At 42.4% G+C, this 142,767-nt stretch overlaps 2 protein-coding genes across 4 annotated transcripts; both read right to left on the bottom strand.

Moving 5' to 3' along the window:
* Window positions 1–24,320: 24,320 nt before the first annotated feature.
* On the bottom strand, window positions 24,321–66,294 carry LOC114606100 (uncharacterized). Its single transcript, XM_028747861.2, has 12 exons — window positions 65,620–66,294; window positions 60,891–63,341; window positions 55,378–55,557; window positions 49,023–49,190; window positions 48,701–48,802; window positions 45,499–45,609; window positions 42,824–43,002; window positions 32,015–32,172; window positions 30,974–31,016; window positions 27,487–27,673; window positions 26,329–26,464; window positions 24,321–24,587 (listed from the first exon to the last, which is right to left on the bottom strand). Exons 1-12 carry the CDS (start codon window positions 65,675–65,677, stop codon window positions 24,488–24,490), a joined length of 3,873 nt encoding a protein of 1,290 aa, XP_028603694.2. The 5' UTR covers window positions 65,678–66,294; the 3' UTR covers window positions 24,321–24,487.
* A 7,406-nt stretch (window positions 66,295–73,700) lies between these two features.
* On the bottom strand, window positions 73,701–83,372 carry NUDT12 (nudix hydrolase 12). Of its 3 annotated transcripts, none has more exons than XM_028748938.2 (7): window positions 83,290–83,372; window positions 81,626–81,834; window positions 80,157–80,752; window positions 79,163–79,330; window positions 77,012–77,125; window positions 75,731–75,930; window positions 73,701–74,827 (listed from the first exon to the last, which is right to left on the bottom strand). In XM_028748938.2, exons 2-7 carry the CDS (start codon window positions 81,829–81,831, stop codon window positions 74,717–74,719), a joined length of 1,395 nt encoding a protein of 464 aa, XP_028604771.2. In that variant the 5' UTR covers window positions 81,832–81,834; window positions 83,290–83,372; the 3' UTR covers window positions 73,701–74,716. The 3 variants fall into 3 exon arrangements, with proteins under 3 accessions (XP_028604771.2, XP_028604770.2, XP_077792281.1); XM_028748937.2 differs by having other exon boundaries at window positions 83,078–83,349; XM_077936155.1 differs by lacking the exons at window positions 73,701–74,827; window positions 83,290–83,372 and having other exon boundaries at window positions 74,892–75,930; window positions 81,626–81,854.
* Between the last annotated feature and the right edge of the window lie 59,395 nt (window positions 83,373–142,767).

Below are 142,767 nucleotides of genomic sequence, written 5' to 3'. Positions count from 1 at the left end.
AAAGCAGAGGAAGTATAATGAAGACACCAGTGGGAGAGAATGTTATAACTAATTTTAATGTCAGAAAGGTGCAACGAATTGTAACTTTGTTTAATAATAGAACCAAAATAAATTGTTAAGGTTAATTTTGATGTCAGAAGACACGATGAATTGTATTTTTAATTGAATTTCAAAAATAAAAGTGTTGCTTCTGTAGCGTATTCACTTTGACTTTCGAAGTTCAGTAAAAATATTAAGATAAAGATGCAGTGATAAAAATAAAATATTGCTTATTTATTTTAGAAGTTACATTTGTTTATTTTTATTATTGCATGCCTGGGATGCGGGTGGCGCTGTGGGTTAAACCACAGAGCCTAGGACTTGCTGATCAGAAGGTCGGCAGTTCGAATCCCCACGACAGGGTGAGCTCCCATTGCTCGGTCCCAGCTCCTGCCAACCTAGCAGTTCGAAAGCACGTCAAAGTGCAAGTAGATAAATAGGTACCACTCCAGTGGGAAGGTAAACGGCGTTTTCGTGCGCTGCTCTGGTTCGCCAGAAGTGGCTTAGTCACGCGGGCCACATGACCCGGAAGCTGTACGCCAGCTCCCTCGGCCAGTAAAGCGAGATGAGCGCTGCAACTCCAGAGTCGGTCGTGACTGGACCTAATGGTCAGGGGTCCCTTTACCTTACCTATCCTGCCTTTCCTCCAAGGATCTCAAGGTGGTGCTCCCCATTTTAGCCTCCCAACTTAGACTGAGAGACAGCGACTGGTCCAAATGAGCTTCATGGTAGAATAAGGATTTGAACTCTGGTCTCAAGCCAACACTCTTAACCATTACACTACACTGCAAGGGCTTCTTAAGGCCGCTTCCACACACAATTGCAGCAACATAAAACAAAATGCATTCTAAAAATGCATGCAAGGCAATCCAGTTACAAAACCTAAACCAAAAAATTAGCAGTTTAGTAAAATGCAGATTGAAAATAAAATGAGTTTGACATTTAACATCGACCAGCAAGCTTTTCTTCTCTACCTGTCTGTGCCTTAACTTCAATAGTTCCCCACACTTGTCATGTGATTGACAGCCTTTAATCCCTGTTTTTCATTAGTGAATCCCCGCACATGGTGATAGGTGGTGCGGGAGGGGGAGGATTCTAAAGCCGTTTATCTGCCAAGTGTCAGGAAGCATTATTTATGTTTTCCATTGTGACATTCCACTGCTGACAGTAGGAACTGTGTGTGTCAGTCCACATCATCTAATAGCTGCCGGGCGTGTTAGCCAGCATGCTATAGGGGTCACACAAGGACACTGCGCTTTGTGAACCTGGCTGCTTTTATCTCCTCTTGGTGCCTCTCCTTTGCATTTTCTCTTTGTGTATGTGTGTGAGAACGAGGATGCAGATGTTAAAAAGCTGATCACTCTAGAGTTGCAACGGGGGAAAAGAATTGATTCAGTTGGAATTTATCAAATTTGAACATTCCCGAGAACCGAAACGTAGCCGTCTTGTAAAATTACTGTTAATTCACATTCTGCAATGCAGTTCTCGAAGCTGCCTCAGGCTATTATCCAAATGGTAAAGCCCTCTGGCAGGGCAGTTTGGGTGGTCAGCCATACAAATTGCTCATAAACACTCACATGAATATCAACTATTCGGAGACCACCCAAAGATAGGTGGGTGTTTTCATACAAACTCGCACGACTACACCATAGCTTGCTGTATTTATAACTTGCCTTTCCTCCACAGACCTCAAGGCAGCATATGTGGTCCTCTTCATCTTTATTTTCAGATACAGTAAGTGGTCAGCCAGTGAGTTTAGTGGCTGAGCAAGGATTAGTCCAAGTCGATAACCATTGCACCATATTGCCTGTACAAAACGTTTATTTGTAACTGTTTCTAGATTGTCACATCTCCACTTCAAAGAGAAATGTCTAGTAACATGAAAATTCTGAGCTCTATAAATTGCAAGTGTTGTATTCACCCTTTTCAGGTGCATAGACCCATCCACATATGCTCTCCAGAGTTGTGTGATTCCAGAGAAAATCCCCATAATGCATAATGGAGGCTCTTTCTCTCTGAGATAATCCATATAGGGGATGGGGCTAAGAGGTCATGCCCTGTGGAAGTACACCTGAAAAGATAACGGGTAAAGCGTCCTCTGCAATAATAATTTTTAAGGGAGAAACGAAAGCAGCACGAACAGTCTGGAACCATTATATATTGCCAGAAATGAGTGCTATGAAAACCCAGTAAAGAAAATAATAATGTTGATTTTGGAGCTATGATGGACTGATGCGTCCTTAATATCTTAACAGCCTTAATTTACATTTCATGCAAGTGTGATGATCTCATTCATAGTAGGCAGCTGAGGATTAAATCAATATTGCTTTCTGCCTGCTCTCAGCCATGGAGAAATTTAATATTTCAGGAAGGCTTGGTAGTTAATTTGGATTTTAGAGCAAGCCTTTTCAAATGTGCTGATACGAAGCACAAGATGGCAAGATTTCAGAAGGCACTCATATATCATTATGGCTCTGTTTTCCCCTGTGTTTTGCCTGACTCTGTTTTTTCTGCCTCAGTGACAGAAAATTGAATTCAGTAAAAAGTGCCAGAATCTCTTCATTGTTTGGAATAATACTGGGAAAAAGTGAATTGTTATTATTGCTTTCCTTGCTTTGTTAAAATTCTTAAGAGATTGTTCAGATCATTAAAGCTGAAGAAAGTCTGCATCTGCAGCTGAGTGGGTTTTTTTCCTGTGCACCCCTTTCAAGAGAAAGCAGCTGAGAGTCAGGCTTTAGAAATTATCTGGAGGAGAAGCTGGTAAGACAACAAAAACAATGGAGTTAACAAAAGAGCGAGTAACAATTGAGAATTATTGCATATCTGTTGCCTTCCACAAACAGCTTCAGATGGGAGGTGTTTGTATGCATCTTTTCACAATCAGAATTGGGGTGGGGTTGAATATTTACCCCCGCACCCAAACATACATGCATACATTTCGATTGGGATCCATCCATCCGCTAAATGGGGAGGTTTTCAGGGTGGTGACTTACTGTACTGACAAGTTGGCAGAGTCCTCCCACCCTTTCTTCAATAGAGATATTGCTGCTGCTTTTCAAGCACCAGTGAAACAACCCAATAGCATTCCTGTTTGCTTTTGAATAGAAAAATGCAATTAACAATTCTACCATAGCATTGTTCCTGGGGCTGTTTGAGGAAGAGAGGAATGGCTGACCCCAATCGACATTAACATGCTCTTCTAACATGTAAGAATCTACATAGATGGGAGGCTTTGAGACAGGATGTCTGCTGTGACCCATTTCTGGGTCCCATCGTTCAGCCTGGACACTGAGGTCCAGCTCCGAGGGCCTTCTGGCAGTTCCCTCACTATGAGAAGTGTGGTTACAGGGAACCAGGCAGAGGGCCTTCTCGGTAGTGGCGCCCGCCCTGTGGAACGCCCTCCCATCAGATGTCAAGGAAATAAACAACTATCTGATTTTAGAAGACATCTGAAGGCAACCCTGTTTAGGGAAGTTTTTAATGTTTGATGTTTTATTGTGTTTTTAATATTCTGTTGGGAGCTGACCAGAGTGGCTGGGGAAACCCAGCCAGATGGGCGGGATATAAATAAATTATTATCATCACCATCAGGGTTGCTGGGTTGAATCTCATTCTTATTGGAAGACATTGGCACTGTAATGGTCCCTGGACCAAATATATTCCTTTTATCAAGATCACTAAAGAGTTATTTTCTATAAAGTTTCTGAAATAAGATAGACCATGCAGGTATCTGCAGAAAGCTTTGCATTTCCAAACACTACCAGTATAGTCTTCTTCAGTTTGTGTATCATCTTTCCTGGAACAAAATGCAACTGGCATCCGTCAACTGCTTGCATCAGCCCTGACCATTGTGGATTTATTGGTGGCATAAAGCAATGAGACTTCATGAAATCATGAACTTTACCTTTGTAAAGGCAGCCTCTCGATCTTGTCCTCAAATACCAGGACATGGTGGATTAAAGTTGTAGGTTTAGTCACGATGCTATGAATTTATTTCGCAAATGCTGCATCAACCTAGATAGTTCACCATTCTAAAAAATAAAAATAAAAAAAAATCTCAATTCCATAATGTTGGTTGGAACTTGTCCATGTCGTGTGATTATTTGCCCCAAGAATTCTGTTCAGCTTAATGAAAGATACATTTCTCTTTGTTTAGCCTGAGTCTGGATTCAAAGATCTAATTCAGGCCAGGTTCAGGGTTCTTGTGTTAATTCACAAAGGTCTAAACAACTTGTGCCCAAAGGAACTTAAGAACCATCTGGTTCCTTATGCTTCACCTTAATCACTGAGAATGGACTCCCTTAGGATGTTGTGGACTCTCCTCTCTTGGAGGTTTTTAAGCAGAGGTTGGGTGGTCATCTGTCATGGATGCTTTAGCTGAGATTCCTGCATTGCAGGGGGTTGGACTAGATGGCCCTTGGGGTTCCTTCCAACTCCACAATGCTATGACTCTATGACTATTTATAGGACACTTTTTGTGGAAAATGACTGCGCAGAACTCCAACTTTTTTCTTTTTTCTTTAATTGATTTATGTTGCTTTTTTATTTTTAAAAAATGTAAAAATGTTTTAAGCAAATAGTGAAACAAAATAATTTGGCCCTTTCCCCCCAGAGCATTCTGTGTTTAAAATGTGCACCTCATACACTTACATGCTCCCCTTTATAGAGAATTGAAATGATACAATTTGGGTCCTGCCACCATCATGTCCAGCTCTGCCCCAAATACTTGAGGAGGTGATTAATTTTAATTCAGAAATGTACAGGTTTGATCTAATCACCAGAGCTCCAGGATTTCCATATGCTCTCTGTGATTGCTTGTTTTCTTTTTCTTAAATATTTTAATGCAGCTCTTCCTTTATACTTGAAATCCTCTGAGCTAATTTCCACCCAACCAGTTTGACAGTCTTAATATAGCATTTCTCCTGTTTAAAATTTCACTGTTCTCTTTGGCCTAATTACATCTCAAGATAACAATCCTAATTATAACATCAGGGAGCCCCCTGTTAATTTGTTAATCATTGTATCCTGCTTAGCTAATAAACACCTCAGTTTTGAACCTCAGTGCCTGCACCCCCTCTGGGCGTTACTACTGCATCATAACAAGGCTATAGCTTATTTCCCCCCACTTCATTGTAGATATGGCACTTATCAGCTGAAAGTCACAAGTTAACTACTTTTTATTTTAGCTTTCTGTTAGTCCGCCAACTGGATAGTTTCACCTAAATAAATAGTTACAGCCCAGCTCTTAAATTTATGTAAAGCTTGCTGGGATCCATTGATTGTTAGACAGAAAAGAGTTTTGCATTTTGTATTATTCATTCATTCATTATTTATTAAATCTATACTATTCCTGTGACTCATTTGTTTTAAGCGTTTCTAATATTGAATTTTAGCTTCTTGTAACCCACACTGGGACCTGCTCAGGAAGGGCAGCTAATACATTTAATAATAGTGATGGTGATGATGATGATAATGATAACATTGATCAATAATAGACGCAATTCCAGGGTGGCCAACACAAAAGAGCTTAAAACAATACAATTAAAATAAATATATAGATTTCAAACAATTAAAAGCAACTGAAAACAATCACCTACACCTAATTATTTCACAGTTGACAGGATCTTTCAGGCGTCAACCAGGAATGTTTTCGAATTCTTCTGGAACGATAATAATGATGGAAACCGATTCACCAGGGAGGGCATCCTGCAAAAGAGGAAGGAAAAAAGTCTGTCACGGGTCAACATCAAGCTGCCAGTGACAGTGCCACCAACAGGTTAGGCAAACTATCCTTCGAAATTAAATCTTCAACCAGCTCCGAAGCTCTCTTTATTTCAGGGTAGTGAAGAATATAACATTTAGGCATATGCGTGGGAGTGGGGAGGGAGCTATGCCTATTGATCATATGAAACAGCCTTATATTTGTCATCGTTGTCATCTTCTTTTTCTTCGAGTTTATGTACCACCCTATACTCGGAGGTCTCAGGGTGGTTCACAGAAAAGATCACATGTACAATCAGAATAAAAACATCAACGCAACAACCCCCCCCCCCAAGAAAAGAACCACATTCTAAAAGGGAATAGAATGTCAAAACAGATCAACCAAAGGCCTGGTAAAAAGGAACGTTTTTGACTGGCGCCTAAAGGCGTGCAATGAAGGCTCCAGGCGAACTTCCCTGGGGAGAGTATTCCACAGATGGGGAGCCACTGCAGAGAAGGGCCGTTCTCATGTTGTCACCTTCCAGACATCTCGAGGAGGAGGCACACAAAGGAGGACCTCAGAAGATGATCTCAGGGTCCAGGTAGGTTCATATGGAAAGAGGCGGTCCTTGAGGTATTGCGGTCCTGAGCCATTTAAGGCTTTATAGGTCAAAACCAGCACTTTGAGTTGGGCCCAGAAACTAATCGATAGCCAGTGCAGTCAGACCAGGATCGGAGTAATATGCTCAAACCGTCTTGCTCCGGTGTGCAACCTGGCCGCTGAATTCTGCACTAGCTGAAGTTTCCCAACCATCTTCAGAGGTTCTTTAGCTCAGTGTCCTCTACTCCACGGGTTGGGAATGTTTTCAGTCCAACAGCAACATCCCCTTGTGGGAAGGAACGTCCCAGGGGCAGAGCTTGAGGCAAAAAGGGGTGCGGCAATGAATACAAGCCCCAACATTTGAGCCATAGGCTATGTTGCACCCCCACAAAAGTCAACTGTTTCTAGTGTGGTGTAGTGGTTAAGAGCGGTAGTCACGTAATCTGGGTAACCGGGTTCGCGTCTCCGCTCCTCCACATGCAGCTGCTGGGTGACCTTGGGCCAGTCACACTTCTTTGAAGTCTCTCAGCCCCACTCACCTCACAGAGTGTTTGTTGTGGGGGAGGAAGGGAAAGGAGATTGTTAGCCGCTTTGAGACTCCTGAAGGGGAGTGAAAGGCGGGATATCAAATCCAAACTCTTCTTCTTCTTCTTATCACCCATCCGAGCAAGCAAGAAACATTATTACAGCCAGGCAAAAGCACTCAGAGTCTGTGGAGCAGGGCAGGTGAGGGGTGTGACAAGACAAGAGTCCTGAGAGCTGGATAATGAGACTTGAGGGGAGGGCAGCAAGGCCATTTTTGCAGAAAAAGAGGTGCCTGAACTCACTCTGAATGCCTCACTTGTTCTCTTGCAATGGTGCTGCCTGAGAGGTCCAGTGAACTGAGTTCCAGTGAGTTCAGGCTGCAAAACAGCCCTGCATATGTCTATCTAAAAAGCCCTTCCCTACCTCCACTACAAGACCACTGTCCACAGTCTAAAATGGCCTAAATGCATCAGTGGCTGTCTTCACATACTGAGATACATGCATCAGCCTTTGGTCTGGGTCGTCTGTCCTCGGACTGCCCTTTCTGCCCTCCCTTTTCTGCATGCTCTAATAAGTCAGGAAGTCTTCAATTAACCATAGTTTCCAATTGCATCTGCCTTGGGAAATTATGGTTAGCAGGCTTGGATCAGCTGGGATCTTAAAGCACACCTTCATGTCTCAGTTTATTGAGTGCAAATAATCACCTGAACGCACGGCCAAAGAGTGCAGAGTGCATAACTGCAACGCAAGCGATTTATTATAAAGAGAAGCTCAAGCTTGGGCTTCTAACCTGCAGAGATCACCACTCAGTTAAACTGGCTGAGACTCTGAAGGCGATAGCTTATCGCAGCAGCCAGCTGATTTTAATGCAGAGATATTTAGGGAAAGGCAGCTTTATGATGCGAAACTAGGACATATTAATCAGAATTGTTTCCGACGCATTAAGACTAATTCCAATGCATCTTTTTATAAATATTTAACACAGGAGTAAATAAATATGTCACTCAACGTGTGTGTGTTTTATAAATGAGATGACAAAGGAGGGAGATAGCTAGGCAGGCAGCACCTTATCTATATATGTTCCCCTCTCACTAGGCTGTAAAATATGAGCCTAGATTCATGGTACTGATGCTGCTTGATGAGGCATTTTAATGACTCTCTAATTCAAGCAGAACACACAGATACACACAGACCTTCAAATATAGGTCACTCCTCTGCGCAGGCCTTTCCTGGCAGCCTGGCGTAATATGCTCAGAGATGCAGAATCTCCTCTTTGCGAGAGACAAGATGAGCGTGAACCTGCTCCCCAGTGCATTGGCAGCTGCTTCTGCACACGCTGTACTGAGAGGAGCGAGAGCTTCTATTTATTCCTATCGGGAATAAATAAAGAAGAAATTCCCTGTGGATTGTGCCCATTGTTGCTTCGGAATTGGTGGCGTGCATAAAAGTAAGGCAGCACGCGATGATTATTTGGTTTTGTGAGAGCTGAGAAAAACATCGTTACGGTTTAACTAATTAAAATGTGGCAGGGGTTTTGTTTTTTGTGCTAGTTGGGCAGAGCCTGTTGAAACCTAGTTCCTTGGCTATGATTGGATGCCAAACAGGACTAGTATTTCAACAAGCAATTGCTTCTCCCTCAAATTCAGCTGCTCAACCCCCCCCCCAAAAAAAATCCTGGGAACTGTAGTTTCATACTCTTCAACATTTTTCCGATGAAAAGAGGGATGTCCTATTTAACAACAACAACAACACCCCACCCATCTGACTGAGTTGCCTCTGCCACTCTGGGTTGGGTGGCTTCCAACATATAAAAAAACATAATGCAATGGATATGACAGCTGTGACCATTCTTGGACTGGGAGAGCTTGTCCACAATAGTTCATGATTTGGCTACTTCAGGATTTGGTTGCTGCAGTGTTCTCTCTGTGGGACTTTGCCCTTGCTTGACGCAGAAGCTGCACTTAGTGCAGAATGCTGTGACACAATTGCTGGTGGGAATGAGGCCGGGTCAGCATCTAACACCTTTGCTTAGAGACCTGCAAATAGAATCTTATCTGCTACTGGGTCAAGTTCAGGTTGTTACTCTTAGTATATAAAGCCCATAACATCTTGGGACTCATTTGCCCACTCCACTGCTTTGATCTGAGGAACTGTCACTATTTTACAGGTCAGGTGCCACATAATATTTGCTGTGCAAAAGATAGAAATCTATCGTTTGGTGTGTCAGCCCCTGCACATGCCTTCACTGTACTCTTTCTGGTGCCTGTTAAAAACATGTTTGTTTAGGCAAGCCTATGCAGACATTTCGAAGCTTTTAACCTGGTTTTGCCTTGTTGCTGATTTTAAATTTTTTTTGGAATGTTTTAAATACTTGTTTTAACTGTTTTCCACCGATACTTTTATCTTCCATTGTTTTGGCAATCTGCTCTGTGGTTTAATTGACATCAGGCAGTGTATTAATACTGCAAAATAAATAGATAAAGGTTGCGCGGAGGGATGCATTTTATTCAGACCTAATTATTATTTGTGATAGCAGTGGTGCAAGAACTGGTGCGCTCTTCTTGACAATTCACAGGAAGCTTCTGAGGGTTTTTTGGGGGGGCGGTTAGTTCAGTCGTTGCCTTTTGTAACTCTTCTGCCTCCTTTACATGCAAAGAATTATGGGATAGGTTCCTAACAGCCTGGCTTATTTTTATCAGCTGATCGTTTTGAAGTTCACTAGTGAGCAAGTTATACATGACGCACAGCAATCTGTTTTGAAAAAAACTTGCCCATCTGCTGCAAAAGTAGTCTCTGAAACAGCTCCTCGGTTTCCAAAGCTTCAGATTTGTAATGATTAAAGAATTTCCAGGAAGCTTTTTAAAAAAATACGTCAAATGTTTATGCAATGTGTTAAAATACTTATATCCTGGGATAGCTCAGTCAACAGAGCATAAATCTCTTGATCTCAGGGCCATGGGTTGCAGGGGGTTGGACTAAATGACCCTGGTGATTCCTTCCACCTCTACAATTATATGATTCTGCTGCCTATATAAGAGCACTGTAGCGCTTGTGCATATTATGGAAGCTGGCTGACTTGTTTTACACTAGCATGTACTGCTGCCTGCGTAAAAAGATAATGCAGCTTTAAGATCGCTGACTGCTTTAGGCAAACAAACCCTGTGACCTACTTCATCCCGCTATACAAACTACGAGAGCATGAAGGAAATTCCACTCTAGGGCTCCCCCCTCTCAGTAAGCAAAACCATCTGCTGCATTCAGTGGAAGACATGACCGTAGTCATTCATTTTCTTTTCAAATGCGTCTCATAGACTGACACCGGAACCGGAAGAATAAAGGCAATCAAATATGGGACATTATAGGAATTTAACCATGCCAGGCAGAATTAAAGCAGTCAAAATGATCTTACTCCCTACTCTTATTTTGAGATTTTGCCAATTACCGTTCTGCACAGAACAATTGCTCTTTGGCAAGCAATATTTGCAGAATCTATCCACTCAAGTTCCAAACTGAGGTCATGCAAAGGCTTTATGCATAACAACCCAAAACAAGGGGGCTGAGAGGAACAAAGCCTCTTTAAGGTACGATGGGGTGTTTCAACAGAGAAATGCAATAGCGCATGTTCATGAACTGGAGAATAGATTTTGGATGTGGATGGAGGTTACAACAAAGGAGAAAACTAAATTGGAATCACCAATTCTAGGTTGATTGTCCATAGGGAACTTAGATTGGCTCTGTAACCCTTTCACAAAGGCCATTATTTTAGTGTGGAAAAGTTGGAGGCACAAACTGATGAAGGAGGTACATCCCCTTTCTGCCATTAGAGATTATACCTTTCTGTAGCTAGATAAAACTATATCAGGGCTGGACTCCCTAGGTTTGTATAAGAATGGACTATCTAATATAGCTCTTTGCAGAAGGTGTAATATGTGTTATGAAATTGTGGCTTTTTTTTACCAGTATACTGATATATTGTACTAAATTTCATTCAACACCAGTGGCCATGGTGTGACATAACAGTGAGAAGCATGGATAACTTCATCCCTTCAGCTCATACATGCTTCTGTTTCCCCTATGAAAACAGCAAGAAAGTTAACAAAAGGTAAAGGTAAAGGACCCCTGAATGGTTAAGTGCAGTCAAAGGCGACTATGGGGTTGCGGCGCTCATCTCGCTGTGAGGGAGCCGGCGTTTGTACACAGACAGCTTTCCGGGTCATGTGGCCAGCATGACTAAACTGCTTCTGGAGCAACAGAACACTGTGACGGAAACCAGAGCACATGGATGCACCATTTACCTTCCCGCCACAGCGGTACCTATTTATCTACTTGCACTGGTGTGCTTTTGAACTGCTAGGTTGGCAGGAGCTGGGACAGAGCAACGGGAGCTTGTCCCATTGCGGGGATTCGAGCAGCCAACCTTCAGATCGGCAAGCCCAAGAGGCTCAGTGGTTTAGACCACAGCACCACCCGCATCACAGCAAGAAAGAACAGTGTATAGTACCCCCAAAGTCCACCATTTTACTTGCTTGATTTTCCAGCTTAAGGGGGCTAAAATAGCTCTGTCTTTTTGGAATCAGATGACACAGAAATGAGTGCTAAACATGCACTGTATTCATTTTGTGGATGCAGCTTTTATATCATGTGAAAGCTCAAATGTAATGTGGAAATTAACAGAGAGGGAAACACTGCAGAAATGGAATAAACCACCATCTGAATGCAGGCCAAGTCAGACTATGTAGCTCAAGATTGTTTTCATGGGCTGGCAGCAGCAGCAGCTGAGGACTTTCAGACCAGAACCCCTGCCCTGCCCTGCCCTGCCCAGCCCTATGTTAAGGGACATTTTGCATGCAATTCTAGTGCTTCACCTCTGAGCTACATCTCTTCCTTACAACACAGGGTGATAGTCAACTAAGGAATAGTAAAGGTAAAGGGACCCCTGACCATTAGGTCCAGTCGTGGACGACTCTGGGGTTGTGGCGCTCATCTCGCTTTATTGGCCGAGGGAGCCGGCGTACAGCTTCCGGGTCATGTGGCCAGCATGACTAAACAGCTTCTGGCGAACCAGAGCAGCGCACGGAAATGCCATTTACCTTCCCACTGGAGCAGTACCTATTTATCTACTTGCACTTTGATGTGCTTTTGAACTGCTAGGTTGGCAGGAGCAGGGACCGAGCAACGGGAGCTCACCCCGTCACGGGGATTCGAACCGCCGACCTTCTGATCGGCAAGTCCTAGGCTCTGTGGTTTAGCCCACAGCGCCACCCGCATCCCCCCAACTAAGGAATAGGTTCAATGAAATCAAAGAACATGTCTACTCGGAGTATGACTAATATTGGTTATCACCCATAGTGTTAAGTTTCTCCCATTTTGGGGTTCATATTTCCTTACGCGTTGCCTCTGTAAGCACAAAAGCTTCCAAAATGAAAATTGTACCAAAGGCAAGCTAAATTATACATATGCAGCTTAAGAAAAGGCCATGATGTGACACGGCTAATACAGACACTATGCAATTTATGTCTGCTTGATTATACTTTGCGATCGCATTTCAGTCCAAAGCACATTGAAATCAAGAGGTATCTTTCTGCTGACTTCTAGGTGCTTCAGGTTGGAAGCATCACATGCCGAACAGGCAATTTGGAGACAATGTATGCTGAATTATCCTCACTTGATTCTCCTTCAGCTAACTCTGTTAGGTGGTGTTCCCTCAAAGTGGCTTGATATTTATGATGAGGAAGCAGAAAGTTAAGGTTTTACCTATTGGAATAGCCCAGGATCTCAGTAACCATCTATGTATACAGTACCCTTCCTCCAATGGGAAAAACGGAATAGTAACCTGTAGAATTTAATATGTTGACCACTTCTACACAGTCTACAAAGATCTCGTTTCTAAGCACATTATTAGATTCTCCATGATTGATGATACTACCACAGGGCAGGAGTTTAAACTCATAATCCTTTCCCAATGTGAGACATCTCAAGACTTGTTTTCCGAAAATAAAACAAAATAAACCTCAGGCAGTTGCTAAAGGATAACTTCTTCTGACTAATTTCTGTTTATTCTTCTAAGGTACCCTTCATGATAGAGTGGCAATTGCATGAGGAAGACCCATGCAATCATCCACATGCGTTGCGTTGTGAATTCACAATAGCTCCACAGCCTTCTGCTGTGTCATCTCCAAATTTATCTGATGGGTGGGGGGGGGGAGAGAGCCAGAAGTTAAACACAAAATTTTGATAGATTTAAAAGAAAGAGGAGGCTTTGCCCTGCCATACCTGCAATTGTATTATGAAGCAGCATGCTTGTATTGGTTAAAAGAATGGATTGTATTAGAAAATGCAGACATTTTAGATCTGGAGGGTCATGACATAAAATTTGGCTGGCATGTTTGTCTTTGGTACAGGAAAGGTAAAATTTATAAGAGTTTTACGAACCACATAGAGTCTGGGAGAAGTATAAAAAATTGTTGGAAAGGAAAACACCTCTATGGTTATCTCCCATTGAAGCAATTACAATTAAAAGAGTTAATATGGATAGACAATGGGTGGCTTATAGGGAACTACTGGATTTTACAGGGAGGGAACCCAGATTGGAACCTATGGAAGACTTAAGGAGTTGAGTCACAGATTGGTTACAATACTACCAGTTAAATGAGATGTTTAAGCTAAATTTAAAAAATAAGGTTTGGGACCAAAACTCACAATTTGAAAGAGAATTATTACAGAGCAAGGATAAAAATTTGTCTAAAATGTCTTTTGTTTCCCATTCTAGTATAAAATTATACAAGTTAGTTAAAACTTCAATGACACACTGGTCAATAGATATAGGGCATAATATAGACTTAAACCTCTGGGAGAAACTTTGGAAATACGATTTGAAATTTACTGTATGTTATTCACTGAAAGAGAATTATATGAAAATGATTCATAGATGGTATTTAGCTAAGATGTATAAATCAGAATCAGATATGTGTTGGAAATGTAAAGAAATGGAACATACTTTTTCATATGTGGTGGACATGTAAAAAGGTAAAAGAATATTGGGAAATGATATATAATAAGCTGGAAAAAAATGTTTAAAATAACTCCCCCCCCCCAAAATATGCAGGAAGAGAAGATAAAAATGAACAAAGGAAGGAGAGGGAGGCAAGTCACTGCATATTTAATAGTATGTAAAATGTTTGTTTTGTTTGTAAAATTGAAAATTCAATAAAAATTATTATTATTAAATATATTTGTACACAGAGGGACTAAGTCTGGGAGCAGCATAGTTTTAATATTTTTGTATTTATGTAGCATTTTGACTATTCTTGGACCAGGTTGGCCCTCCAGATGATGTTGAACCATCATAGTTAGGGTTGATGGGCATTGTAGTCAAACATCTGGAGACCCAGTCCCTGATTTAGACCTTCTTAGGCTGTGTAGACACTGTTCCTTCACAGTACGTTCTTTCCCCCCAAGAATCCTGGGAACTGTAGTTTTTAAGGGAGCTGGGAATGATGCTCCTGTGAAGGATAAACTAGAATTCCCAGGTGTTTTTTTTAGGAGAAGCCATGTTCTCTTTTTCCAGGATGCAGCCTCTTTTTCATGGGTACAGTGGTACCTCAGGTTAAGTACTTAATTCGTTCCGGAGGTCCGTACTTAACCTGAAACTGTTCTTAACCTGAAGCACCACTTTAGCTAAAGGGGCCTCCTGCTGCTGCCGTGCCACCGCAGCACAATTTCTGTTCTCATCCTGAAGCAAAGTTCTTAACCCGAGGTAATATTTCTGGGTTAGCGGAGTCTGTAACCTGAAGCGTCTGCAACCTGAAGCGTATGTAACCTGAGGTACCACTGCAGAGTCATCACAGCGACCCATAGCTAAAAGTAGAAGTTGCCAAATGTGTACCAGAGGGTGATCCACTCTCGCACATGCCTAATGCATGTGGGTGCACATTGCATGGGTGCACTAGATGGTAAACAGGTGCTTGGTATATATGTGTGAATGGAGGCTTGCTCTGCACAATTCTCATTTCCAAAAAGTAGGTGGGGAGGGGGAAATTGGGTGAATCTGGCAAATGCATCTATGGGCCTTCTTATTCTATACGGCAAATAATTATTTTGGGCATAGGTTATGTCGTTCTTTTGGAACAAGTTTAATTATTTGCCATATAGAATAAGATGCTGCAGCCTGTGAAAGAAACCATTCAAACCAAATAGCAACAGAGAGAAAGAGAGACATTATAGAGCTAGATCAATACTGCACATTATTTATAATGCTTTCATACCTGACAGGGATATATGTAACAATATCTGTGACCATGGTATCATATCAAGATCGGTTAAAGAAATCCTTTCATTTGGCTGTGCTCCCAACACTACTAGGTCTTATGACTGTGGTTTGGTGGATGCTGTCTGATACAGAGCCTTTGTTTTAGAGCAGGACCTCAAGGGAATGATATAATGCAACAAATAATCTGTGGATCTCAGAGCTTTCACAGCTAAGCACTTCCAATGAGTCACTGCTGGCAAGGCAAGCAAATGGTTGTGTAGGGAGGGGCATGATTTAATGGTGTAGATGATGGGGGAGATTTCTGTTCTGGAGAACACATTCTCTCTCTCTCTGATGCCTTTGCCAGTGTCTTTTACAAGTGGCTGATTTCAGCAAATCTTTCATTCTGCAGTGCGTGGTTGGCCGTGATCTTGATGTGTTCATATTACGCAGCATTGACATGAGCCCAAGGTCACATCACAGCAGAAGCACAGAGACAAACATTTAATCTGTCAGACATTATCTAAGCATGCTAGGGATTTGATGAGTTATGCTCTTGTAAGTAGCATTAAACAGGTCCCTGTTATGTAGAGAATCTCTTCATCAAGTTATTGTACAGGAACTCATAATGGGGGGGGGGGGGAGAGACATGTTTTAAATGTGTAATATTTGTCAAAAAGACCTCAGGTCATTGCACACAGCCCAGCCCACTGTGTCCTTGATTTTGTCCGAGCCCCTGCAGTGGCAGCTGTGGCAGGGCACACCAGAGCACACACGCCTTGAACTGGCAAGAAAGAAGATGAACGGGGAAATCTGTAGTTGAGTCGCACCGCTTGGAGGCAGGATGATACAACACCCCAACACCATCTTCTCGGATGGCAACCTCTTTAGACCAGACGGTACACACCTATCAGCAGCACAGAACAAACTCTGGCTCTGGGATGTGGCAAGGGGCCTTAGGGATTGGTTGCAGATGTGAGCAGTTTGGTGGTGTGGTGTCAAGAGTGTCGGCTCGGGTGGTGGGTAAAGCATTGGGCCTGGATCTTTAACATCTGGGTACCCCATTAAAGGGGTCTGGGAAGGGACATTGCTGTCTGGGAGCCCACATGGACCACAGCACCCCTTCAAGAGGTGGCCCTAGAGGGAGTGTCACACTCAATGTGTGTCGGGGCGTAACCTCCTTAACAGGGTCAAACAATCTCATTATCAACCAGCAGGCAGGCTGGTTTATCTTGGACACATACCCGATGCCTTCTCCTAATCTGGTTTATATGTGTTATCAATAAAGTTGCGACCTATTTCATCCCAATAATATTGTCCTTTGTCTTCTTTAATATGGTTGACCCCCATCGCTGAGCAGTTTCCTCTTGGACACGCAATTAGAGTAGACCCACCTCTGGGTCCATCCAGTTGTCAAGATACTACACAGAAAGCCCATGGAAAGATGAAGGTGGTTGTTATGGTCCCAACAGCCCCTTTTACCACAGTGTTTTGTTGACTGTGTATCATGATCACTCTTCACAATGTTTTCCTTATGATTCCCTGCAGAGAGACCTTTTACATCTCTTCTCTGTGTGTTGTTTTTTTTTAATGACGTTTTGTTCTATTAATACCTAAATGAGTAAGAGCTTCCTGATGCCATCGAACTGCCTCTTTAATTTGGCAGGCAAAGGCAATTAGAAATCTGGCAGGAAAAGAGCTGAAGCTGTACATTGTGCAGCAATAGGATAACCTGCCAGTAGGTGTTGCAGTACTTAAGCAGCTTGTGGAAGCAGGCCGGGAGTCGGCAGCCCTGGTAGTTGTGCTGAAAGCAGGATCAACTTTGTCCAATATTCCGACCAGACCCTACTGGATTCATATATATTGGCCAATGCTGCGAATCGTGGGTAAAAACAGCTCAACAGGTTTGCCCCACCCCAAATGCTCAACAACTTTGTCAAAAATGCCTTTTGTGTCCAGATTTTCACTTTTTGAAATATGGCAACCCTTCTTCACTGTCAACCTCAGCTCTGTCTTCTTCCCTTCCTCTCCACACATCTCTACAGTACATGTGAAAAGGATCTAGGAGTCTTGGTTGACCACAAACTTGACATGAGCCAACAGTGTGACGCGGCAGCTAAAAAAGCCAATGCAATTCTGGGCCTCATCAATAGGAGTATAGCATCTAGATCAAGGGAAGTAATAGTGCCACTGTATTCTGCTCTGGTCAGACCTCACCTGGAGTACTGTGTCCAGTTCTGGGCACCACAGTTCAAGAAGGACACTGACAAACTGGAACGTGTCCAGAGGAGGGCAACCAAAATGGTCAAAGGCCTGGAAATGATGCCTTATGAGGAACGGCTAAGGGAGCTGGGCATGTTTAGCCTGGAGAAGAGGAGGTTAAGGGGTGATATGATAGCCATGTTCAAATATATAAAAGGATGTCACATAGAGGAGGGAGAAAGGTTGTTTTCTGCTGCTCCAGAGAAGCGGACACGGAGCAATGGATCCAAACTACAAGAAAGAAGATTCCACCTAAACATTAGGAAGAACTTCCTGACAGTAAGAGCTGTTCGACAGTGGAATTTGCTGCCAAGGAGTGTGGTGGAGTCTCCTTCTTTGGAGGTCTTTAAGCAGAGGCTTGACAACCATATGTCAGGAGTGCTCTGATGGTGTTTCCTGCTTGGCAGGGGGTTGGACTCGATGGCCCTTGTGGTCTCTTCCAACTCTATGATTCTATGATTCTATGATTCTGCTTGGTTTCTCCCTCCCTAACAAAGCTTTGCCCCCACAACAGGCAAGTAAAGGAATGTAGCTTTAACCATTGTTCTTTCTATGCAAAGTAAAGATAACCACAATATTGAAATTAATTGCTTATTATGGTCACAGACCAAGAGATGTATTATAGCTGCATCTCCTTTCTCTTTCCCCCATGTTGCTTTAGACTGTGTGTGTTCTTTCACAAGGGACCAGTTTGCTTTTTAACAACTGCATCTATATTGGACCTGAAATTGTTTCTATATATGTTTCTGTTAATTTGTTGTTGTTGTTGTTGTTGTTGTTAGATCACTTTGGGATGTTTAAGGGGAAGTAGCTCTTAAAGAAAATAAACAAATAACATTTCGTACAGCATTTAGCACGTTGTAAAGAAGCAAAGAGATATAGTGGCTGCCTTGTGAAATAAGGCTGTCTTAGAATCACTGGACTCTGTTGCACAACTATTGTGACATAATTTCCATTATACTGTATTTTGGTGCTGAAAAAGAGTGCGGTCCATTGCCTTTCAAACTAGTAGACCGATTCAGGTCCAATATTCTAATACTTAATCATAATAATAAAGCAGTTGCTACATTTAAAATGATATAGTTACCATCTACTGTGTATTATAATTTCACACACACACACACACACACACACACAGAGAGAGAGAGAGAGAGAGAGCGCTTATGGGTAGGTTTAGGTGTAAAACTGAGTAAGAGATATTGGCAGGTTAATTATGCATTTAAGTACAAGTGCATTGTACCTCATTCCTCTTTGAAATACGTTGAAATGTGAAGGTGAGCCAGAAGATAGCAGCCTACAGCCTGATCTGCGATGTCACGACAGCAGCACAAATCAGCGCATGTCTGCTTTGACACCACAGCAGTTCATCTGAATTCAGCTCCTGTCTGTTCATGGACCAAACAAATCCAGGCAACGTCAGCATTCCAGATTTTCCTTGTAGCCCTTCTCATGAAAGAGAGCACTCTTTTCTCATTGGTGCACTATTGAAAAGATGTCAAGGGCAAACAGCTGTACACTGTGAATTGTTTAGCTAGTGCTCCCGAGCCTTTGTTCTTTGACCCATAGCACAATCAGGAGAAAGCAGCAAAAGGCTGGGAGACAGAGTTTGCCCCCCCCCCCCATCACTCTCTTGAAATGTTTCTGAGTTGAGCCCATTTCTGGTCTGTTGCTTTTGCAAAAACATCAGGCTAGCATTCTAAGCAATGGAATCAAATGAGGGGAAATTAACCTGTGCTGAAAATTTTCCGTTAGACGCAACCTTCAAATGCTGTTGGTAAATATTTGTATTTAGTGTGCATGCATACTCAATAACCAATACAGAGTCCTGGGGGGAAAAACCTGTCCCCTACAAGAATGTTTCTGGGATGAGACATCCAGAGAAAAGAATGCCTAAACTCAAAGACATGAAGAAGCAAAGTACCACTAGGCACAGGAAAAACCTGAAAAAAGTACAGATTAAAGATAGAAAGGGCAGACCAATCATTCTAGAACAGGCATAGGCAAACTCGGCCCTCCAGATGTTTTGGGACTACAGTTCCCATCATCCCTGATCACCGGTTCTGTTAGCTAGGGATCATGGGAGTTGTAGGCCAAAAACATCTGGAGGGCCGAGTTCGCCTATGCCTGTTCTAGAGACTGTATGCACATTAATTGTGTAATTCTGCTAACTATGCTTGCCTTAGGGTTGAAGCTACTTGGATTTTTGACCCTGTAAACTGCTGTGCCGAAGGAGCAGCTCAAAGGTTCCAGCACTGATGCGTGAAGACAACTTGTCTCCCTCCGTGGCATTGGAGCCTTACTCCATCCTTGATGCACAGCTTTGCTGGTCATGGTTGTACAGATAGCTTAGTGGTAGAGCAACTCTTTTTTTAAGATTGAGACACTGTTTGTGGATGGTTCTCTAGACTGGATGGATGGCAGCTTGCCTACTCTTGATGGGGTCACACCACCTCTGAAGGAGCAGGCACATGGGGCTGCTCCTGAATCCTTTGCTGTCGCTTGAGGTCCAGGTGGCCTCGGTGGCACAGAGTGTCTTCCATCAGCTTCAGCTGGTGGCCCAGCTGCACCCTTATCTGGACAGGGATAGCCTAACCTCTGTTGTCTATGCACTGGTATCATCTAGGTTAGATTACCACAACGCATTATACGTAGGACTGCCTCTGAAGACAGTATGGAAACTTTAGCTGGTGCAGAATTTGGCAGCTAGGTTGCTCAAGGTGGTTTGAGCATATTACACCAATCTGGCCCAACTGCACTGGCTGCCATTTAGTTTCTGGGCCCTATTCAAAGTGTTGGTTTTGACCTATGGCTCAAGAATGCAATACCTCAAGGACGACCTCTCTCCATATGAACCTACTTGGACCCTGAGATCATTGTCTAAGGCCCTTTTTCATGTGCCTCCTCCATGTGAAGTCTGGAGGGTGGTAGCACAAGAATGGGCCTTTTCTGCAGTGGCTCCCCATTTGTAGAATACACTCCCCAGGGAGGTTCGGCTGGCACCTTCATTATACACCTTTAGGTGCCTGACAAAAAAAATCTTCCTCTTCAACCAGGCCTTGGCCTGATGGACATCCAATGCCTTTTTAAATGTGTTGTGGGAGAGGGGATTATTGGTTTGTTGCTGTTATTATTTTCACTAAGTATTTAGTGGTTTTTATATTGACGCAGGTGGCGCTGTGGGTAAAAGCCTCAGCGCCTAGGGCTTGCCGATCGAAAGGTCGGCGGTTCGAATCCCCGCGGCAGGGTGCGCTCCTGTCGTTCGGTCCCAGCGCCTGCCAACCTAGCAGTTCGAAAGCACTCCCGGGTGCAAGTAGATAAATAGGGACCGCTTACTAGCGGGAAGGTAAACGGCGTTTCCGTGTGCGGCTCTGGCTTGCCAGAGCAGCAATGTTACGCTGGCCACGTGACCTGGAAGTGTCTCCGGACAGCGCTGGCCCCTGGCCTCTTGAGTGAGATGGGCGCACAACCCTAGCGTCTGTCAAGACTGGCCCGTACGGGCAGGGGTACCTTTACCTTTACCTTATATTGTAGCTTTATGTTGTGAACAGTCCTGAGATCTGCGGACGGAGGGTGGAATACAAATTTTAATAATAATAATAATTCTATATACAGAAGCTTCCAGGTTCTAACTTTAGGTAGGGTTGAAGGAAACTCCTGTCTGATAGCTTGGAGAGAGCCATCACTGGCCTGTGTAGAGCATGATGAGATTGAGGGGGCCAATGTCTTACTTAAGTCTAAGACAGCTCCCTCTGTTTCTAACTAAATCTGTCCTCTTAAGGATGTATACAGGGTGCCAGGGGTAAGTGGATCAGCTGAGCCAAAAGTCCATGCCAATTGGCCACATTCATCTTAGCTCAGGACAAAGAGCGGTGCACCTTTGCATCCATCTTGTTTAGGTTGTTCTGTGTTGTTTTCATCTGTACTGCCATTGTTGTGTTCAGTGCCTTTTGTGAATAGTCATACCTGGATCAAGGCCTAAGACAATAATTAATATACCATTGGAAACAAAGAAAATCCCAGTTAGCAAGTCCATTCTTGAACGCAGCCAGACTGTTTGCTACCTGAAGTTATTCAGAATAGGGCTTTGGTAACAATTAAGAATGAATTGTCTCCCATCCAGAGAAAATGACATATAATTCAAACATTTCTTCATGTTTACCACATGGAAAATGCATTTCACCTACAATATAAATGAACGCAAAGATTAATCCCAGGAACGTTAAACAATGAAATCATGTGTGTTTTGTTTGTGATCTCTGACCTGACGTAACAGACCTTGGGACATGTTTCTGTCATATCTTAGTAGCAGATGACAAATGGTTCAGTTCAAATTATCTCCTCCTGCTGCAGCCAATTTACTGGCAACAGTGCAGAGCATTTCCTAACAAAGGAATGTTGACCTCCAAACTAGCGTCTCTTCTTTTTCACTTTTTTTTTAAAAAAAACTACAGTCAATCCCATGTAGAAGGTGAGAGAAGGATATGATTTGCTTTGCATCTGGAATTATGTGTTGTGAAAAACTGGAAAGATGATCACATGCTATCTCACAACTAAGTAGGTAGATCTTAACTGGCTATATGGATGGGGCAGAAATTTAATTTCCTTTCCATTTTAATGGGAAATGACCTCCTTCACACTTCCCTAGCCAAAAGGTGAGCTACAACACAATGAGCCTTCAAATTCCGGACTTCTCCAGATTTTGCAAAGCAGGTCTCCAGTCACAGTGTTCAGAATGCATGTTTTAGGGGGAAGCATGCATAAAAATGCATACGTTCATGAAAAACAACTTACCCCAAATGCATTAAAGTATGGAAAATTGTAAAAATTGCACACAAAATTGTAAAATATGCATACAAAAATGTGCCTCTTAGGAGAAAGTTACACTAAAATGTTGGTGGATTCCCATGAGGGTTTTTTTAAAATGCAGATTGCTGTGGAACTGATGGGGAAAATGAGAAATTGAAATGAACAGATTCATGCTTTCCTTATTGGTTATCATACATTTGCTTAGCATATTCTACTGTGGGTCAATCAGTCACATAATGAATGGATTTGTGTGTTTGCACCCATTTACCATTCTTAACCCATACAGATTGTGTACACAAACACTAGTGTCAATGTGGCATTAAGGATCCTCTATGTTTACTCAGACGTAATTCCCAGCGAGTTCAATGGAATGTCGGTTTAGTTAATACCCCCCCCCCCCCCTAGTCTTAGGTAAGAGTGTACAGGTTTGTCGCCTGACACCATCAAGAAATCTTCAAAACGCAGTGATCCCTCTGTCCTTAGTGGAATCATTTTTAAAGCATGAAAGCTGGAAGTTTTGAAATTTAAAATGTTCTGTACAATGGCTGGTCAGTACTAATAAAACACGCCCCCCTGCCCCCCAAAAGCTACAGTACAATCAGCAAAGCAGTTTGCTGTAGGTTTGCTCAGCTGATGCAACAGAATGAAACTTAATCAATTAGCAGAGAAAATTTACAGGAAGCAACCGTTAGTAAATAATGTCTGTGCCATCATTTAACAAGCTACACCTGGCATCACTGTAATCAGGGAAATATCATATTTAATTCCTGAAGTGTCCAAGAATACTGTACAGTCTCTTTTATGCAATGCCCACAATTTAATATCGCCATCCTTTGGTGTATATGAAATATAATTCCCCCACATTCTCCTCTTTATAAAAACCTATAATCCCCCCCTTCATTTAAAATTAGCACTCTGTCTTGCTAGTGGGGCACGATGCCAGCACAGCAGATGGGCATATATGTGGGTATGCCATTGAAGTCTGGTTACAAGGCAACTGGATTTTCATCTAAGAATCTGGCAATGCTGGTTGCTTAGGATTCAAGAGAAAGCTTAACTCTCCACTACTGTCCTTTGAAGATGTGCAAAATCAGTTGATGAAATAAACTAGACATAATTTTCGGGAGGAGGACACCAAAATGGCCAGATTCCGGGAAATAAAACTTTTTGAAACACAGAGCGGAAGAAATAAAATTTGGTGTCCTTCAGCCAACTGATAGGCAGTCAAAACTCTGGCATTTGTCTGTTGTTCAGTAATGAACCTGTAGTCACTCAGGGCATTGTGAAAAGACCTCCTGTGGTTTGCTTTCTGCAGAATGGAGGTGCACATTTTCTCCTCTATGGGGCAGGAAAGGGGCTTCATGATAAACCACAAGCATAAATTTCTGGTCTGGTTTGATAAACATTATGCTTTCAATCTTATTTAGTTTTCCAGTTCAATCCTGCATGTGTCTACTTTGAAGTCACTTCTATAGATGTCAATGGGGCGTATTTCCATGTGCGTGTAGGACTGCAACCTTATAGCCTAGTTTCAATAAAGACAAACCATTGTATGATTACACCCATGATTAATAACACCATACATACATACATCATGATTCTTTCCAAAGAAATATGTTTGATATAAACAAACAAAAAGCTTTCTGAAATGGCTTTTTTTAACCCCCCCCCCAAAAAAACCCCATAAAAAATAACATTGGTAAATGCCGTTATGATTTTGGCAAGAACAAGAACATAGAGGGACACCTGGGGAGAAAAATACCAATTCACTGCTGTGAAAAACATCATCAATGTGTTATAGTGACAATAGATACCTATAATTAAGTCAACTGAAATGTCTGCACATCAAATTATATGCTGCTATTTATAGCTGCAGTTGTCCATTAGTATTAGCTTGCAAATGTGCTTGAAACTCCAGAGGAAAATGGGAAAAATATTATTCAGGGATATTTGAGTTTAATGTCTGTAAAAGCACAGGACAACAATTCTCAGGAGCAAACATGCAACACCCCCCCAACCCTTAGAGAATGATGTTTTCCACACTGAAAATAAGATCATAACAACACATTGCATGAGTCTAATTGTAGCTCCTCCTGAGTAGTAGGTGCAGTTGAAAAAACACACACAAAACAAATGGGGGAATATCCACACGGAGGGCTTTTTGTTTATTTACTAATTGCTTACAAAATTGTGCAGCTTGTAAGTTATGAGAGATGTGATGGTCAAATGTTACTAAATTATCATTTGCTGGTAGCAGGTACACACTTGTTCTGAAGCCCAGCATAGAAGACTGTATTAGATTCCCTTCACATCTTGGTCTCCTCCAATGGTCGGTTCATGAAGTCTTGAATGGCCTGGTTTAATGGCAACCACTTACTGACCGAGGCTTTCAGTGCCGTGATCCATCTGGAAGAAAGGAATAGGCAGAGCTGGTCACTAAATGAATGGTGTTTGGATAACAGCAAGCTCAAGACTGCCTGAGCTTGCATCAATATGGCAGATGAACAATCATATCACAGCAAATGCGCTGCCAAAAGTAGCAGGGACTGGAAGCATGGCAAAGTTTTTGTAAAAAGAATTATTTAGGAGGAATGGATGGTAGCTCTAGTTTTCAACACAACAATTATGGGGGTTTTTTTTGGGGGGGGGGGAGACTCCTACATTTCCTCCTGCAAATCCTTATTCTTTAATCTAGTTTTAAACCAGGCATGGAAAGCATTGTGGGATTCAGAATAAAATGGATAACTAACTGACTGAGATTGTGGTTTGAATATTTTGACATGTGATAGATAACTGGAATGTCTGCATTGTACCAAGTCCTGGAAAGTAATATACAAAATGTGGCTTAAACCAAGACAGGATAAGTCCTGCTCTTTCTGTGGGTCTGTGATTAAGGATGTGGGAAATTCTGAGGAAAACGTAATGACAATGCACTTTACGTAATTAATTGTGCAAATTGCGTAAATTGCATAATTTTGCCATATAAATTACATTCTCATTACATTATTCCCCTCTTCATTTCATCGAAAAGGTTTCTGGTGGAAGACAAACTCTAGTCACTGGCGGAGGAAGAGGAGTGTGGGGGGAGTGCACCGCCCCTGGCAGCGCGATCCCGGTGTGGTGCCATCGTGGCTGCCCCTCGCCCACGCTGGGTGCCATGCCCCTGTGGGTGGTGCACCAGCCCCGCCCCCACCTGCTCTCCACCCCCCCCCGTGTCGAAGCATGAAGTTCCGCCACTGACCCTAGTAGAATAGAAACCATGCTGTATGTGATGAATACAGGAGGGAATGGAAAATGATACATTCTTACTTCCCTATATGTGATGCATCAAAAGTTTGAAGGACCATTCCCCTTAGCATAGATCACTTCCACAGTGACGCTGTTTCCTCAGTTACTGTGATGAAATTGTCATGTATGGATATCTTTAAATATCTATGGACGTCTCATTAGGATTTTAAGATTTTAAGAAGGCACAACTCATTTCCTTCTACTCTCTTATGTAGCCTTAAAGTCACCATTCTCCAACACACACACACACACACACAGCTTTAAAGGAAGACTCTCTTGTGAAATGGTGGAATTAGAATTTATCAGCAGATTTGACTGTATTGGTTTAAGACTCAAGTTTCTCTTCCACTAGAGGTGATAAATTAACATAGCAAAGGTAGAAAGATGCTATTAAATTCCATTTTGTTGTTCTGTTTATATATTGTATATATTTGAGCATTGTACAGAAATAACACTATGGATTTCATAGCTTTTTCAAGTCCACTGTTTACATTTCCCCCCTTTGTGTGCACATTTTAGAAATGCCACAATAAATATGTCCTTAATGTGTCAGTTGTACTTATTTTCATTTTTTCTTATTCCAGAGGTGTTTGAGTTTCCTTCCCACCAAGCTTTCCCACTGAACCTCTCCTTCAATGCATCTTTAAAAGAAACACAGTAATAATGTCCCTATTCGAACCATAATTGTTCATAGAAAATTTCATTTCTACTTAAAGGTAGTCAACCACCCAGACAATTACTCAGAAGCCTCAAAACTCTCTACTTCACTCATTGTCTACAACTACGGAAAGGTAGTGAAAAGACAGATAGAAATGGGCTAGAGAAACAATTTCAGAGGAAAGAGGAGCACATCATCTACCGTTTGTTTTCGGTCACACTTTCTGCACATAAGTAGAAGGTTTTAAACTCCTCCGAAGGTGGCTTCACTTCAATCACGGACCTCCTGGAACCAAGGGCCTGTTCACTCACAGTGTATCCCTGCAGGTAAATCCCACCTAGAAAAAGAAAGAGGGACAATAGGCAAAACGTAGAGGACACACTATGCACACAGATGGCCCCAGAGTCTCCAGCAAAAAGAAGAAGAAACCCAGGAATCAGGCTGGGAAAGTCGTCTCTTTTGAGACCCAGAGGAAATCACTGCCGGTATGAGGCTAAATGGGTCACAGGTTCCCGCATTCATAAACCTAACAGATCAGGTGCTTTTCCTGAGCAAGGTTCTCCAGATCACATCAGGTCCACTACACCTCCTTGACCGACTCCCAAGAACTCTAGCTCTGCCCGTCAGCTGTTTATTGACATTTTCTCAAATATTTCTGTGTTGCAGAGGATGCACAGTGTCACAACGAAATAAAGTGACTGTATCTTGAAAAGTCACTGTAAGAATCGGGACCCTTGGAATGCCAGGCCAAAGTACCAACAATGTAATACAGTGGTACCTCACAAGACGAATGCCTCGTAAGACGAAAAACACGCAAGACGAAAGGGTTTTTGGTTTTTTGAGTTGCTTCGCAAGACGAATTTCCCTATGGGCTTGCTTCGCAAGACGGAAACATATTGCAAGTTTGTTTCCTTTTTCTTAAAACCGTTAATACCCAGGGTGCATTGCTTGAAGAGGTGCAGTTGCGACTTGACTTCGAGGAGCAACTCATAGCACGCGGTGTGGTAGCCTGCTGGAGAATGTTGGGGCCACTTCTTAAAATTACTGCAGACTTAATACAGTGGTGCTTCGCAAGACGAAAAATTCGCAAGACGAAAAAACTCGCAGAACGAATTAATTTCGTCTTGCGAGGCACCACTGTAAAGGAATACTGAAAGTCGACGTAGCAAAGCATAGGTCACCCCATCGACTTCATGGCTGAGTGGAGATTTGAATCCTGGTCTCCCAGGTCATAGTCCAACCCTCTAACGGTTACACCACACTGAAGCTTCCTGTTTTACATTATTGGCATTTTCGTATTATGTATAGGAAAAAACCCTACTTGGTTTCAAAAAAGGAGGAAGAAAGGTGAGCACCTACCAAGGGCATGTGTAGAGCGTATGCTGGCATAAAAATACAAGCAGCCATCTTTCAGAATGCAGTAGTGTTGAACCCACATGTCCTTGTTCTTGTCCAATTGGTGAAGAAGTCCCAGGCACTCCGGGTTTTTGATGGCAAGTGGTGGAAGGCTTGTGTTGTGCATGGTGACATCTACCCAGACGTGGTTCTGCACATTGGAGTTAGTAAAGAGATCACTTTTACTGTTGTTAAATGAGCTCAATGCACACAAACATGTCCAAGCATATTTAAAGCCGCAAGAATTTAGACAGTTAAGATGTCAGCTTATAATTTGTCCAGTCTATACAGTGGTACCTCGGGTTACAGACGCTTCAGGTTACAGACTCCGCTAACCCAGAAATAGTACCTCGGGTTAAGAACTTTGCTTCAGGATGAGAACAGAAATCACACGGCGGCAGCGGGAGGCCCCATTTAGCTAAAGTGGTACCTCAGTTTAAGAACAGTTTCAGGTTAAGAACGGACCTCCAGAATGAATTAAGTTCTTAACTCGAGGTACCACTGTATTGTGAAACGGGCAGATCTCTCAACAATCCATAAGGCACATACTCTGGCCTGTTAAATTCTGATTTCCTGCTGTCAGCATTCTATAAATCCATACTGTGCCCATTTTAATGTTCATTTTTCATTTTGGTTATTAGCTTCACGGTGATTTTGGATATCAGCACATTTCTCAAGTCTCATGCCTTCAAATGTAGCATGTGATATGTCAAATGACGATTTGCTAAGCAACGTATCTGGCCAAATACATCTGGTGGGGATGAGAATAAAGAATGCATGCTTGAAGCAGTGAAATGAACCCATTCTTTAATTACACTGACATTCATCTGACATTCGTCTTAATATATGGGTCTGAAAGGCATGCAGTTGGAATCTAACATTAGAAGCTGTTTTCAGATGTTAGCGTTTGCAAAGCTTGAAGCTTGCTTTGAAGTTAGCTTCTAGATGGAATGGCCATGTTAGTCAGCTGTAGCAGAACGTATTAAGTATCTTGTGGCACAAACAAATACATGATCACATATAGCATATGCTGCATCTGATGGAACAGACTCCAATTCAGAGATGGGGAGCCTGCAAGCAGTCCAGATATTGTGGGACTCCAGTTCCCATGAGCCCCATCCAACATGTCTAATGGTCAGGAATGATGGTAGCTGTAGTCCTGCCACAACTGGAAGGCCACATGGGCCCCACCCCTGCCCTAGTCTGTGGAAGCTTAGCCTTTAATGAGCTTTTTTAGTCTTGAAGTTGCCACAAAACTCTTGAGTTGTCCCTAATGAAGTCTTATCAGAATGCCTTGCCATGACACAACTCAGCATATAACTGCTCTAGTTAGGGTTGAGCAGCATTACATTAACTTGTGGTTCTTGTCTGTGATGGGACTACTCAGACAACTGCTTTGCTAGAGGTACTTGTTCCTGAGGCTAATAAAATCTACTCAGTCCAAATAATAAATTAAATAGTTCACTAGTTGCTTAAACATTGTCTGAAGCAGAGTGTGCAAACAAACAATTCTAAAGATTCTTAGAAAAACAGAGGACAATCCAACTGGTGCCCATCAATCAGCAGAATGACCTTCTGCTTGCACTTCTTCCTGCTTTTGTCTGCTTCACACCTGAAATCCACTCCAGAGGGCTGAGAGTTTAAAAGGAAAAGGAGGAGGAGGAGGAGAAGTAACATCATTTGCATGAGTGGAAGTCTGCTCACACAGCAGAGGTTACTGAACAACGGCTCCTACTGACATTTATATGAAATTGGAAGGTTGTACAACTTAGAGAACAGCTTGAATGAAGGCCATCGCTTGATCTATTGTGATTGTTTATCTCCTGGCATCTTTCAAAGATTCCCCTGCTGCTACCTAGAGTGGAAGGTGTGCATATATCCATGCCTAGTTATGCAGAACAGGCCTAAAAACGATAACAAAACTCTTGAGAATTAAATCAGGTTGCCAAGGTCTCATGTACAAACAAATGTGTGGCTATGTGAAAAGGATCAAGCTGCAAACCAGGTCATTTCTCCTCATTTTCACATCAGATGGAAGCTCAAGAGTTGAGCCTCGGTGGTCTAAAGCAAATGTGCTTGTTTATCAGCAAAATTGGTAAGCAGCCTATGTCTTTGCTCATTTGAAGTCCTTGGAGAGAAGCCATACAATGTTGATGATCTATTTCCCTTTAAATTGCATTATTTCCTCTGGAGCCTTGATGAGCCTGCAGAGGAGGAGATGAGCTAACTTCAGGAAATACTGTTAAGTGCATGCCCCGCCATCCCTTGCCAGTGAACCTTCTGGGATGTACGGTGGCAAAGTGCAAAGAGATGACTGAAAGGATGCTCGGCACATATGCGGAATAGATGCTTTACTCTCAGTCTCATTAGGATGACATAGCACCAACGCTTCAGTGTGTGGCACCATTGAGTTTGCAATAAAGAGAACCACTGTCCATTGCAAAAGGGAGTTCTTGTTATTTTGCCTAAAAAACCAAACAACCCTCTGGGTGGCTTGTCAGGCTAAAGAGGATTGTAATTTAGCATTCGCTTATTCCGTTACATTTTTTTAAAAGGGAGTTTATGGTTATAAACTGTAAGCAAAAATTACTAATGAGACCTGTTATGTGATTGTATTTGCATCTGTTCATGTGAAAGGAAATGAAAAAGAAAACAAAATGATGTCTTAACCAGAGCGTAGCAGCAAAGTAGTAATCTATAAAAATAATGGGTTTCCCAAGCAGTAGAAAATTGCTAAAAGGCTGAAATGGTCTAAAACCACATTATCTGAAGAAACCTTTCACCCCTGGTCTTAGCAATGTTTGACTTATTTTTACATCCTGCATAGTTCTGACTGCTTTAATATTCTTGTATATATGTAGTATTTTTAGCAGCATTTAGACCAGGGTAGCCCTTCAGATGATGTTGAACCATCATGGTTAGGGATGATGGGGATTGCATCTGGAGGGCTGGAGGTTCCTTGTCCCTGATTTAGACCTTCTTAAGCATATTCTTTCTATTGAGGAATTCTGGGCCTTTGTTAAGGGTTGCTTGGAGTTGCAAATCTGGATACCCTACCAGAGTTAATGTTTCTGTTTTCAAGAATGGCTTAGCAAAACTGTTGCTATGGCTAAGAAAGAACTATTACAGAGAGATCTCAGAGTGCAGGGCAGCTTCACACAGCAGCTCACCTGTTGGTTTGCAAATAGCATGCAGAACACTTGAAGTTGGTTCCGCCTGCCCCATGAATGACTGCCAAGAGCTGAGGGCCATGAAGATAAATTACTCACTCAGCATGTGCCCTAGGATTGGCATATGTGAGAGACCAGAAGGGGGACTTAATCCCTTGTCAAGTACTCTCTTGTAGACTTTGGTGAGTCTATGGACAAATTAAGGTCACCCTCAGCATGTAAAGTCTGTAAATTAGAAATGGACATGCACAAACAGAAACAAAGGCTCTGGCAAGGATTACCTGATGAATGGGATGCACAGCTTTCTCCATGGCCTCCAGCCACCTATGGAGGGAAAAAAACCCATAGATGAGAATAGTGCAACACCTTGTGGCCCTTTAGGGAAAATGGTAGACAGCTACTCACTTACACAGGCCTGTGTGATAAAATAATTGGCAGGGCCAATTTCAAACACATGCAGGAGTCTGTACCTCACAAAAACAGGTGCTAACACCCTCACAGCATTCCTCATACTGGCATGAAGAAACATTTTGCAAATGTTCCTCATCTCCACCATTGCCATACTTCTTTTCCTCTGCTGTCGGAGGACAAATATGCACATAGCCACCTATATCCAAAACAGTATTGGTGTCTCCTAGTAGGAGAAGGAATTATGTATGTATAGAATATGCAGAGAATGCAGAAATGGAAATCTTGAAAGCAGGCTGAATACAGTTGCTGGGGAAATCACAGTGAGTGAAGGCTGTTGACCTCATACCCTGCTTGCTGATTTCCCACAGGAAGCTGGTTGGAAACAAGCAGGGAGCCAGTGTGGTGAAGTGGTTAGAGTGTTGGACTAGGACCTGGGAGACCAGGGTTCTAATCTTCACTTGGCCATGAAGGCCGCTGGGTGACCAGTCACTCACTCGCAGTCTAACCTCTACCTCAGAGAATTGTTGTGAGTATGAACTGTACATCAGCTCAAGCCCCATGGAGGAAAGATGGATATAAATGCAATAAATAAATGGAAAATGTTGTATCAGAGAGGCCTTTGGTCTGGTCCATCCAGGACTGCTTTTCTTAAATGATTATGCTAAAGAACAACAAAAAACCAGAGGAATGCAAAATAAAATAACATATTATGCAAGTTACTGACAGAATGCTGATGGGGGAGGGGAGAATTGTATATGTGGTAACCCTAATTAAATCTCAGTGCAAATGTTTTCTCTCCTGCAGTAAGAGACTGCCTGCTGCTTATGCAATTGACCTTAATAAGCAAATCTATTTTGCAGAACTAGGAAGAAAGAAAACATAGAAAGGAATGTAGTGAGTGGATTTTGTACCTCTTCATCTCTTGGTTTGATGTGGCACAGAAGTAAAAAATCCTGTTTCCAGTCTGAGGAATGCACTTAAATACAAAGGGCTTGCCCAGGGTACTGTCCACACCAATTTCAGCACCTTCTAACTTTGTGACTTCTAATGGTCTGCACTTTCCTTCATCCTGAAATGAAGACAAGAAGAAGAAAAAAAAGATTTTGAGAAAAGCCGTGGGGGGCTTAAGAGACATGGTGGTGGTGTTTTTGCTAAACATCCCCGTTAATTCCACAAATTGCTTCTCATCTAAAAAGCAAAGATTGCATAGTAAAGCCAGGTACTATGGGATTTCCCCAAAAGAAGCTGATTCCATAGAATCATAGAATTGTAGAGTTGGGAGAGACCCTGAAAATAATCATGCCTTCTCTTTAAAGTCAAGGGGCTTCACTGCAGCTGTCCCAATCCCTTTTGCTCTACTTAGAAGGAAACATATGCATTAACCTCCCCCAAATGTGAGATAAAGAAGAGAAAATACTTGCATGCTTTGGATATGTTTTACAAGAGGATCACATTCTAGTCCTGTTCTTTTCCTATGATGCTGGACTTAGTTGTGTGGTTTTTTTTTAGGGGAATCATTTTGGGCTTTCACAGAGTTGGCCCTATCCTTAGGCACAGTGAGGTAGTTGCCTCAGGTAGCAGATAGTAGGGGAAGAGGGGCAGTGGCGACAAAGTGTTGGAGGACAGAGCTTCTCCCAAGCTAGCTTACTGCCCTCAAGTGTGGCGAAGGACACTGTCCTGTCGATGTACGATTCAGCCTCCAGTCCAGTTGGCTTCCGTACATGGACTGCACCATCTGGTCCTTTGCCTCAGGCAGCAAAATATCTTAGGCCAGCCCTTTGCTTGCAGTGAACCAACCCTCCAACCCTATTGTACAGCCTACTTTAATTTCCAGCGGCTGTGGTTTTCATTTCGACCAACTTCAATATTTCAGAAAAAGTAAAACCCTGCGGCAAAAGGAAAGACTACCTTTGCACTCTTCTGATTTTAACTCTGAGAGGACTCTTCTCAGAGCATGTGATCGCTACATGCCTAATATACTTACATAGCAATTGCTGTGAAAATTAGGTCATACTTTCCTTTGCAAGTGTGATCTATTAAGCTCCTCCCTTGATGAACTATGCATTTTGTTTCCTGATGCAACCTCACTCCCAGAATTTCCCAATGGGAATGCTGTGTGCCCTAACCTTTGTGCTGACTGCCAACACCAGTTTAGATCACTGCCTAAAGAGACTGTGGATGAGTTCAGATGTAATGCAAAACGGAACGTGTGGTTTGCGCTAAGCATACTAAAGAACCTACTCCATGGTTTTAGCTTCCGTGTACACAGCAGGCAAACAACAATCTTAAGCTACTTGTCAGCTTTTGTTTCTCATTTGCTCAAGGCTCAGCTTCATAAGTTCACTTCCATCTCCCCAGCACAGCAGCCTCTTACGGTGCAGTAATGACTTTAACTGTGGTTGGTCAATGGTGCTTGAATTCAGGCACAACAGCAAAGAGTAGTGTGCAGATCAGCTTGTAAAATGGTGGTTTTTCAAACCAGGTTCCAATTGCAATTCCAAATCAATATTTGTCAACCACAGTTTGTGGGCAGTCTTAGGTTCAAACAAACCATGGCTTTGTGCTATACCTGAACCAAGCCAGTGGAACAGGCTGATGAAAGGAAATAGCACGCTAAACCTACGCAATGAGTCCGTCCAACTTATACCCCAGACCTCTTAGACTCAGTTTCAACCCAGCATTTACTGGATTATTTTCTTACTACACTCATTTTTTCTTACTTCTGTTGTGAAGCATCACTGACAATCTTACCATCTGAAACAGGAACAGTCTCGGCACAATCTACTTTTCATACCAGATTGTTGATCGTAAGAGCAAACAAATTTTGTCAAAGCAGTCCCTCCCTAAATTTCAGCGAAGGGCTTCTAATGCAAAAAATAAGGAAATGCATCACAAATACACAATAAAAGATGGTACCGATCTGCAGAAAAGAAGCACATGCTAATTTATATCTATAGATATAAATGTAGAAATAATAACTGTAATTAAATCTATATAGCAGCATGGCAACAAAGACTATGACCAGGTGCTATGCAGTCACAGACTCTGTTAGTCTGCTGTACAAGCTCCCCTTTGATGATTCCTAATATTGGACAGAACAGCCCACCAAATAGAGGACTGTGTTCTCTCTCTCAAAAAAAGCACAAGGTCTACTTTACTTGAGACATGATGATTTCTCATATTTGAGTCATTACAACATTATATTGTCTGCTCTCATTCACCATCTGTTGCAAACTCTGCATATATTATGGTGGTGGTGATGGCAGAGGTGGAGGAATCTGGCTAGAGAAAAAGCAGAAATGCAGATCCATTCCAGGCCTCCCCCAGTCCAGCTGTGCAACACAAGAGTTGCAAAATATTCAAAAATGCAAATGAGCCATTAGAGAGAAGCATAAGCATTTTGCTGCATGTCTAAGACTACATAAACAAGGTCAGATCCTTTTAGTGTGGCATAATTAATCTCAAATAAGATCCACTGCCCCATTTTGTATGCAGAATCACTATTTGGACCATAGAGGGGGACTCTAGCTCCCATCAGCCACAGACAGCATGGTCAGGAATGATGGGAGTTGTAGGGTGCCACGTTACAAAAGTCCAACCCCAAGGTTACCAATGAATGATTCCCTGAAGCTATAATGGCATAGCAGCCCATGCTATGGGACTCTTAGCCACTGAGGTCACCAAGGATAAAGATGGATCAAGGAGCTGCCCTAGACTGTGCATCTATTCCTTCAGAGAGATTGCAACCCAGTCCAGAAGAGGCACGTACGCCCAGGAATCACTCGCCCACAGATCTTCCATCTAAAGATTGGGCTTATTGGCCGTCATCTAGCCCACCACCCTGTTTAGGCACGAGCTTAGGACTTGCCCCACCATACTCAATTCAGCTGTAACAGAGAACCAGAGCTCTCATCAGCCCACTGGTGACACCATGTTGTGAATCTTCTAATCACCACTCCCAACAGCTGCCTATAGATCAGGTGTGCCAACTCTAAGGGGCAGTGGTGTTGCCAGCCCCCCTCAATATTCCTTAGCCAAGCTGAGCATGGCGAAGCATCAAAGGCAGGCTCCTCCTGAGCATGAGAGAAGAGGAGCCATGGACATTGAAGTTGCATGGCACTGGGCAAGGCCTCCTACCAACAATGTACCTCCTTTCACCACCATGTGCACACTGGGCCCCTGAGCCCCCCACAATCTTTGGCCCAAGGTGGTGCCTCTGCTATAGATGAGGGGTGGGGGAACTTTTTTCAGACTGAGAGTAACATTCCCTTCTAGGTAGAACCCCGGGGGCGAAATGTCAATGGTGGGCATGTCCAGAGACAAAATTCACCTGAGTCCACAGCCACACTTCTATCCTCCATCCAGAGCCATTATTAGAGTTCAGGGCAAAGAAACTCAAGCAGGGTGCAAGGCAGGGTTGGTGAGGGGTGTGTCTCGGGAGGGTGTGAGTCACATTGCTTCTACACTCCCCACACGGGACATGGGTGGCGCTGTGGTATAAACCACTGAGCCTCTTGGGCTTGCCGATCAGAAGGTCAGCGGTTTGAATCCCCATGATAGGGTGAGCTCCCATTGCTCTGTTCCAGCTCTTGCCAACCTAGCAGTTCGAAAGCACACTACTGCAAGTAGATAAATAGGTACCACTGTGGTGGGAAGGTAAATGGTGTTTCCGTGCGCTCTGGCTTCCGTCATGGTGTTCCGTTGCACCAGAAGCGGTTTGGTCATGCCGGCTACATGACCCGGAAAGCTGTTTTTGGACAAACATCTGCTCCCTCGGCCTGAAAGTGAGTTGAGCACCGCACCCCATAGTCGCCTTTGACTGGACTTAACCATCCAGGGGTCCTTTACCTTTACCATTACCCTCCCCACTCCTTTGTGGTACCCAAACCATTTCCTCAGTACAGTGGCTCACAATGTAGTGAGCTTCCAACCCACAGGGGCCTAGACTGGGTAGTCCACTTTGTGCTGGAAACAGGAGTGGAACTCCAATCTAGGGTCGTGCAACTCCCTAGCATGTAACCTGTAGATTGCTCTTTCCATCTGCAAAGAAAATTAATCAGTGACTAATAAGAGGAAACACAAAGCATGCCTAAGGGAGTGTCACGGCACCTTAAAAGACCAACAGATTTATTGTGACATAAGCTTTTGTGGAATTAGAGCCTAGATAGAACCATAGTGTTTAATTAGCAAACCAATCCACTCACAATGGGCCTCACAGAGGCTCTGCAAATGGAATCAGATTGCAGGCTAGTTATAAAGAATGGGACGACTTTCTGCCTGTGGAGGATAAAGCTCTCTGTTAGAATGGAGAGCAAATGCACATTGTACCTCTAGGAGGAATAGCTCAGACCTAAATCTATTTATAGTTAAGCCTTTTATATAAACCACTTAGACTTAGCAGTGAATACGTGGGCTTGAAAGAAGACGGGCTTGGATGTTCCATCAGGGAGTGAGACAATGTGAAAGGCGCAGACCCAGGGAGCTGAAAATGTATTTTATATAAACTGGGCTCCGGATGCAATGTTGGAAATTAAGATAATTTCAAAGATTTTTTTCTCCCTCTCTTTTCACCTTGCAACCGTTATTTGGTTCAATCATAGGGGGGTGGAGGCAACAACAGGTGAAATGTGTATGGGAAAATTAATACCCCAAATTATTTTTTATAGTCCAACTTTAGCTCAGTTGGTGGAGCAGGAGACCAATTTCAGGGTCATGGGTTCGATTCCCACACTGGGCAAATGATATCTGCATTGCAGGGGGTTGGACTAGATGAGACTTCATGATCCCTTCCAACTGTACAGATCTTTGATTCAATGATTCTGTAAAGACATATAGTCCCGATGGCTATTTATTACCTTCAGTATCAGTATTCGTCTGAATACCAACTGATAGAGAGCACAGGAGAGATTGCATTGTCCTGTTCCTGCCCTCCTTCTAAGCATGTGAAGGACAGAAGAAGGGGAGGAAGAAGGCAATAATATAAGGAAAGGCTCATGGTTGTATTTTCTCACAACTAAGCATAAACTAAGGGACACGGGTGGCGCTGTGGGTTAAACCACAGAGCCTAGAGCTTGCCGATCAGAAGGTCGGTGGTTCGAATCTCCGTGACGGGGTGAGCTCCCGATGCTCGGTCCCAGCTCCTGCCAACCTAGCAGTTCGAAAGCAAGTCAAAGTGCAAGTAGATAAATAGGTACCGCTCTGGCGTGAAGGTAAACGACGTTTCCGTGCGCTGCTCTGGTTCGCCAGAAGCGGCTTAGTCATGGTGGCCACATGACCCAGAAGCTGTATGCCGGCTCCCTCGGCCAATAAAGCGAGATGAGCGCCGCAACCCCAGAGTCGGTCATGACTGGACCTAATGATCAGGGGTCCCTTTACCTTTACCTTTAAGCATAAACTCTGGTTTAGCATTATGTCTGAAATGGGCTGGCGGCTTCCAGGCAAGAGAGATTGCTCAGAGTACAGGTTGTGCTGGATGCTTTCTGAAGCTGGTCAATTGTGACACAGTGTTTTAGAAGGACTATGGCTAATGCTATGACAATTATCACGGTGAATATATTGTATCTCTCAGCAGCCATTACTTGCAAAGCTGTTCCAGAAAGTGAATCTGTGCTGGCTCCATGCAGAGATAGAGCGATCTTGTACTTGTTATGATGAGTTTGGCATCTATGTTGCAAAAGCAAAATTGTTCATATTCAATCTGATTTCCAGGGTGTCAGTTTAGATGATGTACTGATGCTTATCTATCTGAATGGTCTCCAACCCTATATTGTCCCCCTGGGCCAAAACAGGCCATGCGATAATGCTTAAAGTAGAGAGATGTGGAACCTTTGGCCCACCATATGTTATTGATCTCCAACTCCCATCATCCCTTGCAATTGGAGGGTCTCAGAGCTGGAGTCCAATGATATTTGGAAGGCCACAGGTTCCCCATCACTGGCTTAAAAAGCCTATGGACGGCTAGTTGCCCAAACTGGCCAACTCCTTTACAACTGCTACTTAGGAAGCTCTCAGTTCTTACACAACCAATTATTACTTTAGGGGATGGGTCCAATTCCTCTCCAAGTCTTGATTCCTCTTCTTCTCCCAAGGCTGGCAACATCTGCTTGGTGTGGAATGCAAGATCCTCAAAATAAAATAATTCTCCTGGCATCTGGCCAGGGGAGCCATGTATGTAGTAGCCAGTTGGACATGTGGAAGTCAATCTGGCAAGTGGCGTACGTGTATGTACAGAAGGGAAGCTTCCTTGTGTACGCACAACCCACACTTACGGGATTAGGTTTACCTGGCTTAGAGAAGAATAGACTGAGATAATAAGATAGCCCAGGCAATACACATCTTCAGATAACCAACGCCCTCTGGTGATAATCAGGCTAAGCCATCTATTAATAGTTTATAAGACTAGGTTCTGTTGACCTAGATTGTCTGAGTGACCCGCTGCTGTGGTGAGGAAGTACACGGTCTTTCCCTGTATTTCTTGCTGTCCTTTGCTACGCAGTTGCACAAGCTCTTTGCCTTGGGGCTTCCTGAAGGCACTAAGCTTGTGCACCTACTGTAATACAGAGTGTGGTTCTTAAACAGAGTTTTATGTATCTACCTTTGGGAGGAAATGTCTGCTAGTAAGCTGGCGAGAAATCTTATACAGTTTTGAGCAACGCGACTATTTGCTGCTGCTCCTTCCTCTCTCTCTCTCTCTTAAATATATCTTTACAGTTTTTAAAATAGATACATTTATCCCTGGAAAGCAAACCAACCAACCAACCAACCAACCAACCAACCAACCAACCAACATACAATCAAATAAACTATAAATTGACAAACAGACAATAGCAATATATGAAACAACACAATTCTTATAACTAACATCATTTGTGCTCCCAATGATGTGAATGATTGTAAAACTTATAAAACAAGAAATTAAAAATGACTTCCATCTGCTGTTCCTTTCTCATATTGTGTGACATCAGAATAGCACAGAGAGGTGACAATCTATTTTTTTTTAAAGGGAGGGGATTTGCAAATGGGAGCACCCCTGTTTGAACATCTGCTTCCATTTGCAAGGTGAGCAAAACTCGGGTCACCTTGCACATGTGAACTCCCGCTGATGCCTTTCCTTCCAAGTGCCCGCAAAGAGAGGTGGGGAGCTGTTAGTACTGAAGTTGACAGCAGGTGTTCCAACTTCCTTGCACACCAACCTAAACAAACAAGAAAGATCCTCGGAGTCCCAGCATCCCTGGTTGGAAATGAAGCTACTGGAATGGCCTTCTCCCCAAGAGAAATAGATGCTGATAGCACCATTTTCCCCACAGAGGATGTTGGGACTTGTCCCAGTCCTTTCCTTGGTGGTAAACAATGCTTCTCTAGGGAGCTGTCTCTCCTTCCACTTCCTGTCTCTGCAACATCTGTGGGTCCTTGAGCAGGCAGAGGAAGCAGGAGCTACAGCTCCTGAGGCTAAGCCTCTTTCATTAAAAAAAGAAGAAGTCAAAATACATATTCAGATCTTAAATAAGCACTTGCAAATGCAAACAAATCTCTCTAGAAGCAAAAAAATTGGTTAGTATAGAGCATTTTAATGATAAAAAGGCCTTATCATCCCCTCCGCTTCCAGTGTTCAGACATGAGTGTCATTGCTTATGTAGCCAAAATATCAAACCTCACACAAGAGGGAAGGTATCAGTAGGGTTGGGTTGTAGAAAAGTAATAATAATAATAATAATAATAATAATAATAATAATAATAATAATGTTTTATTTATACCACGTCCATCTGGCTGGGTTGCCCCAGCCACTCTGGGCAGCTTCCAACGCACATAAAACAATAATAAAACATCAAATGTTAATAGTAACAATCTGATCCAATATAAAAAGACACAGTAACTTTAAAATAAAAAAACTTATATCAAATAAATATATATTCAATAACCCATTTGAACCCAATAGTAAAGAGTAAAATTACAGTAGATATTGGGGAAGAGGGACTTAAGAGGGTAGACTCCCTAAATTGACCAATGAGGACTATTGATGACGACTCATAAAGTGCTGAATGACTGATGGGGATATAAAAAAGCATGTTGGGAGTGGGAATGGAATGGAGTGTTTTAGCAGAGTAAAGTTTTATTCCAAATCTTAAGTTTGTTTGGAAGCCATTCGTCCCAGTTCCTCATTTGTACATATTGGGAAACTATGATTAACTGCCAAGTTTCCTTGAGCACTACCACATATATAAAGTAGATGTTTTGTAGGTGATGGATCATATCCCACACTCTTTGGAGGGGTTGACTTCAACCTTGTCAAACTCAGGACCTGTGTGTTGTGTTGGCATCCGTCTGTCTCGGGAGACACTGGAAGCGTGTACCTTGGGGTGTGTGTGAAGTCAAACCATTGGAGAGTTACAGCGCCTGCTGTGGCTGTAGAGACTGATATGGGAGAGACATTGCAGGTGGGGCAGATGAAGGTGTCTGGATGCACCATGGCATTTCTTCTCTGCAAGCCTCCCAGCGGTCATTCCTCCTCTGGCCACTGCTGTGGATAAACAACCTGACTGCCTGTCTCCAGGCACTGCAATCCTCTGCAGAGGTTTCCCATATGGTGGGTCCTCAACCCTTTTATTAACTTTTTGCCATATATTTGCCTGGTGGTACTGCTGTTATCACAGCTGACAACTCCCTGGGGCCCCGAGCACCCACAAAATTCCCCATGAAGGGGGTGGGCACCCACAAATTTTGGTGCCAGGGCTAAATTTTGGTGTCAGGGCCCATGGCCCTCGGTGCCCACAGTTGTGAGGCCAAGCTGACACTCCTGGCTGTTGTTGTGACTACCTTAGGTCAGGTGGTAATCCAGAAGTGGGTCATGGCCCACCTGTTTAAGACCACTTTTCTAGACTAAGTGAAGAAGTTAGCTCCTAGAATTTAACTTACTATTTAGATTAAGTGACACACAATCGCCCTGTTAACAACTTAGCATTGTATGCAAAAAAAAAAAAAAGGGGGGGGAATCATGTTGTCAAACATATATGCACACCCATTCACATGCAGAAGAGGTAATATTTTGGGTCTATCTTAAGAATCCAGATTCAATTCGGAACATAGGAAGCTGCCATATACTGAGTGAAAGTACTGGTCCATCTGCAAATGGCTATCCAAGGTTTCAGACAAGAATCTTTTCCAGCTCAACTTGAAGATGCTGGACCATTGACAAAGTAGATGTTCTACCACTGCACTTCAGCTCTTCCCAGTTACACTGACCTTTTATTTCATGATAGTAGATGGTTTAGGGAGCTAAAATGCACTCAGGTCTGATAAAATCTCATTTGAGGACCCAAACATTGACTTTTCCCAGTACTTTCAAAAAGATCTCTGATCAAAGTTCTCCACCTGCTGGATATGGTTTGAAATTAACACTGGCTCTTTGAGGGACTCAGTACAAGATGGGTTCTCAGTGCGCAAAGTGAACTAATTTCTAACATTGTTGAGTTATATGAATAAAGAAAATAAACAGAAAACAACTGAATGTAAATGTCTATGCTACGTTACCTGTACAGCTACTGCTTATTTTAGTGGGGAAGTTATGTAATAAGATGTGTCTCCTAGCGACAGTCTTCAAAATGTAAGTTGCTTTAAGCCAAGATTAATTAAATCAAGTTTGGAAAGCAATCACTAATTATACAATCACCCAGTAGATTAAAAATAAAATAAGGGTGTACTCTAAATTTATTCCTCAGATTGCAAGAGGGAAGAGGAACAGGCCTCAGACTTGGATGATTCCCTTCCATTTTCATCTGATGTTTATTTGAAGATAGGATTCATTTTGACCCTCTGAGATTAGAGCCTTTTAATCAGGGGTAGGGGACCTGCTATCCTCAAGGTTTCTTCAAATGGTCATTGGCCTATTTCATGTGTGGGGTGGGAGCTCAGAGGGAGAGAAGGCAGGGAGGAGAGGAAAAAGGGGGTGGGCAGGGACAAGACAGAGGGATGGATGTAAGGAGGGGGAAGCCCTCTGTAACTGATCTGTTCCAACCTCTGACAAGGGCAATTTGTTCCAGATGTACTTTTTGCACAAAGGATGGTGACCAAAACACGCATTAGGTATGACAAAATATCCCCAGCTGCCTCGGCAGCTAGTCTCCAGAGGTTTGTGTATGGCCCGGACTAGATTGCTCCAGAGTCTGGTGAACTGGAACAAACTAAAAACGTAGACTAACATTACACTCTCCCGGAAGTTCAATGCATGGTGTGTGTGTGTGTGTGTGTGTGTGTGTGTGTGTGTGTGTGTAAGAGAGAGAAAGAGAGCACTTTCAAAAACAGAGTAGGATATGGCTCAACTTTCAGATTTGAAAATAAGGGATCAGCAGCCTCACCTGTCCCAGAGACAGTTTACAGGATATCTAAAAATCCGGGATAGCAGCGGGAAGCAGCAGGAAACGATGCTGAAATAAGGGAATTTCCCGCAAAAAAGGGAAGGTTGACAGCTGTGGGAATGGTCTGCCCACTACAGTTGTACGGTTGTTGAACTTTTTTTGGGAAGCCGAACATCTGGTGCGACTTCCGCTATTGTTTCCAGCATGCCTGCACAATTGGAAACCAATAGGGAGCTGTGCCTTGGTTTCCGAACTTTATGGAACAGATTCAGTTTGATTTTCAAGGTACAACTGTACTTAATTTGGACAGACCCACTACCAGCATGCTCCCTCAATGGACAAACGAAATAATTATACACATGCCTTACCTTTTTGTGTTTGTAATAGTAGAGGCAGCCATCGTGCTTCAGCACAAACCATCTCTTCCTCCAGCCCTTCAGGATTCCTGACTGGGTTCGTTTGTGCAGATATCCTCGACATGTTGGGCGAGGGGTGTTGGGACAACGACTGATATCAGAGCCAACCAACAATGTCAAGATATCTGGACCTGAAATATTTGATTATATTGTGGTCTATTACAAGGTAAATTAAAATCAAGTCTATGAAGCAGGGAGGTGGGAAAAACTCTTCTATATTATTATTACTTACTAAATTTGTACACTGCCCTTCATCCAATACAAAATACAAAATGAGAACACAAAATACATAATAAAATGAAAACTAACCAATAGCCCACGGTTTTCACAAGGGTGTTTGGATGTTAATCAGCCTAAGGCCTAGTTGATGTGAGGGGGGCATCCTGAATGATTTTTTTTTTAAAAAAAAACACTTCTTAGTAAATAGAGATAGATGTGGTAAATGACTGCCATTCTCTTCAACGCAAGTGTGTGAATTGCACTCCTATAATTAAAGAATTTGGTATGAGTGTCAAGGTAAATTTGTCAGTCACTTGTGAAATCATTTTTCATTAAAATTAAACCTGTATTGATCTCTGTCAAATTCATAGCATGGTGGAATTCAGTATGTGGTGGAAGTAACTGACATGCACTAAAGGGTACGGTTTGATTTTAATATATCCCAGGCAGCGGCGTAGCGTGGGTTGTCAGCACCCGGGGCAAGGCAAGTAATTTGCGCCCCCTAACCCGTGGATTTGCGCCCCCTAACCTGTGGATTTGCGCCCCCTAACCCGTGGATTTGCCCTAACCCCAGATGTTGCGCCCGGTGCGGCCGGCACCCCCTGCACCCCCCACACTACGCCACTGATCCCAGGGAAATAATTTAAAATTAATTTAAGTGGCATTTTGTTTCCCCGGTATAAAACACTCTCCTCATCAAGTAACATATTAGTTGCACCTGGATGTTGGTTCTCTTATACACAGACAGGTCTAACGTGTTCATTGAGCCAGCTATGAATTTTCCTCCTGAAGAAACTCCAGACATAAATAGTAGATTGATGTCTTGAAGGCCACTGTCAGGACCCATCTGTCTTTGAGGCATGGGACCCAAAAGCAATATTGCTAAATGTGCTCTTTCCACCTGACATTTTGGCCTAGACTTAAGTGATGCTATGAGCAGATAACAATATTAGTAGCTGGCACAAAGAGAAAATGAGGGTCTTTTATCCAACCAAGGCTTTCCTCTCGGATCACTGTCACCTTATTGCTCCATCAGTCTCCGCATGTCCAAAGTAACTTGCCCTTACTGTCAAAGTCAGCTTTTCCAATGCAGCTTAGTGATAAAATTCATAGGTAGGCTCTCCCTTGAAAGATTTTTTTTTCTTTTTAAAAATTGAATCTGTGGCACTTTCAAGCACACTTACATCAGAAATGTCAATCTGTTTTCTCTGGCCTCGCTTTAATTTGCTTCTGCTTTCCCCCTTGCAATTATTGCAAGAACTCATGAAGGAAAATAATCCCTAGGCCAGAGTTTCTTTTGCACATGCAGTTAGGAGAACAGCCTGACCAAAGCTCCTTCACATGTCTTTCTTTCAGAGCAGTTATTTTACCAACAGAAACATTTTCATCTTGGATAAGCCCATTTTGGACTTTCTGAACTTGTGTAAAGCCTACTACATGTGAGCAGGAATAAAAATGTCAAGCTCTGCCTTCATCACCAACCCTGTCACTCTCCAGCTCATGGAGATAAAAGTCTGATTGTAGCTCCTGAAGAGTGCTGGCTCTTTGGTAGTGAGTTTGGCGAACAGAAGGATGTTAGGCTCCTAGAAAGTGGATTTTTTAAATCTATATAGCCAAATGTGACTAGACAAAATTGGGCAAGGCAAGGACTGAATAGTTTCTGAACCAAGGAATTGATTAATAGTTGCACAAAATGCTCCCATACACCTTCAATTAGGGACAGGCAGACCTGTCAATTTTGTGCTTCTCCTTTTTCCAGTCTTCAGTTCTCTCCCCATTTCCACATCAGTTTTTGATATATATTTTAGGCCTCGTGAAAATTTATCAGCATTTTAGTGCGAATTTCTCCTAATATACACATGTTTGTATGCAATTTTGCCTAATATACGCATTTTTGCAAAACAATTTCCCCTATTCTAATACATAAGTTATTTTCACTGTTTCCATGAACCCCATGCCTTAGTAATATATGCCTGTTTGAAGACATTCCTTGGTTGGAAAACTGTGCTGCAAAATTTCGAGGAGTGTGGATTTCAAGAGATGGCTATGTTTTGGTTCATATATTGTTTTGGAAAGTGCGATTTTGGAAGTTTTTCTTTTAAATGCAAACTGAATTTAATTTCTCCCCTGTCCATACTTGCAACAGACTTTTGAGCAGGAGCAAGTGTGTGTGTAAAAATCCTTGGACGTTCATAGGAGGACACAAAAATTCTTTGAGATTCAAGTGTTGGGGGCGGGACTGCTATGTTATGTACAATTTATTTAAAAAATGTTGCCTCCTATTTATTTCCACTATCTAAGTTTATGGTTTTTGTTTGTAAAAACTGACAAATCTTGGTTCAAAAAACCTGACCAAAAAAACAACAACACCACCACAGCAAAGCAGTTAACTGCATTGGTATCATTACCTTTTCTTGCCAAATTTGCAGCCTCTGAGTGTGGCATGCTGCTAACGTCTGTTCCATTGACAGCCATCACAATATCTCCAATCTGGAGGCCTGCTTCTTCTGCTGAGCTGTCTGCAATAGAAAGGGGAAAGGACCCTTATTCAAGACATTTTGATAATATGCCAAGAGGAGTTCACCTTTCACGCATAAATAAACACAACAGGGGTCAGGGGATCAGTTTTCCTTCCAGCCATTTTTTTTTTTTTTTTTTTTTGGTGTGGGGCAGCTTGACCAACATAGAAAAGTTTAGCTTTCACATGCTGGCTGGGGCTGATAGAAGTCGTAGTCCAAAACATCAGGAAGGCACAATGTTGAGGAAATCTGGAATATGCTCAAGTTATTATTGGTTATCGTAGGCACGGGGCATGGAGGGAGCCTGTGGTGGCTCCCCTCGCAAAGAGTACCCAGGATGCACCTGGGAGCAGAATTGCGGCCAGGGACGAGGAAGCTGCAGCTTTCTCATGCTCTGTGGCCTTCCTCCACAGTTGCCACAGCCATGCGCAAGCCAGGCTCCGATGGCAGAGCCTGTTGTAGGGGTGCCTGGTCATGCCTCCTCAAAAAAAGACCGTGGGGGCACAGCCTCCCCCAACATGGGGGGAGAGTGTTGTAACCTGACAAACTGAAAATATTGGACTGATTACCATAGCACTATGCTGAATTCCTCCCTTAAAAGTGAAAACAAAGAGATCATACTATGTCACAAACCGAAATAGATCCAATGTTGGTATAGAGACCAGAAGTACAGGCAAGAATTCCCACCCACCCACTGTTCCATTCAAGGGAAAGGCATTTTAAGATCAAAACACAGCAGAGCAGAGTCTGCGTCAAAGGCCTGAATTTTTCTTGCTCTTCTGCCGTGCCTTCCTCGTTATTGCAAAGAAGGATGGAAGCCATAAATTCACTTAGAAGGAAAAACAATTGCTGGTAGGATAGAAAAGCACGCTTGATCCGAAAGTGCTAAGGTATCCTCCTTTGGGTTATTGTTCGGCAGCTGAAAACTGCATGGACTACTTTTATAGGAAGACTTATATAAAGTCAGGCTAGGAATAGACAAGAACTTACATAAGCAGAAAATATGTTCAACGTAGGTGCATTTGAATCCTACGAGGATGTGTACCAGAACCATCATTTTACCTTCCGTTTTCAGTATATAATTAAACTGTCATAATGTACCAGGTAAGCATGTTTCTCACCCCCCAGAAAAAAAACACATAAATGTCCTCTTTGATTAAGTAAAATTTTAACATTACTAGTACCTTGAGATTTAATAAGTGTGTCTTACAACATAAACCCCAGAGTCCTGTCTTAGAGCAATGGGGAAGGAAATCAGAAGGTTAACAGGGAATGAGAGATACAAGACCACTGTAAATTTCTTCTCTTTCTATAAAAAAGCAAAATGATACATTATACATTATGACCATTCTGCTATTCAACAGACTGATAACTCTAGAGAGGTGATATGAGATTTCTGAAGCTATTCCAGTATGCTCAACAATTTAAGGACTTCAGATGCCATTTTTTGTGATCTCTATTTGCTTCATTTTGGACAAAAGAAGCCATTTTGTAAGAATTTGTTCCAGAATTATTGGCTCTTGCCATTTGGAAATGAAAGCAAATGGCCAAAATGGTTTCATGGTAACTACTTTAGGCTTCTTTGTGTTCTACTCTTGAATCGTGTATGGCTTCTGAAAATCCACCTCAGTCACTGACATTCCCAAGACCCAAACATAATGTTTCAGAAAGCATTTAGCTTAAGGAAGAAATGGAAGTCTGGTCCCAGTATAGCAGGAAAATTGTGATAAATGTCATAATTAGGCAGGGGTGCCAACTTGAATAAAATATTGGGGGAGCCCAGGTAAGGCCCGCCCAACATAATCGATCACATGATGCAGTGCATGCACACCATTTGAATGGCAATGCCCATCAACTGGGAGAGGGGCGGGCACCTCAAATATTTTACTGGGGCAGCTGAAGACTGTAGTTGGCTCCTATGTAATCAGGGGTGGGCCCTAACACAGCATCTTTTCCATCCTAGCTGCACAGTCCCTCAAAATTATAACAGCATTCAGATGTACTGCTAAAGCATGCTCCTCAAAGACTAGCTTCTTCCCTCAGGTGGGGGTGGCAACTGAAAACTTCCATTCCTGATCTAGTAGCAAACCAACTTCCCACCTTATCTGAATCTGGTAAGTAGCGGTTTCTTCAAACCATAGTTTCTCTGTATGCTGGGATTGCAAACAGCGGCTTGCAGATTTCACCGGTGAGCAAAACTATGGTACAGACAAGCCATAGTACACTAGGCTTGCATGAAATGGCAAAGTCAGTCACATGAGGGGAAGGAGAGGAACATACCTGTGAAGTAGTAGGCTCATGCTTATGATCCTAAATAATTCCTGTAGGCAGTGTTTTTTTAAAAAAAGAAATGTTTAAGGGTTCTCTCATTTTCCTACTCATATTGAAATACTGCCCCTCAATGAGGCCAAACTTAGATTCACAAAATGTTTAGGGGTATGCATCCCCCTGTGTCCTCCCAGAAAAAAAGCACTGCCTATATAGGAATCCTATTTAGCTATTACAGGAGCAAGTCAGATGTAGGGAGCTGATCTTGTTAAAAATTCAGAAAGAGAAGAAAAAGCCTGTATGATTTTTTAACTGCCAAATAGTTTCTTGCTTTATATGGATCACTGACCTTTTTTGTCATGATCATCACCTCTCCTTAGCAGAGATATATGATTGGGAGGGGAAATTGCCCCAGGCTGTGCCTGACCCTTTTAGTTTCATTAAATGAAAAGTCAGTCAGGGAAGATCATTTATCAATAAGTAAATGGCACATAAATGGGCATCTGTTCCTCCTCTTATCATTTTCAGTATAACAGCCAACGTCATCCGCAAAAGCAACCCCTAATCCATTTTAAAATTAAGCAGGGGTATAATGCAGAATGATACTTTTATGTCGCTATCTATATTGCAGAGAAAATCAACTTCATAGCAACAATAATAAAAAGAACACAGGAGACTTGTTGAGCTGCCAGCTAGCGGTTTGCCCCGAGGCTCTTTGTCATCATAAATTCAGTGGTGCTCTGAGCTTCCTTTTAAGCACTCTGCCATGCAAGTCACTTAGGATCTGCTCATAAGGAAAATGAGCTTTGTGGGTATCACTTACTGGTGTCCACTTCAGTTACAAGGATGGGCTTCGAGAATTGGATCCGGAATCCCCAGGGGTAATCGCCCGTTCCTTTAGCAATTCTTACAGTTCGTTCACGGACTAAAACAAGACAAAAAGAGAGAGAAATAAAACACCTGATGTCGTGTATTTCTAATATAGCTGGAAAAATCCCCCTCCCTCAGAGGCAGATGCTTTTTTGTTATTTTGAATTGCTACAGGCGAGACTCTCTGTTTAAACTGGCAATTTGTATATATAAAAGGTATACACAATGTACATTCGTAGATCTGAGGCACATACAAATAAAGCCATAGGTGTTACCTGCTACGGGTCTGGGCCTTTTGCTAAGACACCTGGGGCTGTTATCCGGACTGGCGTCATCCCCTCTGAACACCCAAGACATTGAGTGGAAGATCTCAGTGTAGAAACCTCTCTCTTCACTTTCACCACGCAGACCTAGCTCCACTGAACGGCCATCCTCAGAGTTTACTGGAAAGTGACAATAAGAGAATGGATTTGTTTCCCTATCCCAGAATCTTTTTTATTATTATTATTTTACGGCAAAGATATAGGGAGGAATTCAGTGTAGTGCTATGGCAATTGTTCCATCAGTGGAAGAGTTTCAGCATGCCAGGGGGAATGATCTGGCCTGAGTGAGGCACATTTCTTGGAGCTCTTGGAGCTCCCTGGAAGAAGGGCACAATAGAAATGGAATAAAAGTGGTGAACATAAGTGTTACATTTTTAAAGGTTTGATCCAAGGAGGCTGTTAACTGTTTCAAGCTTTCTAGATTTGGTTTCCAAATATATAAAGTTAGAAAAGGTCAGGCTTCGCGGTCATTGTAATAGATTACACTTATGGGCGGTAAAATAATCTGATTTTCAACACACACACACACAAATGGTTCGGAGGTAGTGCATATTCACAAGTCCAGAGGGTGTAAAGTGCATGCATGAGTCACACTCCCACCATGTACAAATGATGCAAGATAAACTACTTGCCCAATGCCATTCAGTTACTAAGTCAATGGCTGAGCGAAGATTTGGACCAAAGTTTCCTGAGCTCAAGTCCAGCGCTGGTGGCATTTATGCTCAGGACACTAAAAACACTTCTTTTCTGTGTGTTCATGTATGGAGATGTAGTGGCTGTTCCAGGTTTGAGGGCAGTCCTTGGGCAAGATGGCTTCTTCACTCCCTTTTCCCATGAGTGTCTACTCCTTGGCTACTGTCCTCAGTGCTCCCATTTGTTTGCCCTGCCTCTCTCTGGGCCCAAGCCTACACGACTGCCCAGAATGGGAGTGCAAAGCAATTGGAAGCTGCTGCACCATATCCATAGTGCTTTCAAGGCTCAGAGGGGAAAGATGAACAGGCAGCAATAGCAACAAAGAACCTGCAGGATCCAGGCCTTGGTAGTGGGCCCCACAGGGATGTGTGGGTGCCTGATGGTGCCGAACCATTTAATACTACTAACCAAGAACAGAAAGCAGGAGAGAGACACTTTCATTCTGATGCAAGCCTATGCAACTTGGGACCACCCCCCCCTAATTCCAGACACACAAATCGCCAGACATGTGCCCAAAAAACTCTACTGCACCTGTTTTTACAGCTAAACAAGGAGGACCATCAAACCTTGGTGGGCTGCCATGCATAGTTGATATGATGCCTTCAACTTGGGAGGTCACAAGTTGCACATCTAGCCAATTTAGTTTTTATATTCAAGCTAGAAAATGTGGGGAGGGGAGGAAGTATTTGGTGTCACACAATCTATTTTCCCTTTTTGTTACCCTAGGAATCTAGGACACACTAATTTCTACGTCTGCATAAAATCAGAAAAGTGGCTCAAAGACAGACTTTTCCCCATCCCACTGAAGCTCCATTGATTTAATGCCCCACTCCCCAGTTCAAGTTGTCTGACCTCCTCAAACAAGCACTCTGATGCATTCTTCTTGCTTAGGAAAACAGATGAGGCTTCTGGAGATTCAGTATTATGAGCCAGTATTCAGAGATGCTCGTTAATGTCAAGAATAGAAACTGGCAAGCAGCGGGTGTGTGTGGGAAGGAAAAAGTGAATCTATAATAAGTAATATCACTCAAGCAACGCTGGAGAGGTTTGAGCATTCGTGTTAATCTTGACTCTTCAGTTCAGGTAAAAATCAATCTATCAGAATCTCAAACTTTATTCCTTTCACATCTAGCCACCTTCCATTTTAGCCTGCTAAGTTTAGAACCAAAAGTGCCTTTTTTTGTGTGTGTGTCACAAAAGCATCTTAAAAATATTCTCTTCTTCCGCTTCTGAACACATGACTATCTTTATCATTGACCAACACATTTTGACAAGTTCTGATGACCTCCCTTATTCAGCTTAGTATTACAGAGGCAGAGTTACAGAAAGCAAACATTTCTCTGTGGCTCAGTTTTTACATGCCAGGTTTTTCTTCCCATTAGCTCCCTCCTGACAGGTAACATAACCTTAGCGTACTTTGATCATGGAACAGAAAATCACAAATATAGACTTCCACACAAAAGCCCACATGAACTTACCTTTGTGTTCCTGTTTTGACCACTGAAGGTCCATGTGCCACAAATCTACTATCTTTGTCAAAATCCACAGGCTTTAAAGCTTAGTGATTATTGTTTAGGGTTGCACTGTGTAAAGACGGAGAGGGAGTTTCCCAGGAGCAGATTTGATCATATGGATGAGTGATTCACAGTTAATTCAGTCACTCAGACAGCGCTCATCAACATGGTGTTACATAAGGCATCACAACATTGATGATGTAGCACTTCCAACTAGCAAGTCATTAGGCATGTCACATTTCTAGGTACAGGGCAGTATTTGATTTTCTAAATACATGATTCAAAGAATCATGCAGTGTGACAAGCCCAGTGCTTGTTCGTGGCATCTGCTACTGAGTGCTTTTCAATCCACACTGTACAGTAACCTTAGAATTTAAAGTCACTCCATTATACATGATACCAACTAAACCTATCTTACAAAACAATAAAACATGGATATAATTTAGACTCAGATGGGTCTGTTTGGAGCATAATGCGGCTTATGACCTACAGTACGAAGTTCTGAGTCATCATGCAGATTAAAGTTGTGCCAAACCTCATTCTGTCTGTATTTATGGACCCAACATCATTTCACTGAATGAAATCCAACTACCTCAAACTCAGAGTATATTGATTGATTTCAGTGGGTCTACTCTAAATACATCCTGATGGGGTCACGAAGAGTCGGACACGACTAAACTACTAAACAACAACATTATTTATACCCCACCCATCTGGGCGGCTTCCAACAAAATATTAAAATACAGTAATGCATCAAACATTAAAAGATTCCCTAAACAGGGCTGCCTTCAGATGTCTTCTAAAAGTCTGGTAGTTGTTCTCTTTGACATCTGGTGGGAGGGCATTCCACAGGGAGGGCGCCACTACCGGGAAGGCCCTCTGCCTGGTTCCCTGGAACTTGGATTCTCGCAGTGAGGGAACCTCCAGAAGGCCCTCAGTGCTGGACCTCAGTAGCTTGTTCAGTTGGAGAGATTCAGATCAATTCAAGAGATAGGATGCTATTCACAGAGTCTCACGGGAAAACATTTTTCTTTATAACAAAATGCAGCAGAAAGTGTCCGGGTTTGTACGCAGCCACAAGGCCAACCCATCAAACTCTTTCCTCCTTCTTAAACAGGCTACCTTGTTTAGACCTTGATGTATCCCAAGAAGGATACAGGGGCAACTCTATGAAGAGCCTATAGAGCGATAGTTCCAGATGAGTTCAAGTGAGTCAACCATGTGGAAAGTAGTTAGTCAGCCTTGGCACATGTGATTCAAGTGGGCCCACAGGACTGCCTTTGGAAGACAGTAAAAGTGGCACTCCTGCCTAACTCAGTTACAGTACTGCTGCCTGGTTCTTAGTTCAGACGAGTAGAAGGAAAGCCCAGCAAAGAACTAGAGCAGCTTCCCTCAGTCTGGAGACCTCCAGATGTTTTGGACTACAACTCCCATCAGCCCCAGCCAGTATGGCCATTAGGCAGGTTGATGGAAGTTGTAGTCCAAAACATCTGGAGGGCACTACGAGAGGGTAGCCTGGTCCAGAGTCTTGTATAGAAACACTCTGTTGAACTAATTGATAGGACTTGTATTACAAAAAAGATAGGCACTGCTGCTATGAGGAAAGGCAATTGATGTGCTCTTGTACAGCTCCTGGCCATTTTTTCAGTGGGGATGGCCAGGAGATATGTTCCAATAGATTGTGCATCATGTGCACCAAAGATGTGGATTTCAACTGTGCTTCAGAACAGCTTTGGGAGACATATGAAGGCTTTTGCAAACCTAACAAGGATTATGTGTGGTTTTAAAACCACACATGCACAAAATCTTACAGCAGTTTCTTGAGCTGCATCAACAGGAGTGTTCACACAATGCATTCAGCAAGTGTGCAATCTGCCTACACAAGTCCGAGCTGTACCCTTGTACAGTTATTCACATGTAGTGTTCAACGAGTGCATGGTCTATGTGCGTAAAAATTGAGCTATCATGTGCATACTCTTTCACACAAACACCTATAGATGTGTGGAGATAGATTGCACATGTGTGCAGCATAACATGTGAACAAGCCACTTCTGCTAAAATTCCCCAGGATGTCGGGAGTAACTGGTTGTTGGGTGGCTATGAGGAATGCTCAGTGAAGAGCCATTTGACAGAAACAACTTGATCTGGCTCCTTACTATATTCCACACAGCCCCCCCCCCCCCCGCACTCCTTCTGGCTTCAACTTCTATTTGGCTGGAGGATTGCTGACTATCTGCTTCCAGAGGAGTGTTTAAAGGAAGTGGTTGGGGTGAAACCAATATTCAGTCAAATAACTGCCAGATAAATGTGATTTTTGGCAGGGTGAAGCAATTGCTTTTTCCTTGTTTCATGGCTGACAGTTAATTACATTCTTTACTTGTGATGTACTCATTAGAGGAATCTTCTGCAAAGGCATAGATAGAGTGAATTAATTTTTGATTTGTAAATATTGGGATAGGTTGAATATGAGCAATGGTACAGTTGATGAATTTGGCTATTTTTGTTTTTATTTAACCGTCTCTCCCCCCCCCCCCTTCTTCTTTGGCAAATTCTGAAAATAACTGGAAAACCTCACCAATTTGTGGGGGAGGGAGGATTCCAAATGCACAAAAACATCCCATTTTCAGTGAAAAGGATACAAATAAATAACCTATATGCAACTCCTTTAGTGGTAGATGTAACAGCAATAATTAATTATGTATTTCAGGCATGCATATAGTTTCCCTAGTTTATTTTGATATGTACGTTCATCTAGTTTTACTGACCAATCGGAAGACGGCATCTGCATGTGTGCATCGAAGCGTTTGCTGTTCCCTAGACATTAGGATTCCCACTTGGGGAGCCCATCAGCCTGCACTACAAATTCATTAGGCTTGAACGCTATCCTCTTGAGACTCCAGACTAGTATATTTGGCATACTTTTAAACAAGTGAAAGGAAAGCAGAAATAATAATGAGCTAGAGGAATAACTTTTAGCCAAGAGATTATGAAGGTTAATCCAATCAGTGGAGGTCATGGAGAAAACCCCTTGAGAATTGTATCTATTTTATTTCTGCATCTGTGACACGATTCTGGAGGGGTTTTTTCCCCACACTCTTACACTGAATATTGTCTAGCTTTGTGGAAAGCCAGTAGTTGCTAGGGATCAGCGTGTATAACAGCTAGTTAAACTGTTGTACGAGGGCCTGGGAGGCCTGGGTTCAAATCTCCAATCAGCCATGAAGCTCACTGAATGACCTTGGGACAGTCGCTGTCTCTCGGTGTAATGTATCCTCTTGGAGGATAAAATATGGGAAAATGAGGGGGAGCTAGGTAAGTCATTTTGAGCTCTTTGGAGTAAAGGTAGGATATAGGTAAAGGGTAAAGGGACCCCTGACCATTAGGTCCAGTCGTGGCCGACTCTGGGGTTGCGGCCCTCATCTCGCTTTATTGGCCGAGGGAGCCGGTGTACAGCTTCCAGGTCATGTGGCCAGCATGACTAAGCCACTTCTGGCGAACCAGAGCAGCGCACGGAAACGCTGTTTACCTTCCTGCCGGAGCGGTACCTATTTATCTACTTGCACTTTGACGTGCTTTCAAACTGCTAGGTTGGCAGGAGCTGGGACCGAGCAACGGGAGCTCACCCCATCGTGGGGATTCGAACTGCCAACCTTCTGATCGGCAAGCCCTAGGCTCTGTGGTTTAACCCACAGTGCCACCCGCGTCCCTAAAGGTAGGATATAAACATAGATAAATAGATAAACCTAATTACACACACACAAACCCAGACTCTAACCCCCATATCTTTGGATAAATAGATGGAGAGGCATGCTAAAAGAGAACAGGGCCCAGATGTTCTCTCTGTGTATTTAACCATGGTTTATAAAGCTTAGAACACATGTCATGCCCATTTGTTCCTTTCATCTCTTCTGCACATGAGGCTATGGTTTTCGTACCATGTTTTGTTCAAACCATGGTTTCCCATCCCATCTAAGCTGTTTAGAACAAGAAAATGCCATGCCATGAAATGAGAGCTCCTCCCTTCAAACTGGAAGAATTTATTCATAGCTCTCTGTATAAATGTCTTTTCCTGACCAATGCAATAAATGTGGAACACTCACTTGATCCTTCTGTGATACTGCTGATTATGGAACTCCCACCAGCCGAACCACATCTCTTGCTGTTTTGGAATTGTTTCCTTCGTCTGGCCCAACGATCTACTGCTTCTTCATGGGAACTGCTGGCGTCATTTGGTGCTTGCTCATCAGACAGTATTTTGCCCGTGTCTTCCAACGCAGCAGCTACATAATTGCATAATTTGCAGGAGGGGAAAAAACCAAAGTGTATTTACTATTAAATACATGTTACAAGCCCTTTTCTACATCAGGATAAAACTGCAAGCCTACTTTTATGCGCCTAGGACTTGCCGATTGCATGCTCGGCGGTTAGAATCCCCGCGGCGGGGTGCGCTCCCGTTGCTCGGTCCCAGCGCCTGCCAACCTAGCAGTTTGAAAGCACCCCCGGGTGCAAGTAGATAAATAGGGACCGCTTACTAGCGGGAAGGTAAACGGCGTTTCCGTGTGTGGCTCTGGCTCACCAGAGCAGCTTCGTCATGCTGGCCACGTGACCCGGAAGTGTCTCCGGACAGCGCTGGCCCCCGGCCTATAGAATGAGATGAGCGCACAACCCCAGAGTCTGTCAAGACTGGCCCGTACGGGCAGGGGTACCTTTACCTTTACCTTTAAATTATGTTGAAATGAGAGATTTACTTCTGCATACTTTCACAGAAGGGATGCGGGTGGCGCTGTGGGTTACCCACAGAGTCTAGGACTTGCCGATCAGAAGGTCGGCAGTTCGAATCCCTGTGACGGGGAGAGCTCCCATTGCTCAGTCCCTGCTTCTGCCAACCTAGCAGTTTGAAAGCACGTCAAAGTGCAAGTAGATAAATAGGTACCGCTCCGGCGGGAAGGTAAACGGCATTTCCGTGCGCTGCTCTGGTTCACCAGAAGCAGCTTAGTCATGCTGGCCACATGACCCGGAAGCTGTACGCCGGCTCCCTTGGCCAATAAAGTGAGATGAGCGCCGCAACCCCAGAGTTGTTCGCGACTGGGCCTAACGGTCAGGGGTCCCTTTACCCTTTACCTTTTACCTCTGTCATTGCAACCCGCCCCCGCAACAAAAAAAGAAATACTGAGCATCATTTCAGAGGAGGAAGCTAGAGGCAGTATTAGCAGATACTTTTTTTAAAAAAAAATGGGAATCGCTCAATGAAACCAAAGAGGAGAAAAACCTGTCTTGAACATTTGGGGTAAAGCTTTGTTTATTGAAGTGCCCATTGTTTCTTGAGAAGGAAGAAGCAGTGGCTACTTTACATGGGTTTTGCAAACATAAAGTCTTCCCACTTTCTTTAAAGAGATCAGGATCTCCATTTGCACTCTGGATCCCAACCATAGCTGTCAACTTTCCCCTTTTTTAAAAAGGGAAATTCCCTTATTCTGAATAGGATTCCTCACAAGAAAAGGGAAAAGTTGACAGCTATGAGCCCAACATAAAACTCTGTTGCAAAGCCATTTGCTTTTATAACTTTGGACTTTAGTCCAAAGCACGGATGCCTGCAAAAACACTTGTTTACTGGAGTGAGGCTCCCACCAGAACAGGCATGAACAATAATAAATCAGTGTACAGTTTCAGTACTCTAAGCCAGGCTTCCTCAACCTCGCCCCTCCAGATGTTTTTGGCCTACAACTCCCATGATCCCTAGCTAGCAGGACCAGTGGTCAGGGATGGTGGGAATTTTAGTCTCAAAACATGAGAAAGCCTGCTCTAAGCAAATCAAAATAAAGGGTTGCATCCAATGCTAGTCCTATTCAGAATACACCCATTAAAAATAATGGACACCGCTAACTTATGTTTATTAATTTTAATGGTTCTACCCTGTGTAAAACTTAGTTGAATGCAAAATTTTACAATTATATTTGAATATAGACTGGGCAATATGTATTCAGGTGGTTCTATCTGTGTTATACACTTGCCCGTTTACATGCTTACATATTTTACAGGCACAAACAGTGCAGTCCTGACCATATATCAGAAGAAATCCCCACTGAGTTCAGTTCTGCTTACTCCCAGATAAGTTATTTGTGTATATAGGATTGCAGCCTAAATAATCAAAGCCTAGTAACTATTTCTAAGGCTATCACGCAATGAAAGAAATCTTAGTTGATAAATATATGTGTTTTAGTTGTGATTAATTGGTTAAATAGAGTGTTAAATTTGCACATTAGAGAAAATAACTTTTTAAAAATAAATTAAAAAACTGTCCAGTAGCACCTTAGAGACCAGCTAAGTTTGTTCTGGGTATAACCTTTCATGTGCATGCACACTTCTTCAGATCCACTGAAACAGAAGCCACCAGACCCTTATATATAGTGGGAGGGTGGGGTGGGTTTTTCTCAGAAGGGTAGTAGGAGATGGGTGATTGACTCAATGGGTATGGTAAACCTGTTGACCACTCTTAACGACTGCAATTATTCCTACATGAAAAAGCAAGGGATAGTATGCAGATGACCAAAAATAGCTTTAGCATATGTAATCAGACAAGAATCCAATACAGTGGTACCTCTGCTTACGAGCATCTCTGGTTACGAATCCTTTGGGATATGCACGCAGCAAACCTGGAAGTATTTTTCTGGGTTTTGCCGCACGCACATGCACAGAAGCACTCTACTGCGTCACGCGCATACACAGAATAGGCACCTCCAGTTGCAAAAACCTTGGGATCTGGCCAGAGCTCTGGAATAGATCCCGTCCACAACGGGAGGTACCACTGTATCTCTATTCAGACCAGGTCTCTCCATAGTTTTCAGTTTAGTAATAAGTTGCAATTCAGCAACTTCTCTTTCAAGTCTATTTCTGAAATTCTTTTGTAATAAGACAGCTGCTTTGAGATCCTGTATTTTTTTAAATACACTCCATTAGGATTGAATGCATGTGTCACAGTAGGCATGGGGATTTTTATCTGCTGATCTTTTACAAGTGTTTGTATTTTGAATATTCAGTTTTAAAAATAATCTTCCCTGAAATCAATTGGAATCTCTTGAAGGTTTTGAACTGAGAAATTTTACCAATTAATCTACTCAACACTGTGGATGGACTTCAATGCCACACTCTTCCAATTGTTTCACCTGCGAACGCATTCCACCTTGTCTGACTGAACTATTTCCCCTCCCCTCCTCCCATGTACTGTGCTGGAGGTTCTTCTGAATCATGGGTAGGCAAACTAAGGCCAGGAGGGCCGAATGCAGCCCAATCGCCTTCTCAATCTGACCCGTGGACAGTCCGGGAATCAGCATGTTTTTACATGAGTAGAATGTGTCCTTTTATTTAAAATCCATCTCTGGGTTTTTGTGGGGTCTGCCTGATGTTTTTACATGAGTAGAATGTGTGTTTTTATTTAAAGTGCATCTCTGGGTTATTTGTGGGGCATAGGAATTCGTTCATTATTTTTTCCAAAATATAGTCCAGCCCACCACATGGTCTGAGGGACGGTGGACTGGCCCACAGCTGAAAACAGTTGCTAGTGCTTCACCTCTGAGCTACATCTCTTCCTTACAACACAGGGTGATAGTCAACTAAGGAATAGTAAAGGTAAAGGGACCCCTGACCATTAGGTCCAGTCGTGCCAACTCTGATGTTGCGGTGCTCATCTCGCTTTATTGGCTGAGGGAGCCAGTGTACAGCTTCCGGGTCATGTGGCCAGCATGACTAAGCCGCTTCTGGTGAACCAGAGCAGCACATGGAAACACCGTTTACCTTACCGCCAGAGCGGTTCCTATTTAGACCACAGTGCCACCAATTTGCTGCAGTGTCCACTGGGAGGTGTAATCATATTGCAGGGAACTTGTTTTCATAACATTGGTTTAAACCCAGCCTTTCCCAGCCTGGTGGGATGTTTGTGTTACAAAGTCCATCTGTTCCAGACAGCACACTGGTGGGAGACTAGTTCAAAACACATAGAATCACAGAATTGTCTTGGAAGGAACCCTGAGGATCATTCAGTCCAACCCCCTGCAATGCAGGAATACGGAGATCGAACCTGCAACCTTGGCATTATCAGCACCATGCTCTAACCAATTGAACTAGTAACACACAGAAAATCAACTATGCAGGTTTTAAAGCACAAGAAAAAGAAATATTAAAGTGACAACAGTTTGCGGCAAGGAGAGGAAAACCAAGCTGCCGTTTAATAATTTAGAAATTATTCACTTTGCTGCTTCTTTAACAGGGGTGGGAGCGGAGCTTTGAGATACAGTTTTCTTCCCGGTATACACTTTCCAGAAACTAAAAACTTCCTTTCCTCCTCACAGGGAATATTTGGTTGCCTCTTTGTTTATATCCATCTCTTATTAAGCTGCCTTTGCAGCATCCTGTCCTGGAGCAGGGTTTATAAAGCCAGTCATGTGCCCTTTAGATTATTGCTGCTTCTTCTTCTTTATTTATGCCTTAAAATGTTCTTATAAATTAAGGCAGCAATGATATATGCATCAGGAATCACAGCATGATAAGGGGAACAACCAAGTATAAAGAGTGATGAAATATCTAAAATTTGACATAGGTTATGAAACTATTCTTTCCCCCCCTTTTTTTACCTTGCCATCTTTCAAGTTTCAAAATAAGCTTGACACACATCTGGAGGATAGTAAGCTGCCTTGCACCACATATAAATAACTATTTGGCCTGCTATGACGCATGGATTTAAGGCCATCTGAAGAAAGAGCTACTTGTTTGTCTGAACTGGCCTTGAAGAAATTGCAGTGTTTGGAATAAGTGCCAGGGGCCTTCCAGACTGTTGCTATTTTTACAGGTAGGATTCAACGGCACACTGGCCAATACACAATCCAAATAGATTTTATGTTTTTGCGCAACAAACCCATTCAAAAACGAAAACCTAACTTTTCATGGTCAATGATGGGGGAATGCAGTGGAAAGTGTTGGATAACAATTGCTTGGTGTAACATCAAATGGCTTCAGCTGTATGTTGTAGTGAATTCTGGGAAGTCTTTCAGGTGCACCCTCATTTTCTACAGATGCTGTCTAGGCCTAGACTCAGCCAGTGACCCCATGCAGTTCCATGTTTTAAGGAAAGATGGGCAACTCTATTTTAGGTAAGTTGCCTGACATTATTGGCTTGCTAACTTGGGAACACCACTGGACACAATTTGAAAACAACTGGATTAGAGAAAGAAATACCTTACTGAAGGATCATGTTAGCATTTTACCAACCTTACCAGCATTCCCAAGTCCAGCTCTACTTTGCTAATATGTGACATTTTGAGTTTAAAGCATACTAGTATTAATTCTACTTAGAACAACTGAGGCCTACTTTCAGAAGGCACTGGGTCAAGGAAGGTATCTGCACAAACAGTAAGATGAGGCAGCAAAAATATGTGTCCTTCAAGCAGGAGTAAAACTTGCAAGTTGTGTCTAGACTGCTCCTCCATTGGAGCTAAGAAGGGGATCCCTTTATGATTAACAAAACTGACTAGTTCTCAGAAGGACATTTCATTGCAACCCTTTGCCTTGATGCATAAAGTAAGAACAAAGTATTGTTTCCAAGGAATCTGGAAGTACTTACCTGTCTGGTTGTTTGGGGGCAAAGTGTCTGGGCTCTGGCCCAAATCCGTCTTTATTTCACTTTGTACCTCTGGTTTTTCACAACTAGGTTTGAGTAACTCCTGCACTTGATCTGTTGCTAAATGTTTTCCAGAAAGATCAGACGAACATATATCTTGTTTGCTGGAAAGCATCTCGGGTGCTTCAGTATCAGCCAAAACCTGCTCGTCTTCTGAAGAGCAAGATACAGCATCAGCCTGGGCAGAAGCATCTTGGCAATCTTCATGCATGTCTTCAGGCATCTCCTCAACTTCTGCAAAGCTCTGGGATTCATTATCAAAATCTGGTTCCTCAGCATCCAACAGAGGTGACATAAATGCTTCTCTTACGCTGCAAGGCAATAAGGGCTCCTTTTTTATTGTCAAGTCAAAAGATTCTGCCACAGACTTTCTGTCACCTTGAATGATAAGTCTTCGTTCTAATTCTCCAGTTATTACAGTCATCACTGATCTTCTCCGTTTCTTCGTTATATCAGACTCTGCAATACTCAGCTGATGATTTCCATTGGGCTGTTCTGCAGAGAATTGGCCTTGGATGCTTTCTGTAGCAGCAATGTTATTGTCATCTTTATCGTCACTAGACTGGTTTCCAGAATGCAAGGAAACTTGATTTAATAATTCTTCATTCTGTAATTCTATGTATGCCTGGACTTTGTAGTGATCACTGCTTAGAACCTCAAATTCATTTCCACCATTTGTGAGTTCTGTGTATTCCTCAGATACATCTAGTGTTCTCAGAGGCTCAATGGCTCCACATTCTTCCTTATGTTCTTCATTGGAATTGGCAATGGTATGAAAATCCTCTCCAGCCACCCAATCCATTTCTCTACAGTCCTCTATGTATTCTAAAGAGTGATCCATGAAAAAAGCATTGCCTAGATTTTCTTCCAGCTCAGCATGATACACAGTCATTTCATGGTCATACGAGGTGAAGGAATAGCAGCATTTAAGATCTCTGAGATTACCAAACAATGATGCAAAACTTGAGGAAAGTTCTGTACAGCTGGTAGGCGTATGGGCATTCTTGCTGCAAGGGTTCAATGCTTGGGTTGGCTTGGGTAGCACTTTTAAGGATAAAGATGGCATTGAATAGAAACCAGAGTCTCTTCTAGGGTGAAATGATGACAATATATCAACAGGGGTGGCTGGGAAAGAATTGCTTCTTGTGTTTTTTGATTCCATATGTGAAACACGCATAATATTCCTTGTGTCTATTAGACTGCTGTTCCTTACTTGGTGAGCATCACCCATCTCGTCACTAGGTTTCTTTCCAGCATATATTTCTCTGGAACTGCAGTCTTCTAGAGGAGATTCTCCAGTATAGCTAAATTCTGAAAAAACCATTTCTTTATAGAAATCTTTTCCATTGGCACACGCCTTCCTTCTGCCACCTTTCTCTTGACAGAGATCACTTCCTTCTCCACAATTTAAGGCAGCTGAGAAAGTATCTGACATGTTCATGTCACCTGCTGGACTTAAGGATACAACTTCAGTGGCACTATCTAAGCAGATTTCCTCAGAGTCAGCAAACTCAGCTGGTGGAGGTATTGGGGCATCCCACTCTGGACCCATGTAACTTGTGAATGATTCCTCCTTCTCCTGAAAGCTAAAATCTGACTCAAAATCTGAATAAGATTCCTCGGTGGTAGAATAATCTGTATCGCTGGACATGTTTCCATATTTTGAGCTCCAAGCCGGGCCACATTTCCTTGCTTCAACACCAGGCTCGATACTAACCCTTAGTTTCTGCTTCCTGTTGATATATTGCACCTTGATTTCCTTCCCTACAATGCTAATTGACATGGATGGATTTGGGTTACTGGCCATTTGGATCTTGCATTTCGATGGTGTCTCATATTTTCCAGAAAGATTGCTGGATGGTCTTCGCTCCTTGTGCTGCTTACAACAGTGGCCTTTATGATAACACCTATTCTCAGGACATTTCCATTTTCCAGATGCGGAGTCTGCTCCAGGAAGTGAATCTTTCTTCACTTCCACTTTCATATTAAAGGAACTACATTTCACTTCTGCTATAAATACATTCTCCGACTGAGGAGAACGCACACTGTCGGAGTTGCATTCCAGTGTAATGTTTCCTGTTGAGGTTTCTGATTCTTCAACACTTATCACTGCTAAGACTTCATCTTGCTGAGAAAAAGCCAGCAAAGGACAATCTTTTTCTTGTTTTCCTTCTTTCGCACTGTCAGATATGTTTTCTTCTTCTCTGTTTTCAAGAGCACCCTCATTGTTCTTTCTCCCATTCTCTAGTGTGCAAGAATGATTGCTTCTATTTTTGTCTGACTGTCCTATGTCCTCAGCTCCATGATTATTAGCTTCTACTGGGTGCTTATTTCCTCTGCCTTCAACACCTTCAGTGTTTTGCTGGCATCTGCAGATGACTGGCATATGTTCATCTGAAGAGTGAAAAGTAAAGGAAGAAGAACATTACTATTTTTAAAGAACACCTGGAAATCTAGGCTGGGTTGGGTGGTGGTTGTTGTTGTTTTTTGGAGAGTCAGAATCATCTGCACTATACATTTAAACCAGTATCATATCACTTTAAACAGCTCCCCAAAGAATCCTGGGAGCTGTAGTTTGTTATGGTTTCTGAGACTTGTTAGGAGACTTGTTAGGAGATCCCTATTCCTTTTACACAGCTACAGTTCCAAGACTGGTGTAACAGTCAATCCTCTTCCCAGTAGCTCTGGGAGGAGACTAGGTTCTCTTAACGACTCTCAGCAGCCCTAGCCAACAGCAATTCTCAGGATTCTTTGGGGAAAGACATGGTGGTTTAAAGTGGTATGGTACTGGTTTAAATGTATAGTGCAGACGGGGCCATAGCTGGAATGAGGATACATTGCTCATAGTCACCTGGTTTGCACAACGTGGAAAGCCAAACTTTGGTTTACCAGGACCACACAAATGTGCTGGCTCTTGGAGAGGAGTTTACACCTGCTTTGCTCTTCCACAGCCCTTGCGGAGGAGAGTGCTTTAACCACAAGCTGAAATTCAGACGGCACACGAAACCAAACCTTGACTTATTTGCCATGCTGAGCTAAAAGGTTCAGGTTTCTAGCAAATCAGCTGTAATCTGCTCCTTGGGAGCTTGTTACACGTGAGCGTGACCACTGTATATGCGGATTACATTTACAGTAAAGCTGGTTTGTAGGTTTTTGTGTTGTTTCAAACAGTCTGGAAGCTCTGATTCGACCTGAGATGCTAGGCAGCCTTTCTCAACCTGTGGGTCCCCAGATGTTGTTGAACTACAACTCCCATCACCCCTAGCTAGCAAGGCTCAGGGATGATAGTTGTAGTCCAACAACATCTGGGGACCCACAGGTTGAGAACCACTATGCTAGAGGGTCCATCATCATCAATGTGTTGGGCACACCTTGGGAAATAACAACTCTCTCAAACCACTTTTGATTGTCTCGAAAACATTGCCTGTCTCCATTGTTATTGCGAGCTTCCACAAACTCTACTAATCTTACGAAAGGTTATTTTTGGAAGCGGTGCATGCATTTATAATTGCTGACTTGCAATATGCCAAACAGTTGATTTCTCTGCGTCTCTCCCCCCCCCTCGCTGCCGCTCAACAGTACACCCCACTTATATGGTACATGCTTATTATGCTCAGCTGCTCCCACAGTTCACAAGAAGCCATCATTTGTCATACTTGGCAGCAGCTGCGTTTCCCTTGGCCCCTACACCCTGCCTGTATGAATTCATCAATAGCAACTAAGTTGTCATTACTACGCTCAGTCATAATATTCCACATCCAGAATAAATGAATTGTTATAGATCTACCAATACAAGTCAGCTGGAAAGCATGATGACTTCTCTCTCGGGTCCCTTCAATGGGTGGTCGCCTTTCCGTTTGGCAGGAAGCCGAACAATCAGTGTAATTGACCTAGCTCCACTGCAAAGGGCATGAAAAACTCTCTTTTGGTGTCCAAGTTGCGTGAGAGCCTGGTTTGCATATAGGAAAGTTTCCATGGTCTCCTATTATTGACTGGCATCTTGCCCTCCATTTAGGCCATGTGGTTAATCACAAGGGGTGATAAATATCATCATCATCAACAACAACAACATCATCAGCCCACCTATCTGCTTGGGTTGTCCCAGCCACTCTGGGTGGCTACCAATATAATATAAAAACATAACTAAACACCAAGCACTAAAAACTTGTGTGTGCTTACATAAATCCTATAAGCTCTCCATGTAAACAATCAAGAGCAAGTATATGGCATAGAAACTGCACAGTGGCATATCTGAGGACACGAAATATTCAGCGGTGACTGAACTCACTGAGAATTTGGACACTGAACTGAGCAGAGTCTGCATTTCACCTATTAAGCATAAAGTGAAAGAGTTAAAAACAGCCTTTTGAAAAGTGCATATCCTGAAACAAACTGTAATCCCACAGGGCTGAAACCTCATCTCATAAAGCTACTGCTCCCATTTATATTTTTTTCAGGAATAAATATTAGCATGAGGAACACATCAGCAATTCCAGCAGAAAATAGCTTTATGACGCTGCACCATATTGATTTCCATTATTTATCTTTGGGATGCATCCCATCCCATTCAGCACAGGCCACATTTTTGGCAACTGGTGCTTGCAAGGGAAGGAGTTTTCAAGGATCACCAACCTAGTCCCTATTATCAGGTAAACCATTGTTGCAAACTTACTTTCCCTGGTATCTGAGCTTTTCCTGCTCTTGTAGCTTCTCCTCCTTTTCCTGCTCATGTTGGAGGCCTGAATGTTCTCAGTGCTCTTCTGCTCTGCAATGGGATAGGGAGATAATCATTAGAAAGTATTCATTTTCAGGTTTGCTCTCCTCTTTGTCTCCTTTTCCAGGTCAATATCCACAGATAAGTTCAGAACTAGATAAGAAGCCCAAGCTGACAGTATGTTGAACGGCTTCACCTATCATCTGATACAGCACCAAGTTCCCTTGCAATGTTGGCAAAATGCAGTACAGTGGTACCTTGGATTACGAACCTTTCCGGAGGTCCGTTCTTAAACCAAAGCGTTCTTAAACCGAGGCGCACACTTTCCCTAATGAGGCCTCCCACCGCTGGTGTTCAGTTTCTGTTCGTCTTCTGGGGCAAAGTTCGCTAACTGGAACACCTACTTCCGCTTTTGCAGGGTTCGTTGTCCAAAGCATTCGTTAACAGGGCTGTTCGTAGACCGAGGTACCACTGTAATTGGCTGGTTCTCAATGGAACTGGTAGAGTGGATAGAAGGGAGACCAACAGCAGGTGGAGCCAGAACCAATGACAGGCAGAGCTACTTAGAATCATAGAACTGTAGAGTTGGAAGAGACCACAAGAGTCATCTAGTCCAGTGTTTCCCAACCTTGTGCCTCCAGATGTTTTTGGCCTACAACTCCCATCATCCCTGACTAGCAAGACCAGTGGCAAGGGATGATGGGAATTGTAGGCCAAAAACAGCTGGAGGCACAAGGTTGGGAAACACTGATCTAGTCCAATCCCCTGCAATGCAGGGATCTTTTGGTCAAGGTGGGGCATGAACCCAGAACCCTGAGATTAAGAGTATTACACTCCACCGACTGAGCTATCCAGCTGCTCTTAATTCTAGTTTTGTCGCCATCCTTGTCTCCACTGAGTTGTACAAAGACATCTAAGTCAAGGACCTACCAGCCAATGCTACCCCCTGGTTGTAGGCAACAAGGCAGGCAGGTGGGGCTTGCTGAGGCCAGATTGAGGGGCAATGCTCTAGTCACTGGCAAAATTTCGTATTTTTGAATGTTATGGTTGTTCTGATTCAGTTTTTCTGAAACACTATTTGAAGGCTCAGGAAGTATTAGAAATGGCCAGTGAGTCATTCACACCCCCCTGATCAGATAGATACTGTATATCTTGACAAACCAGGTTAAATCCAAACTAAGTCATACTTGGTTCTACCTGAAGCCAATGGGACCAGTTAGCCATGAATTCTGCTCAACTAATTTAGTCTGGCTCCAGATTGAACCAGTAGGTTGAAATAGTAGATTTGTTCCATTATTCCACATTAATCTGCAAACCAGAAGTTCAACACTGCTTTGCTAGATGGACCAATGGTCTGGCCCTCTCTAAGGTAGCTTCTGATGTCCCTGAATCCCCTCTCAGCCATGAAGCACACTGGATGTCCTTGGACCAGTCACAGCCTAACCTACCTCAAAGGTTATCATAGAATCATAGAATTGTGGAGTTGGAAGAGACCCTGAGGAACCTCCTGTAATGCAGGGATATACAGCAGTCCCATACAGGGATTGAATTTGCAACCTTGACATTATCAGCACCACGCTTTAACCAACTGAGCTATTGTCATGAGGATAAAATTGGGGGTGAGAACATATGTTGCCTTGAGCTTGTTAGGAGGAAAAGTGGGATAGAATAAATGAATTAAATAACACGACTTCACTGGATTTTCCCACAATGGGGTGCTTGGTTGAGCTGGAGCACCCAACACTTGACCACTGCCTTGTCAATCACTTTAGGTGGGGGAGAAACTGTAGTCCCTGAATATTATGTTTGACACTTTCTATTTTAAAAAAAGGCAGTAGCAATCATGAACAGGCATCCACTGGCTAATTTAAGAAGTGTTATTCTCTACAAACAAAAAAACATCCCTTCTAATCCCACAGGTAATTCTAGCAGGGCTCTCCCTGTTTAACCTCTCTGTTTGGCAAAGTGCTGAATATAGTGCTTTAATTACTGATTAAAATCATACAGAGCTTAGGAGCTTGCCAGGTGCCACTGTGGGCAATGCATGAAATGATTATGAGTTTCATTCAGTGGCAGTGCAATTTTAAAGTCCAAGGCATTAATTGACAGTACTGCAAGAGTAAAATATTTTATAATGTCAGATTATAAATATAAAAAGCTGCTACGGAACTCAAGATATCCGTTTTTTTGAAGGGTGTTGATAGGAAGTTTTTAGCTCTGTCACTTTTGTTGACATGGTACTTAGAAAAATCTCTATTTTTAAAAAACGGAACACTTTAACTGTCAGATGATGAAAAGATAGACTGCGTGAGTTTCCCCTCCACCCTTAACTCTTAATAGCAGAATATAGCAATATATACCTTTTTGAAAGTACAGCCATCTTAAAAGGATCAACTTAAAATGGGCGCTTTCAAAGCTCTGTACAAGTAACAGTGTGATTCATCATTCTTATGGATCGAAGAGTCACACTAATACTTTAAGCAATTTCCCCCTTAAAGAATGTCTCTAACATCTCCACTTAGGGAATAACTTTTTTATGGGCTGCACAATATCCCCCGAAAAGGTTGGCTAAACAAATCTGATAGAGGCAGAAATGGACTTCATCAAAACCAGGTGGGTGATATTTATCTATGAATTTTTCTAGGTCCGAACGATCTTGGTTTGAATGTCTGGATGCTACCCAAAAGGTTAAGCATACCCGGAACAAAGTGAATTTTGCGACATCTCCTTGGCACTTTCAGTTCACATTAAAGGGAATGTTCATGTACATAGGGAAACATCTCTCTCATAAGACCAGAATGCAGGGTCATCCAGTGAAGCCAAATGATAAAAAAACATATGAGGTGCATGAACATATTTCTATTTATTTGTTTCATGGGTTTCTTCTGCTTCCCTCTTCGGCAGCAAGGAGATGATCAGTACACTATATAAAGATATAGCAGGAGGAGGAAGAAATCATTCCAGAAAGCTTATTACATCTTACAGATGTGTTGGCTGTAATCGTGGTGGATTCTGTTGGAATTTATTAATGTTCGTTTATCACACTCTGCAAGACCATGTGAAGATCAATGTCCATAGACCATCTGCATCCAGCTCTCCTAAAAAATAATTTAACCTGGCTTCTTACAGACCTCACAGAGAAGCCCAAACTTCAGACGCCCTTCTTCTTGCCCCTGCATAAAACAGATGATCCTTTAAGAAGCAGATAAAGGTAGGTAGCCATGTTGGTCTGCCGTAGTCAAAACAAAATAAAAAAATTCCTTCCAGTAGCACCTTAGAGACCAACTAAGTTAGTTATTGGTTATGAGCTTTCATGTGCATGCACACTTCTTCAAATGCACTGAAACAGAAGTCACCAGGTCCTTATATATAGTGAGATGGTGGGGAGAGGTATTACTCAGAAGGGTGGTGGGAATGGGTGATTGGCCGATAGGTGTGGTAAACCTGTTGACGACTGTTAACAACTGCAATTGTTCTTACAGGAAAAAGCAAGGGATGAGATGGCCGAAAATAGCTTTATCGTGTATAATGAGATAAGAATCCAATGTCTCTATTCAGACCAGGTCTCTCCATGGTTTTAAGTTTGGTAATAAGTTGTAATTCAGCAACTTCTCTTTCCAGTCTATTTCTGAAATTATTTTGTAATATGACAACTACTTTGAGATCTTGTATAGAATGTCCTGGAACACTATATTGAAATGTTCTCCTACTGGTTTCTCTGTCTTGTGATTCCTGATGTCAGATTTATGTCCATTTATCCTTTGGCATAGGGTTTGGCCTGTTTGTCCAATACAGAGAGCTGAAGGGCACTGTTGGCATTTGATAGCATACACAATGTTAGAAGATGGGCAATTAAATATTCCTGAGATGGTATGTTTGGTGTTGTTGGGGCCAGTAATGGTGTTGTCCAGGTGTATGTGGCAGCAAAGTTGGCATCTGGGTTTATTGCTTTAAGAAGCAGTTTGTGTTCTTCCAATCTGCTATTAGTTTAGTGAAATCAGGTGGAATGCCTTGAGTTTTTAAAATCAAGATTTCTTGAGTTGAAAGAGTGTGAACCTTAAAAGCCTGGCAATTGGCTGCGTGAGCTCGCTAGAAGCTCCATGCAATGGTATGATAAGAACATTCTTATTAAAATACTGGCGAATAGTCTCACAGTGGCATTACTGCCAGCGGACAACACACCCAATCCTGACACACGTGTGTGCAGTCATCTTATGCAGCCTTCTAAAGAACTGCACTGGATGTCTTCAGTTGTTTTCCTTCCCCACCACCTGCCACACTGCAGGTTTCTCTTCAAGGTCCGTTGAGGCTAATGGGAATGACACTGATCCAACAATCCTCAGACATATGAATGGCCCCATTGACTTCCATAAGGATTACATGAATGAATGAGGATTGCAAGATCAAGTCCTTATCAAGCTCCTAAACTTAGAAAGTACCTAACACCCTACTTTCCTCGTCTCAAAGATGGCAGTGCTGCTCAGCCATTTACAAGATTAGACTCATGCCATATGGAAATAGTGTTCATGTCACAAGGTTATTCCCAAACAAGTAGCAGCATTCTGGCTGGATCCAGAATGAACAGTTAAGTAACAAAGAAGTTACTAATATTTGCCCACCAAATCATTCACATTTTTTCTTATGGCACCTATCATTATGTGCAATACCTGCCCTAGCATGAAACCTTATTTTATTTATAAGCTGCTAGCTTCTAAACTGCTTATTTCTGAAAAACAAGGAGAGAAATGACTTTATAATGAGGAGCATTGCCTGGAAAGAGAAGACAAACAAAATCAAGAAGAAGGCCAAAAACGACAAAAAAAAAGAAAAAAATGGAGTGGAATTTTATAAAATTATTTATAAAATAATGTGATTACTTTTCTCCTGTGATGAAAAGTTTGGTTAAAATAGCACATTTCCAAAATATGACTTTTATAGTCATAAAACATTCATAGTATCTCAGCCTTGGTATCAAAATCTGCAGTTTGTTAGACAGCTCAGTTGGTACAGCACGAGACTTTTAATCTTAGGGTCGTAGGTTTGAGGAGGAGGAGGAGGAGTTTGGATTTGATATCCCGCCTTTCACTCCCTTTAAGGAGTCTCAAAGCGGCTAACATTCTCCTTTCCCTTCCTCCCCCACAACAAACACTCTGTGAGGTAAGTGGGGCTGAGAGACTTCAGAGAAGTGTGACTGGCCCAAGGTCACCCAGCAGCTGCATGTGGAGGAGCGGAGACGCGAACCCGGTTCCCCAGATTACGAGACTACCGCTCTTAACCACTACACCACACTGGCTCTCAGTGAGCCCCACCTTACACAAAAAATTCCTGCATTGCAGGGGGTTGGTCTAGATTGTACTTGTGGTCCCTTCCAACTCTACAATCCTATGACTCTGTGCAATAAAACATTTTTCTTTCACTAAAAAAACCCAAGAGTGACCATAGCATCATAGACTGCACAAAGCATGTATCCCTTCAAAATGATCTAGTTTTACCACTCTGGTCTTTTACACCTTCCACTTTTTAACAGCTCTTCCTTTCCACTGGTTTATTCATCTCTTTCAGACTTTGCATTTTGCAGTTTTCTCCACAATACATGAACTCTTCCCCCAACAAGGGCAAACAACAACGTTGGTGGAATATGATTTCCCATGGAGAAATGGCAGCGTGGGGAAGGGATAACCTCACATCACTTTCCAAGTTTCCAATCTAGATTTTTTAATTTTAATTTTAAATAAAATGCAGCCATGGAAGAACCCAGACCCCAGAAGTTCCAATCAAGAAACTTCTACTTCACGTCTCGATTGACTCGGAACTCATCACTGAGATTAAATTTAAACACAGATTCAAACCACAGATTCCTCCGATGGATTCCTATGACAATCCCTAATTATCTTAGCCAGAACTTTCTTACCAGCTTTGCATTGACCACCAATCCAGCCCAGGTGTGTTGGTTGTATGTAGTTAATTGAAATTAATTAATTAATTGAAAAACTTACCAAATAGAGCCTGAGAAGACATCAAAACTAGTACTCTAATTAAGTGGAGTTGAAAATAATTATCAGTATTGATATTCTCCTCAGTTTTGATTCATTTCCTTAAAACAGTATGAAGACTCTTTAATTTTAGACAAAATCATAATTTTGCTCTCTAGTTTCCTGGCATCTGTTTGTCTCAGGAGACAATGGAACAGTGCGTCTTCAGGGATAAATCAAAACTGTTGTAGAATTACAGCGCTGTGGCTATAGAGACCAATGTAGGCGATACGTACCATGATGTATTGCTTTTCATTCATATTAGAGGTGCAGAGCCATGTGATGTGTGTGTTCTCTGGAGAATTTTGAATTGCAAAATTTTCCAATGCAGTTTAATTTGTATCCAAGCTTTTTCTGATGTGCTGAAGAGTGCTCCAATTTAGCATTTTTATTTTACCTGTATTTAGTATAGAAAGCTAGAAATGTTTAAACTGTTAAGTGTGACTAATATTGGACTTGCAATTGATACCTATAGATTCATTAATAAACTTATGAAATGGAAATTTTTATGTGGAAAAATAAAGCACTGGAAAATTTCCCACTTCACACTGTGGTATAAAATGTGTGTGTGTGTGTGTGTGTGAATCTTAGAATTATGAGTTGCCCTCAAAAGCAGCAGAAAACAATTGAAAGCAAATATACAGATAACTATTTTTTTTCAGAGGTGGAGTTGCATATTCCTAAATTACTAGATATCACCCAAAGCAAAATTTGAAGTGAATTTGGGATCCCACTACAGCAAATCATCTTAAAAAGTGTGGTGTACCTTTTGATAAGACTAGCAAGATGTTCAGAGGATTTACTTAAAAGTATATTCTGATATAGTCAAATTACACACTTGATGAAGTAAGCAACGATCCCAAGTACACTTATTCACAGAAGTAAACAGCATTGCATTTAATAAGATTTGCTACAAAGAAAATGGGTTAGGCTTGAACTTGCTGAGTAATTTTTTTAAAAAAACACACACTTAAAAACCTAGAACTAATTTTACTCTGAAGTTGATTAACAGTAATAATAATAATAATTTTTATTTATACCCCGTACAATATTCCAGTACAATCCTATGCAGTTCTACCCAGAAGTAAATTGGACTGAATTCAGTTGGACTTACTTCTATGTAAGTGTGCTCCTTTAGAATTGCAAGTTATTTGTTCAAAAGCAATTTTCTTCATGGCTAAGAGGAGTTGATTTTCTCATCGTGGAAAATTAGACAATGTTTGCATTTCATAGGAGCAAACATGGTGAATTAACAGAATTATATTGTCGCATCAGATCTGGCTGACATTTGGCTAGTGATATACAAAGAGAAATACTTACAGAGACTAGGAGCTAAATATTTTCCTTAGATACGATTCCCATTTGCTAAAGCAGGCAGCAGAGATGCAAAGCAAATACTCTACCACCAAGTTATGATTCAGTTGTTGCATTAAGAAGGTCACTATGTGGATCTACTAGGAAACCTATTGGGGTTTATTATTCAACCCCTGTCCCCCCACCATCACTTCTCTTCTCCTTTTACTTATCCCTTTTTTTTTTACTGTAAAACTTAGGTCAGTAATAACGGTACAAGTGAATGCCTCTAGCCACCTGACTGGTGAGGGAGAAAAAGCATATAGTTTATTGTCAGTGGTGTAGCAAGAACAAGAAAAGCAACTTACCTGAGCAAATTCTATATAAAGTCTTTCTAGTTTTTCAAGGAGGTTAAAACAAAAATTGGCATCCAAACAAAGCGAAGAGACGAGACAGTCTTGTTAAGTGTCATTGGCCTGGTCTACTTCTTTCCATTGCTATTTTTGTCCCATAAGCTCAGAATCTGATTAGTATATTTAATTCCATGGAGCTTCAAGAATGGCCTACCTTTAATCAGCCTATTGGCACCCACCTTTTTTCCTTCACGTGTTTTAACAGACTGAGGGGGGAGAGAAAGATAAGGCCAGGGGTTTTTCCCCCCTTGCGTTAATTCTTATTTTAAAAAACAAAGTTAGGGCAAACTTAAGCAACATCTTAGGCAAAATATATTTAATAAGACTGTATCACAATAAAACACCAACAGCAGATACTTTTGTGGCAAACTACAAATAAGGAAATTGAGTGCGGCATAAGCTTTCAGCAGAGTATTCAAGGGGTGATGAAGCACAATGTATAGCCTCACTTACTCAAATGTCAACCTTACTTACTGTCCATATTGGATTTGGTGTACCATTTGTGCAAATGAGGCTCCGGCAACCGAAGTACAGCAGGATAACTGTTTCATTGGGGTCTATCATAGGAATGAAGAGGTTTATATTTATGTGGAAAAATCATAAGGCACTGTCCTCCAATTATTTAAAAGTGGCTTTTGCAGCAGCCTGTGGCTGAGGGATACAGAGGCCTTAGGATACCTGCTTCTAGTAGATATCCCTCCCAGTCTTCCTCTATCCTAATGGCTCGTCTGCGAAGCAAAAAAGTCCCTGAAATACAGGTATCCACGTGTTAGGCTCAAGAGCCTGCTCCAGTACACAAAAGCATTGCAATCCGTATTTTCAGCCCAGTGAAAGCTTATTTTCTTCTGCTCTGGTTTTGAGAAACGGCTGAATGCCTTTAGGTAGAATGATTTAGGCTGTAAGTGTATCATAGCCTGAAGCAACAGCCCGGGAAAGCTAAAATCAGAGAGGTGTAAGTAAACTCTGTAAAATCAAGAGTAACCAGTTGGAAGCGAATGCAACTTTCAGGTGGGAAGTTACATTTGAAAAGGTCCTCTCTCATCCCCGACTTTAGGCAATGTTAGACCTTGAGCGATTTGAAAAAGGAAGTGTATGCACAAATATATTCTGGAGACTAAAAGATTGAGGTTGCAATCCTAACACGTTTTACCAGGGAGCAATGACCTCTGTACTCGAAGAAAGTACACATGCACAACTGTACTGCAAAATCCCTAAAATGGTCACATGTGATGCTGAATGATTAATTACATCTAGTTTAATTCCAACACAGTAGCAGCTACAGCAGTGATACAAGACAGATAAATCAGCTCGCTGGATTTAAAGATTAGCGTTCATTCCAATCCAGTGCTTTATCAACTGGTGTGCAATGGCTTGATGTGGTGGCACAAAGAACGCACTCTGGTTCCTTTTGTTCAGAATTCCCAAAACCTGAAATATACAAAATATCATATTTGAGCAAGTTAAATCCAGCAAAGAAATTTGCGTAGTTCATCAGGTTAATGATCCACTATATGAAGGATTTTATGGCTAGCAGCCAATTGCTTCAGAGAAGAGATGTGCAACTGGGCTAGCCCCAATTTGTTTCATAAAGTATTTGAGCTCACTCCTCCTTGTGCAATTAATCGTTTACTATTTCTCTCTGCTGAATGTATGACTAAACCTGTGGGAGAAAAACCACACGCATGCTCCATGACCGTTTCTAGAAAATATCAAAGACACTAATATATCCTAGGCCTTGGTGTATGTATGTAATCCAACACGTTTGCCGATTACACTTTGTTTTTCAGTGAGTATAAGCAAGGGGCAGCTGGGTGGTCTCTGAATTGCATTTATCTGATCTGCCCCTTAAATTATGATTGTTGGAAATGAAAACAGCCAAATGTTAAAAATAGGAACCATGTCACTCTATGATTCAACTTTTTAGTGGTATATTATCCTGAAAGTTGAGAGTCTGAATACTTTTATACAAATGGAAGCTATTATTATAAAAAGAGGATCACCTCTTCTATTTTCATCTCTATTAGTAGCAGGATGGCACAAAAGGTAAAGCCAAATCCGGATGATTGCTATGTCTACAGGACTTTTAGAGCTTGTTTATGAAATTTGTCTATGCAACTTACTGGAAAGATCTATGGGCTCAATACAGGAACAACTGTCTATACCAATTCTTTTAGCAACACATAATTTTCAATTTCAACGTAATCACTGTACAATAAGGAGAGTACGAGGACTCTTTTGTCTGCCTGGGAAAAAAAGCATATCCATACTGCATGCTCTAACCAATACAGTCAGAGGGCAATCAATAAGAAAGGAAATTAAATTGAACTTTACCTCTTCTCTACTGAACCAGCGGGCATCTTCTATTTCAATGTTGTCAACTTTAATTTCTGTAGACACTGCCGCCGCTATGCAGCCAATCATTAGGGACGAAGGCATCGGCCATGGTTGACAAGAGACATACTGAACATGGCCCACTTTAACTCCACTTTCCTCCTCTACTTCTCTTCGAACAGCATTTTCAATTGTCTCACCTAATCAAAGAAGGGAAAGAACAGTTAACTGACAAAGCTCCAAGCTAGAATCACGTCCTGTACTTTATAGCATCTCAAAAGATCTAAAACTTTCTGCACAGATCAGAACACAAATCAGAAGTATCACAACTAAAAGGAAGGCAATATTTCCAATAAAAATGCATCTATAATAGTCACCTTGACATCATGCCTTTAGGGGGAACATGGGTGGCGCTGTGGTTTAAACCACTGAGCCTCTTGGGCTTGCCGATCAGGAGGTCGGTGGTCCAAATCCCCGCTACAGGGTGAGCTCCCGTTGCTCTGTCCCAGTTCCTGCCAACCTAGCAGTTCGAAAGCATGCCAGTGCAAGTAGATAAATAAGTAGTGCTGTGTCAGGAAGGTAAACAGTGTTTCTGTGTGCTCTGGTTTCCGTCATTGTGTTCTGCTGCACCAGAAGCGGTTTAGTCATGCTGGCCACATGACCCGGAAAGCTGTCTGTGGACAAACACTGGCTCCCTCGGCCTGAAGCAAAATGAGCACCACACTGTCCAGGGGTCCTTTACCTTTTTACCATGCCTTTAGAGTCATGTGCAGTTATATCCTTAGAACTATTTCGCTGTAATCCTGGAGCACATCTTGGATGCCCTGTGGCCTTCACTTTTCAAGGCACATAAGACATATGTAGGCATAAAAAGACTTAATGACCACAATGTATGTTACAAGAAAGCAGAATTGACATCCCAAAAAACTGACAATGGATTAGTTCCATGACAGCCCCTCTGTGGAAGGAGTCTTTCACAGAAGGGGTTCCAAAGTCCTGGGGAAATTGGTTATTTTTCTTTTTGGGGATGCCAGAAGCTACAGGAGAAAGGGACAAAAATCATCCCAGTCTGCTTACACAACTTCAGAACCAGCCAGCGTATACAAATTAGTGAATTATTAAATTAAACAGAACAGATTTCCAGGTATGCCTATACACAGTAATATGGTTTGCTGCAGGCCAAAGTTCAAAATCAGAAATCAAAGGGCAAAGGAGTAGTTTTATATTTAACATCTGGGATGGAAATAAAGGAAAGAAACAATATATACAAAGAGAACTCACCAGGCTCTATAAATCCAGCAAGGCAAGTAAACATGCCTGAAGGAAATCTTTTTTTTCTTCCCAAAAGGCAGTGGTTCCCATCTGGATGAATAACTTGCATTATCACTACGGGATCTAGAATTCAAGTGAGAGAAATGTATTCAAATTTAAACTGTTTCAAAAGACACCGAGAAAGAACATAAGTGTGCTCATTCTCACTCAGCATTATCATCTCCTTTAAAAGCCTGAAATCCAATTCTCTCCAAGCCCCCCAGACGGTAATCTTAATGCAGGTTCCTTAAAAATACTTATTCACCTGTTTTTTGTAACACAAATGTCTTGCGGGAATATACCTGCCTAGACCAAAAGTGAACTTGGGAGATAAATTACCCTGAGCTGCAGTATGCGTTTGGTATAAATTCTGGAGTAAATGACCTAGTTGCACACTCGACAGAAAGCAGTGACCTAATCAGCAACAATTCTTGCCTTCAGCTTCAGTCACAGATTAATGGTCCAGTGGAATACATTTTCAACTGCAATGCACAATTCAAAGTACAGTCAGATTCAGCTTCCTGCAGAGCAGTGTCACGACAGCAGGTTTTCCAGGTCCTGTTGGATACAGTATTCTCTCTTATGCTTCAGGATTCGTTTCTGTCTTCTCTCAATTATCTATTCCAGAGTCCCTTTCTGGAATAGAATAATCTTCTCCAGTGTGTGTTTTCACTGGGTGACCACTCACTCTCAATCACTCTCAATCTACCCTACACCACAGGGTTGCTGTGAGGATGACATCGGGAGAACTATGTACGTCACCTTGAGCTCCTTGGAGGAAAATTGGGGTATAAATGTAAATGATAACAGTAACAACAAAAGTACATTGAAAAGTCCTTATAATTTTCTGGTGGCCCCAACCCTACTAAGGCATCCCTCAGGTGATGGCCATGGTTTGCACTGCTAGTTTGTACAAAACATACTTCCCTGAGTGTGTGAGGGAGCATATGAGTCTGAGGTTTATGCCTGCTCATTCTCCAAAACAAACACTATAGTTTGATTTTGCATCTGAACAGACCCTGTGACTCTTCTCTATATTTTGGTGTGAATTGTTATAAAATGATTCCCATTTGTCCTCCTCTCTGATGTCAAACTATCATTGATTGAGGGGGAAATCAGAGGGCTTTGGCCTGACCACCATTTGATGGCTTCATTCAAGCTTTTAATCTGTTGCTTTGTTGTTCATAACTGTTCTGTGACTCTGCTTTTAATCTGTGGGCTTTTAAACAAACTGAGCACCATCTTTTAAGTATCAAACCAATCCTTTTGCACTTTGATATCCAACCTTCTTGCTGCATTCTCCCCTTTCTGTTGGCTGCTCAACCTATACCGTTTCCTTGCTGTCAAAATGACGGATATGACAATCCCATTAGGTAAATACGTTTCAAAGACTGATGACCTGTGGGAAATGTATATGCTGCAAGGCATCCAGCAAAGGTTTCAAATCTTGCTGACTTCTAGTTTTGTTAAGGAAATGTCACTAGAAACACCAGCTGTTGGCTCAGCGGTCTTGTATGTCTTCTCCTTTGTTTAAGCTTCTGAAGAACCACTTAATACCACATCCAACTTTCTCTGTGAATATTACAGAACTGGTAATATCAGTCAAGATCGCGAGGACAAAATAAAGAACTAACGATTAAAAACAAAATAAAATACATGCTATGAGAGGAAAGGGAAGAAAGATGGCAATAAAACAGTGTGGAAGCAACGTCAGACTATGCATGCAAAAGATCAGGTAAAAACTTTAAAAAGAATATCTATACTAGAATATGTTTTGCGTGCAAGTTGACAGGAATAGAATGGCCAACTAAGTCATCCTTGGAGTAGATCCATTGGTATCAATGAACCTAAATCCACTTATTTCAATGGATCTACTCCAGGGATGACTAATACTAGCTGTCACGGTCTTTTTTTAATACAAAAAAATAAACAAGGAACCGATGTTTTAATGTGATTATTCCAGCTGGCCACAGTCCCTTCCTTCTCCCTTTCAGCACGTGCAGTTTTACTAGGTTGGTTTCAACTAGATAATAAGTTCAGATTGCAAGGAACTACAGTGGGCTGCCCTGAAATTCTTGCACCGCTATTGGGGAGAAAACAACGTATTTGGAATTCTCTTACCGACTCGTGGGTAGCATGTGTTGTGAATGCCCTGATGGCTGAGACAGTCTTTCTTTAAGCAGGATTTCTTGTAGCCTCCATCTTCTAATTTGGTTGCGCTGCCGCATGTTGGGCAGAACTGATACCGGCTATCCCATGCCAGGACAGATCTAGCCTGGGCGATGACTCCTTAAAAAAGCAACCACAAAGTGCAAATAATAAACATGCAGGGTTCTTTCTACAGCACAGACTGCAACATCAGCATTCCAATTCACCATGAAAATCAACAGAAGAACCCTTTCATGTTATGCTATTAAAGCTGATACATCAGTTCTCGTTCTAATACTGTGTTACTTTTGGCCACTTTGGGTCTTTGCATATGGGGGTGATTTACTACATCAAAAGTACGGTGTGAGATGACAGCCTTGAAAGCTCAACCACAGCAGGGTTTCCATATCACTGAAAGGTTCCTGATCTTCAAAACAGCCATGAGATTGCGGTTCACGTAACCAGAATGCTTCTGTGAGAGACAGCAGACAAGGGCAATGGAAAATCAGCCCTAACTTTCTTTAGCCGAGAAACAAAATAGAGCCGCATCTTGAGGAGCAGCAGTAGAGAACAAGGAAGGAAAGGGGACAAGAAGGTCAAGCAAGACACATCAAGATGTGTCCGCGGCAGTGACTGTGATAACCTTATTCCTAGAACAATGTTATGGTTTTCGCTGAAGACATATGCTCAATACAGGCAATCCAGTAAGCAGTAGCCCACAATACAAATTGAATGCAGAAAAACCTTGCTAGGAATGAGAACTAAAAAGGATAAATAAAATCAACCAGTTTTCTCCCTGCACTAAAAAGAGACAGGTAGGTAGCCGTGTTGGTCTAACACAGTCGAAATAAATGTCTGAAGAAGTGTGCATGCACACGAAAGCTTATACCCAGAACAAACTCAGTTGGTCTCTAAGGTGTTACTGGACAATTTTTTTACTAAAAAGAGAAACACTTAGGGATCTTACCAGCTTCATTTTCAGACAATTGCAGCAAGGAAGGCATAGGTGGATGAAGAAAATAACACCCTTGATGCTTCTGTATAAATCTATCAGCAGCAGTAGCATCCATACTGAGTGCAAACCAAGCAACCAAACTATCGTCTTCACCGTTGCTTGCCTCTTTCCCCTTCAGAGTAGGAGGCAAGCTGCCTTTCACCTGAAGTTCTACTCCAAGAAAAATCAGTGTGATGGTTTCTGGCTGCTCCAGGTATTCCTTTACATCCTTGTAAGAAAGCTTATGGAGTTTAACTTTTGGAAACTGGGAGGTATCTTTTTCATCATCTGATGCAACTAATGGACTTAAATTTGAAAAAATGATGTATACAGTAGTTGGCTGCTTCTGTTTTATGTTCAACCATTTCGCATCTGTTCTCTTCTCACTCTTCCTATCAAGCAATGTCCTGCAAAAATAGATTTCGCGTTCTCCAATTACACTGGTCAGGAAAAATGGCTCCAGTCCACTCTTCACATTAGCTAATAAGTTAGCTATATTCTTATAGCCCCAAAATTTAGCAATGTCCAGTGCTGTCTGGTTGGATGCATTGGTCATGGACTTGTCACACCTTATTTCAAAAAAATAAAATGAAATGAAAAATTGTTAACACACCTTAATATAAGCAACATTTTTATACAGAACTTCAGAACATATAAGGTGCCATAAAACCACTGCACGATGCACCTTCCCTCGCTCACTTCTGGGCAGCAGCCCTGAGCGATGGAGGGCCACTCAATTGATTCATTTATTTTGTGGCAACCCACATAAATGCAGTCGCAAACAAGTGGAATGTGCATAAGTTTGGAGGATGTGTGTGCCTGTATTGTATTTAATGTATTATAATTTGAATTTCATAGGATACAACATAACATACAACAATAATAGCATTTGATGTAAGAAATAAAAGCATCCATTAAGATACAATTAAAAATCAATATGAATACTTAATACACTGCACCCACTGTTCACAGCTGTTGCTTCAACTCCTAGACACATTGTGGGCCCCTGAATGAAGGGTACCCACCACTGGTATCTTTGGACCAAAGTTTGGGAAACCCTGCTCTCAAAATACACCAATTCTCTTGCAAAAAGTTATTACTTTGTGAATCTTATCAATTCAAGAAATGGTGGCTAGCACAATTAACCTCCCCAGCCCCTGCCCTGGGCTTCAAAATGATCAATGGAAGCATCTCTGTGTACATGATGTTCATAGAATAAGAGAGTTTGAAATATAAGAGGATTTGATTTACTTTTATATTCCAACGTTAATGTTAGCCCCAAATTCAGGAGTCTGTATTGCTCTATCAGGATTAAAACTACGAAGATAAGCAATTTCCGTTTTCCCATATAATCCCCATATAATCATTCCACTGTGTTGTGCAACACGGCAGCAAATATATTTAGACAATTTGAATAAATTAGTTGGCTGTGTTTTTCTCACCCCTTTTCGAGCAGAGCCTGCACGGTCTCGAAGTGCCCATTTCTAGTAGCATACATCAGGGCTGTCCAACCATTCTTCCCAGTTTCATTGATAAGTGAGGGAGAATGACTGAGCAATGTTGCAAGCCTGGTCTTGTCTCCAACAGCAGCAAAATTGTGAAGCTCAGAAATCAACTGCTGCTTTGGATTCCCTTGAACGTCTTGCATTTTCTGCGAACAAAGTTTTAAAAACATGAAAAGGGTATACAGTGTGTTGATCTGGTTTAATATTATATTGCAATATATACTGAGGACAATATAATGGAAATGGCTAAATGTAACCGGGACAACTCTCATCCTCAAATGATTTTCAGGAAAGCCATTCAGGCTGTTTGCAGAAAAAACAACTCAGAACTGTAACACATAAGCTTTCCTCAGCTTATGCCACCACCAGCAGCGGTAGAGACTTCTCTAGGGCTCACTTGGCAAGTACTTTCTCTTTAGCACACTCAACATGTTTTGTTTTTAACTTCTGCCACCTAATAGGGCCTAATAGTGTAAGGTTGCGCAATCCATATAAAAACAGAACTCTTCCATTTTCTGTTTTCATGAAACCGGTTCACAAATGTGCACAGTCACCAGAAGAGGGAGGTGATAGCTAGCTGTTTGTACACCCTGAAGATAATCATAGAACCGTAGCGTTGGAAAGAAACACCAGGGTCATCTAGTCCAACCCCCTGCAATACAGGAATTTTTTTGCCCAATGTGGGGCTCGAACACACGTCCCTGGGCTTAAGAGCCTCATGCTCCACCACCTGAGCTAAAGGCTTGAATAGTAACTTGAAGAGTTACTCCGCAGTTGTAGTGGATGTGCTTCCAGCTTAAAGGCTGCAAGCCCGCATATATCTGGAAACACAGTCAGCTCTTGGTTTCCAATACCAAATTCCAGTGCTGGGTCACTTAAACCAATCAGGGGGAGGAAAAAAAAAAAGAGTGCCTCGTATCATGTGATGACTACCGCCTAGAGCTCATCCCAAAGGTGAAACTTGCACTGTCCTGCACCCCTCTTTTTTAGTAACTTTATTTACATGTGGTCTTTTTTTACATAGTTCTAAAAGAATAACTACAAATTAAAAGGTAAGCAAAAAATGAAAGCAAAACCACAACCAAACAAGGACACAACTTAAAGACAACCTAAGGACTTCACTTCCCCTCTCTTCTAACTTCCCAAGTTCTACTCTACTCTTACTAATTTTCTCTGACTTCCTCTTATACTGCTGAATTTATTCAAGTCCTGCTCATCTGTTCACTCGTTTATACTGGTGTTTTTTTTTAAATACTCTACAAACGTTTTCCAATCCTTTTTATATTCTTGACGAACAAGACGCACCCCCTCCTTTTTTTTTTTAGACAGCAACCCCCAGATTGCTCGCTACCCCTTCTGGCATCCTCCTGTTGCCATATAATATAGTACCAGAGTCTGGATCCTCCTTCTCCCCTGCCCTCCTGCTCGCCAAAGAGGAAACTTTCGGGGGCAAAGTCCAGCCAGGCTCGGCTCTGGGAAGGGAAGGCAGATGTGGACCCCTTTAAAACGGGGGGGGTTAAAATGGGAGGCCTCCGAAGCAAGGTGCTGAGACCAGGGGAAGGGCGCTGAAGGAAGGACCCTGGAAGAGACCGTTACACCACCTTACGGCTCTTCGCCTCCAAGGAACGCTTAGGTAACTCGCCCGCGGCCACCTCCTTCCGGGATCACCTGGACAGGCCCCGCCCTCTCCCGGAAGAAGGAGCAAGGCATCCTGGGAATTGTAGTTTCCTCCCAACTGGGTCCCTCCGTAGCCCTCTAATAATACTTTATTTCATACAAATAAGTGCAGGATATTTTAAACATCTGCATTTTTTTAAAAAAAGAAAATAAAACGGGATGCTTTCGTTTATTCTTTCTGGTGTTTGTATACTATTTTTTTTGGCGGGGGGGCGAGAATAACAAAAACAGGTTCTCTGGTGGTGCGTCTTTTTAAAAAAAGAGTGGGCTCTCGTTTTTTGCAATAAATAAATGGTGATCTCGGTGGAATAAATGGTAAGCTCAGTGACATAATGATAATAATAATCCATAAGACCCTCCCCTAAGACTGGCATGAGGCAGCAGTCTAGCTAAAAACGGATTGGGGGCATAGCTGTCAACGGTTTCCTTTTTTAAGGGAAATTCTCTTATTCCGAGTAGGATTCCTCGCAAGAAAAGGGAAAAGTTGACAGCTATGATTGGGGGCTGGTGGCAAAAGGTGACACGAGTTGTCTGTCAGGGGGAAAAAATCTGTGCAAACAACAAAAATCTAAATGTAGACCGTGTACTGGTTTAGAAATGCTTCGAGAGTATTAAAGGTTAACAGAGTCACTTTTACAGCACAATTCATGCACGCTGACCCAGTAACAAGGTCTCCTGAGTTCTGCTGGGGCAGGGTTCCCGCCTGCAATCCTAAACTCACTTACCCGGGAGTAAGCCCCCTAGTTCTAGAACTGCACATCCTAAGCAGGCACCATCCCGCCTAAGTTCCAAACACCAGGTTAAAATGGTTTTAAATAGTGAAAAAAAATGTTCTTCACAGCCAGTATGCAAATTCTGAATAAACTATAGTAGTACAGCTTATATTTAAATCAGGTGGAATCTTGCCACCATTATCAACTTGCCATCATTGTCAAAGCTTATGTAGATTGCACCTATACTAATTGACGGGCAGAACAAACTCATGCACCAGTTATTGGGAGGAGGGAGGCTGGTGGTGAAGAAGGGTGATACACTGTTACTATGTCAGTAGAACAGCTGGTTTTTGCTGTATTCTGTGGCCTCTTACATCAGTGTAATTTATGTATAAAAGCTTCTAGAAGCTTTCTAACAAAGGCTTTGTCAAAAACAAACATGTTCTTCAAATTATAAAATGCAGCTGTCTAGCTCTATCATCTATCATCTATCAATCTATCATCTATCATCATCCATCTATCTTGTTTATTAAATATATACTGCTTTGGAACCTAAAAACTTCCAAGTAACTGAGTTCGATACAAAAACTAATATCACATAACCGGTAAAATACAAACCTAACAATAAATTTAATAACTAAGAAAATCAGCAGCTTTCTGATGGCTGCTTCCATCTAATCCTAAAGCTGGTTTGCCCCTGCATTCATATAAGGCCACAGCTCAAACGTTTTGTGCTCTTGAGATAAGTGATTGTTTTACAAATTGACCATCAAAGCTCTGCTCCAACACTGCCCTCAAAGCTTACTGATATTTTAAAACCAGGACATCTCCTCCTCCTCCTTCATTAAATAATGAAATGTCTTAAATCAATTTAAGCATTTTAAAAGGGAAGAAGTAGAAAACAGTAATTGGAAATAACATTTTAAAAGAGAGGAAGTTTCATTCTAGTTGAAGGGTACCTTCCTCCCTCATTACTTTTGAGAAAAGTCCCAGTGATAGTGCCGTGTCAGCAGTCCCTAATGTGTCTGATCTTTAACATCTCTGGGAGGGTTTCAGCTGTCTTCCAAGGTATCATTACGACAGTAATGCAATGCTGATTGCCATGTTATTCAGAGAATATATTAAAAACCACCGAGAAATCCAGGTTGACTAATAAGCAACCTCCTCAGCTTTGCAAGCTGGCAGCTCTGGTCTGCCATTTCTCCACACATATGTCTCAGTCTCTTGTGAAATCGTACAGGTTTTAATTGTGAAGCCACTTCTGATGGTTAAAAATACAGTGGTACCTCAGGTTACAAATGCTTCAGGTTACAAACGCTTCAGGTTACAGGCTCCATTAACCTGGAAGTAGTACCTTGGGTTAAGAACTTTACCTCAGGATGAGAACAGAAATCACGTGGTGGTGGCGCGGCGGCAGCGGGAGGCCCCCATTACCTAAAGTAGTACCTCAGGTTAAGAATGGTTTCAGGTTAAGAACAGATCTCCAGAACGAATTAAGTTCATAACCAGAGGTACCACTGTAAGTAGCAAAGCTGTATGTGCAATGTGTATTGATCTGTCTTCATTCCTGCATTGTGTTTTAGAACAGTCGTCAGCCTTGGACTTTATTTGCCAAACTGATTTTGAACGCTGGCAAGAGAGAGGGTGATTTGTCCCTGAGTTCAGATAATTGGACAGTGGCTTGGTTTGGATGGGCTTGTCCTCTCCCTGAAGGAACAGGTTCATAGCCTAGGAGTGTTCCTGAATCTATTGCTGTTACTAGATGTCGATGTGGTTATGGTTATGGTGACCAAGCGTGCACTTAACCAGATTTGGTTGGTGGTACAGCTATGGCTGGTTTTGGATTGGGATAGGCTGACCACTGTGTCCATAAGCTAGTAACCTCCAGACTGGATTACTACAATGAGGCCTGCATGCTGCTGTCCTCGAGGCTGACTCAAAAGCCACAGCTTGTGCAGCTCAACTAATATGGTACCTTGACTGCTCACTGGGGTGGAATATTACTGTCATGTTATTCCACTGCTGAAAGAATTGCACTGGCTGTCCATTAGCTATTGAACAGAGTTCAAGGTGCTTTTTTAATCACAGAATTGTCAAGTTGGAAGGGACCACAAGAGTCATTCAGTCCAATGCAGGAATCCTTTGCCCAATGTGGGGCTTGAATCTACAACGCAAAGATTAAAGTAATCCTCAAGTGTTATTATAAGGAAATTAATAGATATTTCACAATATACTTGAGGTTCTAATAAGCCAGGTCTCGGTTTAACAAAAGCAAGTTTCCATTCATATTCATGATTTGTAGCCACATAAAAGAGTACCAGATCATGCATATTCCCTTATTCTAGGAGTAAATTGTACAGCCAATTTACTGAAGCTAAGCCTGCCCGAGTCTGCTCTGTGCCTGGACTCAGCTTGGAGAGTGCATGATGGAGCCTCACAATGGAAAGTGGGAAATAGAATATGCTAAATAAAGCAATGATGTACCTAATGCAGGTGTCGGAGACCTCCAGATGTTGCTGGACTACAACTCCCATCATCCCCGGCCATTGAACATGCTTGCTGCCAGGCTTGATAGGAATTGTAGTTCAACAACATCTGGCAGACCAAAGGTTCCCTACTGAATACAGTGGTACCTCAGGTTACAGACGCTTCAGGTTACAGACTCTGCTAACCCAGAAATAGTACCTCGGGTTAAGAACTTTGCTTCAGGATGAGAACAGAAATCGTGCTCCGGCCGGCGTGACGGCAGCAGGAGGCCCCATTAGCTAAAGTAGTACCTCAGGTTAAGAACAGTTTCAGGTTAAGAATGGACCTCCGGAACGAATTAAGTTCTTAACCTGAGGTACCACTGGTACCATTTCTGGGTTAGCGGAGTCTGTAACCTGAAGCGTCTGTAACCTGAAGCATCTGTAACCCGAGGTACCACTGTATTCTATTGTAACGGTTTGATCAGAAGAAAAAACAAAACAAAAGCCAGAGATTAAAGGTCCCATGCTCTACCGACTGTACAAAACCCTATACAGTGGTACCTTGGTTCTCAAAAGCTTTGGTACTCAATCAACTTGGAACCCAAACACTGCAAACCCAGAAGTAAGTGTTCCAGTTTGTGAACTTTTTTCGGAAGCCAAAAGTGCTCTGTTGTGAGTGTTACTCTTCCGATTTGAGCGCCACACTTCCGTTTTTAGTGCCACACTTCCGTTTTGGTGTTAAGCTGAGGTCTGTCTGTTTTTGCTATTTATTTTGCGCTTAGTTTTTGCGGGTCTTTTGTTTTGTTTTTGTGACTGTGTGGAACCCAGTTCAGCTACTGATTGATTGATTGTGTGACTGCAATACATTGTTTACTGCTTTCATTTTATGGATCAGTGGTCTCGTTAGATAGTAAAATTCATGTTAAATTGCTGTTTTAGCGTTTGTTTTTAAAAGTCTGGAACGGATTAATCCATTTTGCATTACTTTCTATGGGAAAGCATGCCTTGGTTTTGGAACGCTTTGGTTTTAGAACGGACTTCCGGAACGGATTAAGTTTGAGAACCAAAGTACCACTGTATAGTTTGGGACCAAGATACTTGAAAGATTATCTCAAGCCTTATATTCCCAACTAATCACGGTGTTCTGCAAGAGAGGGCAAAAGATACCATCCTATCAGGAGGCATAATGTCTGCATAATGTCGGAACTGGGCTTTTGTGTTGCAGTACCCACCCTCTGAAACTTCCCATAATACCGTATATCAGAGAGTCTTCTTCTCTATTGTCTTTCTGACACCTGCAAAAGATACTCTTTTTTCAACAAGCCTTCTGAATGGATATTTTAATCCCTATTTGGATCTGTATTGGATTTGAATAGGTTTTAATATGTGCTGTAATTGTTGTTGTTGTTTAAATGCTTTTGTATATCAATTGTTTAAACTGTTTTTAATATGCATAAACATTTTTTCTTTTTCTATGAATTTATAAATTGCTTCGGGAGTATCTCCCGGGAAGCCATTTATAAATGAAATAAATAATAAGATTTGTGAAGGCGAGGCACAGGTGTAGGTCTTGGTAAACCTCAGATTACTGGTTTTCCTTTACAGTTTATAAATCTTAGTGTTTTCTAAATGCATCCAAATTACAAATCATCACTGCTACCATGATTGTTCTGTTTAATCACCTGTGAAAATAACACAAGGCAGAGACACTCGCATTAGCAGCTGCCGAGGGAATGTGTAACAATTGCTTGCGTTGAAAATGACTTATAAAATCAATGTTGCTGTTGCTGATGACTCCGTTCCTTACAGCTAGTTCGCTGACAACTACTTCGCTCCAGACAACTTTCCTATCAACAGCAGGTGGCACTGCTAGCAAAGCTTGAAGGTGCTATTGGATTCATGTATAAAAATTGCCTGATAGGCAATTGTGTCAGTTCTTGAACTGGACGTTTCAAAAGAAGCTTCTGAATTTGCCAACTAGACATTACATATAGTAGTAGCCTCAAGAACTGGTCAAGCTGAAAGATAGAAAAGAATACATGTTTTGGACAATCTTAGCTGGCACCTTTCTCCCAAAGTAGAACTACTACCTCTTGAATTTCTGCAATCTCAGTAGTCCTTTATTGGTGTATATGATTATATATACAGTACAGACTTTTATTGTTTACCTTTTTGGACACAGGTTCACAGTTTGTAAATACTCTTGGACCTGGAGAATATATAGTTTTTCCTTCTCTCTCTCTCTCTCTCTCTCTCTCTCTCTCTCTCTCTCTCTCTCTCTCTCTCTCCAGAAATCTGGAAATTTCCCTAGAGCCTTGCAGAGGAATTTAGCCATTTAGGGGACAATCTATGAGAAGGGGAAGATACTTTTATTTTTTTTGCTGTCTAGGAAGCAAAGAAAAAGGAAGGCAGACTCCCAAAATGGTGTTTCAGGATTATAAAATGGCAATAGTTATGTCAAGAAGTCTCTGATTATTGCATATAATTTTGCTTTAACTTACATTTTCAGCTTCTAAAAGTCCATTTCAACATTTCAATATAGATTTAATTACATAGAAAAGATGCTTTAACTGCAGTGTGCATTGAGCATTCAAAGTCTAAAGGAAGCAGTCCTGCTTGAATTGTGTACAAATCAATTCATGATATTGATTTGAAGTGGGTTGTGCTCTAATTTAAAACCTAGATCACCATAGGCCAAGCTTGAAAAAAAAATCTGATTTTTTATTTTTTAAAAAATACATTCAATGTTTTGTAGATGATCTGCAGAGAAGAAACCTGTAGCTTAGAACACAGTCAAGCAAAGAATCTCCATTACCAAAAAGAATCTGTAAAAAATATAAATACAAGACCAGCGTCATCCTTTGAAATTTACCCATTACTTAGTATTGTTTCTATCAATACAACTTTCTATGTGGCTGGGACTCTTTTCTTTTTGTATGCTCTAGCCAGATCCTGGCAAGATTACATAGTTGTCTGCTACAAAGGAGCACTGATTACCACTGACATTTGTTGGAGTTTTTGAAAATTAAAACCCCAAGCAGTGATTGTAATAAATAAGAGGTTTCAGTTGCCAAATATTAAATTGTGGAGCAGCCAATGGGAATCCCAGGTAGTGCAGCTGTTCTTTGAAGAAGGTCCATTTTCTTCCTTTCTATTCATAATTTTGGATTCAAGTGGAACATCGCTGCCTGTTCATTTCAGGCTGCAATTGGAAGAGGCATAAGCCCCAAACATCCACTTATCAGATGTGAATAATGTAGGCTGCTTTGGAACAAGTCCCCGCCCCCCCCTTTTTACCTGATGTGTTGCTTCTGATATATTTATTTCCCTCCATTTCCTCTTCTGCCTCCTTGAGCGGAAAAACAACAACAAAACTAAGTAGCACAAATTGCTTCTTCTTAAGCTCATGCCCAGGGCCAGCCCAAGACATTTTGAAAACTGAAGCAAAGAACAAGAAAGCACCCCTTCGCATTCCATGTACAAAAGCTGACCAGACTGGCAATTCAATCTTTCTTCAACACTGGTGATGAGACAGTGACTTCCATTGCTTTCGAGGCAAGGGAAGGCTGCATGCCACACACAGCTCTCTCCTCCAATATCTTGTTGCTGCTCTCTGTCCATCGCTTCCTGCCCTCCCAGTGTGTGCCACCTGAGGCAGCTGGTTCACTCTGCCCAATGTTAGGGCTGGCCCTGATTAGACCAACTCTTTGCTTTGTGCACATTACAAAGGTGAGAGGGGTGGCGCTGGAGGATCGGCTTGCACACTATAGGGGAATAGCGACTACAGGTTGAAGATTGAGGGCTGAAGGTTGCAGAGAAAGCTGGTGACTGGGTTAAGAACATAAATAGAGCTTGCTGGTTCAGGCCAAAGATTCATCTATTCCAGCATCCTATTCTCACAGTGGCCACCCAGATTACTGCGGGAAACCCTCAAGTGCACTTTCCTCTTCTGTGTTGGTGCTGACATTTAAACCCCTAAATGGCCTCAGCCCAGTACAGTGGTATCTCGGGTTAAGTACTTAATTCGTTCCGGAGGTCTGTACTTAACCTGAAACTGTTCTTAACCTGAAGCACCACTTTAGCTAATGGGGCCTCCCACTGCCGCCGCTCTGCCGGTGCACAATTTCTGTTCTCAACCCGAAGCAAAGTTCTTAACCTGAAGCACTATTTCTTGGTTAGCGGAGTCTGTAACCTGAAGCGTATGTAATCTGAAGCGTATGTAACCCGAGGTACCACTGTATACCTGAAGGAGTGTCTTCACCCCCATCGTTCAGCCTGGACACTGAGGTCCACTGCTGAGGGCCTTCTGGCAGTTCCCTCACTGAGAGAAGTGAAGCTACAGGGAACCAGGTAGATGGCCTTCTCGGTAGTGGCGCCCTCCCTGTGGAACACCTTCCCATCACATATCAAGGAAATAAACAACTGACTTTTAGAAGACACCTGAAGGCGGCCCTGTTTAGGGAAGTTTTTAATGTTTGATGTTTTATTGCATTATTATTATTATTGTTGGGAGCTGTTCAAAGTGGCTGGAGAAACCCAGCTAGATGGTCGGGGTATAAATAATAAATTATTAACATTATTCTTACTGTGCTTTCCAGCAACTGGTATTCAGAGGCATTCCTGCCTCAGACCACAGAGGCACAGCGTAGAGCTGAGTGAGGCAGCCTTGCCTAGTTCATTGCCATCACGAATTGGCTGGTTCACAGTGTAGGTAGGCCATTGTGACACTTCTGCCTTGTATTGTTTTAATGATTGATGGGCTGTGCTTTTATTGTGTCTTTTGCTACGTTAATATGTTCTTCGCTGCTTTGCTATAGAAGCAAACCGTAAGATACCAATTCAAATAAAAACCTTTTAGGGTGTGTTGCAGCATACCTGCCTTTTTATTATTAAAAAAAAGCAGCACTATACTTTCAGACGAAAACCAAAAGACAATCCAGTCCTATACATCATCTTTTAGTTGGTGTGGCACAAGTAGAAGCTCTAGAGTACTCCCACCCAGCCCTTTCTCATACCCTCCAACATTTCTCTGGTGAGAATAGGGACGTCCTATTCCATAACAGTAATTTTACTATTTATATCCTGCCCATCTGACTGGGTTGCCCCAGCCACTCTGGGCAGCTTCCAATGTACAGTGGTATCTCAGTTTTCGAATATAATCTGTTCTGGAAGACTGTTCAACTTCCGAAACGTTTGAAAGCCGAGGTGCAAAGGGCAGTCTGCAATTTCAATGGAGAAAATTGGGGGAAAAACCAACTCAGTGGAAGCCATTTGACTTCCGAGGCACATTTGAAAATGGAAGCATTTACTTCTGGGTTTTCGGTGTCTGAAAACCAAAACATTCAGTTTCCAAGACGCCCAAAAATCGAGGTACCACTGTATATAAAAACATAACAAAACATTAAACATTACAAAACTTCCCTATATACAGGACTGCCTTCACATGGCTCGGCGGTCAGATAACTCTGTATATTTCTCCGATGAAAATAGCTTTCAGAATTTCTCTGATGAAAATAGGAATGTCCTAAGGAAAAGCAGGACATTCTGGGATCAAATAAAAAACTGGGATGGCTTCTGTAAATCCAGGACTCCAGACACTTGGAGGATCTGCTTTCTGCCTTCCCAAGGCCTGCATGTAGTGATGGGTGCTTGGCTTGGACTGAAGCTGATGTCAGGACCAAGCTGAGCAGGGGCATTAACCCTCTGCAGATTTAGGGGAGTGCAACTGGTTTGGTTACACTGGGTTGTGCTGGGAGTACTGCAATTATGTACAATGGAAGGCAGGATGGTAGTGGTGCTGCCAGTGGCGTAGCGTGGGGGGTGCAGGGGGGGCTGGCCGCACCGGGCGCAACATCTGGGGGGGAAGCGCTCGCACTTGCAGCTCTCTGCCCCTACCTGGCTCCACGGGTTAGGTGGCGCAAATTACTTGCCTTGCCCCGGGTGCTGACAACCCACGCTACGCCACTGGGTGCTGCAAAATTTGCACAGGGCACCGCTGAAATGTGAGACCATAAGGTCCACCACTGCACTCAGGTCCCATCTTTGCTGTACATCCAAAGCTGTATCATACCACTTTAAGCAAGTGTGGCTCCCTCCTCCCAATCCTGGGAACTGTAGCTTGTTAAGGGTGCTGAGAGCTGAGAGCTTATTCTCTGCACCGAGCTACAGAGTCAATCCCTCTTCCCAGGGAAGTTGTAGCTCTGTAAGGGGAATAGAGGTCTCCTAGGAATCCTCAGCACCCTTAACAGGTTCCAGGGTTCTTTGGGGAAAGCCAGGACTGTTTAAAGTGGTATGATACTGCTTTAAATGTGCAGTGCAGATGGGACCACAGTCCCATGAGCCTCAATGGAGCTTTGTTGTGGCAGTATTCAGGCTGCTTGTATGTCAGCGCTTTCATAGCCAGCCAGTTCTTCTGTTAATGTATTCCCATTATTAATCAGTTCACCTGTTGTACAACATTGTCTTTAGTTAAAACTTCACTAAGCTCCTGGCGTGAAATATCGGTAGTACAATATTAATATTACTGTTCAGCTAGAATCACTCCAGTGGAATTAAACTGCTACTGATACACCAGTATGCCGCTAGAGGGTGCACATTACCTAGGTATTGGAAATATATAACTACTCCCTTGCTTAAATTATTGTATAAAGAGCTGGAAGATGCTTGTCTGAGGAAGTTCAGAACGTCAGACATTTCCAGGGAAGGACATAGGCTTGCAGGGCATTTCTTTAGTTTTTTTTCTGATTCTATAAATGAGTACACTAAGGGTAAATTTTAAGGTTAGATTTCTCCCCACACTGCCAACAGTTCCTAAATTTTCATTTTCATTTGCTAACATGCCCATTCTTGCAGTTTTAAGGTGCATTAGTTTCTGTGCTACAGAGTCAATGAAAAATTCAATATACGTTTTGGATATGTTTGTTTTTGCAATGCGGACCCTGCAGTTGTTTAGGCTGTGAGGCAAAACAAATGATCTTCCATTACTGGAACCGTAAGCTACCCAGTATTTGGAAATGGCACGCATTCTTCAAAAAAGATGTGCTTTCAGATAACTCAGTAGGCCACAAACCACTTGGATTAAGAACTTTGTCATGCAGGGGTGGAGAATCCCTGTAGGCGTTGTTGGACTTCATCTCCCATCAACCCCAGCCAGCACTGTCAATGGTAAGGGATGGTGAGAATTGTAGGTGAACCACATCTTGGAAAGCCACAGGTTCCCCATCCCTGTTGCGATGGAATTAGTCACGGTAGCTGGACTATTAGGCAAATAGTCCAGAGACCATAGAATGGTCTTTGTTCCTTTTTGTGGTTGGACTCCAACTCCCATCAGCCAGCATGGGCAGTAGTCAGGCATAATGGGAACTGTGGTTCAGCAAGATGCCGAAATCCCAAGGCAGCAGAAAAGACTATTTATGTATGTGACCACAGCTGCACAGATGTTATTGGCCCAGAGATGGAAAGAAGATAAAGTTCCTACCAGAGAAGAATGGCAGATGAAGCTGATGGACTATGTTGAAATGGATAAAATGACTGGAAGTATCAGAAATCAGGAAGATTTTAATAAGGAATGGGGAAAATTTATAACTTAAAATTTATAACCACTGAAAACAGTTAAAATGGTTAGTAGGAGTGAAATATCACTTGTAGTTTAAGGGTGAATTCCGGACACAAGGGAGATGTAAAAGATTTGGACCATCATAAAAGATGCTGGAGGAAATGATTAATAATAGGACCTACAAAGGGGAGGATGGAAGTCCAGGAGATCTTGTTTCTATTATTTATGTTTGATACATCTCTGTAAAATTTTAATTTGAAAAACCAAATAATATTTTTTTAAAAAAAGGAACTGTAGTCCAGCCACATCTGGAGGGATACAAGAGAGCCTCCCATTCTTTAATGCTACTGTGTTAAGAGTTTATTGCTCTTCTAAGTCATCTGCCTGGCTCTAGGCATACAAAGCCAGTTGTGACCATGGAAGGCTTGGGTGGTTTTCCTTTCCGGGGGACTATGACCTTTCCGGTTGCCATTGGGTCAATTGCTTTGATAGTGCCATCAGAAGTGTTTTATTTGAGAATAAGGAGAAAACATATAATTCTGGATTCTGGGCAACTGGATAGCTCAGCTGGTTAGAGCATGGTGCTGATAACACCAAGGTCGCAGGTTCGATCCCCATACGGAACAGATGCATATTCCTGCATTGCAGGGGATTGGACCAGATGATCCTCAGGGTTTCTTCCAGCTCTACGAAACTATGTTTCTACAACTGTGCACTAAGTTAACACTGGAGTATATTTCTGGTGCAATGAGCTACAAATGACACGTTGGTACAGACTGACTGACTGCCCTCCCTTTTAGTAACACGCAAGCAGAACTTTTACATAGATTTATTTATTGGGATAAAACGGGGGGGGGGGGTCCCCTTTGGAGAGCTCTTAATTGTTTTTGTATCTGGCATCTTCTGAGGTCCCGTGTTGAGAATAGAATTAATTTGCATCAATGCTGCTACAGCATTGCCACTGTGTAATGCATTGTAAACAAGTAGCAACCTTCTTTTATTTATTTGAGTGCAGTGGGACCCAGCTTGGGACCTTGTTCCTGACAATGAGGACTCAAAAGGCAATATCTGAAACCCAGTCTCCCTAAGATTCAGTGTGGTGAAGCAATCATAAATGGCACTCTTCCCCAACATAGTGATTTCCAAATGCTTTAGACTAGAACTCTCCTCAGCCACAGGCAGGATGGCTCTGCTGCCTGGGGCTGATGGGGGATGCAGCCTAAAACATCTGGAAGGGCTCCAAGTTGAAGAAGGCTGATAATGGACAGTGGATTCCTGTCCATTATGGACAGTGGATTCCATGGATGGACATAATGGACAGTGGATTCCTGTCCATCCATAGAATCCGCTTCTGTGCATTATCACCATTATCCTCAATACCTTAAGGATCACCTCTCCCCATACAAACCAACCCATACTCTGAGCATGCCAACGGAGGCCCTTCTATATGTCCCTAGTCCCAGAGAGATTTGGAGGGTGGCAACAAGAGAACAGGCCTTTTCTGTGCTGGCTCCCTGACTGCGGAATGCTCTTGCCTGAGAAGCTCACCTGGCACCATGATTATATATCTTTTGATGCCAGGCAAAAATTATCCCTCTTTACTCAGGCCTATGGCTTTTAAATAATCTATGGGCTGTGAAAGTGTGTGAGGAGAGGACTCTTATTAACTATTTTATTATTTGTCTGTCAGTATGCTTTTTATTATTGATGTTCTGCAATATGTTTTTAATGTTATACACTACCCTGGAATCTTTTGATAAAGGATGGATTATTATTATTATTATTATTATTATTATTATTATTATTATTAATAATAATGCAACAGTGCTCAGATCAGGGATAGGGAACCTGTAGCCTTCCAGATATGGCAGGGGCTGATGGGAGGTGTAATCTAACAACATCTAGAAGGCCAAAGTTTAGCTTAGATCATCCTTTAAGGGTGTCTTAAAGACAGTGTCTTGGCTACCTCATCTAGAGCAGGCATAGGCAAACTCGGCCCTCCAGATGTTTTGCGGCTACAATTCCCATAATCCCTGACCACTGGTCCTGTTAGCAATGGATCATGGGAGTTGTAGTCTCAAAACATCTGGAGGGCCGAGTTTGCCTATGCCTGATCTAGAGTATGCTCAGATGCCTTCTAGAAGGAAGTAACTGTAGGCTATAGTTGGACTAACAAGGATGTGGCAATAACAGGACCTTCACCTAATTACCTTCCTCTTTGAAGTCTCAATGTCAGGAAAAAACAATGAAGAATAGAAGGGGGATGTGTGCCACAGTTACTGGAACTGGTTAGGTTCACAGAGCTCCCTTCACCCAAGCAAACTACTGCTGTATGACTAATGCTATGTGACACTTATCTTTCTGCATTTCATTAAACACAACAGAAACCTAATCTCCAGTTACCTGCCTCCAAACTTTAATGATTCAGAATGACACAAATACATTTAAATGTGAAGAACGTGCACTCCCAAACACAAATTATTCTTGCTAATCCTTTGAAAAAATCGGATCCTAAATGTCATGATACATCAAGGTGTGTTTGATCATGTTGGTTTTGCAGCACACATCCCTCATTAATGATCAGGTTATTGTTGCAGATCACCGGAGGGCCCAAAAGATTGTGTATTTTCTTCCTTTGAACAGCTTCTGAAATTAATTTTGGGAGAGATTATGCAAACCCGCTGAGTCATGTCCACCATTTCCTACAGCAGCTTCTTTATTTCCTTTTAATGTTTGGAGATGAGATGGGAGAAGGCAGCAACCACTGAGGGAAACCAGAATGGAAGTTGCTGGAGTTCATGAAGACTTAGGGACAGGGCTTCCTATAGCTTAAGCCTTCTAGGGCAGGAGGAAAGAAATTGGTTTTTCTTCTTGTCCTCCAGGCGGAAGGAAAAAATTAATCTTGACCAATTCATGTTTGGTCTAAAAAGAAACAAAGATCTAATGACTTGCAACTTCCAGAATGGTTAAATTTTCCCATGGTCTCCTGTGTACAAATCAGTCCACCTCAGTGTGGAGTCAAGCACCAATTCATGCCACCATGCCTTAGAAATTTTAAAGGGAATGGAGCCTAGGACAGGAGAGGTGAAGAACTCTATTTCACTTAAGTGAGATCAAATGCCATTGAACTCAGCTGGAGTCCATTCTGGGTAAAGAACATATATAAGATTTGGGTTGCATGCCGGAGAATAGATGTGTGAAAATCTCTGCATATAGGCCTCCTTCCCCAAGCCAAAATATTAATGGAAAAATATACTCCTATCTCTGCACTGAATACCCAGTAAGGTAAAAAGGTAAAGGACCCCTGGATGGTTAAGTCCAGTCAAAGGTAACTATGGGATTGCGGTGCTCATCTTGCTTTCAGGCCAAGGGAGCCGGCATTTGTCCACAGACAGCTTTCTGGGTCATGTGGCCAGGTTGACTAAACTGCTTCTGACACAACAGGACACAGTGACGGAAACCAGAGCGCACGGAAACGCCGTTTACCTTCCCACCACAGCGGTACCTATTTATCTACTTGTACTCGTATGCTTTCAAACTATTAGGTTGGCAAGAGCTGGGACAGAGCAACAGGAGTTCACCCCGTCACAGGGTTCTGTGATTGGCAAGCCCAAGAGGCTCAGTGGTTTAGACCACAGCGCCACCTGCGTCCCTAATACCCAGTCAAGACTGCTGTATTCATAGGAAAACAACTGCAAATCTAGCAGCATGGATCCATTGGCATCATTTAAAAAATAGAGGTTCCTTCAACCTTTCCTCATAAGGCTTGGTTTCTAGACCTTTGATTATCTTGGTGGTAATGAAATGGAGTGAGAATGCTGAGCAGAAGTGCTCCATGCTGCAACAGATTTTTTTTTTTTTTTTTGCAGGTACCACTTTCAAATGTTTTCACAAACAAAGCTGACCCATTTTCTGAGTACTTTCTTGTCAGCCAATGGTCCTTCAGATGGTGTTGAACTTCAGCTTCCATCAGCACCATCTAGCAAGGTCATGGATGAGGAGAACTGTAGAAGGTTTCCAGATCCTAAGATCTAAGGAGGAAACATTTTCCCACAATTTGCAAAGCTACCCGGAAAACGTTTTGAAATGCCAGGAACTAACACAAATCTATGCTATGCAAAGGCCTTTCACTGAAGCTTAAGGATGTAAAGAGGGCCTTCTCTCCCCCATTCCCTGCGGGTATGCAAGGCATAACCCTAACTATTCAGGTTTGATTGATCCTGAATAATTTACACAGATGTTCTCTAATAATTCATTCATTTCTATTAGTTCCAGGCTGTCTGAAATAGCTTGAACATGTGCCAGGGGTTCACCCTACAGTTTTAAAAAATGGTTTCATTAAAAAGCAGTGAGTAATATCTATCGTTTTATCAAAAGTACAAAGCAAGAACTTTGTGGGGGGAAAGGAATAAAGAGGGAAAGGCAGTGTAGGATGATCAAAGCGGCATGTGTACTTTCAACATTAAACAAAAAATGACTGAGGAATGAAGGAAATTCCTCTCCGCTGCGATAGCATTTCTTTCTTTCTCTTTGCAAATGTGGGGAGGTGAGGAAAGGGATAAGGTATTTAAAGGATAGCAGGCTGCCCCCCTCAGCTTCCTTTACATATTTTATTTTAGAGTCATGATATCTGCTGAAGGATTTTCGATCACACCAAATAACTCCAAATGGAGTGCAGGTGTTTAGACAGAGCAATTTAGGGGGGAAATAAAATGAAATGCTCGGAAAGGCCCTTCCCTGCACCCTTTTATTAATGGCTTCGTTGCAGTGAGTCGTGTGCGTTTTTCGCAATTGGTCTCTCTCCTTCACCTGCCACAGTGAGTTTGGTTATTGGGGCCAGATGCTGAAGTCAAGTAAGAGAATATTCACACCCGAAGACAGCTGAGCGTTCATGCACTGAAAGCAGATTGAAGCCGGGGAACAACAGGGAACCAAAGGGGAACTCATGCTGCAAAGAAGAAGTTGGCCTCTTATCCTAAAGTGAGGGGCAGATGGGGCTCATCAACCTGGGAAGGTAGAAGGAAAACTTTGATCTTAAACCTCTGCTGCCTTGCCGGATATATTCGGGAGAAGAAAAGGCGAAGGAGTAAACCCTACACAAATCTGGAGTCCCTAAGACAGTTGGGTGGCAAATTATACTCCTCCTTCCAGCAACTCCTGGTGCCAAACGTATTTCTCTGCTTTCCTTTGGACTACATCAGCGAGGCCAAGGAGGTGTGTGTGTATCTTGTCATCTGGGCAGCCCAGGACCTCCATACACACTGCCCAAGGTTGCACTCAGGGAAGGTCACTTTGGGGCTGCCAACGCAGCGGTTTGACTTCATCCTCAGAGGCATACTCCATTGTCTCTCGAGGCAGACGGATGCCAACCACTCCATAGCAACTCAGAGAATGGCTTTTAGTGCAGCTGCCTCTGTTCTGTGGAATAGCATCCCTATTGTGATATGAAAGGCACTCTCTATTTGTACTTTCTGGAAACAATTGAAGACATTTTTGTTTTGACAAGCTTTCCCAGCGGGACGAGGATGAAAGATATTATTTTTAGGTTTCTGCCTAGCATGTTTAGTAGCATGGTTTTCAAAACCTATCTTTGGTTGTTGCTTGTATGGGTTTTAAACATATTTTTAGTTGTTTTTAGTGTGTGATTGAGGCTAATGTGAAAGGCAATTCAAATCATCATGAGCGTGAGCACTACTGGAATAATGCTCGCTTGTCCCAGTGGAAGCCCTCCTTTCGCTACAGATAGCAGGCACAGAGGACTCAATTGGGATTAAGGTTACAGCATAAGCACATAGGAACTGCCTGCTGCATCAGGCCAATGGCCCATCTAGATCAGCATGCTGTCCTCACAGTTGCCACCCAGATGACTGTGAGAAACCCACAAACAGGACCCAAGCACAAAAACACTTTCCCCTCCTATAGTTTCCAGCAACTGGTTATCAGGATGTGGGTGGCTCTGTGGTCTAAACCACTGAGCCTCTTGGGCTTGCCGATCAGAAGGTTGGAGGTTCGAATCCCTGCAACGGGGTGAGCTCCCGTTGCTCAGTCCCAGCTCCTGCCAACCTAGCAGTTCGAAAGCATGCCAGTGCAAGTAGATAAATAGGTACCACTGTGGCAGGAAGGTAAATGGCGTTTCCGTGTACTATGGTTTCCGTCACGGTGTTCCGTTGCACCAGAAGCGGTTTGGTCATGCTGGCCACATGACCCGGAAAGCTGTCTGTGGACAAACGCCGGCTCCCTTGGCCTGAAAGCGAGATGAGTGCTGCAACCCCATAGTCGCCTTTGACTGGACTTAACAACCCAGGGGTCCTTAACCTTTTCACCTTTACCTATTCAGAAGCATTGCTGCCTCTGATTATGGAGGCAGAGCATAGCCATCTTGGCTAGTTGACAAAGTGCTTCAGCCCCATTCCCCTTGCATACCCTCCAACATTTCTCCAATGAAAATAAGGGCATCCTATTCAACAACAACAACAACAACAGCAACAACAACATACCCCACCTATCTGACTGGGTTGCCTCAGCCACTCTAAGTGGCTTCCAACACATATAAAAACATAATAAAACATTAAACATTAAAAACTTCCATATAGCGAGCTGCCTTCAAATGTTTTCTAAAGGCTGTATAGTTAACTTGACTTGGGAGTCACATAATTCCATACCCTCCAACATTTCCCTGATGAAAATAGGGACATCCTAAGGAAAAATGGTATGTTCTAGGATCAAATCAGAAACTGGGATGGCGTCTGTAAATCCAGGACTGTCCTTGAAAAATAGGGACACTTGGAGGGTCTGCCATTGTCCTGATCTGGACTGAAGCCCCACGCTTATTTATACCAATTACACAAATGCCATATTCATTTGGCCCAGAAGGCGAGAGAGAGGAAGGATGGGGTTATGCAGTCACATGGAATGCCAAGCGGTTGAATGACTCAACACCCAAGCTCTGAAATGAGCAGTCACTCCGGGAATCACATCCAATGCCTTATCTCAAATGGGAGATGTGACAAAGATACAGGTTTCCTTGGTGGAACCTTTTCATTTTAAAGGGGAAAAGAGACATGTGGAGACATCAAACATAAGCAGTGAGGTGGGCTTCTCCATCTGAATTATTAATGAAAGCATTGCTTTTAGAATTCTTTTTTTTAAAAAAACCTACCGTATTTACATACGCAACCATCTTAAAAGGACATTATGTTGGTTGCAAAGTCAAACATTTACACTTTAGGAAATGTTTTATTTATAATAGCAAGTGGAACTCTATTCGGTTCAGCCTCTTCGTGCCTGCTGTGAAATAAACAGGGAAGAAGTGCATTACTTAGAATTTTAGATCACCCGAATTCGGTAGGGCCCTTTCAATATTCAGATGCTGTTCGGAGAATAACTGGGAGGATACCTCAACCTTCTCCTCCCACAACGGTATTAAAATGGATGTGTGTCATTCATTTTACATTTAATTTCCAAGTGACTTTGAGAGGGAGGTTAATAAGTTTTGCTATGCTTTATATTTGGATCGTCTCGATGTTTCAGAGGTCTAGCAGGTAGGGATGGGATGGGATGGGCAGACAGCTTCATCATGTGTTTGGTGTGCTTTGCCACATTTCTTCATTTCTTTGATTTAAATAAACATCCCCATGATACTTCACTCTTAAATTTACATCACATTTAAAAATTGATTTTTAAATCATTTTTTTCTTTGAAAGTACATATCTTTAAACATCTTTAAATTAATTTAGATCATTTTGAGACTTTAAAAAGTGACATTGGTTTTTGTAGAAGTAGAATAAGACAATTAAACATAATCCTAACAACTCTCCTGCCCTGCATTTCACCACCTTATTGTATTTATAATATTTGTTTTTCTGCAAAAAGTTTCTCCTGTTTTAATATATTTTTGAGCTGAGAACTGCATCACAACATTTGGAGAAGTGTGAAATTATGGGCAGTATTAAACTAAATGTTTGCTTTACCATCAGGCTCAGCACTAGCGCAACTGGACTTTCCCCCACATAACCTGTATGCCCCCAAATCTGCAGTGCATGGGGGAAAATCTAGAGCCAGTTTAGGGGTGGTTGGAGGAGAAGGGGAGAACATTTTGTGGTGCAATGAGAGATCCAAAAAGGAAGAAATTTGGCAAGTGTCTTACTCTGGTTTTTAGTTTATTGTTGAGTTTAATTTTTTTTGAATGTCTTAAATAGTTGTTTTTAACTTCTTTAATGGATATTCATTGCTGTGCCCACTTTTGCCTCTGACCCTGCTCACGTCTGGTATGTAGCCAACAGATTGTATGCAGCTGCCCAGAAATGAATTTTAAAAATGGTTCCCATTCCTGCTCATAGATGAAGGTGACCTTCTCTCTCTCCCCGCACCCAAAACCTCTCTGTCTCTTGGACATCTTTACTCAACATGCAAGGAATTGCAGTTTCTGGCATTGGTTAGCAAGAGAGGTGTCTGTGAAGACTGAAGCACTGAGCCCCAGCTGAAAGTGGCCCAGGTGGGTCTTTGCCTGATGCTTGTGAAAAACTGGTACTGTATAGGTGATTTGTGATTATCACATATTATCACCCTGAACTATCATCTATCTATCTATCTATCTATCTATCTATCTATCTATCATCTATCTATCTAATCTATCTATCTATATCTATCTATCTATCTATCTATCTATCTATCTATCATCTATCTATCTATCTATCTATCTATCTATCATCTATCTATCTATCTATCTATCTATCATCTATCTATCTATCTATATCTATCATCTATCTATCATCTATCTATCTATCTATCTATCTATCTATCTATCTATCTATCTATCTATCATCTATCTATCTATCTATCATCTGTCTATCTATCTATCATCTATCTATCTATCTATCTATCTATCTATCTATCTATCTATCTATCTATCATCTATCTATCTATCTATCTATCTATCATCTATCTATCTATCTATCTATCATCTATCTATCTATCATCTATCTATCTATCTATCTATCTATCTATCTATCTATCTATCATCTATCTATCTATCATCTATCTATCATCTATCTATCTATCATCTATCTATCTATCTATCTATCTATCTATCTATCTATCTATCTATCATCTATCTATCATCATCTATCTATCATCTATCTATATCTATCTATCTATCATCTATCTATCTATCTATCTATCTATCTATCTATCATCTATCTATCTATCTATCACCTATCTATCTATCATCTATCTATCATCTATATCTATCTTTCCTCTATCTATCTACATAGCTACACACACACACACTCCAAAATGGTTGCAATGAGATTAATGGCACTTTCTCACAAGTAAATGTGCATAAGATTACATACCATCCAACATTTCTCTGATGAGAAAAGGGATGCCCTATTCAATGATGATGATGATGATGATGATATTTATACCCCCACCCCATCTGACAGGGTTGCCCCAGCCACTCTCAGTGGCTTTCAGCATATAAGGTAAAGGTAAAGGTACCCCTGCCCGTACGGGCCAGTCTTGACAGACTCTAGGGTTGTGCGCTCATCTCACTCTATAGGCCGGGAGCCAGCGCTGTCCGCAGACACTTCCGGGTCACGTGGGCAGCGTGACAAGCTGCATCTGGTGAGCCAGCGCAGCACATGGAACGCCGTTTACCTTCCCGCTGGTAAGCGGTCCCTATTTATCTACTTGCACCCGGGGGTGCTTTCGAACTGCTAGGTTGGCAGGCGCTGGGACCGAACGACGGGAGTGCACCCCGCCGCGGGGATTCGAACCACCGACCATGCGATCGGCAAGTCCTAGGCGCTGAGGTTTTACCCACAGCACCATAAAAACATAATTAATCATTAAACATTAAAAGAACTTCCCTGTACCGGGCTGCCTTCAGATGTCTTCTAAAGGTTGTATAGTTACTTATCTCCTTGGCTCAGGGATCACATAACTGCATACCCTCCAAGATTTCTCTGATGAAAATAAATATGTCCTAAGGAAAAACAGGACATTCCAGGATCAAATCAGAAGCCAGGATGGCTTCTTTAAATCCAGGAGTTTCCCTGGAAAATAGGGACACTTGGAGGGTCTGGGATTGAAGTCAGGCAGCCTGGTCATATGACTGTTTACTTGGAATTATGTATCACTGAGCTCAACTGGGATCACATCTAATAGTAATGTGTACTCTGGTCTTAATGGATTAATGCAAAAACATTATATTGTAAAGCAAAAGAACTTGAGTGTATTACCAACTTCACTGGGTTCCCTCCTCCCCAGATTTGTCATATAAAATCTCAACAAAACTTTGAACTCTTTTTGTTTTCTGCTTTCCAATGCCTGCCTTCTCTCCTGTGCAGAACAAATTTCTCCTGAGTCCATTAATTTATTTTTAAAGTGCATTCAACCTAGCACTTTTAGCGAAGCTGAAAAACTTGATGAGTTAAGGTTCTTTCTCCCGCGCAGGATTGGACCTTCAGTGCTGCATTGTTCTGCGGAGTATTGTTAAGCAGCTGCTCAAGAGGCCCCTTAGAGAAGCTGAGCCTTCCACTGGTGGGAGAGTCAGTCTCTAAAAATCCCTCGCCAGTTGCTCAGGGATGTTGTTGGGATTAATTAGCTAATTACTTTTAAACTATTTAAGATCTTGGTTGCCGTATGCTAGAGACATGCAAAACATTATTAGGAGTGCCGTTAGTCGAAGGAGCTGCTTGCTTGGAATGCAAGCTACAGTTAGTGTGGAATGCTGCAGCACGGTTGCTGACAGGATTGAGACCCTGTCAGCATATAACACATCTGCTCAGAAACCTGCATTGGTTTCTGAACGGAGGACAAGTTACTATTAGCACTTAAGCCAGTAACAGCTTGGAACCAATTTACTTGCGAGATTGCCTTACTCCACGGGCAAATCTACACTGGGTTGTTATGACGTTAAAATGTGTTGTGAAAATGTGACACCAGAGGGCGCAGTTGAGCAGTGATCCATTGTCAATGGTAAATTGCATTGACAGGTATTATTACGGGTTCTTTTAAAGCGTTTTTGCAATCAGTGTAGATCCAGCCCATATATCCCTAGCTGACCACTTCGATCTGCAAAACTGGTACAGTTACAGGTGCCGTGTTAAGCATTTGTAAGAAATCTATCTAGATAATTTTATTGCTTTATTTCTTTTGTAAACTGTGCTGAGGTTTCATTATAACCAAGCAGTATATATATATATTTGTAAAATAAAATAAATGCTGCATAACAGCTATTTGCGCATATAAGGCTTGGTGCACACAAGCAGCACAATGCTAGAAACTTGAGCTGTTAGAATCTGTAGGTACAAGGAATGTCATTTTTAATGTAACCCCCCCTCCCCAAATCTCCCTTTAAAAATAAATAAAGAAGCACAAGGAACATAGAAGGGAGGATAGATATAGGCTGGATCTAGACTCATAAAAAAAACATTTCGGGGAAATGTGTTGTAAATCTCATAATGAGAAATCATGTTGCCAAAGGATTGAATTCTACATCACCATCTTGTGTCACAGCGTTATAACGCATTTAAAATGCTTTTTTTTTAAAAAAACCCTACAAATGTAGCCAAGTCCCTAGTCAAGCCCTGTTTTGTCACTTTTCTTCTTGCAGAGAGGTTTCATAGTATCATAGAACTGTAGAGCTGGATGGGACCCCAAGGGTCATCTAGTCCAAACCCCTGCAATTCAGGGATCCTGCCCACAGCTGTCGCTGGGTGGGCTCAAACCACCAACCTTCTGGTTAACGGCCAGACACAGTGGCCCATTGCACTACTGGTTTTCTGCTGTTGTTGTTCAGCCCCCTCCTGAATATTTGTATGCAGAAAAAGATGTCTGCCTCCATGTACCTCTGGAGACAGCCATTCCACCTCCCATACAATATCTCAGGTAGCATTACAAGGCCACTGAATGGGTTATGCAACTTATTCCACAGCTCTATTTTCCGATCCTTGCATGAGTCTGAAGGGCTTGGCGTAGAAAGGTTTGCTGCAAAATACAGAGGGAACCAGAATCCCACCCTATCCCTTAGCAGATGCCAATATCTCAAAACACTGCCTTCCATTTTGGTTTTGTAGAAGGCAACTAAGTGAAAACTGAGATTTATTTCTTGGAATGTGAGTTTCCTTTGCACATGGAGGAAAACAGTGGAAACTACATCATGATTAATGAGGAGAATTGTGTGGATATGTTTTGACCTTCAGTCGATTTTGCTCCATCAGCTAATATTGCCAAAATAATTTGATGTTTCCCCTCTCTAAACTGCAAATGAGCTAAATGAACGCTGCAGTAAGAATTAATATGGTAACAGAGTCAATTCGCTGCACACCTTGTGAACTTTTGCCAGCACCTGGCTAGAGCCATGGGGGAATAGCAACATGTGTTTCACAAGAATGTAAGAAGAGACCTGCTGGATCAAGCCACAAATCTAGTTAGTCCATCACTCTTATTTTTGTAGAGTGAATGCTTTGATCAGATGCCCAAAAGAGTCTAGGAGGTGCATAAATGCAATGTTAGGAATACTCATCATGCCTGCCAGCTTTGGCCATGCCTTCCTTTCATTAAGAAGGTTGATTGAAAAGCCAACATGTAACTGCGATGTCTGTTGAGCTTGCTGAATGGGGCTACCAGCATTTGAGATGTAACCTTACTAAGCTCTATGATTTTAGAAAAAGAAGTGCCAGAATTCACCATGATTGCCTGCTTGTTCTCTTAGAATGGCAATGGTGTCCACTTGAGAGCTTCTAGAACTGAGTTCTGGCAAGTTCTGACTGAAAAAAGGAGAAGCCCTGCCCTTACTTCTTCCAGATGGAAATGGTGTGATATAGGTCTCTCTCTGTGTGTACAAGGGTCCAAAGGAAAGTCTTGGTTTAAGAAAGAGGGAGACAGAGACCTGGTTTTGAGACAAATGGAGAGATGGGGAAGGCAGGGAGAGTTGCTGCTGAAAAGTGTCTTGGATGTGCTGTGGTGTCTACCTAGAGAACTGCTGCTTGTAGGAACATTATGCCATCTTTGTCCATACCTCTGCTCAACTTGTAAATAGACCTAAATAATCATTTTGAGTCTCCAGTGGAACCTAACACAGGTAAGAACTGCCCCTGAGACTTCTCACTGGTGAGGGAAGTGGTGAGGAGGCAGGTTTAGTCGTTGTTTGAAGACTATCCCTGCCTCCGGGTCTGGCCTTGACCGGATGGATACTGGAATCAACAGGGGAAACCCACATGACCTAAGGTGTTGCTGTGTAATGCCAGGTCAATGATGAATAAAACCACTGCCATCCACGACCTGATTGTGGATGGAGGATTTGACCTGGCATGTGTGACAGAGACCTGGTTGGAGGAAGCAGATGGGCCTGTCCTTGCCGCTGCTTGCCCACCAGGTTTCTCTTACGCACAGCAACCCAGGTCATGTGGGCGGGGAGGGGGGGTTGCAGTGATTTTTAGGAAGTCATTAGTTTGCATCAGGCGTCCTACTGGGAAGACCCAGTTTTCTGAGTGCATGTTCTGGAAGTTGGGCAATAGGGGCAGTACAGGATTCCTTTTGGTGTACCGACCTCCCTGCTGCACCAAGGATTCCCTGTCCGAGCTGCTTCAGGTCGTGGCGGATGTTCTCCTGGAGACACCTAGCTTGGTTGTCCTAGGGGATTTTAACATCCATGCCGACACGACCTTACAAGGGGCCGCTCGGGACTTTGTGGAAAGCATGGCCTCCATGGGGCTGTCCCTGAATAAGTTGGGTCCAACTCATAGTCATGGACATGCCTTAGACCTGGTATTCACCTCTAGTGACGTGGGTGATCTGACACTAAGTAAAAGTGAAACCAAAGAAGTGCCATGGTCAGATCACTTCCTGGTGCAACTGGACTTCTCTGCAACCCTTCCCCTCTGCAGGGAGGTGGGACCAATTCGGATGGTCCGCCCCCGCCACTTAATGGATCCAAATGGTTTCCAGAGAGTGGTAGGGGATGCTTTATCCCATGTTGATGGCCTTTCAGCTGATTCCCTGGTGGCCCGCTGGAATGCGGAGTTAACCAGGGCTATTGACTGTCTGGCTCCGAAGCGCCCTCTCCGATTGCATGGAGCCCGGACAGCCCCGTGGTTTTCTTCGGAGCTGAGGGCGATGAAACAATCGCTGAGACGGCTAGAGCGTCGGTGGCAGAAAACTCACTCCGAATCTGACCGGACACAGGTTAGAGCTCAACGTCGAGCCTACCAAGTGGCGATAGCGACGGCGAAGAAGACTTTCTTCACCGCCTCTATTGCATCTGCAGAAAATAGTAGCAGGAGACTCTTTCAGGTGGTCCGCAATTTAACGGAACCACCTGTACCACCGGGGCCTTGTAAAGACCCCAAGATCTCCTGCAACGATTTTGCAAAGTTTTTTGCAGATAAAATCACTCATATTCGGAAGGAGCTAGACACCACCGTGGGAGCAGGGCTGGGGCGGGAGAGTGCTAGAGCCCTGTCTGGTCAAGTTGCATGGAATCAATTTCAATCCGTTACCCCCGAGGATGTGGACAGGCTGCTTGGACGCGTGAAACCAACCACTTGTCTCCTTGATCCTTGCCCATCCTGGCTAATAAAAGCAAGCTGGGAAGGGCTGGGCGATGGGCTTTGCGGGGTGGTGAATGCTTCCCTCTGTGAGGGAACATTCCCAGATCCGCTGAAAGAGGCGGTCATTAAACCGCTTCTTAAAAAAACATCTTTAGACCCGGCCAGTATGGCCAACTATCGCCCAGTCTCAAATCTTCCATTCTTGGGCAAGGTGATTGAGCGTGTGGTTGCTGAACAACTCCAGGCACGCCTGGAGGATGCGGATCATTTGGATCCCTTCCAATCGGGGTTCAGGCCTCATCATGGGACTGAAACTGCCTTGGTCGCACTGGTTGATGATCTCCGGCGAGCTAGGGACAAAGGTGAGAGTTGTTTCCTAGTTCTGCTGGATCTCTCAGCGGCCTTTGATACAATCAACCATAACATCCTTCTGGACCGTCTAGAGGGGTTGGGAGCTGGGGGCACTGTTATACAGTGGTTTCGCTCCTTCCTCCTGGGCCGTGTTCAGAAAGTGGTGGTGGGGGATGAGTGTTCAGACCCTTGGGCCCTCACTTGTGGGGTGCCTCAGGGTTCCGTCCTCTCCCCCATGCTTTTTAACATCTATATGAAGCCGCTGGGAGAGATCATCAGGGGGTTTGGACTGGGTGTCCATCAATATGCAGATGATACCCAGCTCTACCTCTCTTTCAAATCAGAACCAGTGAAGGCGGTGAAGGTCCTGTGTGAGGACCTGTGTAATACTTTATCTTGATAATACTTTATCTTTTGAAGAGTACATACCTAGTGCATTTTGTGACTCACCAGGCTGAATGCAAGTCCATTCCATGAATGGTGTCTTCTGTTTCTTTCCACCTGTCTGGGAGTATCAACCTCCCCCCAAAAACCTCAGTAGGCTGCACAGATGCCTTATGTTCTCAGTTCAGTGACTCATAAATTGTGTTGGCCTAATTCTGCCTTCCTTCACCCTGATCTCCTGCTGTGTGCTTGGGTGATCAGTAATACAGCAAAAGAAAACAACTATTTTTTGGTGAGCTTCTCTTTAAAATATAGCAGAATCCATAAAAGCAATTGTCTCTTAAGAAGATTTGTCTTCTGAAATGGCCATTGTTTACTAAGCACTCTGATTCTCCATTACCGTCCCTTTTCCAGCTTAGAACCAGGACCAGTTCTAAAAAATGCTCTCATCTCTGATTCCATGATACATTTTCTTCATACCAACTTAAAGTATTACCAGCAAAACATGCTTGCCATGTGCTGAATCTGTCAAGCTTTTAACTAGTTTCTCCTTGGGTGTCCATTGAAGATGAAGCAGGTTTTGAACAAATGTGTCTTGGGGACTATTTGTTAGCTAATTTTTCACCTGAGTTTCTAGCTGCACTAGCAACCTGAGAGTAAAAGGGATGGGGTTTTCTTTGCCCCCAAAGACAAATAATGTCTTAGATGGAACTGGAAATATAGTGCTTGCTATACATCCTGGAAGATCAATTGCTTTCCCAATTACCGCCATCCATTGCTTTCCAATCTGTGCATTTAGTTAAAACAGTTGGCAGTGGCTCTGAGATTCTGAAACATCATTTGGAGGCTCTTCATAAGAATTTAAAACCTGCACCTATCTAAAGTTTCCAGGAGTGTATAAATGATACATGGTGTTGTAAAAAAGAGTGTTCATAAAGGAGATGCATGGGAAAATAGCATCTGCTGATGTCGCAGCATGCAATCAAAGCATGCAATTATTTATTTGGTCCATTTATAGACAGCTTGCTGCGCTCAGATCTCAAAGCATTTTATAACAGTGAACAATCCAAATGCATCCATCAGTATACACCACCCATATCCATTATAACTGTATCTGTAAAATTAAGTTCCAGGCACCATGACACAAACTCCCAACCAACAGAGAAACACATATTCACACAACCAATCCACATGATAACGGCACCTTCACCATCTATTCCCACAGCCACTTCAACTATTCACAACCTAATACAATACAAAATAAAGTACTTCTTCATGCAGTGCATAGTTAAACTATATAACTCCCACAGGAAGCAGCGATGGTCACCAACTAGGATAGGTTTAAAAGAGGATCAGGCAAGTTTCATGGAGGACAAGGCTATCAATAGCTATCGGCTGTGTTGGCTATGTTGCTGTTCCTGCTTAGCAAATGGATGCCTACAAGCGCACTGCAACAATGCCGCAGATAATTCTACTCATGTTGGCTATGTTCAACTTCAACTTTCAGAGGCATTTTACCTCTGGATTCCAGCTGTTGGGACTGTGGCTGGGCAGGGTGCTGTTGCGCTCGTGTTCTGCTTGCAGGCTTCCCACAGGATGCTGGACTAGATAGGCCTTTGGCCTGATCCACTGGCTCTTCTTAAGAAGTGGTCTGCTGGACCAGGCCAAAGAGCCACCTAGTCTGTCATCCTGCTCTTACATTGGCCAAACAAATGCCTAGGAAAATTTTGGAGACATGACCTGAGTGCAACAGTGCTCACTACTACCTGTGTGTTCCCCACAACTGGTACAGAGACCCTCCAGGATAGAGTGATGAATAAAGATATGCACGAATAAAGATATCCTCCAGGATAAAGGTAACAGTAAAGGTACCCCTGCCCGTACGGGCCAGTCGTGTCCGACTCTGGGGTTGCGTGCTCATCTCGCTCTAGAGGCCGTGAGCCGGAGCCGTCCGAAGACACTTCTGGGTCACGTGGCCAGCGTGACGAAGCTGCAGCTGGTGAGCCAGCACCAGCGCAGCACACGGAAATGCCATTTACCTTCCTGCTATAAAGCGATTCCCTATTTATCTACTTGCACTTAAGAGTGCTTTCGAACTGCTAGGTGGGCAGGAGCTGGGACCGAACGACGGGAGCTCACCCCGCCACGGGGATTCGAACCGCCGACCATACGATCGGCAAGTCCTAGGCACTGAGGTTTTACCCACAGCGCCACCCGCGTCCCTTATCCTCCAGGATAGAATGATTAATAAAGATATGCACATCTTTGTTTGAATTTCATGACTAGATACTATGTATCTTTCCCCCCTCTCTGCTTGCCCTCCTCCTGAACATCCTGCTAGAATAATTCTATGTGGTTCAAAGACAAAACGTTAGTTGGTCTAAATCACGAGAGGCAATGTGGTACCCTCCAGATGCAGAACCTTATAAACCAGGCAGCGTGGCCAGGAAAGGAAGATGAGAGATGTAGTTCAGAACATCTGGAGAGCATCACATTGCCTATCCCTGCTCTAAATAATCCATTGTCTCGGTTTCTCGGCATTCTGAATTATGACAAGATTTGGGTCCGTTTCCCTTTGCCAAAGTCCACCCGCCTATTTTTTGTTTCCATACAATCTTCTGGCACATACATTTACAGAGGTTTTAATAGGGGATGTCAGTGCTAGTCACATTTTTTTGTACAGTGTGAATAAAGCCTTTTCTTTCTTACTCTGCAAACACATCACCTTCAGTATGCTATTGGCAAAATCAAAGAATGAACTTGCTGGCACATGACAATGGTAGATTAGTCCTCCTAGAGAGAGGATAATTCATCCTGCATGAACCCAGGAATCCATGAGGAAATGTGCACTGCAGCTGCTCCTCTTCTTATGCGGCGCTTGTACTGTGAAGAAATATATTCCAGGGCCACCAGTGCATCTCCTATTCATTAGGCACAATACCCACATTTTCCCACTCACATCTCAGCCATTTTAACTAGTGGTGCTGTCCTGTGTTCTTACTCTTAACAAACTGGATGTCTCTCCCTGCCTCTCCAGGGTTCTTTGTATCTTTTTCAGTGTGAGATTTGCTCTTTCCATGTGTCAGTTGTTCTTTTGTGCAGAGAAACTAAATTACTAAAGGGGAGAAATGGCAATATTTCAGGGGTCGAGTTGCAATTCCATTTTTCTCTTTTGCTTACGACATTTGATTGTGTTGTTTGTGTATGTTTTTTTGAGGGTTAACACACAGGCTGGTCTTTCCTGCTACTCTGGCATTACAGTGGATGCTCGGGTTGTGAACGTGATCCGTGCGGGATGCGCGTTCGCAACCCACAGCGTTTCCAACCCGCAGCGGTGCGTCTGCGCACGCACGGTTTGCAATTCAGTGCTTCTGTGCAAAGCGCGATTTAGTGCTTCTGTGCATGCACGACCGCCGAAACCTGGAAGTAACCCGTTCTGGTACTTCCGGGTTTCGGCGGTCTGTAACCCGAAAAAACGCAACCTGAAGCGGCTGTAACCCAAGGTATAACTGTACTCATAATGGAGTTGCAATCATGTACCTTCCCAACAGCAGTACGGAGAGAACAGCAATACAAGCGGAAAGAATAAATAATATAATGACATCTACTGCAGCCCCAACAAGCATCCCTGGTAACTGTGACTGCCCACCAGTGTGGATAATAATAATAATAATAATAAATTTTATTTATATCCCGCCCTCCCCAGCCGAAGCTGGGCTCAGGGCAGCTAACAACAAGGATAGGATAGGATGCTCCTAAGCCATGCCCACTGAGCTGGCAGTACCCCAACAGTACAGAGGTTACACCAGCAATGCACAGCAATGTGCCATACAGCAGGCACCATGACTGTGAAACCTCAAGATCATTTTACCACTGAAGTGCAAAGCAGAATTTAATAGCTATCCTCACTCAGCGGATATAAGCTTGTTAAAGATTCTGTTGGACTTTAATAAAGGCGAGCAAAATCAAGAATGCAAGGCACTTTGAGCAGTCAAAATGCTATATAATTGCGAAATTCTATCATAGTCTTTAAACTGCATTGCATTTTAGGCGAGACATTATAAGAACATAAGCAGTGGAATGGTGGGTCAAAGCGGAAGTCCACTTAGCACTCTGTGTCCATCATCCGCATGCCCTTGGGAAGCTCACAAGCAGGGCGAGATAATAACAGACATCCCTTGTTTGTCTCCAAGCATCCAATTATCGGAAGTATATTTCCTCTGAATGTGGAAGATGCATTTCTAGCTTTCGCAGCTAATAGTCACTAGTGGATGTATCCTCCATGAATTTCATCTCATCATTTAAAGCCCTTCATGTCAGTGATCATCACAATGTCATGTGGTAATTCCTTAGGCTAATTTGTCTTAAGTCAACTGCTTTAAATACAACAGCCCTGTTCTTATGCTGGAAAAAAGAGACAGAAGCCGAAGAATCCAACCTTTCTCAAATAATTGTTTTCATTATTTAATCTCCAATGAGTCCCTCCTTCACATCTTTCCATCCCTCCCCATAGTAATCCTAGGCCCATACAAGAACTGGATTCATAAATTGCAATGGTGTGTGTGTGTGTGTGTGTGTGTGTGTGTGTTTGTGTGTTTTAACCTCCCCTCAGGTAAACCTGGGAACCAGTTTTGACAGTAACTTGTCACGTTACTCACAAAGCAGAACTCTCTCCAAGACTTCAGATTAGGTGTTAACATGTAAAGGCTGTGGGAAGAAGCATAGTGTCAGGGCTGCCCCAGGTCCCAGCCCTGACACATAGGAATTATTTCATTTGTACTATCAACAAGCCCCAACTGCAAAGGACCAATGAACTCAGATGTGGGGCAGGTTGGTGTGGTGTGGAGATAATGGCTTTGTATGCCAAACTGGCCCCTTACTGGGCCTAACTGGGCCTGAAGGATGGAGATTCCCCACCCCTGCTCTACATTATTCTTTCTGAGGTGGAGTTTACTACTGAAGGCAGAACTCCAAATCTAGGTACAGAATAGGTTTTATATAACTGAATTATAACACTTTTACAACTACAGTGGTACCTTGGGTTAAGTATTTAATTTGTTCCGGAGGTCCGTACTTAACCTGAAACTGTACTTAACCTGAAGCACCACTTTAGCTAATGGGGCCTCCTGCTGCCGCCGTAGCACGATTTCTGTTCTCATCCTGAAGCAAAGTACTTAACCTGAAGCACTATTTCTGGGTTAGCAGAGTCTGTAACCTGAAGCGTATGTAACCTGAAGTGTATGTAACCCGAGGTACCACTGTAGTTCCTTTTCATCACAATTCCTTTCGCCTTTTCGCTGCTGCAACACACTAATCTGAGTTCAGTAACCTGAGATTTATACAGTCTCAGTTCTATGTACAGCATCAGGATGGAAATAATTCAGATTTAGTAATAGTATCTTCAGCTTCCCATGAGTAATTTTTTTAATTTAATTTTTTTGTTTACATGAATATCTCGCCTTTCTCCCCAAAAGGACCCCAAGGCAGCATACTTGAGACCTCCAGGTATAGGGTGGCATATAAATTAAATTAATAAATGAATAAATAAAATAAAATGTGGATCTCAGGCAGTTACCCATCAGGCACTGACCAGACCCAAACCTGCTTAGCTTCAGCAAGATGATGGCCTTGTGTTCCTTCATATTATACTCTGGGACCTATCGCTTACCAAGAGACTGTTAATGTGTGAATGTGTATTAAGGTGTGAATGCTAGTGAACCATTTCAGGAAACCATGTTGATTCTTCCCTCAGCAAGGCTTATTGTTTAATACGGTTAATATTTCTGCCTTTAAGAATGCTTGTACAAATTTACCAGGATAGAGGTTAGTCTAGGAAGCCTGTAATTTCCCAGATCCTCTTAAGTTTTTTTTTGAAACTGTGGTTACACTGGTCTTGTAAAATTTGCTCTACGTTTGGCAAACATTCCTATTCAAAGAACAGGAAATTAAGGAAACTTATACAGTACATGGCCTGGAGATGATACAAGCATTGCATTTGTTTTCATGTATTCGGGTCTCTATACCCCGTTTTTAGACTTGGCAAAAATGTGCCTCAGTTTATTCTTTGGAACTCGAGTACTTTTAATGCAAAATAACTTCCATATTATAAGACCACCCCCGTACAATAAATGCTACAGTGTATTATTGCCAAGTTTAAACAGTTTACAACAAGAATACCACACAGAGGCACTAAAGCAGCTTAATATTTTCAGTGCCAATATAAAACGTTTTATAAGCTCACGAAGACAGTCCTTCTGAACATTTTTATGAGAAAGCAACATGATAAGCTACAGTGTTTCCATAGTTTGTAGTTCAGGAAAGCTATGTTTCCCTGAATCTAGCTTCTACTTTCACTGAAAGACCAATTCCGTGGGAACCTCAAACCAAGAGAGAGAGAGAGAGAGAGAGAGAGAAAGCGTGTTCTCCTTCATGGAGAGCACGTGTTGCGGTGGGGGCCGGCAGGACACTCCAAAGTTGTGGGGCGGGCTAATTGATCATTGGCCACTGATGTGATTGGGCTTCCCTTGTTGTTGGGAAGAAGTTAATGTTGCCATTTGTTGATTGACAGCCAGAAATTGCTAAAACTCCCTACACGAGGCATAGAGCTTCCTCTTTTCGCCCCGTGCATCAGATTGCCCGTCCCCCCCTATATTTAGGGTTGTTCGCTTTGACCTTGCTATGCCTGTCATGGGGTCGTCTGCTCTTGGGGCAGGGGCCCGGTAGGAATTTTGTCCATCTGGCTGATTGGCTGGGGCCATTTGTTTTTTGCCTACTGTGTAGCAAATCGTCACAACTTGTAAGGTTGCAGTTAGGCATTGGTTTATGGTTTGGTTGGTTGAGGGGCATGGATTGGCTGTGCCTGCCCCTCTAATGCTGCTGCTGCAAGGGATTCCGTTAAAGGAATACAGGGGCTCACTATTGCTTTTGTCCACCCTGTCAAGGGGCTCAGGCCATTCAAGAGCCCCTGGCTGCGTTTGGGGAGGGCTGAGGGCAGGTTCCCTGCTCCGTCGCTAGCCCCAAGTGTATTCCCCTTTTCTGACTTTCGCAGGCGTGCAGAATGTCAGTCTGCCTCCCATGGGGGGGGGGCAGATAGTCGCAACCAATGCCTAAGCAACCACTCACATTTTTGTATTTTAATAAAGTTGTGGCCAAAATTATGCCAAAAACCTTAAACAAAAATTTCTGTGTGATGTGTGAGTTATTGGGGTGGCCCTGGGGACCTCAACACACAACTGCTTAGTGTCCATGGAACACTGAATGTCTGTTGAGGGGGGAAGAGAAACCACAAAACATGGAAGGGAGGGGAATGGACTAGAGCAGGACTTCTCGAACTTTAACGGCCAGGGCTTACTTGAGATGCCTGAAAATTATTTCTGAGGCACACCAGTCACAAAACAGAGATAGATGGAGGCAGAGTCTAAGAATTACTGACATCATTTTCTAATCCACTGTTGGAAACGCCTCTCAAAGTCATTTTCACTATCTCCTGTAACTTCTTCTCCCATTCTCCTTTCACACTCAGCACGTACTTTCTGCCCCCTGCCCTCCATCTCCAGGTAGTTTTCCTCATCCTTCCTGGTCCTTTTACAGTCACTTCTTCCTCATCTCTTATTCCCTTCTGTTCTACTTCCCAATTTATTGTTGCTGTAAGTACAAAAAACAAAACAAAAACCTTTTATTTTCCTTTCTGATTTCCTTCAACATGTCCTCTGGACCTTTCCCCTCAAAAGAGGGAGACTTTCCTTCCCTTACAAGGGGTTGCTGGTTCTGACCTTGGTCCACCCAAAAGGCTATACTGCATGGCTTAGGAACAGAGCAGGTAATGAGGAGGCAGTGGGCAGGCCGTGGTACCAAGACACATTTGAAACTGGCACAATACTCACCGGTAGGTTCCATGCCACTGTTTGGAAAGCATATTGGAATGGAGTGTGCTGGGAAAGGGCATGTTTGGTTGGAATGCTGTACAGGAGCACTCCATACTGCCAAAGCCTGTTGCAGGCCCTACTTGTTTTGTTGTTGTTTAGTCGTGTCTGACTCTTCGTGACTCCATGGACCAGAGCACGCCAGGCAGTCCTGTCTTCCACTGCCTCCCGCAGTTTGGTCAAACTCATGCTGGTAGCTTCGAGAACACCGTCCAACCATCTTGTCCTCTGCCGTCCCCTTCTCCTTGTGCCCTCCATCTTTCCCAACATCAGGGTCTTTTCCAGGGAGTCTTCTCTTCTCATGAGATGGCCAAAGTACTGGAGTCTCAGCTTCATGATCTTTCCTTCCAGTGAGCACTCAGGGCTGATTTCCTTCAGAATGGATAGGTTTGATCTTCTTGCAGTCCATGGGACTCTCAAGAGTCTCCTCCAGCACCATAATTCAAAAGCATCAATTCTTCAGCGATCAGCTTTCTTTATGTTTTACCCTGTGACAAATATTTAGGGAATGTTTACAACTGCTCTTGTTATGACTCATAAGTCGTGATGAGACTTCAGTTCCATACTGCCTGGTAATTCTGAGCCCAATTCTCTCCCCCGTCTTATGGTTCTTTAAGAGAAATTGATGGCATTATGTTTCCAATCCATGCTAAAGAACTCAAGTGGAAATGAATGTCACTGCTTGATGCAAACAACTGTCACCTTGACGCGAGTGAAACTGATAACCGTAAGTGTTTTGAGCATCCTGTGTGAAGCACCTGCTTAATATGCAACAAGTTGTCTTGCAACGTGTTTGATTTCTGTTGTTGCTGCTGCTCTCTAAATGGATAAAATGTTCGTGGGCTAATTATAATTTTAACTCAACTTTGTTTCTAGTCCAAATATTTTATCTGTGTTTGTAAATGGGAGGCTTTGAGAGAGTAACGTGCACGGGCCAATTGATGCTCCCGCTTTACAGATTGCAGAGATGAAGTAGGAGATATAAAGGGATTAATGTTAAACTGGAGGTAAATTCCTGAAAGCAAACAAAGGCAGGGGGAAAACAATGCAGGCAAGTTTTCAAGGTTAAACAGAGCAGTTATTCTAAGAGCTAAATGGGTTTTAAGTCTCTAATCCAACCTGAATCATCATTGCCAGTGAAAAGGTTCATAAAAAGGTTTCTGCCTTCCTTCCCCTTCTGGCCCCAGAGTTTGGATGTGCAGATCAAGACCCTTGAACTGTCCCATTCACTTGAACAGAAAATGCCATTTTTTTGCAAAGGTAGCAATACTGCTTCAGTGCCCAGACTTCGCATTCCATGGGAGATAAGGTTCTTCCCGAAAGCAAGCGCCAACTTCACACAACCAAATTGTCACATTATAAACATGGCTTGGATATACCAATGTTGCATTCTGGATAAATATATATAATCCAGATTGCTGTGCAAAAAGTCAAAAGTTCAATCCCTGCCATCTGCAGTTCAAGGGATCAGAGATCGCGATGCTTGGAGACTGTCACTATTACTGGGTAGGAATCAGTCACATACCAGAAAATTCCAGTCTTTCAATAAAAGTGAATCAGGAAGTCTTGCACAACAACCCCAGATTGTTCTTTTTGCAGTAAGGAAAGTGAGGAGGAAATGCATTAGAAAGTGTGGGATAACACTTGTTTTGATGCAGTGTTGGTTGCGTACACACCTTATCTTCAAAGCACATTCAAAGCACATCCTTTCCTCCAAAGAATTCTGGGCATTGTAGTTCACCTCTCACAGAATTCCGATTCCAGCAAACTGTGCTCCAGATATGCTTTAAAGGCATAGTGTGTACACAGCCGTTGCCTAGCCTCCCATCAAACAAATCAGGATGAAAGCTCAATAAGCTGGTCATCTGGAAGCAGCCCTAATGATGTCAAAGACATCTATCAAAATCCTGAATTGTAGCTCTTTGAACTCTGTAAAAAACTGTTTCAGGATTCCTTTTGGGGGCTGTGGGGCTGTGCTTCAAATGCACTTTAAATTTATACAGCCCAGGATCTGTTAATAACTGTACTGTTGCACAAGGCCACTGATGAATCAAACTGGAGCTATCCCAGTCCAGCATTCTCTTTGTAAGAATACCAGCAACCAGTAAGTCCAGGTTTGCCCAATGGAAACTGAGCAATGGTCCATCTTCTGCCCTCCAGTGATTTTGGTAGTAATGTAGACACACTGAAGATGGCTAATATTTTTGTTTAGGATACTTTGCTGTGAGTTAGGTATGCCAGCCTTGGTTTAGGAGACTGGAATGGGTAAAACAATGGAACTAGCCTTTGATATTTAATGCTGTTACTAATCGGTTATGGAAACTTCCTTTTTTGTTTTAAACTTAGTTTAGGAAGGAATACAAAGGTACGGCCATTTTTTTAAAAAGATCTCTGAATTTACTTTGTATTGACGTTATCCTGAAATCAATAATTGAGGAAATAGGTTTCTTCACCGCTGAAGTTCAAATTAAACTGCTTGTCTACTGAATCAGGCTGAAATCTACTTCTGTATGCAGAGATGCATTAGCTCTAAGTACTTATCACATCTCTTTCTATCCCCTCCTGAAAGCAGTAAACTCCAAATAGTCATTTTCATTGTAATCACTATAAATTAAAAGTCACTGGTGTTTCAGTGGTAAATGTTTGTTTTCCGAAGTTTGCAACTTCACTGTAAAAGTAAAAATTGAAGTGAAAGAACCATAGCAAAAAGATAATTTTAAAACGTACAACATCTTGCAACAAAGGGCATCAAAAAACTTTAAGCGATCTTCCAAGACCCTCTGCAATTTTCAAGTGGTCCATGGAGAATTTTTTTTTTGAGCCACTGCCCTAATACATGCGTTTTCATGCACATTTTAACCTAATATAGACATGTTGTATAAATTTTTTTGGCTGGAGATCTACAAACTTTGGAAAAGTTTGAATTTCAGTTCCTGCATTGACTCAAGTAGTGTGAGGGAAAACACAGCCCCCTCTCCCTGCTCCATGTTGGGTCTTCTTTAAAAAGAAGAAATGATCCTCAGTTTCTAAAGCCCCTTGAATTATTAGTTTCCATGCTTGAAATGTCCAAAAAATTACACTCATTTTTATGTATGGCAGGATATAAATAAGTTTTCTAAAGAACATATGGAAATTTTGTTATGCTGGTCAGGTTAGGAGGGCAGTTGCAAGCAGATGGTATTGCCACAAGTGCAATTCTGCAGTCTTGTTATTTTTCTATTATCTCCAAACATGTTATGTTCTTGAAGATTTGTTGAGCAGTTGCTCTGCTCAGTTATACAGGCTGTTTTTGACCAGGGATGTCAACACTCACAAGGCGTGGGTTTTCTTGCTGGCTGTTCTTGGAGACGGAGTTCTGGCTCAAGATAGCCTTTTGGTCTGATACAGAAAGGGAATTATTTTATGTAATTTACCATAAGTGGAAGAACTAGTGGAAACAAATTAGGAGTCCCCGACCTGACTGCTAGCACCAGGAAGTGCAAACGACAAGGCTATGAAAGGAAAAGAAGAAACAAGTTAATGGAAAGAGTGGAAAGTAAGTCTGAAAGAAATTAATGTTACCCGCTATAACTCTCAAAGCAGAAGAACTATGCAATAAAATTGCCAGGAAGAGCAATTCCAATGTAACTGAAAGCACTTTAGGGTAAAAATAAAAAAAAGTTCGGTACCTTGGGGAGAAGTCAATCTATAGATTAAAAAAGGGTGGCAAATTGGATTCATTTTGTAATCATCTTCTACTTGAAGCAAAATGTCTGAGGCAACAGTTGCAACAACTCGTTCCCAGGAAAAAATGTTGCAGAAAATCCAGTTGTGTAGATTAGAAATGAACCTATTCCAGCCCATTGGATATATTTAAATATATACTAGCTGTATTTTTAATGCATTGCATATATGGCTGTCCTCTTGAGTGATGGGTGAACTCCTCTCAGCTTGGAGATGCAGCCTATACTGGATGGGGTTGTGCTCCCCTTCAGAGATCAGGTCTGCAGTCTGATAGCACTCCTGGACCCAGACTTACTCCTGGACACCCAAGTGGAAGTTGTAGCCTTTGCTTAGCATTGACTTGTGCACCAGCTGGACAATTTCTTGCATCATGCAGTTGCGTGGCAAGGTCCCCCCCCCCCCGGTTGAATTAAGACACATGACTCAAGTATTTAAGGTTAATGGGCTAAAAAAGGCCACAACTTTATTGGTTACAGATGATGAGCGGTATTGGCTTAGGCATTGAATCTAACTGACTATATCTGACTCCAGCCCATCTGTAGGGAGTCCGGGAAGGGTTAACAACCAGTAGGTGGAATCCTGCTGATGCACATGCTTTTTGTCACTCATGCTTTTGGTCACATAAAGATTGGACCGCTGCAATGCTCTACATGGGGTTGCCCTTGAAGATTATTTGAAAACTACAATTAGTGGCCAGTAAAAACATTGTCTTGAGAAACTGGGGAAGCAAGTGTGTTAACAGGTCACAGTTACTACATGACCAGAGACTATAAACGACCTGTTGTCAGAGGTTCCATTTTTTAAAATGGCTGCTAGGCAGCTTATGCAATACCACTGGGGGAGCGGGGATGGGGAAAAAAAGAGATAAATCAAGGTTTCGTGGTGTGGCCAGGAAGCATGAATTTTAATGGCATTTAGTTGATTCGCCCTCAAACCTGTGAACAAATCAGACCAAAGTTTGTAACCCAGGCTAACTGATTGAGTAAGCAGGCTCTAACAGTGCTACCCTACAACACTTGTCTATTCAGAAGCAAGCCCCATTAAGTCCAATCAAGGTATTTGTGTACAGAATTACAGCCATAGTCACTAATCGGACTAACTGTCCAATTCTAAGCAAGTTTGCTTATGCAAAAGTCATTTCTTAACAAGTACATGTAGGAGTGCAGCCTGCCTTCATTCATTTTCTGGTACTCACTGTTGATGTGACAGAAAATCTGTAAAAAAAAAACAGACAAAGCAAGACATGCATAATCTAAAACAACAAGACCACAACAGTTTTTGAGCTATTTTCCCATGAAATTCGCCAAAAAACACACTTCCAACATGGATTGCCATATGTCCGGACATTCCAGCGATCTCCACTGTTTATGAAGGCCGAATGTTGGCTATGTCTGGGAAATTCTGGATATATGGCAACCCTAGTTTTAAACTTTTAAGGAATTAGATATGCAATATATGCATCTACTTCATAGATGACATTTTGCCCTTTGTTTTTAAGAATGGACTCCTTTCCTTCCTTCCTTCCTTCCCCTTTTTGCACTCATTATTCAGAGCACTCTTTATTTTTAACAGTGACATTTTTCTTGTGAATAATGTTTAATGTAGATTTATTTCTTGCTATTTCTGGAATGTAGATAGAGGCTGTAGGGTTCTTTCACATTTCCTAACTCATTATAGCCAAAAGGTGATGCTGCTTGTTAATGCAGCAACCTTTTTAACAGCGAAGTTCTGGGCACCAACCTGGCTGAACTTGCAAACGGAAATGAGTTTTTTAGCCTCCATTTGAGTCCTTAGTGAATATCTGTCCACATCACAAAACCACAATAGCAGATAAGTGATGTCAGTCTCTGCACAGAAGAAGTCCAAATCTGGAATAGCAGGGGTGTTATAGGTCAAGACTGAGATACATTGCCAGAGCTCTGCAGGGAAGCTAGTGTAGCATCTGCTAACACTCTGACGGCTATTTTTAACTATGGCTTTCAATTCCATATTTATTTCGATAAATAGAAGAAGAATTCACTCCACGTTTACAAAAATTCCTTCCTATTCTAAAAGCACTTGCCATACTAAACAGGAAGTGTATGAAGTCTGCTTATTGCAACCCTGCAATTTTAATTGTGATATTTGTAAAACCAGTCTTCTTAACTGGAGTATTTCCTGCGCCAAACCTTTAGAATAGGGTGAGGTACAGATTAACATAAAAACTAAACTGTGTAAGAGCCATTGCCCTCTGCAGAAAAAAATGTTCATGAATATTCCATAGCAGTACAATTAATAACTAAACCTGGGAATCACAAAAGGCAGGCAAAGGTAGGTGTGATGTGTCTCTTTGTGTGTGTGTGTGTGTGAGAGAGAGAGAGAGAGAGAGAGAGAGAGAGAGAGAAAGGGGGAGGAGTAGAACTACTAAAAATAACTGAGGATAAATATGTTGGAGAAAGTTGGAGGTACCACCAAACTAGGTATGTTCTGGTCAGCCCATCTGACTGGATTGCCCCAGCTACTCTGGGCAGTTTCCAACACATATAAGAACATAATAAAAATTAAACATTAAAAAACTTCCCTATCCAGAGCTGCCTTCAGATGTCTTCTAAAGGTTGTATAGTTACTTATCTCTTTGGCTTGGGGGGGGTCACATAATCCATCCCCTCCAACATTTCTCCAATGAAAATAGGGACGTCCTAAGGAGAAGTGGGATCAAATCAGAAACTGGGGCAACTTCTATAAATTTGGGACTGTGTTATCCTAAATATTATTACTTGTGGCCACTAGATAGATATTGTCAGGGAACTGCCATCAGCCCAGACCCGAGAGGTGGAAGGGCAGTTGTGTTATAGGGAACCTCTGAAAGTCTTGCGAAGCAGTTCCTCCTCTGGCGAGGAGGAAAGCTCCACCTCCAGTGGGGAGGAGGTGGTGGGACCAGGGGATGCTAGGGATAGCCTCAACACCGACCCTGAGCAAACCGGAGAGGAGGGAAGCACCCTTTTGCCAGCGCCCACTCTGCGCAGTAGGTTTCGGCGCAGGGAGGGGAGGAGAAGGTTGGGGGTCAAGCGACTGTTATGCTGGGGGAGGTGCAAGGACCGCCCACTCCCAGATTCTGCTAGTGACTGAGCCAGACATGAACTTGCAACGCTCTTCGCTGTAAATATTTTGCACTAAGAATAAAGCCTGGAAAAGACAGGTCAGAGTCTTGGCTGTTTGCTCTCGAGCAACCACACCATCATCTGACAGATATAATGAGGCTTGATGGAGAATAAAGACCCTTCCTGGTAGGCCGATCCCAACGTCTTAAATTTGGCCCGCTAGTTATGTTGAAAGTATGTGGCAATTTTTCAGCAGTGATCTCAGGCGTTGATCATAACCAGTTCCCTTCAACAGGTGGACTTGCAGCATTCTGCACCAGCTGCATCTTCCAAACTGGCCTTAAGGGCAGTCTCATATAGAGCAGAAATCCCTGTGAGGTTATGAGGTTACTGGGCCTAGACCACCATGGCCAAGCTACTTTGAAACAGGAGCAGTTGCAGCTGCCATACCAACTGAAGCTGGCAAAAGCTGGTTTCCATCCCATTCCAGCTTTAACAACTGTAACTTCAAGAACGGGTGCCTAAGTTTGCTTCCCGCCCCTCCTTCCATTTTCCTCACATGCCATGTATTTTAGATTATAAGCCTGAGGGTAGCTATTATCTTTCTCCTGCTGGTCTTTTTAGCGCTCTCCAGGAGCCTTTTAAAGAGTGAGTGAGAAACGCTTTAAATAAATAAATAATCACTCATATCTCTATAACTAGGGGGTGGAAATGCCTTTAAATGGTTCTGAATCGAAGGCAGGATATAGCTGGTAGTAGGAAGCAATCAGGCTCTCCGATGGTGGGTGTAAGGATTTTGATGTAGTTGAGAAGCATGACTGTGGGTGAACGGGGCCACATGTGTGCACACAGGCTGGGGGCACTCGCTTGATACACCATCACACCCCCACCAGATGTGTGCTACATCATCACGCCCCTCTGGCATGATTATGTAGCGTGTGCCCTAAGGCATGCATGTGCAGCTGTGTCACACTTTGTGGGTGCCTGGCCCCCTCATTTAAAATGTGGGAGCCAGGGCATCTAGGGCTCTGGGGACTGGGCACATACACAGTTGTATTATAGGCCATGTTTTCGATAGTGCCGTACTTAAAAACACAACTGGGCCCATTGAAAGAAAGAAATTGAACAACTGAACAAACAAATCCAGTGCAGTGATAGCTTGGGTTACATACACTTCAGGTTACATATGCTTCAGGTTACAGACTCCGCTAACCCAGAAATAGTACCTTGGGTTAAGAACTTTGCTTCAGGATGAGAACAGAAATCATGCGCAGCGGCAGCAGGAGGCCCTATTACTTAAAGTGGTGCTTCAGGTTAAGAACAGTTTCAGGTTAAGAACAGACCTCCGGAACGAATTAAGTACTTAACCCGAGGTACCACTGTATGTAAGAACTGCCCTGGAGCAAATGACTCGGCATTGAGTTCTCTGTCTCTGACATGGGGTGGGGTTGGGGACTTCCGTAAGACTGCTAAGCTGCTTTGGGAACCTTGGGCAACAAAGAAGGGCAACACAGTCCAATTCAGTTTAGATACACTTGGAGAACACGAGCAGATAAAGGGATTATCCCACTCACGGGAACGGAATGTGAGGAATGGTTAGGTAGTTAAGGGCAAACTGAAGGAAAAGGAATACAGATTCCTTGGTCAAGCAAAGCTCTGCAAAGTGTAAACAGAGGCACCTAACCCAACATGAGGGAATGGGGGAAGGGCCGTATCTCAGTGGTGGATCATCTGCTTTCCATGCAAAAGGTCCCAGGTTTAATCTCTGGTGTCTCAGGTAGCGCTGAGAAATATTCCTGCCTGAAACAGCCAGTCAGTATAAACAGTATTGGACTAGATCAGCCTTTCTCAACCTGTGGGTCCCCAGATGCTGTTGAACTACAACTCCCATCACCCCTAGCTAGCAAGGCCAGAGCTCAGGGATGATGGGAGTTGTAGTCCAACAACATCTGGGGACCCACAGGTTGAGAACCACTGGACTAGCTGGACCAATGACCTGACCTGATTAAAAGCAGTATAATCAGTACTGTTTTTCCAGAGAAAGGTGCCAGAATGCACTTCCCTCTCAAGACCCACCCACTTTGGGCTCCAGGGGGAGGGCGTCTCCTTGCCAGCTCAGAGGCCTGTTGAGACTGCTCAGCTCAGGCAGGCTTCTGCACCTCAGCTGAGCAGCTTAATGCAGCCCCCCAACCCCTCTGACTCGCATGAGCCAGAGTGGCATTGGGGCTTGCTCAGCTGAGGCACAGGGAGACTTCAGCACCTGCTCTTGTTCAGTGGAGGTCTGCTTTCCCAGGCATCAGCTATTAGCTGGGAAGCTGAAGAGCCTCAGCAAAGCCCCTCTGCACTTCTAGCCCACGAGGAGACCCTCTCCAGAGCCCACATACAATGTCCCCTTTGAGCTCTGGGGAAGGTCTCCTCAGGAGGTGCAGCAGGGCTTTGCTAAGGCTGATCAGGTCTCTCCCCACACTTCCAGGGCCCACCTGAGAGGGGCCAGAATGTCACTGTGACGTGTTCCTGTTGAAAAAAAGCCCTGAGTATACAGTCATACCTCGGGTTAAATGTGCTTCAGGTTGAGCGTTTTCAGGTTACACTCCCGGCAACCCGGAAGTAACGGAGCGCGTTACTTCCGGGTTTCGCCACTCACGCATGCACAGACGCCCAAAATGATGCCATGCACATGTGTGGAAGTGGCGAATCATGGCCCACACATGTGCAGACGTGGGTTGCATTCACTTCAGGATGCGAACGGGGCCCCGAACGGCTCCCGTTCGCATCCAGAGGTACCACTGTAATACCCTTTCAAATAGTCATGACTTTCCTCAAGAATTCCCAAAGAGGTTTAACAGTCAATCCAACTTACCAAGGAACTCTGGGGAACGGGAACAGCAGGAGCACCCTTAACAAACCTAGCAACTCTGAACACCCTTAACAAACAACTGTTCCCAGGATTCTTTGGGGGAAGCCATGAGAGTTTAATATGGTACGATACTACTTTAAATGTTCAGTGCAGATGGGCCTTCAGTATAAAGCAGTTTTCTGTGTTCCTGTGATTTCCTCTTTTTCTAAGAGGTCAGTTTTGAACTACCGCGTCTGATTTGGTTTTCACTTTAATATAACAAATGCCTTGTAACATAATAAAATGTGGGAAAAGTACAAGAAGGGCAACCAGATTAAAACAAGGGTTTGGAGGGATGTTGTTGTTGTTAGTGTGCTTTAAGACACACACATATACACACACAATGATACCTCAAGGAGATACAAGATACAATTTCTGAAAATGCAATAGGCTATTTGTCTCAGTAGAAAGGCTCAGAACAAGGGCACATGAGCTTAAATTAAGGAAGTCAGACAACTAAAAGCTTTCAGATTGAATTCCTTTGTACGCTCTGTGTATTACAGGGAATAAACTACCAGAAGCAACAGTACAAATAACTATCACTCATAGGCTGCACAGGCTACACTGAAATGGCAGTCAGTAAAGAAAGTGATTTTCACGGATTTCATAATGTTTACATTGGGTGCAAAATGTAAACATTTTTAAAGACACATAACAATTTTTTTGTATTGAGAACCTCTGATGGAATATTCGATTAAACTTTGATTCAAAAAGCGAACATTTAGAGTAGACATTTGAGCACATGCACCCATCCACAGCCACACTTCATGCAAATCATCTTCTGAGAATTACTTGAGGTAACTAGTCTGTAAACGGAGTACCATACTAGTGACAAGAAATGGTACAACTGCCACAAATCGATAGAAAAGTTCTCATACCCTAATCTTAAATGTCCCATGGCTTTATTTCAGCCGGAATTCGCCGGAACTCAGTTCCTGTACCTGTCAGGTGGACGCCATTGCCAAGGGAGGCATTCCTGGTAAATTCCAGCACCAGTACTTAAGTACTAACAGTACTTAGCATAACTGTTTAGGGTATGAGACCTTTGCTAGTCCAGAAATTGAAGTCTCCATCTGGGAGCTAATGGGCCATAGCACCCTTCCAAATGGGGGTCCTCAGAGATTCACCCCAATTTGACCCATGTTATGGGGTGACCCTCAACCAAGAATTGAATCATCCCCCGCATCATTCAGGAGATGGGCCAGCGGATGCCAGATTCATACCCAATGCCTTTGCCAAAGCCTATTTACATTGGTAATCAATAAGAAGTTGTGGCCTATTTCAACCCAAATACTGATGTCTTGTGCTTGATTTCACCTTTGGTCCAGCCTGGCTGGGCTCCGCACCTCCTGCAACTAGGTACTCAATCCCATCCCATTCCCCCTTCTCTCCATCACACACATTTGTACCCAACATGGTTGTTTCATTTAGCTAGAATCAGAAGGAATCCGAGGGTCTTCTGGCGGTTCCCTCACTGCAAGAAGTGAGGTTACAGGGAAACAGGCAGAGGGCCTTCTCGGTAGTGGCGCCCGCCCTGTGGAACATCCTCCAATCAGATGTCGAGAAAATAAACAACTATCTGACTTTTAGAAGACATCTGAAGGCAGCCCTGTTTAGGGAAGTTTTTAATGCCAGATGGGTGGGTGGGGGGAATAATAAATTATTATTGTTGTTATTATTATTATTAAGGCAAGTTATGGCTGAATAAGGATTTTACTAGTGGCCAGGGTCAAGAGTTTCAATGCCCTGATTAACTCCTACCCCAGTTACTCATAATTAGGAGAAGCAGGATAAATTGTGCAAAATATGCACACTTGCATATGTTACAAAAGTGGCAAAGTTCAGCAGGGCTTTTTTTCCAGCTGGGACTCGGCGGACTTCAGTTCCAGCACCTTTCAGGTGGGTGCCATTGCCATTACAGTATAAGAGAACAAGGGAGGCATTCATGTTGAGTTCCAGCACTTCTTTTTCTAGCAAATAGCACTAGAGTTCAGCCATTTTTTAAAGAGAAACTTTACGATGGAAGTACATCTTACATCTACTTCCACTCCCCCCCTCCCATTTTAGTATTCCCTACCAGGCACCTGTTGCAACTACAATATAGCAATCAAGGCCTTTTAGTTGTTTCACATCACTGAAAATGTTCCTATATATCTTCCCCAGTGTATTAAAAAGCTGCTGGGATGAGAGGGGTTTTCAGTGGTGCAACAGGTTTGATTAAGAAGCCTCTTTCCCTTCCTTCCTTCCTTCCTTCCTTCCTTCCTTCCTTCCTTTCCCCTTCAAATTACAGTATTAGTGACTGTAGTTGTCTGCAAGAAAAAAACTCATTCTAAAAAAAGAATCCCATAACTACACATAATGTGTCATTGTGCTCTGAGTTAACTTGGCACCGAATTTTGATTTTGTAATACACTTGAATGCTGGCCAGGGCCCAGAGCTATAGGACATCTTGCCTAGGTGCATAAAATCCCAGGTGTAGATTATTTTCTTTTTACACTACAAACAACAGATAAAAGTGTTCTAAATACCTGTTTACTTTTATATATTGACAAAAAACATTTATATATATATAAATACTTAGTTCAGAATTATAAAGACCAAACATTCCAGGAAAGGGCTTGATAGCTTTTTATGGAATTTGCACTCTATTGACTTTATAAGGATTTAGGCACTTTCCAAACATGAATATTTACTCAGCAGACCATAGTGGCTTCAAAGGAATCATTATAGTCCATCAGCGGAATGTGTCTTTTAGGCGCTTTTGCAGATGAATGAAAATGGATCTTTTTGAATAATAATAATAATAAGTCCAAAATTAAATGAGAGCAGATGCTTAGCTAAAAGGAAAGAAGATTCCTAGCAGCGTTTAATCCAAGTGGAAAGTAGGACCTCCAGTTTCTTAATCTAGCAATGCATTTGTTTCAGCATTCACTGATTTCAGAAGACACAGTTAGTTATAATCTTAGAATACTACTGCTGCTCCTTTTGACTCCTCGCTGTGACTGAATTGTAACCTATTTTATACAAACAAATTGGATGGTGTATGTATGTGGTGGTGGGGAGAAGACCCCAAATGCAGGTTCTAACCCTCCCCCCCAAAAAAAACACCTATGCATGTTCAGTACACAGTAGAAACAGGAAAAAGATACCTGAAAACAAAAACAGAAGAAGTCAGTTCAAAGTGCTGGTTATATGGCTTAGTTTCAGGCTATCTGTGTCATGGAATTCTACTCAATATTGATCCAGAGCAGACTCCAACATATAGTTAGCAGAGTAAAAACTTAAACACGTTGCAGGATTCCAAAAAAATAGACTAGAGGCAATTGTATTTCATCCAGCAGAGCTTTACTGCTACTGAAGGTAAATGAGCACAATGGTGACAAATCCAATACATTCAGGATTAGCAAAGAAGGAAAAGAGATAGAAAGAGAAAGTGAAACCCAGGCTCCTTCTGGCCTTCCCTTTATAATCAGCATGACCTTGAGAGAAAGAGATAAGAGAACCAGCTTAAACCAGCTGTACTCAGCTTCTCTGAAGGAATAACCCAAAGATCATGAACCTTCTGCTTGTTTCTTTCACAGAGAGAAGCTTCCAGAAACCTCTTGAATGAATTAGAATAGGAAAGATCTCTACACATCAGATCAATACTTTCTGCACTAAGAAATGCAAACTGACCATCTGTAATACAGTATGCTCTCATACAAATCCACTTGGTCTCTGAGATTTTTTTGGGGGGGAAGTCCATTTCCTTCTTGGTTTCTGCCCCTTATCTTTTACATAAGATCCCACTTGGAATTGCTTTATATTGTTGAATCAAAAGCTGTCATCTGCACTTCAGCCTAGAATCATAGAATTCTAACAGGGAGGTTAGGCTGGCCTCAACCAGAGTCAGGGCTTTGTCGGCTGTGGCTCCGATCTGGTGGACTGCGCTGTCACAAGAGACTAGGGCACTAGAGACTTTGGGGCTTGACATCTTTCCGCAGGGCCTGCAAGACAGAGCTGTTCCACCAGGCCTTTGGCCAAGGCGCAGTCTGACCCCCCTCCTTCTGTAATCCTCATAGCACTCTAGCCCAATGGTTGCCATTAATCTGATTCTGAATTGATTTTAGAATGAATTGATTTTAGAATGTCTTTCAAATTAATTGATTGTTATTTTATGTAAACTGTGTTATTTTTACTCTTGTTAGCCACTCTGAGCCCGGCTTCAGCTGGGGAGGGCGGGATATAAATAAATATTATTATTATTATTATTATTATTATTATTATTATTATTATTATTATTAATTGTAGAGTTGGAAGGGACCCAAAGGGTTGTCTGGTCCAACCTCCTGCAATGCAGGAATCAAAGAATGCCTGACAGATGGCCATCCAACCTCTGTTTCAAAAGCTCCAGGGAAGGAGAGTCAACCACCACCCAAGGGAGTCTGCTCTATTGTCAAACAGCTCTTATCACCAGAAAGTTGTTCCTGGTGTTGGGTCTGACTCTCCGTCCCTGTAATTTGAATCCATTGGTTTGGGTCCTCTGCTACCATTTCCTCTTCCTGACCTGGGGAAATGAACTCTGGTTAAGCCAGAGCATACTCAACACTGTCACCTTCTCCTGGTCCCAACCCTCTTGTTTGCACAGGTCGCAGTTTGTACATGTTACAGAAGCTGCTAGTTAAGGTCCACATTTATTTAGGAGTGACAACAGGATGTCTATCTTCATGCCGTCATCAAATTAGACCTGTGCTACTAAGCAAGTCTATTGCTCTGTAGTAATTGTGGTAACCATGGAACCTTCTTCAACTATAGAGAAGATGCAGCAGTTACCATAGATACCTGGAGAGATAAATGCCGGCTTTTCAAAGGAGTCCGCTACGTGGCTTTGAAGGTAAGGTAATGACCAAGAGAACCTATTAGGGAATAGAGTTGATAGGGTTGCAATCTTCCTTGCTTTCTTCTCATCATAATGAGATCCATTTTCTGTGCAGGAATTTAACACTATAGATAACGGAGAGCATCGAAGACTGGCTTCTTCTAGGAATGAGAAGGAAAGGCGTAAACAGGCCATCTTGCAGAAGAAATATATATAATTAATGATATAAATGGCCAAATGTCATATGGAAACACTTAACAATGAAAAGCTAAGATAAATGCGTTGGTTCCCCTGTGCTGAATATTCATCATAAACTTTGCACAGCTGCATTTCAAAATGCTAAGTGCTGTTATTTTACATAAAAGTGGATTATGTGTCTAGTTTATTTTTCATGTTCATTCTGTAACTTATGTGCTGAACAAGCTATTGCAAGTCAGCACAATAAATCTTGCTTTGCTATTTCCAGGTAGGCATTTTTCTCCTGACCTTGTAATCATAATAGCAAATGGCAAGTGATTTGTAGGGGATTACCATTTTAAAACAATAAACGGCGCCGAGGAAAGAAACACGAGCAAAATGCAAGTTTGAAAGGTAAGTGCCTTGGATTTCATCTCTGTCGCTGACTCAATGCACTGGTGCAGAAAGAAGACGGTTTCTTTGATACCGACTTCTTGTTGAACACCACATGAGGAATTTAATTTAGCTTGGCCTTCATTTCTCCATCCACGAAATGGGGGTAGCTCTTTCCCACCGCCTCTCAAGAGCTATAGATAATGTTTTCAAATACAAAACAACTGAGATGTGCTTATGTCTATGCATCTGAGTATCAGCCCATGGGCCTGTTACCTTAAAAACTCTTGGGGAATGCCCAGAAGGTGAACTCATCCATTCCAAATTCAGGTAGGTAGCTGAACAGTCAAAATATATAAACAATTGTCCAGTAGCACCTTAGAGACCCTACTGGACAATTTTTTTTATTTCACCTGTTCCTAACTCATCATTTTCCCTCACTGCAAGAAGCGAAGTTACAGGGAATCAGGCAGAGGGCCTTCTCAGTAGTGGCACCCACCCTGTGCAACGCCCTCCCAACAGATGTCAAAGAAATAAACAACTATCTGACTTTTAGAAGACATCTGAAGGCAGCTCTGTTTAGGGAAGCTTTTAATGTTTGATGTTTTATCGTGTATTTAATATTCTGTTGGGAGCCGCCCAGAGTGGCTGGGAAAACCCAGCCAGATGGGTGGGGTATAAATAAATTATTATTATTATTATTATTATTATTATTATTATTATTACAGAATCAGGATGCATAATACTGGGTTTTGTGTATTCTGCCATCCTCGCACTCTCTGTCACTTGTACTGAATCCATGATTCTAGTGGAAGGGTGAACATGGATTTCAAAATCCTGGACACAAACTTTGTGTTGATGCACACACTTAGTAAGTTGATATTCTACCCACACTCTGCTCTGCCCATTGATGAGAATTCATTAAGTTTTTTTTTTTTATTGCATCTGATAAATTAATGTCTGAATAATTGTTCAGTGCAAGTCCAAAACCAGGACATCCTCATGGTGCATTGGGGCTCACCAAAAAGTCAAAGTCTTGTTCATGCCTTTGAAAGCATGAAAGCTCAATGTACAGAAGAGGAAAGTTGGATTGTGGTGTACTTCCTGTCCCTGCACCCAACTTCTTTGGATTCCTCAGAAGTTCTCTGATCAGAAAGCCATATGGACATAACTGTATGCACACAGACTCTTCTGTATGATAACAGAAAAGAATTTGCCCATTGTGGGAGCTCCTTTAATAAAGCTTTGTGCTCTGTTGTGTGCACTTAGCAATGAATAGCTTCAAACCTGGCTAGGAAAATGAAGTAAAAACATACTAGGTTTTTACTTGTTTCAGGTCTGTTGTCATAAATGAGAGAGCTCTGTCCTTAATGTAGGCTTCTTTTGAATTTGTGAATATAGGTGATATGACGTGAAATGAAAGAAACAGACATTTATATGTGGATTATAGCCACAATTCTAGGGGAGAAGTAATTTGTTGTAGACATTTGCTTTCCCATTCCTGTGAATCAACAAACGTGGAGTTACAGATTCACATTTGTGCCCATTGATGACCATATTTGTCACGATAAACAGCGTATCTGTTTCTATTTGTGTGCATTTGTACATGGGAAACAGGACAAGGGAAGAAGTCTGGTGAACAGCGGGGACACTTTAACATTTGAGCATCTGTAATGATCTTCTGTGTAACGTTGCGATGAAGTAACAGGAAATTTACTGTTGTGAAAATGGGCCTCTTTTAAGCTGGCGGAGAATGGAATTTGTTGCCTGCTTAATAGTCTCTGCAAAATGGTGAATTGGATGCACAAAAATAATTTAACTCAACTGTAACTCATCTCAAATTTCATACCTGCAAGCTTGGAAGTTAGATGTGCAATGTTCTTTTTTTCTTTTCTTTGTTTTGAAGTTTGCATGACAAGCTAATTAAGGCCATTTTGTTTAATAAATCAACCTTGATTAGGGAAGACTAATCATATTTTAGTTCATTGTTAAGTGGTGCAGTTTAGACAAAGCAATGAATAAACAGAGAAGAACAAGTGCCTAAAAACCCTTAATGATCAATGCCTGTGCTTCATGGGCAACACAACTGTTTATAAATGATAATAAAATTTGGAATGTAAATAATTTCAAACAACTGAGTCGATATGTTTACCTCATTAACGAAGCATAATGGTGTACAATCTGGAATACAAGGAAAGAGATTAGGGTGATGGAATGTGCTTCGTAGCGTTTTTAATATGGGTCAGTTAGGGATGGGGTATTAATCTTCCCAGGCAGAGACTCTAAAGTATTGCCAAGGCTGTTTTTATTAATTCCGGTTTGTCCTCGGGCAATAATTCAGCCAGTTAGTTTTAAATCTGAGCACTCATTTGTAAATCTAGCAAATCAGGTGGCGGTGTTAACATTTATTTATTGCTTTGCTAATCTTTATCTGTATTCCTTGTAAAACTAGAGATTCTAGAAAGGCCTTCAGGGGAGCTATATGCTGATTTACAGCACCAGAGGATCTGATCATTTTTCTTATTACATACCAATCTCGCTTCCCAGATAAATTTTCTAGCACTGTTCAAGTCACTGGCTGCCAGCAAGTCCAAGCGAAAGCAGAAACCAGTCCTCCATTGCAATCTTTGGTTTCCAATTTAATTACTTTTTTAAAAAAAGCTTTTACCCTATGGTGGGTGATGACGATAATCTCTCTGCATGTTACTTATTTATTTAGATTTATAGCCTATTCTACTTGCAGCTACAGCTTAGTAGTAGACGTGTCAATACATAAAGCCCAAGTTAGCACCCATGGTTGTCAAATATTATAGCCCAGATCTAGTGATATGCTGCATGACAGAAGTTAGCTTGCATGCAGAGTACCACCCAAGCAACAAAATTCTCTCCTCCCCCATTTCATTGTGTGTTCAGACCCAGAGCCCTCCCCCCTAAATAAATTCACACTTGACTCAAATTTTAGTTTTAGTTTTTGGCAGAATTTTGGCCACAACTTTATTGATTACAGAAGGTGAGTGGTTGCATAGGCTCTGGTTCGACTAGCTCCCTGCACCCTTGCAAGCAGTGCTGACCCAGGGCACCAGCATGGGTCAGCTAAGGGTGAACACCTGGGTAGGCGAAAAGCCAGGAACAGGCTATGTTCACCACCCAGATGCCCCCTTGGACTCAGGTATGAGCACAACCCCCTCTTGGGGGTTGACCAAACCAGCTGAGTCCCTGAATTCCTTTAACGGAATACCGTTCACATAGGGATGGCGAGACCGCTCTCCCATTCCTATCACCTGAACCAGTGCCTATCCTCAACCTTACAAGTTGTGATGATTTGCTACGCGGGAGACAAAACCAAAATGGCAACAGCCAATCAGCCAAGTGGGGAAATTCCGTGCCCCTGTCCCAACGACAGACGACACATGACGGCATAGCAAGGTCAATTGCACAAAGCCCTAAAAGTAGGGAGAGGTGGGCGGGTGTTCCGAATGCACGAGCTGAAAGAGGAAGTTCTGGGTCACGTGCATGGGTATATATAGGTCCCTTGATCCATTTAGACTGCGCCCCACTGGCCAGATTGAACCCAACATCGAGGGACCTACCAATCGGGTGTTATGGCTAACCAATCCAACCCACCCACAATCCAGGGGGTCAGTCTCCAGGTCTCACCACAACACATGTCCTCTTTTAGGGAGGACATGATTTATTGAAACAGTATCACATGCACATAGAGAAATTAATTCAAGCTAGACCCATGGCAGCAAGACCCAAAGAAACTCATGTTAGAACAAATCTTCCAAATCAGGTCTGGATTAAGACCTTTGAAGGCCTTAAGCCATGGGTAGGCAAACTAAGGCCCAGGGGCCAGATCCAGCCGAATCGCCTTCTAAATCTGGCCTGCGGACTGTCCGGGAATCCACATGTTTTTACATGAGTAGAATGTAAATGTTTATTTAAAATGCATCTCTGGGTTATTTGTGCGGCGTAGGAATTCGTTCACCCCCCCCAAATATAATCCAGCCCCCCACAACGTCTGTGGGACAGTGGATCGGCCCCCTGTTTAAAAAGTTTTCTGACCCCTGCCTTAAGCACTTAAAAGATTTAGCTGGCCCCCTCTATCTCTTAATTCAAAATATAAACCGTAAAATTCAAAATATAAACCGTAAAACAAACAAACCCTACAGTAAGATGGAAAGTAATGTTTATTTTTGTATACTTCCACTTTATTTATATTTGAAAAAAATTCTCCAACTTTTTTAACTTTGATCAGATCCTCAAGACTAATCTTTTAGTTGCACATCTGCTTCTATACTTACTGTAGTAGAGATAAGGCACCCAGCCTGCCTTGTTGCATAGTTGTTCTGTTGGGATTTTTTATATACTTCAGCTGAGAAAATGAACATTCAGCTGAGCAATTTTTGACCATTAATGATAAAAATCTGGCAATGGAAAATTTCTGTTCTGCCCGCCCCTCCATTGATGCCCCAAACACACCCCTATTTTGCTTAATGGTTGATTCAGCCCTGCTCCAAATACATTCAAAAAGCTGGTTCAAATATCCAGATGTCTCTACTTTTTACATCCCCCCCTTTTTTAAAGGTCCGTATAGTAAAAGCTATGGTTTTCTCAGTAGTGATGTATGGACCATAAAGATGGCTGATCGCCAAAGAATTGTTGCTTTTGAATTATGGTGCTGGAGGAGACTCTTGAGAGTCCCATGGACTGCAAGAAGATCAAACCTCTCCATTCTGAAGGAAATCAGCCCTGAGTGCTTACTGGAAGCTGAGACTCGAAGCTGAGACTCCAATACTTTGGCCACCTCATGAGAAGAGAAGACTCCCTGGAAAAGACCCTGATGTTGGGAAAGATTGAGGGCACAAGGAGAAGGGGACGACAGAGGGCGAGATGGTTGGACAGTGTTCTGGAAGCTACCAACATAAGTTTGACCAAACTGCGGGAAGCAGTGGAAGACAGGAGTGCCTGGCGTGCTGTAGTCCATGGGGTCATGAAGAGTCGGACATGACTAAACGACTAAACAGCAACAACAATATCCAGATGTCCCCGGGCACTGCCTCTTTCACTTTCTTATTTCCCTGCATCCTCTCTCACATCACTTAGGTCTCACCATGTTACTGCCTTTGCCACCACCATCTTCTTCCAGGGAGAAAGTTTCATTGATTTATCCAGGCTTTGGCTTAAGCATTAAAAGGTTAAATTGCATTAAAATGCATTTATGTGTTTCAGCTGAAGGATGTGTGTTTGTGTATCGTACCCTCAGGTGCAGAGATGTACCATTTTTATCAACCGGGTTTTTTTAAAAAAAAGGAAAGAAAAGGCCAATCTATAATAATTTTGTGGCAATTGCTGTGCATTTGATAGGCGCTTTCTTTCACGCCTGAAATGATCTTGGCTCCTAATCACTAAACTAATGAGATTTACACAGTGACCAAGAGTACTATAATAATATTATAAGGAGAATAAAAATCTGATGCAGATTAATTAGTATACCACAGTGGGAATGCTAATGGGTAAAAATAGGAGGGTAGCAGGGGAGAAATGAGAGGAGTTTTGCAGTACCTCTTACAGGCATTGCAAGGCAAAATAAAATATTGTTACAAAGTCGTGTGTCACCCCCCCCCCCACTCTCTGCAAGATCCCTGGGGGTTCCAGGCCCCCACCCAGGGTCTGTGTTCCTTTGGAGAACTGAGACACAGCGGAGACTGTTGTAAATTTAATAAATATGGTTTATTCACCTATTTACAACTTCAGTCTGCATGGAGGGAGTCCAGATCTTACAGCATGGTCATTTCAAGACGGGCTTGTCTCCCACAGCAGTGCAGCCAGCCTTCAGCCAGCCTGCTCAAGATGGATCCCAGTTTTTTCTCTCTCCTCCTCCTCCTCCTCTTACCCCCTCCTGAGAAGACCATGCTAAAAAACTCCCTTTTCCCATCACCTCCCACTCAGTTACCCTGGCAACCTTCCAACCCCACAGTCTCTGTTGGAACTTCGGAACAAAGGGACTGGACAGTTCACTTGCATTGCTAATGGACTTTGATGGCCCTGTATTGTTTCTTAATGGCCCTAGCTTGGCTAGGTCATTTTTTTTGCATAGGTTAGCTCAGGAATTCCTCTGCAACTTGTATTTCTCCCTTCACACCCCATATAATCAAACTCCTACCATTTATTAATGTCTAGGGTTGGGTGGGTGGGTGCAAATCTATAACAGTATACTACTGGGCCAGGTTCACAACTCTTGTGTTAATATACAAAGGCTAAAACAGCTTAGGTCCAGGATATCTTAAGGACAACCTCACTCCTTATATCCCAGCTCAATCCCTGAGATCATGTGGAGGAAGACTGTTAGATGTCTCCCGTGCTTCAGAAATCTGAGCGGCTTCAACTAGAAGCCAGGCATTTAAAGTTGCTGTGGAATATCCTTCCAGAAGAAATTCGGCTGCCATCCTCACTATTGACTTTAAGGCATCTCTTGCAGATCTTTTTATGTCAACAGTCTATGTAGCTGTTTAAATGCTATTGATTAGCCGGTTATTTTAATCATGGTTTTGCATTAACATTATTTTATGTTTGATTGTGTATATTGTATGCCACGTTGCTATTTTATATATAACTTGGGCGATATAAATATTTTATAAATAAATAAACTACAGATAGCAAAGAAATTTGTATATGAAAATGCAAAGTATATGATGACACTCTCCCAGCATTTCACAAATGAAAATGGGGATATGCTTGGATATGTCAGATGGACATTTAGGTAGAAGAATCTGTCTAATTTCTTTTTTTAAATTTTATTTTATTTATTTATTTTACAAGTATAAAATTATAATAATACAACCATATATATCCACATTTAAAGATTCCTCCAAATCTCTGGACTTCCCACTTTCCCCTCAGTGGGTCCTATTATTAATCTTTTCTACTGCATCTTTTTCAATATCCATATTTTATATAACTCCATTACAGTGGTACCTCAGGTTACAAACACTTTGGGTTACAGACTCCGCTAACCTAGAAGTAGTACCTTGGGTTAAGAACTTTACCTCAGGATGAGAACAGAAATTGCATGCTGGCGGCAGCGGGAGGCCCCATTAGCTGAAGTGGTACCTCAGGTTAAGAACGGTTTCAGGTTAAGAATGGATCTCCAGAACGAATTAAGTTCGTAACCAGAAGTACCACTGTATCTCCATAGTACTTGCTACATTACAAGTGTTATTGCAATCCTGCTAATGTTTTCATCTGCTTACTGTGGTCTCTAAGATAAATTATAATTTTTTCCCATTCTTTGTTAACATTTTGGTCTTCTTTGTCCCTGAGCTTTCTAGGCAGTTTTGCCATTTCGGCATAGTCCAACAGTTTAATTTGCTATTCTTCTCTGGTAGGGACTTTATCTTCTTTCCATCTCTGGGCTAATAACATCCAGGTGGCTGTCATTGCATACATTAAAAGTCTTTCCTGCTCCCTTGGAATATCTGCACCTATAATTCCTAAGCATCTGGTTGTTGTGGTTTTTCTTTTCTTTTTCAAAAGTTAATTAAAACATTTTTAAAATCTCATTATATATCATTTCCCAGAATGCTTTTATCACCTTACAAGACCACCACATATGATAAAAGGTGCCTTCCCTTTCTTTACATTTCCAACAGATATTTGTACCTGTCTTATACATTTTTGCTAACTTACTGGGAGTCAAGAGAGGAATCTGTCTGCTTCTAATCCCATGTCACGTTCACATAATTACAAAAGTGGGCCTATCCCATAATTCTGTTCCATTCTGTCTCTGATCTATTTTAAAGAAAACATTTCAGAATATGTATTTAGATAAGCACTTTAATACTAATTTAATCCCTCTCCAGATAATATATTTACATGCATATTTTGATATGGTTAAACTGCTGAGAACTGTATCACAACATTCAGGTAAATGCAGTGCGCATAGCTAAGTTCTGATCCCCACATTAGTTCTGGAGGTGTGGATCTGGTCATCTCTTATGGAATTAACAAAGGTTGAATTCCTCAAGCAACAGACCTATCCTCGCACAAAAGATCCCTGCCTGCCCGTCTCACTCAAATACTATTATACTTTGCCAAAGGCTCTTCTACCTTGGATTCATTTGCAATGAAACAGCCTGTTCTGCCCTACATGTGGAAGCAGAGTGCATTAGCGAATGACCATAACAGTTTACTGTTTTCGACTTAAGAATGTTTAATAGAATATCTAATCTCATAATAGATTTCTGTTCTTCCGGCTTTTGGCATCCAGGGCAGAAATAGGTTGCTTCTCTAAATGAATACGGTGTACACCAGGTAGAGAAAAGCCTTTAGCAATGGGTAGGATACACTGTGTGATGTTTGGCATTCAGATGAGCATCTAGCTTTGGAGGAAAGAATGGAGCAAATCTGTGGACTGAGAGACACTACAGATAACTTATAATACTGATTTGTATCTGGGGCATTTGTGATTAATAATCACAGTCAGTCACAGATCTTGATATATGTAAAAAACAACAACAAAAAACCCTAAATCATCTTCTTATTCCAGAAGAAAAACATCAATAGATACATCTGCTGATCTGAAACAATGCAACAGTGGCATTGTTTTCATTTCAATACAAATGAGAGGCTTTTGGATGGAGTTCAGGTATGCATCTATTCTTGCTAAAAGTGGAAAGGGAATATTTTTTTTGGGGGGGAGGGGCTATGATGGGTGTCCAGTCTTGCAAAAATAAGTGGGATGATGGTTGGAGGTTACATAGGAAACTGTCTGATGCAGAGTCAGCTCATTGGTGTCTCTTGATCAGTGCTGTCCACTTTACACAGACGATGTCAGGGACCGTACTGAGGAGGGCTGCCCTATGGAGGAATGGTGGGAGCCTCCCCCTCCCCCTGCTCCTGATCCAGATCCTGAAGCTTCCCAGGAGCAGGAGGACAGTATAGATTTGGAACAGTGGTTTGCAGAGGGGCATAGTTCATAAGGCAGAAGCTGGGAAATACTGGACGGGCAACAGCTAGGAGAAGAAACACTGGGAGAGAGGGGGTTAACAGATTCACTGTCTCTGGAAAGCATTCATCTGTTCTCCACAAGGTCAAGAAGAGTTGAGAAAATGACAGAACAGAAAACACACAAGCACAGAGGGGACAAGCTCAAATTATAGAACGTAGCCATGATGTGGACTAATAGGGACGGAAGGAGGTAGGATTCTTAATTGGGAGCACTGCCATTTCTAGGAGATGGGTTCTTTGTTCTTTTGCTGTGATTATTAAACTTTCTAGCCAGTAAGAAGACTCCTTTTCCTTTGTTCTGTTTATCTACTACCACGGGGGGGGGGGGGCGGAGGAAGCCGATTCCCTGAAGCCTGACTGATGAGCATTGGCTCTCCAGAGTAGGGTTTCAGTCAGGAATTATTCCCAGCCCTTATTGGAGATGTCAGGGGAAACTGAGACTTTCTGCATGAAAGGCATGTGTTCTGTCACTGAGTTATGACCCTTCACCAAACTGAACCAAATTCCACAAATTGTTGCGGAAACTGAGGTGTATGCTCCACAGGTGACAACATTTTTCATTTCAGTTTATTTGCAGTCAAGTCAAAGCAGACTGTCTTCCATTCAGAGATCCATATAGACACTTTGGCGAGGAGGTCTGAAATCTGAAACACTCTCGTCCACATATGTGCACACTTACAAGATTTCTAAAAGACTTCGTTGAGATCCCCCACCCTGGCATAAAACACAGTGGGACCAAATAGAACCAGTGTTTTACCAGGGACAAGGTCCTGTAAAATGGACTGTCCCCAACGTATTTTTTGTATAAATGAAATAGTAGTAGTAATAATAATAATAATAATGATAATAATAATAATAATAATCGGAGCATGCAAGATATTAAATAATCAAGCTGCAGTCCAAGTCTCACTTACCTGGCAGTAAGCCCCATGGGATTCATTGTGGCTTACGTCTGAGAAGACTTGGTTAGGAGTGTAGCCTCGCTCGGTTTATAGATTTACATCAGCAACCTTTATATGACAGCTGCATTGATTTCAGCTGTGAATTTGCCCCCATAGGACCCACACACAGACTTACGTTAGGGTGAAAACTAACACTCAAACTTCTGGCTGGCTCTGCCGTTCTGTTTTCTAAGAATGGCTTGTGCTAGCTGAAGCAAAGGGGTTGTGTGGTTTTTTTGCTTTGTTTTTGTATGTTCCCATGGTTATTGATGGTACTAGGAAAGGGTTGCTTTAGGGTGAGGCACCAGATGCAAAGAATTTCTCATTGCCATCATGAAAATGGATATCCTCTGTTCAGTGTGTGAAGGCTGTCACCC

Source organism: Podarcis muralis, chromosome 11 (assembly GCF_964188315.1).
Source record: "Podarcis muralis chromosome 11, rPodMur119.hap1.1, whole genome shotgun sequence".
Lineage (NCBI taxonomy): Eukaryota > Metazoa > Chordata > Lepidosauria > Squamata > Lacertidae > Podarcis > Podarcis muralis.
Note: the sequence above shows the minus strand (reverse complement) of the source record. Positions and strands in the feature narration are given on the sequence as shown.

Excerpts from the sequence above, each read along its gene's own strand:
- NUDT12 (XM_077936155.1), bottom strand. The coding sequence starts at position 81,831 with ATGCAAGACGTTCAAGGGAATCCAAAGCAGCAGTTGATTTCTGAGCTT. Across the intron at positions 79,331-80,156 it reads ATTGTCTGAAAATGAAGCTG|GAGTCATCGCCCAGGCTAGA; the intron begins GTAAGATCCCTA and ends TGCTTTTTTAAG. Across the intron at positions 77,126-79,162 it reads CACATGCTACCCACGAGTCG|ATCCCGTAGTGATAATGCAA; the intron begins GTAAGAGAATTC and ends CTTGAATTCTAG.
- LOC114606100 (XM_028747861.2), bottom strand. The coding sequence starts at position 65,677 with ATGAGCAGGAAAAGGAGGAGAAGCTACAAGAGCAGGAAAAGCTCAGAT. Across the intron at positions 55,558-60,890 it reads GCCCCCAAACAACCAGACAG|CTGCTGCGTTGGAAGACACG; the intron begins GTAAGTACTTCC and ends GCAATTATGTAG. Across the intron at positions 49,191-55,377 it reads CAGTATCACAGAAGGATCAA|TAAACTCTGAGGATGGCCGT; the intron begins GTGAGTGTTCCA and ends GTCACTTTCCAG.